Consider the following 144,179-nt stretch of genomic DNA (forward strand, 5'->3'; position numbering starts at 1 on the left):
TGCAGGGAAGATGGAGGGGAAAGGAAGAGGAAAAAGGAATGAGCAGCTTATAGAAGGGAGGGTAGAGTTAGGAGAAAGAAGGGGGAAATGGCAGACTGTTAGAAAGGAGGGCAGATTGAAGGAGGTGAAATAAAAAGCAAAATAGTGAGTAGGAGAGAAAAATTGAAAGGAGAAAGAAGAATATAAATGGGGAAAAATAAAATGTTTTCAAATGCAGAGTTAGTAATCATAACTATGCATGTATAAGAAAAAAAAGAAACTGAAACCTCCCTCTCCCAGTTTTAGATAAATCTACTCTGGCAATAAACAAGAAAGAAGTGGAGATGAACAGAAGTTATTAAAAGTTAGATATGATAGACATCTGGAGAAAGCTGAATGGGATAGAAAGGAACAAACTTTTTCCTCAGGGGTATATGGCACATACACAAATATTGACCAAGCATTATGCCATAAAACCTCACAATTAATTCAGGAAAAGCATAAATATTAAGTACATCTTTCTCAGATCATAATGAAATAAAAATTACATTTAATAAAGATCCATGGAATAATAGATTAAAAATTAATTGGAAACTAAATAATCATAGCCAAAAGAATGACTGAGTCAGAAAGAATCAATAATTTCATCCAAGAGAATAACATTGAGAAAATTTACCAAAAACTTGTAGAATTCAGCTAAAGCTGTACTTAGGAGACATTTTATATTTCTAAGTGCTTTCATGAATAAAATGCGAAAGAATCGATCAATGAATTGGACATGCAATTTAAAAAACTAGAATAATTGCAAATTTATTATGCCTAATTAAATATCAGATTAGAAATCCTGAAAACTTTCATAGGAGAGATAAATAAAATTGAAAGTAAGAAAATTATAGAACTACTAAATAAAACAGATTTGTTTTCATGAAAAACAAACAAAATAGATAAACTTTTGGGAAATTTGATTAAAAAACAAATTATCAGGTTCTCTTTTTCTTTTTTGTTTTATTTTTCTTATTACATATTATGAAAGTTTTTCAGCATTCATCCACTTGCATATTTATGAGTTTATATTTATAAATTTCTAAATTTATATTTCTAAATTTATTTCTCTACTATCCTCCATCCCCCATCCCACCAGCAGCAGTCAGCCAAGAGTTGTGCATGTACATTTGCATTTAACATGTTTACTTATTAACATGCTAATAATAATTATCATAATATTAATAAATATTTATTATTTAGTGTAATTTAAATTTATATAATTATATAATAAATTTGTTGTAAATAAATAATATAATAAATTGTATAAATATATAATATTAAATTTAAAATTTAATAATAAAATAACTAGTCATTTTATATATGAGGAATTAGGACTAAAATAAAAGAAAGAAAACCATGGCATAGGAAGGAAAAACATGTGTCCATTCATATTCTGTGGGGATTTTTGTTTGTCTTTAAATTACCAGTTTTCAAAATGAAAAGGATAAATAACCACAGATGATGTTTGTCCTTCATTCTCAAATAAGACTATGCCAGCAGGGAGGTAATACCATTACAAAGAATTGATTCTGATTTGAGTGAAGGGGTGCTGTACACTATGACACCTATCTCAATTTCTCCTCCAGTCATCTGGGTCCAATAGTCAGGTATGGATAGGATGAATGGAGATTACCCTGGATGTGATGCAATCAAGGTTAAGTGACTTAAACAAGGTCACATAGATAAAAAGTGTCAAGTGTCTGAGGTCTGATATGAATTCCTGTCCTCAGTGCTCTATCCACTGAGCCACCTAGCTGCCCAAGAAAAGGAAATTAAAGCAATAATTCAGAGTTATTTTGCCAAACTGCATGACAATAAATCTAAATGAAATAGATCAAGGTTTACAAAAACGTTAACTTGTCCAGATTAACAGAAGAGGAAACAAAATATTTAAATAATCCCATTTCAGAAAAAGAAATTGAACAACTCATTCAAGGACTTCACTAGAATGTATTCACTAGAAAATTCTACTGAACACTTGAAGAACAACTAATTCCAATAATACATAAATTATTTGGATACAAATGATGAGGAATTCTAAATTCCTCTTAAAGACACAAATATAATGCTGATACTTAACCTAAGAAGAGGCAAATCAGAGAAAGCAAATTATAATTTACCTAATGAATATTAATGCAAAATTTAAAGTAAAACATCAACAAAGAGATTACAGTGATTTGTCACTAGAATAATTAACTATGAGCAGGTGGGATATATACCAAGAATATAGAGTTGGTTCAGCATTAGGAAAACAATCAGCAAAACCAACTGTAACAATAACAAAACTAATAGAAATCTCAATAGATGCTGAAAAAAAGCTTTTTGACAAAATATGACCCTATTACTACTAAAAACATTAAATATATCGTTATAAATGAATTTTTCCTAAAAACGATAAGCAATATCCATCTAAAACCATCAGAAAACTTTATATGTAATGGGGATAAGCTAGAATCACTCCCATTAAGAAGAGGGGCAAAATTAGAATTACTGTTATTACCACTATTATTCAATATATTTTTAGAAATGTTTACTTTAGCAATAAGGAAAGACAATGAAATTAAAGGAACTGGAATAGACAATGAGGAAACAAAACAAAACTATCACTCTGAGGATGATGTGATGGGAATCCAAGAAAATTCACTAAAAAGTTATCTGACACAACAAACAATGATGGCAAAGTTGCAGGATATAAGATAAACCCACATAATTATCAGCATTTCTATATGTTACCAACAAAGCCCAGTAACAAGAGATAGAAAGAGAAAATTTATTCAAAAAAGACTGTAAATAATTAAAAAAATATTTCAAGTAATAACTGTGAAGACAAACCCAGGAATTATTTTGATACAATCCCAAAACTCTTTTCACATAAATAAGATCAGATCTAAACAACTGTGAAAATACCATCCACTTATAGGTAGGCCAAGCTAATATAATAAAATTGACAATTATACTTGAAATAACCTATTTCTTAGTGTCATATCAATCAAACTACCCCAAAATTATTTTACAGAGCTAGAAAAAATAGTAACAAAATTTATCTGAAAGAAAAAAAGATCAAGTTTATCAAAGGTATTTTCCGGGGTTTTATTTACAACGCCGGCTTCTTTATGCTAGTCCGTCCTCTTACTCACCAGTCCAACGCGTGATGAGTCTTCGGGGTACCTCCGGCCCCCACTCTTTGATGGGGGAAGAACCAGACAGAGCGCCTGAGGTGGATAATGAGTCTTTATTCTTCTGTGATCACATCCCGCTCCCTCCCAACCTCTCAGCAGACACTTTTATCCCTTCTGTCCTCCCTCCCATGAACTCTTACCCAATGAGGGGCCGAGTTCTGTAACATTCCCTTATAAGGTGATTATGTTTCCCCCCCGCTAAGCGACCGCCAAGCCTCTTCCCCCCGCCCCCAACATCTCCCCCTTTCTGTTTTACAAGGTTATCACTTGGTGTGACCTTAAGCGGTGCTGAGGTTAGCCTTAAGCGGTGTCATTTCTACTGGCCTCTGATAGCCGGGGGCGAGGAACCCTGTCTTAGGTCATCTCCTTCAACCCAGGACCTTGCCCGTCCTAGGCGCCCGACACCCTCAGGGCCTGTCTTAGGTGGCTGGGTTAGGAGAGGTTGCCCGTCTTGGGGTTTACCTCGTCTTACCCCTAGGTGTCACATGTCATGCATGGCAGCTAGCCAGACTTGGGGATCCTCCCCCGTCTCCATGGCCATGAAGGCTTTCTGAGTAAGAAGCATATAGCCCCTCTGTCGCCTAGCTAGGCGGCAGAAACAGACAACAAGTAGGGTGATTCCCAGAATCAGCGTCCTTGTTCCCTCTCAAGGGGGTACCCTCCCGCCATCTGGCAATCCCTCCATGGTATGGGATCCTTGATGTCTTCCCCTGTGGCCACACATGAGGGGCCCCACCGAGGAATCGTGAAGTCCCGTTGAGTTTGATTCACCAGGGGTTGCCAACCCAGAAGGCCTCGGAGCTGGGTCCCCTTTTTTGTCCCTGCTGGGCTGACAGTCATCTGCGGGAAAAGGCCAACGCAGGGGTCAGTCGGGGCAGTGCTATAGTTAAAATCGTTCTGCCCTGTGGAGTTGAAGTTCCAGGACCGATTTTCTTCCCCGATGTCGAAACATAGGGAGTTGTTCAGGTCCCAGCAGAAGGAGTTCTGGACCGGTGCTTCAGCGGGGTCCATATATGCAGAAGGGAGCCCCATCGATGTATTGGTCACTAGCAGCCGAGGGTAGATCGGGGAGTTCCGTGCTACCGGAAGGGGAGAGGGAATAACTCGGAGTATTCCCCATGTCGGATTTCCTTCAGATGGAGCACCTCCAAGGATCCCTACGACGATCAGAAGGCCTGAAAAAGGAAGAAATTCCTCTCACCCCGTAGGGTTGGGCATTAATCAAGGTCTCTTATCTTGTAAACAGGGAGCCATCTTTCTGGCTCTTCTATCTTATCCTCGGGATGAAATGACAGGTGGCCCTGTCTTCTGTTCTTTACCGTTACAGGGCCATGCCAACCTCCCTCTTCATCTCTCCACATGACTTTAGAGCCTGGTAGGGCCTTGGTGGGAGAGGGCAGGAGCGTTGGTTCTTTCTTAGCATGTCCTTTTGGGGAGAAAAATCTCTGGGCGGCTGTAGTGCCGTCATCCCTGACTTGTAGGAAATTCATGGTAAATAGTACCTGAGACAGGTCTGAATGGGTCAGTGACCTGCCAACTCCCCCTTTCTGTTTAAAGAGCGTAGTTTTGAGTGTGCGATTTGCTCTTTCTACCAAAGCTTGGCCAGTGGGATTGTAAGGGATCCCGGTGGAATGGGAAATGGAAAATTCTTTGCAAAAGGAAGCAAAGGCTCTCGAGGTGTAGGCGGGCCCATTATCGGTTTTGATAGCCGAGGGGACGCCTAAGACAGCCATCTGGGCATATAGATGTGAGAGAACGTGTTTAACCGCTTCTCCTGGCTGTAGAGAGGCGAAGGTGAAGGAGGAGAAGGTGTCCACCGAGACATGGATGTACTTACGACCCAGGTGAGTAATGTCCATCTGCCAAAGAGCATTGGGGCCGTCCCCCCCACGTGGGTTAGACCCCTCCGCGGGGAGGGCTTGTCTAAAGGAAGCACAAGAAGTGCAGGAGCGCACAATTTGGCGAGCCTCCTTCCGGGGAATGCTGTATAGGCGCCGGAGCGACCTGGATGACAAGTGATACTTACCATGTGCCAGCTGGGCAGGTGTGGACAGGTTTAACAAGAGAGCCCTATCTGCCTCCTCATTGCCCTGGAATATGGGGCCGGTGGAAGAAACGTGAGAGCGCACGTGAAGAACAAACAGGGGGTGGTTTCTATCACGGAGGGAGGATTGCAGCTGTATAAGGAGTGGGCTAATGGAAGAAGTCGAGGAAATGAAGGCATCTTCTAAACGAGGGATTAGCATGGCACAATACATACTGTCAGTAATAAGATTAAAAGGGGTGTCTCTGTAGAGACGGAAAGCCTGAAGTATAGCATATAGTTCATTCTTCTGAGTGGAGTCAAAGGGGGTATCAAAAATCCAGGTGGCGGGTCTAGCAGGGTCATGGACCACAGCACAGCCCAACCTGGTAGCGTCAGTGAAGACATTAGGGCTGGTCACTGGTTCTGGGGACACTAGAGGGCGCGGGCGGGAAAGGTGCAGTTCAGCGAACACTCTAACCACGGGAGGGTGGCGTGAGTCTGGTCTGAGAGAGGGTAGTCAGGACAGTGGCCCAAGCGATAGATCTATCAACTAGCGAGTGGGTCACCTCCTCTGGGAGAGTAAAGTTGAGGACAGGCAAGAGGCCAAAGAGATGCTGGCATCGCTCTGAGGCCTGAAGGCAAAATAAGGCCAGGGCCTCCCACCAGTCCCGGATGATGCTCTTAGTGGTCCGGGGGTATAGCCATTCAAGGCATCCAAGTCTCTGGAATAAACATCCCCAGCCAAGGGAACTGTCCCCCAGTGTGTGGAAGAGGACAGGCGACTCCGGGTCGTATTGAACCAAGAAGGAAGAGGTTCTGCGGAAAATTTCCGAGAGCGCCTGTCTTGCCTGGGGGGTCCAACTTCTAGGGGATGACAGATGGGAGTCGCCTTTAAGGACATCATATAGAGGTTGCATTAAGGAGGATGGGAGGGGCATAGCGGGACGCAGCCACTGTATGGCGCCAACAAGCCTCTGAAAATCATTAAGAGTAGTGTATCCCTCGACGTTGATCGGAGGAAGTGCCCTACTAATCTTTCCCGGAAAAATCCTATGCCCCAAGTAATCATAGGGGAAATCCATCTGTACCTTTTCCGGGGCTATGTGAAGCCCCTTCTTGCGGAGGACATGGGTGGTGCGTTGCAAGCAAGCCCAAGCCCCCGTCACAGCAGGTGCTGCAATCAAGATATCATCCATGTAATGTATGAGCATGCAATTCGGGAATTCTTTTCTGATAGGATGTAGCAGAGTATCCATGTAAAGCTGGCACAGGGTGGGGCTATTGGCCATTCCCTGCGGTAGGACGGTGAACTGATAACGTTTACTGGGGGCTTGGAAATTGATCGCGGGGAGGGAAAAGGCAAATTTTTCTTTGTCCTCCGGGTGGAGGGGAATGCTATAGAAGCAGTCTTTAACATCAATCACTATAATAGTCCACCCTTGCGGGACTGCAGTGGGCATAGGGAGACCAGGTTGGAGGGTCCCCATGGGTACCATGTTGGCACTTACTGCCCGAAGATCAATCAACATTCTCCAACTCCCCCCTTTCTTTTTTATGACAAAGACGGGGGAGTTATACGGGCTAAGGGACGGTTCCACTTTGTTCTCGCGCAGGAGGGTCATTACTATGTCTGTGAGGGCGATGAGCTTTTCTTTTGTCAGGGGCCACTGCTCAACCCAAATAGGTTTCTTATTAATCCATGTTATTCTGGGGGAAAAGCTCATCTCTAGAGTGGCCCCAATTAATTTCCCCGCAGGCTATCAGGGGTGGCAAGTGTCAGGTTAAGCTGGCTCAAGATGTCTCTACCCCATAATGCATAAGGGAGGTCGGGTAGGCACAGTGGGGTGAAGAGTCCAGATTCTTCCAAAGCTGACCACCGTAAGGCATGTGCTGCTTTCATGGCAGATCTATTGCTCCCCACCCCCGTCACTGCTTGAGGGCTCTGTAGGAGTGGCCACTCGGGCCTCCACTGTCCCCTATTTATGACAGAGCAATCGGCTCCAGTGTCAATTATCCCTTCGAGCTTCTGATTTTCCACCGTGACGGTTAACAGTGGTCGCCCAGAGCTGACCGGGCGGACCCAGTTCACCTGAGCGGGAGGGGTCCGCAAGGGCAGCGCCTTTCCCACCTCTTGGCCCTGTTTTACCAAGGTGGGAAAGGGGTGGGGGTTTGTGACCCTTACGGATGTGGGACTTCCGGGACCAAAAATGACCTGGGTATGGGTGACTAAGTCCACACATCTCTCAGCCCCTGTGATGAGCGCTGGGAAAGTAGTTAGCTTGATGGGAATCATCGAGGTTTCCCAAGGCCCGATCTCTCTCTGCTGTGTCCCTTCTCTATAGTCAACCCTCACGGGGATAGTCACAGTGATGGGGCCGCTGTCTTCGAGCACGGGGGGGGGGGGGGGGGGGGGGGCCGCGGCTGGGCCCCTCCCTTTCCCTTTTCCCGACTTCCCTTTGGATCGGCAGAACCTGGCTATGTGACCTGGCTTTCCACAGGAATAACAGGTCGGAACTGAAGTGGAGGGGGGCCGCTGCCTGCACTGTGCTTTGAGGTGCCCTGGCTTTCCGCACCCAAAACAGGTGGGTCTCACCTGCATACCGCGAAGGGCGGTCAGGAGGCTATCCTCCCGGTTCTCCATGGCAGTCACTAAGGCTTGAATTGAATCCTCGCTGGGCATGTCCAGCAATTTGTCAACAATTTCTTCTAATGAAGCGTCGGGGGGAAGGCTGCTAATGGCTGCGATCCCTTTGGGGCGAAGTCCCTCTTTAATCAATTGTCTCATAAGTAGATCAGATCCCGGGGTGTCTCCCATTATACGAGTCACTGTCTCTTTAACCTCGTTCACAAATGAGAGGGGTGTCTGATCTGCTCTCTGCTTCAGCCCAACCAACTTCTGTGTGGCTCTCCCCCCTTTCATGGCTCCAATCTTATCCCAAGCTGCAACATGTGTTTCTTTAACAGTCTCTAGCTCAAACTGGCCATACCGGGCCTGAACAGCAGGGTCAGTATAGGCTCCAGTTCCACACAGGAGGTCAATGGCTAAATCCAGGGGAGTATAACCCCGGGATTTTGCCAGCTTAGAGGCCTCTCTGCGGGCCTGAGCCTTAAAAGCTAAATATGAGGAGGCATCCAGGCACGCGGCTGCAATTTCGTCAAAGTCAGCAGGGGTCCAAGGGTGCGTAGCGAAGAGGTTTTGCATCAGTCTTTTTACATAAGGGGAGCTTGGGCCGTATTTAGTCACGGCCTCCTTAAGTTCCTTAAGCATCTTAAAAGGGACAGGGCGGTAGTCTCGGGCTCCGGTAAGGGGGTCCGTAAATACCGGGTAGAGGCCCCAGTCATCCCAGTCCACCTCCTCCCCTTTCTCTATTGCTATGGAGGCACTCGCGGCAAGTAGGCCGGATGGGCGGAGCCCTTGAGGGGATCTCTGAAGGGCGGACAAGGAACATGGGGGATTTTTTGCCTCTGTTTCCTGGCTGGGCCGCCAAGTCTGGGGCGCGGCAGCTGTCCAATCAGCGCGGACTCCTCCCTCTTCGTCAGCAGCCTCCCAGTCCCACCTACTCACGCTCCTCTTCCTGCCACCCCTGAGGACTGTTTGCACCCCTCCCTTCCCGCGCTCGGAAACTTCCGGCCCTGAATCTCTAAGTGCGCCACATTCATCGCCCTCCCCCTTTCCTTTCTGTCTCGGTAAGGAGGGGCATGCGGCATTTTCTTCTCCCTGGGGGCCCCTTGTTCCCCCATTGTTTCTTCTAAGTTCCTCCCATGGATACAGGGGAGGGGGTGGCCTTCCCTCTTCCTCTGAGCTCTCTGAATCCGATCCCGCCAACGAGCTACCCACCTGAGTGCTGATTGGTCATGCCAAAGTCACCTTCTGGGGATGCAGGGCTGCATCCACTATCTTATACACTGTAAAATCCTCAGGGGTCAGTTTTCCCGGGCAGGTGTCATCATAGGAGGCCATCTGCTGCCCTACCACCTTCCATTTACCTGGTTGGATCCCACTATGTTGCACCCAAGGGCAGATGTTCCAGATATTCTCAACAAAAGCACGGCACGTCTTGATAGGTAATTTACAGCCATGCTTAGCGCAGAGTTTATAAAGCTGCGCTGCAACGACCCCTTTCTCCTCCGGCTGAAAGGCAGGAATACTATTCCGGCCCCCCATGCTGTCTACTAGCCGAGGCTGCAATCCTAACAGGTGGCAGAACTGGAAAATTCCCGTTCGGCAAAAGAGAAGGAGGCAGCAGGGCACAATCAGACAGGCCAGCACGGCAAGGAGCGTGATTAGAGCGGAAGGAGAAAGGGAAGAGAAAGGAAGCATAGTCAACACAGTAGGGATATGTCCTTCAGGCAATATCTGAGAGTAAACGCCCTCTCCTTCCTCCCGGTCGGAAACGACCGAGGCTGTCTGGAGAATCCGACCAGCGGATTCAGACGTTCCCTAGCAAAATCAGGTCCCTGTTCGGGCGCCACTTTCCGGGGTTTTATTTACAACGCCGGCTTCTTTATGCTAGTCCGTCCTCTTACTCACCAGTCCAACGCGTGATGAGTCTTCGGGGTACCTCCGGCCCCCACTCTTTGATGGGGGAAGAACCAGACAGAGCGCCTGAGGTGGATAATGAGTCTTTATTCTTCTGTGATCACATCCCGCTCCCTCCCAACCTCTCAGCAGACACTTTTATCCCTTCTGTCCTCCCTCCCATGAACTCTTACCCAATGAGGGGCCGAGTTCTGTAACATTCCCTTATAAGGTGATTATGTTTCCCCCGCTAAGCGACCGCCAAGCCTCTACCCCCCGCCCCCAACAGTATTCATGAGAAAACATGCAAAGGAAGGTGGCCTAACCATAACTACATTAGAGCTAAACCTCTTTTTATTAAGCAGTAGTTACCAAAAACTATTTGATATTGGCAAAGAAATAGAGTGATGGATCAGTGCAACAGGTTAGATAAACAAGAAAAAGTAGTAAATAACTATACTAGTCTACTGTTTGATAAACCCAAAGACTTGCTTCTGGGATATCTCTATTGATTTAAAAAAAGGCTGGGAAAACTGGAAAAATGGGATAGCAGAAAAACAGGTATTAGAGGGAATTTCCAGGGTGAAGCCAAGATGGTAGCATGAAGCTAACATGCTTCTGGAGCTTTTCCCAATACCAAATAAAACCTCTACACTGAGGTTGAAGCCACAAATCCCACTAAAAAGACAAGGCAAAGAAGTTTTCAACTATAGACAACATGGAGGATTTTCAATGAAGGTCTGTCTCTGGGGGAAAAGCAAAAGTAAAGCTCAGATAGACAGGAGAGCAGGAAAGCCTGCCAGAGACTTTTAGCCTCAATGCAGTTCAGGTCCCAACAGCTTGACCACAGGATAGGTCCCAGCAGGAAAGATCCCAAGTACAAACAAGGTCTGAACCCTGGAAACACTGGGGCAAAAGACATGGGTAGGATTGGGTACAAACCATTGCATAATCAGAATCTGGACATAAAGAAGGAAATAAATCCCTTCAAAGGCAATGCCTGGGCTGTACAAGCAACATCTTGGCCAATGATAAGTCAGGGATCAGACAGTAGTCCTGATGTAAAAAGCTTGGGTTTATATTCCCTATATCTCAGGAGCAGAACTTGAACAATCAAAATGAGCAAAAAAGCTAAAGAAGGCTAACCATGGAAAGCTATTATGCATAAAGATATGATTAAAAAATGCCAATACAGAAGAAGAAAGCAGAGAAAAATTGCCTAAATGGGAAGTCTTAAAAGAGTCTGTGAATTGGACTTAAATCCAAAAGCTCATAGAAAAGTTTAAAAAAAATGTTAAAAAGAAAATAAGAGAAGAAGAAAATTGGAAAAAAGAAATGAGAGTCATGCAGAAACATTATGAAAAATTGACCAAAGAAATTGACTCCTTTAAATGTAAAAATAGTTAACTGGAAAAAGAATGTAACTTCAAAAATTTACTGTAAAAGGAATGTAACCCATCCAAAATTCAAATCATTGAACTGGAAAGGATATACAACTCATCTAAAACTCAAATTGAACAATTGGAAAGGGAATGCAATTCAGCAAAAAATAAAATTACCCATTTGGAAAAGGAAACACAAAAACCAACAGACAAAATAAACCCCTAAAAATTAGAATTGGACAAATAGAACCAATGAATCTATGAGTCTATAAGATTCCATTATACAATGTGAAAAGGCTGAAAAAAATTGAAGAAAATGTCAAGTACCTTTAAAGAAAACAAAACATCCTGGAAATAGATCCAGAAGAGATAATTTACAAATTATTTGACTAATAGAAAACCTAGATTGAAAAAAAAGAGCCTGGAAAATATATTTCAGGAAATTATGAGGCATAGATCAAAAAGACAAAAATAAACATGGAAAGAATACACAGAACTCCTCCAGAAAGAGACCTCAGGATAAAAACTCCATGGATTATCATAGCCAAATTCTAGAATTCTTAAATAAAGGAGAAAATATTGCAAGCAGCAAAAATGAATTAATTTAAATACAAAGGAAACACAGACTTATACAGACTGGGAAACCTGGATGCTTCAACACTGGAGGACTGGAGGACCTGGAGTACCATATGTCAGAGGGCAAAGGACCTTGGATTACAATCAAGAATTTACTACCCTGCAAAATTCAACATATTCTGTCAAGGGCAAAAATGGTTGTTCAATGAAAAAGAGGACATCCAAAATTTCCTGATAAAAAGACCAGAACCAAGCAAAGAAATCAATCTCCAAAAACAGGACTCAAGAGAAGCATAAAAAGGTAAATGGAAAGAGGGGGGAAAAGCAAGAACATTAAATTACATACAACCTTACAAGGGAAGATAGAGCACTTGAAACTCTTGAGAAATGTATTCTCTTGGGATAGTTAAAGGGTTGAATATAGTTGAAGAAATTGGGTTTAGAGGATATGGATAAGGTTGGCCATGTCATTCCACTGAAGAGGAGAAAGATGACATCACTATGTTTAAGACAAATAGGTCAAAAGCTGGGATTTTTAGTCTAAATATATGTGTCTCACATTTCCTTTGAACTACTTTAATTCAGTCTTGATCATGGAGTTTATCACTTTCTCTGATGACAGCCTCCTGTGCTGGGTAGTGTCTGTGTCTGAATCAGTGTCTCCCACTCCTTACAATCAATTGTAAAGTTCTTAAGAGAGACCTTCAGAGTGCCCCAGTACTTAGAGACTTTATAGTTACTTTAATCAGAAGTGTCTTTACTTTACTAGATATTTACAGTTTTGTAGTACCATAGGACTAGAGAGTGCGAACCTACTAAAAAAGATAGGAAATAAAGAGATTAAGAAGAGATTTTATCTTAATCCATATTTAGTTAATGAGGGTTTAAATACCATGGTTGGGAACTTAAAGGTGGGGAGTGTGGGAGAGTAAGTTGGGGGCAGAGGGTGTAAATGGTTCATGAAATGATTAGACATTGCTTGATGCTCTGCTCATTAGGCTTGTGTGTCCATGGAGGGTACGTGAAAAGGAGGTGAAGTTTAAAATGATTATAATTTGATGTGATTCGTGATGCTTGAGGAGTGTAATTCTAATGAGATAGAAGAGGGGAGGATACTTAGTAACTATGAGACAATGCTGCTTATCAACCAATTAAGCAATCGATCAATCAACCTTTGATGGTACTTTGATTAAGTCAGGTCAGATGAAAGGAATATAATTTGATAAAAAGGATGTAAGTACAAGACAGGGTTAAAACAATAAAAACATAAAAAGCTGGAGAAGCTAGGCATTAGTGAGAAATAAAATAATTTTTTTTATTTATTTTTATTTATTTTTCTTTTTAGTGGATAAATAAAACCATAATATACACAAAGAACTATTAAAAGAGAGGGAAAGAAGGGAGGGTATGAACACTAAGTAAATCCTATTCAATAGATTTGACCTAGAGAGGCAATCCCAATTACTTTTAAAAATTTATCCTACTCTACAGGGAAGTGTGCAGGGGAGGGGAAGAAAAGGGAAGAAGAGACTAATAAAAGGGAAGACAAAGGTATGAGAGAAAATAAATTCAAAGCTAAAATTTAAAAGAAAAATTAAAGGGGAAAGGGAATAAAACTTTGCTGAGGAGGAATAAGAGGAAAAGAAAAGGAAAAGTATAAATGAGGAAAGATAGCAAGGAGGGAAATATAGAAATAATAATCTTGAATGGAAATGTGAATGGGATGAATTCACCCATTAAAATGAAAGCAGATAGCAGAATGTAGGAAAAGCCAAAATATTACAATATATTGTTTAAAAGAAACACATTTGAAACAGATATACACAGTTAAACATAAAATTTGGGAGCAAAATATATTATGCTTCAACTGACCTTTAAATATCAGGGGTAGCAATCCAGATCTCAGACAAAGCAAAAGTAAAAATAGATCACATTAAAAGGGATAAGTAAGGAAACAACATTTTCTTAAAAGGCACCAATAGGCAAGGAAGTAATATCATTATTAAAAATATATGCACCGAGTGGTATAGCATCCAAATTCTTTTTTTTAGGTTTTTTTTTTTGCAAGGCAAATGGGGTTAAGCAGCTTGCCCAAGGCCACACAGGTAGGTAATTATTAAGTGTCTGAGGCCAGATTTGAACTCAAGTACTCTTGACTCCAGGGCCAGTGCTCTATCCACTGTACCACCTAGCCTCCCCTAGCATCCAAATTCTTAAAGGAAAACCTAGTGAATTACAAGGAGACATAAACAGCAAAACTTTAATAATAGGGAACCTCAATTTCACTCTCTCAGAACTAGGTAAATTTAACCACAAAATAAATAAGAACAAAATTAAGAAGGTGAATAAAATCTTGGAAAACTTAGATCTGATACATCTCTGGAGAAATTTAAAGAGAATTTTAAAGAATCTACCTTTTTTTTTTCCTGCAGTACATGGCACCTATACCAAAACTGACCATGTACTAGGTCAAAAAAAAAAAAAAACAACCTTACAGTCAAATACAGAAAGGAAAAAATAATAAATGCATACTTTTCATTTAATGATGCAAGTATAATTACATGTAATAAGGACCATGAAAAGATAAACCAAAAATATTTTGGAAGCTAAATACCTTAATTTTAAAGCACGAGTGAATCAAACAATAAATCATAGAAACAATCATTTCATCCAAGAAAATGATCACAATGAGACATAATAACAAAATTTTTGGAATGCAGCCAAAGCAATCTTTAGGGGAAAATTTTATATCTTTCAATGCTTATATGAATCAAATAGAGAAAGAGGCAATCAACGAATTAGGTATGCAACTAAAAAAGCTAGAAAAAGAAAAATAACCTGCATGTTTTGTTAGTTTCAAATATGTGTTTCCTTTTCAACCCTCAGAATAATTAAAATGGGACTTTTAGTAATTTTGGTGAAATCATTTAATTATTCTTATAGGTCATATTCACAACAATAAATCTCCATATATGGTCCATCATGATTACCCATGTAGTTCATTAGTGGCCATTTATATTGATATTTTCAATTATACAATATCTAATCCAAATGCATAGAAGCAAGTTCCCATCAGTCAATCAACCACAAAATATTTATTAAGTACCTTCCAGGCATGTTAAAAAGTCTATGTAAAGTCACAGAGATGAGAGATGGAATCCTTTCTGCGTGGAATAGCAAGAAGGCAAACTTCACTAGTTGGCTCAGAGACTTTAGCATGTTGTTGTCAAACACCTTCACCAAGGATGAATATGGTCTCAAGGTCAGCAACCATAATGATAGTGAATTGCTTCACTTGAAAATGCTACGAGCCAAGACCAGAGTGAAGGAAGTGTTAATAACATGATCTTCTTTTTGCAGATAGTTGTGCACTCAATGCAGCCTCCAAAGCTGAGATGCAACAAAGCATGGATTGATTCTCTGCTGCTTGTGCTCAATTAACACCAAGAAAACACAGGTGCTCCATCAGCCAGTACCACATCATCCATATGTGGAACAATCAATTACAGAAAATGAAGAAGTTTTGAGTACTGTGGACAAGTTCATTTACCTTTCCAAGGAGGTACACATTGACAATGAAGTTGACACATTGCCAGAGCTAGTTAAGTATTTTGGAGGCTCAGAAAGAAAGTATGGGAGAGAAGAGGTATTAGACTATCAAACTGTGGGTCTACAGAGTTGTTGTGTTGACATCATTGCTATATGCCTGTGAAACTGGGACAGACTACCATTGTCATGTCAGGAAACTGAATTGCTTCCATTTAAATTGTCCATGGAAGATTCTGGAGATCACCTGACAGGAAAAGATACCAGACATTCAGGTCCTTTCTTGAACTAAACTGCCTAGCATTCCAACATTACTACAGAGAGTGCAACTCTGATGGGCTGGACATGTTGTTAGAATATGAGACAAATGTTGTCAAAAAACTGTTTTATGGAGAACTTACACAGGGCAAGTGCTCAAAAGGAGGTCAGAAGAAGCAATACTGAAGCAACACCCTGAAGGTCTCATTGAAAAACTTTAGGATTGATTGGAAGATACTGGCATAGGACTGCCCAGCATGGCATGCTCTCATCAGTGAAGATGCTGTACTCTATGAGGAAGGCAGAACTGAAGCAACTCAAAGGAAATGTAAGTTTAAAGTAAATACTCCAGGCATTCACATAGACTATTTGTACCCAAATTGTGATAGAGCATTCTGAGCTCATATTGTTCTTATAAGCCTCAGTTGGACACATAGTAATGTCAGACATAGTGATGTCATTTTGGTCTTCTACAGTAACAAAGATCAAGAACCACCAACCAACTAATATCTATCTAAAACTATCAACAAATATTATATGTGATGGGGATAAACTTGGAGCATTTCTGAGAAGATCAGGGATGAAACAAGGATGCCCATTATCACTGTTACTATGTTAGCTTTAGCAGTAAGAGAAGAAAAAGAAATTAATGGAATCAGATTTGACAATGAGAAAGCAAAGCTTTCACTCTTTGCAGAGGAAATGATAATGTACTTAGAGTACCCAAGAAAATCATCTAAAAACTACCTGAAACAATTAATTTCAGCAAAGTAACAGGGTATAAAATAAACCTACACAAATCATCATCATTTTATATATAAACAACAAAGCCCAAGAGCAAGGGATAGAAAGAGAAATTCAATTTAAAATAACTATAGACAACATTAAATACTTGGGAATCTACCTCTGAAGGCAAACCCAGAGACTGTATGATATCAATTACAAAGCACTTCTTACCCCAATAAAGTTAGATCTAAATAATTGGGAAAATGTCAATTGCTCATGGTTAGGTTGAGCTAATACAATAAAAATGGCAATTCTACTCAAATTAAATTACTTTTTCAGTGCTTTACCAAAGTACAAAATAATTATTTCACTGGACTAGAAAAAATAGTAACAAAATTCATCTGGTGCAACAAAAGCTCAGGAAGAGCAAGGGAACTGATGAAAAAAAATTTAAGGAAGGTAGCCTAGCTCTATCAGGTCTAAAACTATACTTTAAAGTAACAGTCATCCAAACTGTCTAGTACTGGTTAATAAATAGAGTAATGAATCAGTGAATTAGAATAGCTTCAAAAGAAACAGTAATAAAGGACTACAGTAATCTACTGTTTGACAAACCCAAAGACATTGGCTTCTGGTATAAGAACTTACTATTCAAAAAAAATTCGGGGGAAAACTGGAAAAAAGTATGGCAAAATTGGGCATAGACCCTCATCTCAGACCCTATACCAAAATAAGGTCAAATCAGGTACAGGATTTGACATTAAGTACAATATCATAGGTAAATTAATAGACCAAGAAATTATCTAACAGATCTATGGAAAGGGGGCAAATTTATGACCAAGCAAGAAATAGAGTATATTATAAATTGCAAAATGAATGATTTTTATTACATTAAATTCAAAGGGTTTTGCACTAATGCTGCCTGTGTCCCAACACAATCTTCACAATTAGGAGTTCTGATAAAATATCATTTTTAAAATACATAAAGAATTGCATTAAATTTTTAAGGCTACAAGTATTTCCCCATTTGATAGTCAAAGTCCTCAAATAGACAGTTTTCAAATGAAGAAATAAAAGCTATATATAATAATATGAAAAAAATGTTCCAAATCATTATTGATTAGAGAAATGTAAATTAAAACAACTATGTGGTATCAGCTCACACCTGTGAGATTGGCTAGGATGACAACGGAAAACAATAATTGTTGGAGAGATTGCTGGAGGATTGGGACATTAATGCATTGCTGGTGTATCTGTGAACTGATCCAACTATTCTGGAGAGCAGTAAAACTGTTCAACTCTTTACCCCAGTAATACCAATTCTAGGCCTATATCCAGAATAAATCATAAAAAATGGCAAACAGTGGGGTGGGGGTGAGGGAAGCAAGAATGGGGGGGATTGTAAAACTCAAAATAAATAACATCTTTCTAAAAGAATAAAATAAAATAAAAAAATCTTTCAACAAATCAAAAAAATGCCAAACATTTCACATGTTCTAAAATATTCATAGCAACTCTTTTTGTAGTGGCAATGAATTGGAAATTGAGGGAATTTTCATCATTTGGGGAATGGTTGAAAAATTATTGTATATGAATATTATGGAATACTATTTTTTATAAAAAAAAATAAATGTTCCAACTCTAGAGAAACATGGAATAATTACAGGATCTGATGCTGAGTGAAGGGAGCAGAACCAAGAGAGCAATGTACATGGTAACAATAACATTGTGAGTTGATTAACCTTGACAGATGCAGCTTCTCTCAGGAGTTCAGAGATTGGCTATGGACAATACTATCCCTATACAGAGAAAAAAAACCAAAACAAAATAAAACAAACAAAAAACCCTTCAGAATCTTTCACTTTTTATAAAAAAATCTCATATTTCTTTCCTTTAATCCTTATTCCTCATACCAAAAATGACTAATCTATAAACAAGTTTAACAAAAATGTGTATGTAGAATATTAACCTGACTGTTCACCATTGAGGAGAAGGGGGTGGGCTAGGAAGGGTGGAAGGAAATTTTATAACATTATATATTTAAATATATATATATATATATATATATATATGTATAGACAGAAGCTGAAAACCTTTCATAATATGTATTTGGAAAAATTAAAACTCAATTTTCAATGATCATGTTAGATTTTAAATAACAAAAAAATTGACAACTCATGAGTTTTTATACTCATTCAGTATCTTAAGTTTGCAAAAGGGACTGGAGCTAGAATGGTATCTTGTGTTTTATTTACAGCCCAGGTCCATTAAATCTTTAGTCATAATAAGAAATCTTTCCCATGAAGGATGTGAATGCTAAGCAAGTAGCTATAGTCAAAATAATATACAACACAATAATGATTAGGGTGTCTTGGTGAAAGTGGTGACCACATCATCAATTGATAGAAAAAAGTCTTAAAAGGTACCATAAAAGAGAAGAAAGTCAGTTTCACTAGTTTTGATCACATTGTTATGCCTGTCACAACTAGAAACTCTCAAACAAGGAGATTTCAACAAATGGGAATTCACTGGATCAGTAGCAGAGGGAGTATGTCCTAGCTTAGTCATAACTTTCTACCACCTTTTCCAAAAACACAATCTAGACTATCTTTTGCATTTTAATTAGAAATATATATTTGCTTCACCCTCTTAATTTCAGATTGAAATGTATTAACTAGGTCCTTATCTATGACACTCTTTCCTCCTGAGACTCTTAATCTCTAAGTAACTTCTACCCAACTGAACCATTTTAAAGCGTTTTTCAGCATAATCAAATTTTGTGTTCTTGATTTAAGCTGAGTATACTGGAAATTTATTCTTGAATTTATATATATTTTGTTAGTTTCAAAATTTGTGTTTCAATTACAATCTTAAGTATAATTAAATGGAATATTTAATAATTTAATAAATTATTCCTATAGGCCATATTCACATCAATAATTCTCCATTTATAATCATTCATAATAGTTCATCAGAGACAACTGAAATATATGTATATATGCATATATGTATATATATATAATTGTAATCTATATAATATCTAATTTTCATCTAAGGAAAGATTAGTAATCTAGTTATAGCACTATTCAGTGCCAAATATATCAATAAAAGATCATTTTCCCCTCTAATTCTGTTTTAAACAAGCTATGTTTCAAACCATAAGCTATGAAAACGCTAAGTAAGAACTACACAAAGACAAATAAAGAATAAGAGACATGGCACTTCCATCTAGGTATTCAAAAATAGAGTTTGGAATTGCCCATCTACAGTATGCCAAAACTTGCACAGGAAAAACAAATAGCAAAAGTTATCTAAGTATATGGATAACTTGACTCTGTCTCTGAACATCCAAATCTTTGGGAAAATCTGGAAAGTTGAATACATGAATGAATGAATGAATGAATCATAACTTAGAGACACATTACTCTGTGGTTTTATACAGTATTATTTTTTGAAAAAATTAGAAACAAATATCTTCAATAAAAGAATGTAAATTCCATTTCCATTTGCATTCTTCTTTTCAATATCTGTTAGAAAAAGAAAAAGCATTTGTTTTCTAGACCTATTTAGGTTAAAGACTGGTACAAATATTCCAGCCAAATCAGAGTTCACTTGTCTTTCTGAAAATTCTCCTGCATGGAAACAATTATAGTAATCTGCTGTTTGATAAACCCAAAGAGTACAGTTATTAGGATAAGAACTCTCTCTTCAATAAAAACTGCTGGGAAAATTGGAAGTTAGTATGGAAGAAACTTAGATTAGACCAACATCTCACACCCTATACCAAGATAAGATCAAAATGGATACAGGATTTAGACATAACAAAACAATACCATAAGCAAAGTAGAAGATCAAGGACTAGTTTACTGTCAGATCTATGGAAAGGGAAACAGTTTATGACTAAGGAAGAGAAGGAGAATATCACTAAAAACAAACTGGATGATTTTGATTACATTGAATAAAAAGCTTTTGCACAGCCAAAACCATGTAACCAAGATCAAAAGAAATGTAGTAAACTGGGAAACAATCTTTATAACTAATGTTTCTGTCAAAGGACTCATTTCTAAAATAAACAGAGAACTGAGTAAATTTTTAAAAAAAGCCATTCCGCAATTGACAAATGGTCAAAGGATATTCAAAGGTGACTTACAATCCATCATATGAAAAATCATATGAAAAATTGCTCTAAATTATTATATTAGAGAAATGCAAATTAAAGCTTCTCTGAGGTACCACCTCACACCTCTCAGACTAGCCAATATGACCAGAAAGGATAATGATCATTGTTGGAAGGGCTGCGGGAAATCTGGGACACTATTACATTGTTGGTGGAGTTGTGCCCTCATCCAACCTTTCTCGAAAGCAATTTAGTACTATGCCCAAAGGGCAACAAAAATGTGCATACCCTTTGATCTAGTAATACCACTACTGGGTCTATACTCTGAAGTGATGATGAAAAAATATACATAGCAGCCCTGTTTGTGGTGGCAAAGAATTGGAAATCAAGTAAATGTCCTTCAATTGAGGAATGGCTTAGCAAACTGTGGTATGTGCATGTCATGGAATAGTATTGTTCTATTAGAAACCAGAAGGGATTGGAATTCAGGGAAGCCTGAAGGGATTTGCATGAACTGATGCTGAGCGAGATGAGCAGAACCAGAAAAACACTGTACACCCTAATAGCAACATGAGGGTGATGATCAACCTTGATGGACTCACTCATTCCATCAGTGCAGCAATCAGGGACAATTTGGGGATGTCTGCAATGGAGAATACCATCCTGTATCTAGACAAAGTACTGTGGAGTTTGAACAAAGACAAAGGACTATTAACTTTAATTTAGAAAAACAAAAGTGATATCTTATTGTCTGATCTTGCTATCTCTTATACTTTATGTTTTTTAACTTAAGGATAGGATTTTTCTCTTATCACATTCAATTTGGATCAATGTATACTGTGAAAACAATGTAAAGACTGGCAAATTGCCTTTTGTTGGGGGCAGAGGAAGGGAAGTAAGATTAGGGGAAAAATTGTAAAACTCAAAATAAATAAAGACTTTAGAAAGAAAAAAAGAGAAAAAATAAAATGTCCTGCTATACCATATTTGGAAGAAAAAAACCCTCTCCTGCATAAAGCTATAATCTGAAAGTGGCTATGTATCCTTCTGTTACTGCACTGGTATTTAACATGCCAAATTACCATTAGCATTAATAATTGTTCTCCCTACATCAAACCCCTGAGTGTGAAGGACAGAACAGATCCTATAATGTAAACTTGTTGAACAGCTGAGGGGATTGTGCTAAAATTGTTCTCAGTCAGCATGACTGTTGTCCTTTCATTTCCTTCTTTGTTCTCAAGTAGTCAAGAGGCTCATTGCAACAAAAACAGAGATATTTAATCTGTGCTCATCTGACCTCTCCCAGGACAGATTTTCTAGGAGAGATTTAGGAAAACATGTTCATTTTGTTCACAAACAGTATGTTCCTAAATTGTGTGTCTTGAGCCAGATGGAGGTTAATAGTTGTGTTTTTCAAAGGAATCTGTAGATTTCATACACATTCCTGATATTATAATTGTCTTTATAAATATTGAATAGTTCTTAACGTAGGTTTTGTGTCAGTTTCATAATTAAAAAGGCAAAACAATACCACCTGGCACTCAACACAGCTGAGAGCCTTGAGAAAACATCCATTCAGAAAGAAAACAGATTCTAGTTTGCAATGACTACTAACAAACAGCAAGGGAATTAAAATAATCTTTTAAGTTGGTATTAAAAATCATTTTCTGAAGCATATTTTAAATTCATATTCAAATGTGAACTATGTCTACTTATAAGTAAACCAACTACAAAGGAAAATGGAGATGGGCAAAACTTAGAAACCCTCACTTTCAACCAGAAAACAGAATCAATAAAAGCAGATTTTCCATCTCTTTTATTAAAGTCCCTCTTCCCTTTTATTTATCCTAGAACATTTCTGATTAGATTGTTAAGAATAAGAGCTACAGTATTTTTTCATTTATATATCTCCTACAGAATACAATTCCTTGAGTATTCATTTAAATAGTTGTTCAATTGAATTGAATAGAAGGTAATATATAGAGCTAGAAACTTCAGAGGTTCTCTAATCTTATATTTTCTTTTTATAGAAATGTAAAACTGAGACCTACAAAAGTTGAATAACTTATCCCAGGGCAAATAGGTAAATGCCAGAGGGAGTGGTTCTGGTAAAGGCAGAAGTTAGGACAACATGTAATTTATAGTCTCCCTTTAATGATGATTCAGTAGGCAATATTCTAATGTTTTGATCAGCTTCCTTTTATGGATATTACCAGAACTAGACTTTTTATTGGAAATAGTCTTTCCCGAACACAAAAGGCAAGGAATCAAACTGTTCAAGAATATGAATCCCCTTTGGGACTTGAACAGAGTCTAGCAAAAGTGGAAGAGATGGGTCCACTAAAGCATTGTGAGTACCTGGAATCCATAGGACTGACCACTCTTCTGTCCTTAACTCAGCATTGGTTGATTTCTTGTGTTTTTCTTTCAACTGAAGGGGCTGGAATGTAATAGCTTGAAAATGAAGGACCCTCTCATTTACACATGAAAAACTCTCCTCCTCAGAAGCTCAACAAGGCTTACTGTGGAGTTCTGTGTATGCAGTGCATTTAAGACCTTAGATCTCTCTGTACCTGCTGTGCCCTGACAGGCACCCCTCTAGTTTAAAGCCTGTTAGACGGAGCAAAGAAACTCTACAAGCTATGGCTACATGACTCCAGGAAAAACCAGTCCAGTTAGTCCTTTTAATGGGGGGAGAAAAATCATGGTTACTTCATTTACACTAAAGTTAAAAAAAAAACTAACTGATTTTCTAAATTTTTTCTGTTAGTCACTATTTGTAATGATATGGTACAAATACAGTACTGAGTTCATCGTTTATTTTAATGACTCTAAAAACTACATTGAATCAGTTTTCAAATCTCAAAGCCCAAGGGATCAATTCCATGAAAAAAACTGAGAAGAGACAGCCCATTTAAGGACCCTAGAGCCAGACACTGTTTTTGTTGGTGAAAATGGGATGACTGAGACTTCTTTAAGAGACAAAGTAGTGGGGCGGCTAAGTGGCGTAGTGGATAAAGCACCGGCCTTGGAGTCAGGAGTACCTGGGTTCAAATCCGGTCTCAGACACTTAATAATTACCTAGCTGTGTGGCCTTGGGCAAGCCACTTAACCCCATTTGCCTTGCAAAAAAAAAACCTAAAAAAAAAGAGACAAAGTAGCCTGTGTATTATTGTATAAAGATATTTATGTCACTTCTCAGTTGTTTACAACTTGTAGTGTTGCTATGCTGATAAAAGCTGATAAATCACTATTTAGTTAATAGTGTTAACTAGAACTAAATTCATTAGATAATCAGAAAGCAGTGGAGAAAGTGCTCAAAAATTCTTTGACCATTCACATGCACTGAGAGTAGGCACCAACATGGCCTACAACTTATTTCTAAACATGGGTAATACACTGAACAGCTTATTTGAATTTTATACTTCTCTTCAGTAATTCACTTGGAATAAAGCTCTCTTGGAAATCCTGAACTGGCAGTTTTGTTATTGTTTTCAGTTCCTGGGATCATGGAAACCGGTCCTTGTAATGCTTATAGTTATTGGGTACATATAGCTCATATATTAATCAATTATATATTAATTATACTGCATTTCCATCCCCTGAGTAGGTGTCATAGACCATCTAACTAACCATTTTATTTTCAGCAAAGGAAGAAATTTGTCTAAATACCTTCCAAATAAGAATGCTAGTCTATCTTCACTTAAAGTGGAAAAATTAAATACATTAGTGAATTGCTTCATTAATTAAAACTTTAAAATTAAACTTAAAACTTTAAAATTATCCTCACAATTTGATTAGGTAAGGCTGGCTGCTGGCATAGCACATTAAAACTTAAAATGAACCAAAATGTGGTTTCCAAGTCAAGGAAGGATTCCTGGATACATCCAATAGCCTTTCATTGCCTCAGTTTGTCTCTACTCGAAAATGAAGATATTCTATCTTGCTTCTAAATTCCCTTCAAATTCTAAAGTCTTATTCTATGATGACTTTTAAAATGAGTCTCATGGTTGAAAGCAAAATACTTTAGCTATAAATGAGTATTCTCAATTATAATAGTCTTTAAAATATTTTATGAAAAACTAATAAAGATGATAAAGTATTATCAGACTGTTTTTATACTTATAAACTGTTTTTGTACTTCAAACTTTCATAACTTAATCAGCACAAGTACCCCTTCCCCAAATTTCAACAATAACTGAAAAACATTTGTGATATGATCACTACATGTTAAATATTTGTGTTCTAGGCTAAGGGTATAAGTGAAAAAGGCATGATAAGATAATATCCTATCTATTCTCAAGGTTTTATATTCAAATTAACTAGGAGATAGCAAATAGAAGGGAATGGTAACTAAGGAAATATGTTTCACTCTGAGAAGGCATAAGGATGGACAGTCAATTGATCTGCTTCCTCGTTTCATAGATAATGATTGTACCAGGAAAGAAAGAAAAAAAAAAGATAGACTTGGTTAGATACCATTCTAGGAAAAAGGTAATAAAGTGGATAATTCCTCCAGGAAATAATTTCTAAGGATTTGGTGGTGCTTACAACAACAGAGTAGATGACAAGGGTATGACCAGGGTAAACAGTTGGATGGAATATGAAAGATAGCCTAGTCTGGTGCTGGATGGAGAGAGTGGCTCATTCTGATGGTTCCTCTCTTTTAAAAATAAATAAATACATGATAAATTAAAAAATAAACTTCAATCATAAAGCATTTATTAATATTTAATATTTAATGTGTATTTGACTCTGAGCACACTAAGAATATATGCATATACATACACATATATGTTGATATATAATATGTATGTGTATATGTGTATATGTATGTATGTGTATGTGTATATGTATGTGTATGTGTATATGTATGTGTATATGTATATGTATGTGTATATGTATATGTATATGTATATGTATATGTATATGTATATGTATATGTATATGTATATGTATATGTATATGTATACATATATTTAAATCAGAGAGTAGAGTAGCTAGGATTATGACCAAACTTCTTGTGTTCTTCCTTATCAAATTCTAGCTGCCTCAATGGGAGGATTACTACATATATAATAGAGATAATCTAGGAAATAAGCAAGGAATATTATGACCAGTTAGATGGATAGAGCACCAGTTCTGGAGTTAGTAAGCCTCATCTTCCTAAGTTCAGATCTGGCCTCAACCCCTTAGTAGCTATTTGACCCAGAGCAATTCACTTAACCTCAATTTGCTTAATTCACTGGAGAGGGGAATGGCAAACCACTCCAGTATCTTTGCCCCCAAAAAATCACATAAACAGCATTTAATGGTCCCCAGGGTCATAAAGAGTTGGACACAGCTGAATGACTGAAAAACAACATACATTATTGATTTGAAACTAATTTCTACCAAATTACTTTCTAGTTTTTCCTCAGTTCTCATCAGTTAGGCTGATCTCTTTGCATCATCTCATCCTCTTCTAATTCATCCTCCTCATAACCTAGAAGTATGGTTTTGTTAAAGTCATGTAATTCCCCTACTCAATAAACACCAAATACTATTTTCTTTTTGTTTTTATAATAAATTTTAATATGCATTTACTTTTAAATAATTCATATGATCAAAATTGAACTAAGCTGGATCATCATATTGACAACAAGCATAAATATAAAGAAACAATAAACCCAATAACTGAAATCAACTGCTTTAAAATTATAATGCCTGAAATTATTTACAAAGAAGAGATTTGGAAATGCAACTCCCTCTATTCTTTTTTTTAATTCATTTATTTAATTTCACATTACTACAATAGTCTTATTGTAAAAATAAACGTAATCCTCCCCACCCTTACAAAGTTAGGGGAACCTGAAGAAAAATAAAATGAGAGAAAAAGGAGAAAGGATATTTCTGTCTGTGTTCAGATACCATCATCTCTGTCTCTAGGTTGGATTTCCTCACTCTTCATTATAATTCCATCAGAGATGTTGCTTCAACATTTTTCCCCATAGCTGCTATTGGTAACTATATTTCCTTCCATTCTATTCCTCCCCATTCCTGTTTATTTTCTTCTCTTTCTCCTTTCACCCTGTCCCTCCTCAAAAGTATGTTGTATCTGACTACCCTCTCCCACAATTTTCTCTTCTCTACAATCTCCATTCCCTCCTTCCCTCCCCCATTCCCTTTCTTCCATCCCTTTCCTCTCCTTTTTCCTTTAGTATAGAGTTCTATTCCATATACTTTAGTATAGATTTTCCATCAATATAGATTTCTATACCCTATTGAGTGTATGTTATTTTCTCTGAGCCATTTCTGATGAGAATGCAAGCTGACTCATTCTCCCTCACCTCCCCCTTCCACTCCATTGCAAAAGCCTTTTCTTGAATGTTACATGAACTATCTTCTCCCAGTACATTCCTTTTATGCTCATTGACTCTATCTTTATATTATATTATACCTTCATAATGAGCTCCCTCCTGTGCCTTGTCTATATATGCTCCTTTTAGCTTCTCTGTTAAATGAGAATGTTCATATGAGCTATCAATATGATATAACCATGTAGGAATACAAGCAGTTCAACATCATTAAATCCATATAATTGGCCCTTTCCATCTACCTTCTCTTTGCTTCACCTGAGTCCCATACTTGGAGATCAAACTGTGTGTTCAGTTCTAGTCATCTCTACAGGAAAGTTTGACAGTCCCCTATTTCATTGAATTTCTATCTTTTTCCCTGAAAAAGGATGTTCAACTTAGCTGGGTAATTGACTATCAATTGTAATTCAAAATCTTTTGCCTGTCAGAATATCATATACCAAGCCCAGCAAGCCCATAATATAGATGCTGCTGAATCCTGTGTAATTCTGACTGTAGTGTCATTATATTTGAATTGCTTTTTTCTGGGTGCTTGTAATATTTTTTCCTTGATTTGGGAATTATAGAATTTGGTTATAATATTCTGGGAGCTTTTTTGGGGGGAGAGGGAATCTCTTTCAGGAAGTGATCAGTAGATTCCTTCATTTTCTATTTTTCCATCTACTTCTAATATCTCAGGGAAATTTTCTTGGAAAAGTTCTTGAAAAGTGAAGTCTAGGCTCTTTTCCTGGTCATGAAATTCAGGTAGCCCAATAATTTTTAAATGATCTCTTTTTGATCTGTTTTCCAGGTCAGTTGATTTTCCAAAGAGATATTTGACTTTTTCTTCTAGTTTTTCATTCTTTTGGTTTTGTTTTATTGATTTCTCAAAAGTCATTAGCTTCCCTTGACTCCATTCTACATTTGAAGGAGTTTTCTTCAGAGAGCTTTTTTATCTCTTTTTCCAGGTAGCCAATTCTCCTCATTGACTTTTTGGACTATTTTTTACATTTGATCTTAACTGATTTTTAATATATTATTTTATTTGGTATTTTTTGGGATCCCCTTCCCCAAGATGTTGACTTGATTTTCATGATTTTACTGCATCATGCACATTTCTCTTCCCAAATTTTCCTATACCTTTCTTAAATGCTTTTCAAAATCTTTTTTGAGCTCTTCCATAGCCTGAGAATAATTCCTATTTGTCTTGGAAGCTTTGGATACAGAAGCTTTGACTTTATCATCTTCTAAGTGTGAATTTTTGTCCTCTATGTGATCAAAGTAATTATGTGTGGTCAGATTATTTTTCTTCTATTGTTTATTCATTTACATCCTATGGCCTGATTTTAAAGCACTTCTCAAGGTTTTGAATGTTTTGGGACACATCCTCAGGAACCTTAATTCCCTCAAGGTCTTATTAGAGGTTTTGAATGCTCTCCTAACCTGTGCTCTGGTATGTGAATGATCTCAAGCACTCCCCTCTGTTCTTTGTTTTAATTTTATTTATCTAAGGCAGTGGGATTAAGAGTGACTTGCCAGGGCAGCTAGGTTGCACAGTAGATAGAGCACCGGCCCTGGAGTCAGGAGTACCTGGGTTCAAATCGGGTCTCAGACCCATAATAATTACCTAGCTGTGTGCCCTTGGGCAAGCCACTTAACCCCATTTGCCTTGCAAAAAACTAAAAAAAAAAAAAAAGAGTGATTTGCCCAAGATCACACAGTCTGGCAATTATTGTCTGAGGCCAAATTTGAACTCAGGTCCTTCTGACACCAGAGCCATTGTTCTATCCACTGTGCCACCTAGTTGCCCCCTTTCCCCTCTGTTCTTGAATTGTGAGCAGGGTCCCTGCTCCACTATGGCAGTATGGAACCCAAACTGCAAACTGGCTCTGAACTTGGGAAGAGCAACAGAGTCCTGTCCCAGGGATAGCAGAGAAACTCAACAATCTCTCCTGACCTCCTTACCATCCAGAGTATTAGCGCTCTGGAAGCAGATGCTGAGTGGTTCAGTAGGTCCATTTCTGGTTTTCCCAGTCAGAGCTGAGCTTATGCATGAGCTGCACTGGGTTCCCCTTTTCACTCTGGTTATGCAGAGATTTCCCTCTGACCTTCTGAGTTGTCCTTGGCAATCTCTGGACTGAGAGGCATGCTGCCATGAACCCCAGGCCCCCAGGGTCTCAGGCACCTCATGGGCTATTTCTGGAAGACTTGAGGTGACTCATTCAAGCACTACTTGGCTATGGCCCTGTCCAAACCCTGCCCAGTGGAACAGACCCCTTCCAGAGGATCTTCCAAGTTGTCTTGAGTCAGAAAATTGTTTCACTCAATCTTTCTGTGGGTTCCACCACTCAAGACTTTGCTTAGAGACATAATTTTAAGGAACTTGAAGTGATCTAGGGAAGAGTTTCTGGGAATTCCTTCCTCCATTCTGCCATCTTGGCTATGCCCCTTAACTATTTTCTTTTAACATAAAATGTCATTTCCTTTGTTTTACAAGACAATGGAGTTAACTCAAGGTCACATAGTTAGGTAATTATTAAGTGTCTGAGGTCACATTTGAACTCAGGTCCTCCTGACTCCAAGGGCTGGTGCTCTATCCCAATGCACCACCTAGCTGCTCAGATTCCTCACAAATTGTTCCCAAAGTACCTTTCCAACTTTATTTTTAAAAGTAATAGTCTGAGATGCAACCAGATAAGACTTTTTACTACTCCTAAAACACAACATCAATCTCCTGTGTGTATATGCACAAATTCTCCCTCCTTAGCCATGACACTTCTGCTTTAGAACTCATTTCAGTTGCCAAGTTCTACATTAACCCTTCCTGATCCCTAATTTGATTGTATACACCTATCTAAACTTTTGTTTTGCTATAGTGTACATGCGTGTGCTATATAATTATGTGATCTCACTTAGTGAAGCACTTGAGAGAAAGTCTGTGTTTGTCAAAGTATTCTAAGAACTTAGCACAGTATTTAGTGAATGGTAAATAACTAAAAATGGTCACAAATTAGTTGTTTTTTTTAATCCTTTTCCTCTTTTTAAATCAAGTCTTCTTGCTTCTTATTAATCTTACTTCAGTGTTTTTGATACTATTCCCCCATACTATTTCTTCCTTCCAAGCTCTCCTTTGCCAAAGATTTCTCTAGTTCCTATACTCTTCTTTGGCTATTTATTCTTTCTTTTATTAATTTAGCATTTTATTTCTTCCCTGATTTGTCTCTTCTCTTTTCCGCTTCAGTTAAGAGATAGGCTAAAACATTTCTATCTTCTCTTTTCTGAATTCTTATTTTATCTTTTTCTATATGATTTTCTACCTTTTTTGTCTTTCCTTACTGCCTCCCAGTTTTAACTTTAGTAATTGATTTTAGAATGAGGGGAAGGTTGAAGAGTGAACTAGGAAGAATTTTTTTTTTAGAAAAAGAGGATATAAAGACAGGGCTGAGATTAATTACAAAAAAAGGTATCAAGTATTGCTTTCTTTTCTATGTGTACAGAACTGGTGTGAAATTTAGGATGAGATATAATAAAAGGCAAAGAGAAGCAGAAACATGCAAGGAGAGTTAGGCAAGAGAATCAGTACAAGAATAGATATTTATAGGAAAACATTGTCAGGATTAACAGTAGAGAGGAACAAGTTATTCAAATAAGATATTAAAACACAATAGAGATAAATACATATGAAAACAATATAAAATTTTAAAAGGCACATATAGGACTGCTAGGTAGCACAGTGGATAGAGCATTGGCCCTGGAATCAGAAGGAACTGAGTTCAAATCTAGCCTCAGATACTTAATAATTACCTAGCTGTATGACCTTCGGCAAGTCACTTAACCCTATTGCCATAAATACAAAAAAATTTTTAAAGGCATGTATAAAGACAAAGAGAAAGAGGAGCAGCAAGTAGCTCTCTAATTCCATTTAATGATTATCAGTTTTTTCAATGGTATTTTTACTTCCAAGATATAACATTAATAAAGCACCCCAACACATTGAGTCCATACTCTCTTTAACACCTTCTCAGTTTTGGTATGAAGTTTGGAAGCAGAATTTCATTATCTAGCGCATAACATATCATTGTCCCTGGGGAGTAAATTTCAGGCATGACCAGACTGCCAGATGAGATGCATCTCAGTTCCTAGTTGGATAGGATCCTCATTCCTCCGGGAAGTGTTGCTTTATTTGCTGAAAAGTTCAGTCTCAATTTTGACCTTAGATTCCTTTTTTTCCACCCTTCTGACATTCTGAAACGCCAAAGGTCTCAGGGAAACTTTGAACTAAGGATCACTTAATGAATTGAAAAGAGAAAGAGGCCTACTGGTCATGGCCAAAGTTGATAGGCTTTTTTTGATTGTCGCTGAATTCAGTCAGAGGTTCCCTTACATCACACAGCTAGCCAAACAGACCCAGTTATTAAATGTTTACATGTGACTCATAGTCTTTCCAAGGTATTTCCTTTACATATCATCATGGTTCTTCCAAAACAGACTTCTTAGGGTCATCACATGAAGAGATATTTTCCCAGTCACTCCATTCAAGTCAGATATCCAATACTTAAGAATATTTCAAGATGTAAAAGAAAGAAATTATATTCATAGACATGGAGGATAAGTCTCAACTAAATCAAATGAAAAGTTAAAAGTACCTTTTCTTGGAAAGAAAAAAGAAATGTGTAGAACTCAAGAGAAGACAGGTTTTCCTGCCAGAAGTGGATAAAGACGCACAAGTAAAGATAATTGTGTAGTAGATAAAATGAACATATTTCTGGAATCATTTTGATTCATCAGTAAATTTTGCAGTGTAGAGGTCAGGCATTGACAAAGACTTTCATTCCATGATTTAAAAAATAGTAAATTATTTATTTTCCACAAATTTCTGAAATCCCAAAATAACAGTAAAGGAAATATTCTAGATATAGAGTAACCACTGAAACCAAAGATATGAGAAAATTGTTATAAAAAGCAATAGGACCTATGGAATAACTTCAGAGTTCCTAAATATTTAACACTCTAATCTCCTAACATAAATCCAGATGATCCACAATAACAACAACAAAAACAAAAATACTCTGTGTTTCACATAGGCAAAGCAAAAATTCTCATTGATTTATGTGTTGTCTAACTTTAGAGGACTTGGTCTGACAGTAATTCAACTTTTATCCTCCCATAACCCCTTAAATACTCAAGGTTAGAGATTTTTCCCAGTCATGTGAATGAAATAGAGAGTAGGAGAAGGAAGGTGGAACAAAAGACAGAGGTTTTGGAAAACCATCTACTGAGTACAGATTTTCTCTGTAGATGGAAACAGGACCAGAAATCCAGTTGGGTCCAATTCTCTTCCCCCATGAGTTTTCTCTCAACATGTAGAAATCCCCGTCGGATTTGGTATACACAGTCGTTAAATTAAAAAGCCTAAACTTGATGTTTACAAATTTCTGTTGACTACTCAGAGATCATGGAACACCCAGAGATCACGGAACACCAAGAAACTCCAGAATGAATGAAAGAGATGAAAAATGTTAAAAGAAACTATCAATAATGGAATTAATTCAGAAATAAAAATTAAAAGCAAATAACATTATACCTTAGAAAGTATGATGGAAATTTTATCCAAAGGAGACGCTCTGAAAGGGACAAAACATAATGGATTTAGGCCATTGTAATATAGAAATAGAAAAAAAGCAAGTAGGAGAAAAGCAAAGGGATAAAATATTATAATAAGCACATACTTTTGATATACAACAAAGTAAATGACCATGAAGAACTGAGGATAAAAGATAATTTAAGGGGATGGGTCTTCAGAAGAACATGAAAAAGATAGCTAGATTTAAATTAAAAACTCAAATTTGATACTCCCAGGAATCATGTAAGGAAATTTTTCAGAACTTTTTAATGTAGACAACAAATCACAAATAGAATTTTATGGGCTATATTTTTAAAAAAATACTTGAAACTCAAGTACATATTGTGGTTGAATGTCACAAGTTTAAAAATGAAACAAGTAGTCAAGAAAAAATTCTTCAAATATGAAGGAATAATTATTCAAATAACCACAATTAATGCACAGCCATGAGACATTAGATAAACAAAGAAAAGTGAATATTCCCACTAAGGAACTCACCTAATTTAATCATCAACAATGATTAAAAAAAGTGAAAGATGACCTTCAACAAAGGAAAGAAATTTGAAGCAATTCAGATGTACAAATAAATCAGAATATTTGCTTTGGAACACCAACAAACAAGAGAAATACAAGAAAGGAAATATATGGGACAAGGTAATTATTAAAAGAATATTTAATGAGGCGGCTAGGTGGTGCATTGTATAGAGCACATCAGCCCTAGAGTCAGGAGTACTTGAGTCCAAATCCAGCCTCAGACACTTAATAATTACCTAGCTGTTTGGCCTTGGGCAAGCCACTTAACCCCGTTTGCCTTGCAAAAACCTAAAAAAAAATACTTAACTATATGAAAGAGAATTATCACTGTGAGACAATGTATAAAAATTTCAAGGATGTAGCTAAAGCCATGCATATATAAAGATAATTATATTTATAGCAGTATAAAAAAATGAAAACCATAAAATAGAGAGCTTAATCAACCAAATGTCAATAATTTAAATTAAACTTATTATAAATTACTAGGACAAAGCAAAAATACATTAGTTAAGCAGAATTCTATCATGTATTTAAAAAGGAATTAATACCTATCTTATGGAATTTTTCCAACAAATTCTTTATGAGACAAATAAGACTATATTCCCTAAAGCAAGGAAAAATCATACAAAGAAAAAAGAAGCACATACCTATGCAACTAAAGGATATTCTGATTTACATTGAGAGAAGTTTCATCATCAGGAGTTCCTAAATGAAATCATCGTTCTAGTGAAAGAAAAAAATTGGGAAAAATAACAACAAGGAAAAATCCATTCAATAAAAGAAATATATAAAAAAATCTACTTGGCAAACTACCAAGATATACTCAAATGGTAAAATTGTATATAAATATACTTATGAAATATTCATTCATGAGGTTAATGAGAAAATTAATAATTGGCAGTATATGAATTTTGCATGATTGGTACATGCCAGAATAATAAAAATAATACTACCTTAAATTAGTTTATAGATCTAGATCTATACCAATCAGCTACCAAGAAGATTCTCTTAAGAGCTTGTTATTGTTGTTACTGTTCAATCATTTCAGTTGTGTCTGATACTCCATGACCTCAAATGCTTTATGTATTTTGTTTGTTTGTGTTGTAGCAAAATTATTGGAATGCTTTGTCATTTCCCTCACTTTATAGATGAAGAAAATGAGGCATACAGAGTTAAATGATTTTCCCAATATCACAGAGCTGGTAATTGTCACAGACTATGTTTGAACTCAAAAAGATGAGACTTCCTGAACATGGGCCTCTATCCAATGCACCACACCTAACTGAAAAATAAATAAAAATAAACAAACAAACAAACAATTAATTTGAAGGAACAACATGTCAATGTGCCTAGTAAGAGTGAGTACCAATTTAGTGCCCACTGATAGTAAAGCATACACAAAGAAAATATGTATTGGCAAGGAGGGTCCTAACATTTCTCCTCTTTAAAGCAATATCTTATCTCAGTGAGTCACTTCTTCCAGTTTCCTGCTCCTCTCTTTGACTCAATTATTGACTACAAAATCTAGCTTTTCAATCAATGGTGCTCTTTTCTCTTTTTGCTCTTGAGTATTATATTCCTAAAAGTTGCCTCTTGATCCAACCTTTATATCTGTATATGTCTTTGTGAGTTTGGTATCTTCTCCTGAGCAGTTAATTCAACTGAAAGATTCCATGGTTGATGGGCAGTAGAAGGAAAGAAAAACTTTTTTATCTTCTCTTGCTACAAAATATGCACATGGAACACCCATTCTCAGACTTAACTTTATTAAAGACTATTAGGAAAAGCAAATTAATGGCTAGATTCCCTAACAGTTCAGTGAAGGAAACTCCATACTTTGCAAAGAGATAATGTGGCAAATACTCATGTTTTGAACTTAGTTTTTGATATCTCATCTTTTTGTTATCTTCTGCTTTCTGTCATTATATCAATCAGGATGGGGAACAGGAATATATACATGAAGGAGATTAGATATACAGATAGAGATAGAGATATATAGATATAGATACATACAGTGAGGGGCTAACTGTGCTAAGTCATCAGTCTCACTTTGTCCTTTAGAGAATATACAAAAACATACTACAAAACAAAGAGATAGTCTTCATTTCATAAGTATGATAGGGATAGTAGTGAACATTGATATAAAAAAACTTGATAAGATAACTCTCTTTTCCAATGAACTGGAAGTTTGTGAATTTAGAATCTTCCTAGAACACTGAGAAGTTAAGTGAATTGTCGGGGGTCACCAATTGTTCTATATCAGAAGCAGAAGTTGAACTCCAAAGTGTTAAAAGCAAAAGAAATTTTCAGATGAAAAATTATAAAAGTTTAACAATAAATAAAATAACTTCCAAATCATTAATCAGAATAGTAAGTTAAACAACTCCTATATTTTATCTAATGTCTAGCAAATTAGGAATATAAACAAAAAAGGGAAATATTCAATGTTGGAGGGATTTATGGGAAGAGACAGACACAGATATTCTGTTGCTGGCCCTGAATTGGTCCAAAAGTTCTGGAAATCAATATGTAGTTGTGCTTTTTTTTTAATCTTGTGGCATTTTATTTTATTGAAAAAAATTAGATGACCAAAATAATCTTCAAACACTTTTGACCCTAGATTTGTTTATTACTTCATTAAACAAGTATCAAAGTCTTAAATAGCAAAAGAGTTTTAACATATTGAATGAAAATAAATACAAAATAAAGGAAGCATTTGTTTTTTTCACATATTCTCTCTATTTTCTTAATATTCAATTTTCTACCTCATTTTTCTTTGTCTTCTGTAAATCCTTTTCCTTCAGATTTTCAAACTGACTTTGGGCTCTGGTTTCACAAATAGTATTTCCTGTGGCCTTTCTTCAGCTGGTATATTAAAGAGAAAATGAGGTCCTATTTCTATAAGAATAATATCTTATTCTATGATCTGATAGCTACAAAACCATATCCTATAGTTCATTATGAGTTTACTCATGGTCAGCAAATGGTTGTCTCTAGGAATGATATTGTGGAGGACAAAAAGATCTGAATAAGGAATTCTCTTATCAAAAAATTTTGTGGAAATTCATCAAAAGTGGAATCAAAAGGCATAAAAGGGTATGAAACTCTTAGTTTCCAGTCATCTTTAACTTTTTCAAATCACAAATATTTTGAACTAAGAACTTAGCTGATGTGAGGTGATGTTAGCTTAAGATGAAGTTGAAAACCACATACAGAGATCTTATTTTTTTCTTGGCTTCAAAAATAGTTACATTTATTTCACAGACCCTCATTAATTACAAACAACTTTGTTTTTCTGGTTCATTTTATTATCTACTTTGAAATTAGGCATCAATGCTCTTAATTAATTAATAAATCTTGTTCTGAACTTTTTCCCCCTGGGTGAGAAGATAAGATATTTGTCTGGTTAGCCTTGCCCAGGATGGGATGCATTATACTTCTTCCTCTGCTTTCTTTGGGGTCGGAAGGGATGACTTGGTGGGTACTTGATCATCTTTTCCCTTTCTTTCCACATTTTCACCTAAGGGCTCCATTCCCCATGACAATTACCATCTTTCCCAGATTCCCTAATTTATAAAAAAGTAGTAAATATATCCATACACTTTAATTTAAAGATCTCATATATTCCAAAGTGCTAAAAAATAGATTTACCAATTAAAATAAAATATCTATAGCAATCTTTTTATGACAACAAAGTATTGGAATAAAGTAAATCTTCATGAATTATAGGATGGATAAACATTATGGTACATGCTTGTGAAAACATTTTTATGCCTTAAAATGAATAAAAAAGAATTCAGAGAAACATGAGAAGATATCAAAATTGATACAGAGAAAGAAATGAATGTGCACAATGACTACAATATTGTAAAAGAAAAGAACAACATTGAAATGAAATTCAATACAGTGAAATCATAGATACTTTTGTCCCTTCATGGAAAAGGCTGAATAATGCATTTGGCAGGGGTTTTGTCCTTTATTCTTGAAGAGGTATTATGTAGGTGATTCCATTCCATTAGATTTAAATGAGAGAGGGCTATGCAAAGTCATGAGCCTCACTTTCTCCTTCAGAACCATCTTGGTCCTGTAGTAAGGTTCAGATCATGACTACTAGAAATAGTTCTGGATATATATATATATATATATATATATATATATATATATATATATATATATATGCTGCCAAACATAGCTTATGCATTAGTTTTGTTGAAATTGCTTCATTTTTCCTATTATATTTTTTCTTTTTATATTCTTGTTAAGAAAGTGGTTTACTGTGTAAGGGAGAGGAAAGAGATTTTCAGAAATAAATGTGACATAAAAAGGGAATGAATGTGATTTTTTAAAAAAAAAAAGACAAGGAATTTTAAATTCTTGAGACTATTGAATTCATTGTTGAAATTTTATTTGAATTGTCAATAAGTATCTGGAACAATAATAAATGAATCCTCAAACTGTATAATAAAGGAAATTTCAGACTACTTAATCACCTTAAAAGAATTAGTGGAACATAGTAAGAGAGTGAAATAGTTGAATTACCTGCTTCAAGGGAAGACATTTGAATAGAAGAGCTATGTTGTTTTGTTGAAGATGATACAACTGTATTAATTGTCAATGAAGTATGTAAGTTAGTGAGAATATTATATTTAAATGTTATTAACATTACAATGATTAAAAGGAGAATTAGAAAAGAAATCAAGAAAAGTGAGGCAAAAATATCCATGTAGCTTTATGTTGTATATATTGGAAATAGATTCCTCAATTTAAAATTACATATTATATGCATATCTATATATTTATATGTATATATGTGTGTATATGTATTTATATATAGAAATCTCTAGATAGGTGTGTGTATACACATAGATATGCATATATATATATGTTAGTATGTATGTATGTATGTATGTATGTATGTAGCCTAACTAAAGTCATTACAGGTTGACAATAAAAAGAAAAACAGCTTATCTGATCCCATGGCTTAACTGTTTCCTCCCAGTTCCCAAAATGTTCTTCAGTCATTGATTTTATCTTTTTAACCATCATTATTAATGCTTCTCAGGATAATAGAAGCTCTCTCTGGTACCCACTATGGGCTAAATATACTTTCTGGGATGTAAAACAGCATGGATTCACCTTAAACATAGTTTGAACATAAAGCTTCAAAGCAGACCCTAATATAATCAGCACATTTGGAATCTATTCCTTCATGACTGTATAGACCTTGGACAATTTATTCCAACCCATTTTTTTGTCATGAATAAATAGTACTCACCTTTACAAATCATTTTAAAGCTTGCAAAGTGCTTTCCTCTTGGTAACTCTGTGATATAGGTAGTACAAACAGCATCACCCAAATTGTTTTTAGAAAGATTTTATTTTTTTTGAGTTTTACATTTTTCCCCTAATCTTGCTTCCCTCCCTCCACCAGCCACAGAGGGCAGTTTGTAGTCTTTATATTGTTTCCATGGTATGCATTAATCGAAGTTCAATGTGATGAGAACGAAATCATATCCTTAAGGACGAAACATAAAGTATGATATATAGCAGAATTACATAATAAGATAACATTTTTTAAAAAATTAAAGGTAATAGTCTTTGAACTTTATTCAAAGTCCTCAGTTCTTTCTCAGGATACAGATGACATTCTCCATTTCAGATATTCCAAATTTGTGCCTGATTGTTGCCCTGTTGGTATGAGCAAGTCCATTAAGGTTCATCATCACTCCCATGTTGCTGTTGGAAATGGAGTGAATGTCCATCAATTGGAGCATCACCCAAATTTTACAGATAAAAACCATTTCTTGAGAAGCAATAGAACTATATTAGATAGAGTTTCAGGTATGGAAGCAGGGGGAGACCTTGGTTCAAATCCCACTTTTAAAACATTGACTCCATTTTTCAGCTCTGACTTGGTGAATGATATAGTTTGTACTTAACAAATGTTAATTGGCTGAATCTGTAATCTTATACAAATTATTCAACTTTTCTGAGTCTCAGGTAGCACCTTAAAAAGATATTCACTAAGTCAAGAAAGGTTGTTATTTGTATGGGCATAAAGAGTCCTCAGTTGAAATCATAGATTCCTGATAAAGTAATTACTTAGATTTTTTTTTGGTTTTTTTATTCTGAACATTCCTCATCACCCTAAAGCCTTTTCCAAGAACACCTCTGCTCTTGGAACACAGAACTTTGCAGTCCACACATCTTGCATTACTAGAGAATCCCTTTTTACTATTGCCTTCACTCTTCAGACATCTGTACAGAAGTCATTTAAAAGTAGTTTTCTCATTGAGATGATATTTGTTTCTAGTTAACCATATAAATAATAAGTGGCAAAGTCAGGATTCAAAACAGATCTTCTGGCTCCATTTCTTTCCATTGCCTATCTTATTTAACAATAAATGCCTACCGTCCAATGTTATAGAGAATGAAACTCTCTGACATTAAAATATGAGAATTTATATTAAAAAAGAAAAAAATTATCTCTCCCTTTCACATTCCCTGTGCTCTATTTAATAAGTTGTTTTAAATATTTTTTAGTATTAGCTTTACCACCAGAACTATCCAACATAGTTCAAGAGCATGGAAGTTTTACTCTATGGTATTCCCTGAGACTAGACTGATCAGTTCAATGGATCTGATGATGTGTGGGATGATGGCAAAGATGAGAATTCTTCTGAGATCTTGCTCATAGTTCATTTCTAAGTCAAGTACTCACTTTATCTAGCATTCCTACCCTACATGTAACTGCAAGAATATCAGACAGTGTTCTAAGAATAGCTTATCCTAAAAAGACTTCAGAATGCTCACAGAACCTGGGATTGTTCTACTTCAATCTAAGCCTAAAAACTAGGCTGGTACCATAGTTCTCTCAGTGTTTACTTTGTGACCTAGACATGCAGGCTAGGTCATAAAGGAATTTCAGGAACTTCTTAAGATTCTATCAAATATTGGTTTATTTGGAATATAACACTGTAATGATAAGAGTATATAGAAAAAGAGAAGGTTGAAGAAACTAAAACATAACATGTAAACCAAAATTGTGAAGCCAAGATAGCTAGTCATGATAAAGAATAAAAACAAATGATGATGATATACTACTTTCCCCCAATAGCACAAATATTATGTGGTTTTTAATTTGAATAATTCAAGTTTATGCCTCATAAAAATGTTTTAAATTCCTTTCTTGACATGTTTTTGAGTTTTACAATTTTTCCCCTAATCTTCCTCCCCGCCCCCACAGAAGGCAATCTGTTAGTCTTGACAATGTTTCCATGGTATACACTGATCTAAGTTGAATGTGATGAGAGAGAAATCATATCCTTAAGGAAGAAAAATAAAGTATGAGATATAGCAGAATTACATAATAAGATAATGGGTTTTCTTCCTAAATTAAAGGTAATAGTCTTTGGTCTTTATTCAAACTCCATGATTCTTTTTCTGGATGCAGATGTTGTTGTTAGGGTGTATAATGCTTTTCTGGTTCTGGTCATCTTGCTCAGCATCAGTTCATGCAAATCCTTCCAGGCTTTCCTGAATTCCCATCCCTCCTGGTTTCTAATAGAACAATAGTGTTCCATGATATATATATATATATATATATATATATATATATATATATATATATATACCACCATTTGTTAAGCCAGTCCACAATTGAAGGACATTTGCTTAATTTCCAGTTCTTTGCCACTACAAACAGGGTCGCTATGAATATTTTTGTACAAGTGATGTTTTTACTAACATCGCCTTTTTAAAAAAAATATATACTAAGGGTAAAATTATAGAATCAGTTAATACATGACATTGATTTATTAAATCTCTGAAATTACTAAGTTGTATCTTCATTTATAAAATGAAGGTGTTAGACTCACTAGACTCTAAGGTACTTCTCATCCCTGACATCCATCCTGTTGTTCTATGATGCTTATTATGTTAACTTACTGGAATAAGTGAGGAATCAAAAGGAAAGAGTATATTTTTGAGAGTGAATAACAAAGAAAGCTCAGAGGAGAATGTGCTATCTTTTTCAAAAGCAGAATCTTAGAAAATGAAATCTACAGGAAATATTGGAATTTCATAAACAGGAAAGAAATGGATTCAAAGGAAAGAAGTACAGCATAGTGTAATGGATAGGTCACTAGTGATTGTATAAGGTCAGAAGCCTTAACTTCAACTTCTGGCATTAAAATTTAGCAACTGCCTGACTTTGACAAACTACTCAAGTCTTCATCTGAGAAAGGGAGCTAACATTTCTTATCCCAACTATATCATTGGATAGATGTTTATCCTTTGTTCTGGAAAAAGAAACATCAGGGAGTGAAACTATGATATGACCATGAATTAAATTTGAGTGAGGTGTGCTATGCTAGGTCATCAGCCTCAATTTCTCTTCTGGAGCTATTTGGATCCAGTGGCCAGATATAAATCAGGATGATAGGAGAAGACCTTGGGTGTGAGGCAATCAGAGTTAAGAGATTTGCCAAGGAAACAAGCAAAGGGTGATTGAATCGATGATGGTTTATAGAACTCGTGAGTTCAGACATACCAAAGAAAACTTGGAAGATCATAAGGAAAACTCTGTTACAACAGGGTGAGAGTAGAGCACAATCCAGCACAGGCCTCAAAGTGAAGGCCTGGCCCCAGCAGACCAGGAGTATATTTGGGGAGCTATTGAAGTGGCTGTACCTGCTTCCAGAGCTTTCAGGTCACTGATGGTAAGGGAGTTGGAAGGAGATTACAGAAATCTCTTTGCACTGAGACAGGACTATATTGCTTTGCCCATATTTAGATCTGTGTCACTGTCCCAGGAAGAGAAGCAGAAATGCAACAGATCTTACTGCTTCAGGGGAGTAGGGATCCTCCTCACAGGTACTACGCAGAAGGACATGTTTGTGGTTACTCACAGAGCAAAGAAAGACAGGAGAAGAGTAAACACCTCTACTTAGATCCTACCATCTTGGAAGAACTGAAAACTTGCAGGTTTCTAGCTTTTTAAAAAAATTTTAAATGTTTATTTATTTAAGGAAATAGGGTTAAGTGACTTGCTGAAGGTCACACATATAGGAAATTATTAAATGTCTGAGGTTAGATTTGAATTCAGGTCCTTCTGATTCCAGGGTCAGTGCTATATCTAGTTGCTCTTAAAATAGCTGTAAGAAATCCCAAAAGCTTGGAACAGTGTACTCTCCATCCTGGATCAGAGTCTTATTTTGATAGACTTAAAATCAAGCCATAGGCTGGGGTAATGAACAAACAACAGGAAAAAAATTGCTAATAGAAAGTTACTATGGTGATAAGGAAGATGAAAGCACATACTTTGAAAATAATAACAAAGTCAAAGATCATGCATCCAAAGTCTCTAAGAAAATATGAATTGGGCTCAGGCCATGGAAGGATTTTGAAATTCAAATAAGAAAGGTAGAGGAAAAATTAGAAAGAGAAATGAAAGTGATGAAAGAAAATCATGAAAAATGAGTCATCAGGAGACACAAAAAATGCTGAAGAAAATAACATCTTAAAAACCAGACTGGGGGGTTGAGCAATGATGCTAGAGAGAAGCCAGATACTTTCTTAAGTTCTCCCACATTTCCCTCAGAAACAACATTAATCATGTCTCCAAATGGAGTTTGGAATGGCAGAACCCACAAAAGAACAGAGTAGAGCATCTTCCAGTAAGGTCTATCTCTCATGAATCCGTGTGTGCCCAGGTCAAGTAAAAGAAAACCAGCACATGGGACAGGGTGGGGGGCAGGGCAAGGCAGGGACAAACCAGAGTTCTCAATTAGAGGTGAGATCTCTGATGGAGACCTCTGGAGTGGACTCAGCAGGTCAATGGCATAGCAGGGAAGCTGGGAGAATTCTAATACAGGTGCCCCTCATTTCAGTCAGCCCAAAAGGACTGAATGACCCAGTCCCAATGACAAGTCCCTAGCATTCCCAACTTGAAAGGCCTGACACAGTAAGCAAGCTACTGGTGTTCCCAAGGTGGAGAGTCCAGGGTAGCTGGAGTACCCAGTATGGATGGTTCAGAGAGCAAAACTATGGAGTTCCTAATATGCTTAATTCAATGGTCAACTCCCCCCCACCCATAGCTCCTGATGTGGATGGCACCAGACAAGTCAGCAGATCTCTAGGGTTCTCAACACCAAAGAACTGCAAGTGGGGTCCTCCTTCAACAGAAAAACCTTGGGATAATGCTCAAAAACAAAATTCAAAATGAATAAGAAAAATTAGAGAAAATCAGGGTCTGTAGTAAGTTAACTTGGATATAAGGATGAGTAAAATACCATTTTTAAAGAGTATGGAAGAAAAAGCACTACTTTCAAAGCTGCAGAGAATATGAATTGCTTCAGGCATAATAAAGTACAATTATGCAGACCCCTTCATCTTGCAATCCCAAGAAAGGGTAAAATACCCTGTCTAACCAATACTGATAGCAACTCTTTTTGTAGAGAACAAGGATTGGAAATTGAGGAAATTGTAAACACCCTGTGGCATCAGACTGTGAGGGAGTCCTAGTATTCTGGTTGAAATCAACAGGAGCAGAACTTTAGAAATGCCTAAAGGGACTTGCAAGAATTAATGCTGAATGGAGTGAGCCAGAACATAACATTGCATACATTAATAGCAACAATGGGTGACACTCTATTTGCATGGACTTCATCAACTCAGCAGTACAATAATCAGAGACTATTCCAAAGGATTGATGCCACCCTTTTCCAGAGAAGGAACAATGGAGTTTCCATACAGACCCAAAGCTTGCTCTCAAAGATGTAGTTCAGGTGTCTTATGTATTTGGTCAGTTTTTTCTCTCATGTTTCTGTTTTTCCTTTGGATTGGAGTCTTCTTTAATGATTCACCTAGAGCCTATATAAGATGACTTTCACTCAGGAGGAGGAGGCAGTGAAGGGAGGGAGGGAGCAAAATGTGCAACTCAAAAGTGTACCAAAAAATGAATGTTGAAAATTGAAAAAAAAGAAAAGAAAAGAAGAAGAAAAATACAAATTGGCCTCCAGCTCAAAAAAAAGACTTCTTGGAAGATTTCAAAAAAAGAGACTAAAATTAAGAAGAAAAAGTTGGAAAAGAAATGCATGAGAAATTCAATATCTTGCAAAAGGAAAGACAAGAATTGACAAAAGAAAAAAATTATTTAAAAATACAATAGAGCAAAACAAAAATAAAATGGATCAAATGGAAAAGTAGATGCAAAAACTAACTGAAGAAAATAATTTTTTGAAGAATAGGCTAGACAAATAAAGGTTGTGACTCCTTCAGACATCAAGTGTCAGTTAAGCAAAACCAAAAAAATATGGGAAAAAAAAGAAGAAAAAGTAACATACCTCAGTGGAAAAATAACAGACCCATAAAATAAATCAAGGGGAGAAAATGTAAGTTATAGGGGCTATCTGAAAGCCAGGTTCAAAAAAAACAACCAAATATGAACAATATCTTTCAAGGTAGCAACAATGAAACATTCCCTGATATCCTAGAACCAGAGGGCAAAATGGTCATTGAATGAATCCACTGACCACCTCTTGAAAGGGATCCCAAAATGAAAACACTAAAGAATAAAGTAACCAAATTCCAGAAATACCACATCAAGGAGAAAATCCTGTAGGCAAGCAGAAAGAAATTCAAATATCAAGGAACCAAAGTCAGAATTATATAGAACCTGACAGCATCAACATTAAAGGGTCAAAGGGTCAAAGGGTCTAGAAAATACGATGTTCAAGAAGGCAAAGGTGCTTGAATTACAAACAAGAATCAACCACCAGGCAAAGCTGGGTATACTCTTTACGGGGGGAAAGATAATCATTTAATGAAATAGATGACTTTCAAACTTTCGTGAGGGAATAACCAGAGCTGGACAGAAAATTTGATTTTCAAAGAGACTCTAAATATCCATAAAAAAGGTAAGCGGGGAAAAGGAAAAGACTGCTGTGCAATTAGTCATCTCCCTAGATGGGAGTTAGATTCTCATAACTCTTGAGAATTGTAACTATATTAGAGGGAGCATACTTGGACTGAAGATATGGATATAAGTTGATTTTGATGGACTGATTTTAACAAATTGAGACAAAAAAGAGATTGTACTGGGATAGGAGAAAGGGTGAGAAAGAATGGAGTAAATTACCTTACATAAAGAAGTGCAAAGGATCTATTATACTTGAGGGAAAAAAGGGAGAGTGAGAACATCTTGATTCTTATTCTCATTGGATTTTGCACCAAAAGTAAACGACATGTACACTCACTTGAGTTTAGAAATTTATCTTACTCTTCAGGCATTAGCAGCAAAAAAGGGAAAGAGAAGTAGGGGATTGATAGAAAGTAGGAAAAGAAGAAAGGGAATGGGAATGGGAAAAGAAAAGAGAGGAAGGCTAATAGAAGGAGGGACAGGTTGAGAGAAGCAGCATTCAGAAGCAAAACACCAGTGAAGATGAATAGGGAAAAGGGAGAAAGAAAAATTCACATGAGGGGAGATAAGATAAATGGGAATATAGATTTAGTATTTATAATTTTGAATGTGAATGTGATGAAGTTTCCCATGAAACACAAGTGGATAGGAGAATGGATCAAATACCAGAATCTCACAATATATCGTATACAAGAAACATATTTGAAGCAGAGAAATACACACAGAGTAAAGGTAAAAGAATGGAGCAGAATATATTATACTTCAGTTGAAGTGAACAAAGCAAGGATAGAATCCTTATCTCAGACAAAGCAAAAGCAGAAATAGAATTCTTTAAAAGGGAAAAAGAAGGAAACTACTTCCTAAAATGTTCCATAGATAATGAATTGTTTTCAATATTAAACATGTACATACCAAGTGGCATAGAATCCAAATTCTTAGAGGAGAAACTAAATGCGTCATTGGAAAACCTAGACAGCAAATCTGTACTGAGAGAGGGATTTCTCTCTCTCAGAATTAAATAAATCCACCCATAAAATAAACAAGAAGAAAGTTAAAGAGATGAAAAGAATGTTAGAAAAGTTATGTTTGATATGCCTCTGGAGAAAATTGAATGGAGAGAGAAAGGAATATACCTTTTTCTCTGTGGTAGATGGTATCTACACAAAAATCAACCATGTACTGGGGCATAAAAACACAATCAAATACAGAAAGACAGAAATATTAAACACATTATTTCATATTATGATGCAATAAATATCACATGTAATAAAAGGTCATTAAAAGAGACATTAAAAAAATCAATTGGCAGACTTCCAGGGCAGAGGCAAGATAGTGACATGAAACTAGGAAGTTCCCAGAGTTTTTCCTGAAATTACTTTGAATGAAACCTCTGTAGAGATTAAAGCTACAGATGCCACTAAAAAAAAGAATTAAAAAATGTTCTCAACTCAAGATATCATGGAAAATCTTCAATAAGCATCTGTCTCTTAAGGTAAAGAGAAAGTGAGACCCACCCTAGTTGGAAAAACAGGAACACCACTGGGAGATTCTTAACCAGTTTAGGTCCTGGTTTAGCAAATCAAAGTTTTAGCAGCCCAACCCCAGATCAAAGCCCTTGGGAATGCTGGTGCAGTAGATAGGATTAGGATTAGGACTAGGATTAGGTTTAGAAAAATTCACTTCATGGGAAAAGCTTTGGCATAAAAGAAGAAACAAAGCTCTGCATACTCAACACCTGAACTGCCTAGGCAAGTAATAAGCCAGGGAGTGGAATGTTAACCCAGCACAAATAACTTGGAACTAAATTCTCAGGAGCAGAGTTCAACTACCAAAAAAAAAAGAATGCTAAACATAGAAAGCTAACTATTCTGATACAGATGATGAAAATGCCATCTCAGAAGAGGAAAGCAGTGACAAATTGCCTACATCTGAAATCTCAAAGTATTTTAGACCTCAAATCTAAAATTTCTTGGAATAGCTCAAAAAAAGATTTTAAAAACCAAAAAGGAGAGAAAGAAGAAAAATGGAAAAAAGAAATGAGAACCATACAAGAGAATTATGAAAAATTGATGGATGAAATCAACTCCTTTAAAAGTAACAAACACAAAATAGAAAAAGAATATAAATAATCAAATAGTAAAATTAACCAATTGAAAAAGGAACATTAAGGAACACAAAAACTAACTGAAGAAAATAAAACCCTAAAAACTAGAATTGGACAAATGGAAACTTATAACTATGAGACAGAAAAATTCCATCAAAGAAAATCAAAAGACAGAAAAAAATAAAAGAAAATGTAAAGTACATTTAAGCAAAAACAAACAATCTAGAAAATCGATCTATTAGAGATAATTTACAAATTATTGTTCTACCTGAAAATTTTGATCTAAAAAAATACTGGAAAATATCTTTAAGGAATTATAATAGAAAAACTGTCTTAATATCTTAGAACGAGAAGACAAAATAGTCCTTAAAAAGTGTCATTGATCAAATCTAGAAAGAGATGCCAGATTAAAAGTTTCAAGTAATATAGTAGCCAAATTTCATAATTCTCATCTCAGGGAAAATGCTGTGAGAAGCCAAAAAGAAGTGATTGAAATACCAAGGAACCACAATCAGAAATTATAAAAAGGTCTTACCACCTTCAACATCAAAGTATCAGAAGGTCTGAAATAAAATATTATAGAAGGCAAAGAACCTTAAACTAAAACCAAGAATTAACTACCCTTCAAAATTCAGCATGGTTTTAATGGGAAAAAAAATGAATTTTCAAAGAAATAAAGGACTTCAAAAATTTTCTGATTAAAAGAACAGAATTGAACAGAAAATTTGATCTTCAAATACATGACTCAGGTAAATGGCAAGCATAAAAATAGTAGTCAATTATATACAATTAATTTGTATACAAATTAAACTGTATTACAATTTATATACAAATCTATAAGGGAAGATAATACTTGGAACCCTTGAAAATTGTACTTTTATTAGGATAGTTAAAAGACACATTTTAGATTTAAAATCTAAACTACTTTGAGACTTCAGATGTAAGCAATTTGTCACTGCTTTCTTCTTCTGAGTGTACTGATATAGAAAATCATAAAAGTTGTGAGTCATTAGTTAATACTTTAATTAATGAGGAGTGAATGTAGTTGGAGGATTTATACTTAGAGGGTATGGATATAAATAGATCATGAAGTGATTTTGCTTATGAGGATTATATTTCTTTTTGGTCAGAGAGTGTTCTTAGAGGTATACACATAAATAAATCATGAAATGATCTTGCTTTACTTAATACTTCACTAAATGAGGGTTGTATTGCTATAAGGACAGAGGGAGGGAGTATGCTCTTTAATTAATGGAGGCTGAAGTCCAGTAGGGACAAAAGTGTGGAAATGTATTTGATACTTTAGTTAATGAATGTTGTAGTACAATAGGCACAGAGGAATAGAATATACTTAGGACTACATAATTTGATATTGAAATGATTTTGCTTTACTTGATACTTTAGCTACAATTAGAGAGAGTATACTTAGAGGGGGAGGAAGTTCATTAAGTGATTGTACATTATATGCTACTTTAAATCATGAGGACTGCATCTCTACAGAGGGTACTTGAAAAGATGGTGTGGTATAAATTGATTATAATTTCATGTTATTTGTCACTTTTTTTTAGGGTTTTGCAAGGCAAATGGGGTTAAGTGGCTTGCCCAAGGCCACACAGCTAGGTAATTATTAAGTATCTGAGACCAGATTTGAACTCCTGACTCCAGGGCCAGTGCTTTATCCACTGTGCCACCTAGCCTCCCATTATTTGTAACTTTTGAGAAGTGTCTTTCTAAAGGGAAATAAGAGGGGAGTGTACTTGGTCAGTGACTATGAGATAAAGTTGCTTATCAATCAGTCAATCATGGGTCAGCTAGCAGACACTTGATACTTAATATCTTACCTATATGTTCTTGGGTAAGTCACATGCCTCAGTCAATCTATCAATCAATCAATCAGACTTTGAGTATGATACAGCCTTTGTGTATGATACACCACATGAAGAGGCACAAAGACCTATTATAATAGAGAGAAAGAAGGGAGGGTGTGAACACTGAGTAAATCCTACTCTCAACAGATTTGATCCAAAGAGAGAATAACATACATTCCCAATTGGGTTTAAATACATATCCTACCCTACAGGGAAGTGGGGGGAGGGAGGAAAGGAAGAGGAAAAAGGAAATAATAAAAGGGAAGGCAAAGGGGGCAGCTAGGTGGCGCAGTGGATAGAGCACTGGCCCTGGAGTGAGGAGTACCTTAGCTCAAATCCGGCCTCAGACACTTAATAATAACCTAGCTGTGTGGTCTTGGGCAAGTCACTTAACCCCTTGCCTTGCAAAAAAAAAAAAAAAGGAAGGCAAATTAAAAAGAAAAGTTAAAGGGGAAATGAAACAAAATGTTTATGAGTAGGCATAAGGGAAAAGGAAAGGGAAAAAGTACAAACAGGGGGAGATAACATGAAGGGAAATACAGAGTTAGTAATTGTAACTATAAATGTGAAAAGGATAGGGTGGCTAGGTGGTTCAGTGGATAAAGCACTGGACCTGGGTTCAACCCAGGAGTACCTGGGTTCAAATCCTGTCTCAGACACTTAATAATTACCTAGCTGTGTGGCCTTTGGCAAGCCACTTAACCCCATTTGCCTTGCAAAGAAAAAAAACCTATAAAAAAAAGGATGAAGTGTACCATAAAAGAGAAATGGAGAGCAGAATGATTTAAAAAACAAAATCCTACAATAGACTGTTTGTAAGAGAGATACATGTAACCACAAAAGAACAAGAAGGAAGTTATATAAGTGAATAGAAACAGACCCCAAAATGAAAAAATCCAAATCAAGTATCACAAAAGGAAAATATTGTAAGTAGCCAGAGAGAAAGAATTAAATTATCATGTACCCACAGTCAGGATAACACAAGATTTACCAACTTCTACATCTATCTATCTATCTATCTATCTATCTATCTATCTATCTATCTATCAATCTATCTATTTATCTTTCTGTCTGTCTGTCTGTCTGTCTGTCTATCTGTCTATCTGTCTGTCTGTCTGTCTATCTGTCTATCTACCTACATTAATGTATCATAGGGTTTGGAATATGATATTTCAGAAGGCAAAAGAACTTGAATTACAACCAAAAATCAACTTCCTAGCAAAACTGAACATACTTTCAAGGGAAAAGATGGACAGTCAATGAAATGAGGAATTTTCAAACTTTCCTGATGAAAAGACAAGAACTGAATAGAAATTTTGATCTTCACATATGAAGTAAAGTGGAAAAATATTAAATAAGAAAAGGAAATGGTAAGATTGTTGAACTATCTATATCCCTACATGGGGAAAAAAGATCCTGATAAGTTATATAAGCTTTTATTAGTGTACATTTATTAGTGTACTTAAAAAGAATATATATATATATATAGATAGATAGATAGATAGATAGATATAGATATATAGATATATATAGACATATATATATATATATATATATATATATATATATATAGACAGGGCACAGGTGAAATTTCAAAATGAGTGACTAAAATATTAAAATAATAAAATTAATGGGTGAGAGAGTAATGTACTAGGAGAAAGAAATATAGAGTAGGTAGAGTGAGGATTTCACATTAAAAAGATAAAAAAAGCTTTTTACAATGGAGTGGAAGAGGGGAGAGAAGACAGTAAATGAGTGAATCTTATTCTCATAAGAATTGGTTCAATAAAGGAAAAATTTAAAACACTCAATTGGGTATAGAATTCTATCTTAGCATACAAGGTTGTAATAAAAAATAAACACTTTTGAGAAAAGCCAGGGGTGGGAAGTATAGATGCAGGAAAATACAGTTAGTAATCATAACTATGGGGAAAAAATTGAAAGAAATTTTTCTGATAAAGTCATTTCTCAGATATGAAGAACAGAGTCAATTTTTTAAAGTCATTCTCCAGTTGATAATAATCAAAATATGTGAATAGTTTTCAGATCCTATCTTTAAAATTATTTTTTAAATATTCTAAATCATTATTGATTAGAGAATTGTAAATTAAAACAATTCTCAGGTACTACTTTAAAACTATTAGATTAGCTAATAGGAAAGAAAAGGACAAAGACAAATGTCAGAAAAAAAGACAAACAGAAATTTAATACAGTGTTGGTGGAGTTGTGAACTGATTCAATCATTCTCTAGAACAGTTTGGAACTATGCACAAAGGACTATAAAGTCACGCATACTTTGACCTAGCAATGCTACAACTAGGTCTCTAACCTAAAAAGATGAAAAACAAAATGGAAAAGGACCTATATCTACAAGGATATTTATAGAAGCTCTTTTCTTGTACCAAAGAATTGTACATTGAGGGGATACACCTCAGTTGGGGAACGACTGAATAAATTGTGATATGTGATACAATGTCATTCTGCTGTAAAAAATAATGAGCATTATTCTCTCAAAAAACATGTAAAGGCTTACATGAACTGATACAAATTGAAATGTATTTTATACAAAATAACAGTAATATTGTAGGGTGATCATCTGTGAATGACTTAGTTTTTTTCATTGGTGCTGTGACCCAAGACAAGCCTGATGAACTAACTTATGATGAATAATGTTATCCATTCATAACTGATGGTTTCCAAATACACATTGTGTGGGTTGTCTATGTTTTCTAACTATTATGAAAATTTTCTGCGTTACTACAAATTTTTAATCTATTTGATATTGCTTGCCTTCTCAGTGGGAGGGGGTGGAATGGGAAGAAGGGAGTGAATTTTCACCTCAAATTATAAAATGAATGTTAAATTATAAAATTATGTTATAATGTTAAATTATAAAAATGAATGCTAAAATTTGTTTTTACATGTAACCATGGTAAAATAAAATACTAAATTAAAAAAATTAAAAAAACAATAACAACAAAAGTCTAAGGTCTCCCACTGCATCCTGAGCCATTTCCAGTTGTCCTGATCCATATCTGGTCACTGGATCCAGATGGCCCCAGAAGAGAAAGTGAGACTGACAGCTTTGAACAGCTCTCCTTCACTTAAATCCAATTTACTAACATGTCATGGCATCACCTCCCTGATGTTCTAGTCCTCCTTCACAGTGACAGCCATCAACTTGTGCAAGTAATAGGAGCTGCTCTACTACTGCCTAGTTAAACACAATGCCTCCCTCTCTCCTCTCCTATTTTCTCCTTTCCTCCTTGACCCTTCCCTCTTCTCCCCTCTCTTGTTTCTGTCTACATAAGGTACCACACCACACCCTTACCTGCTGGTGCTCTGCCCTAAGGACTGTAAATTTTGATTGCCGAAATCTGGCAAGAAATCCAGGAGTTTACAAAGCCTCAAATCACTTTCTCATTAATTGGTGAACAATAGGTACTAGGCCAAGTTCCATTTGATTACTGTTTGGGTCCTGATTGGCTGAGTAAATGTAAATAACAATTGCTTCTGTTTTGGCTAGAAACCCTGAAGGTCTTTCTCTCAAAGATTGTTGGGTTTGTTTTGGGTTTTTTTGATTAAGTAAAACAGGCCAATCTTTGTCTCATTTCTTTCTTGCCAAGTCTTAATCACTGAATGGGCATGACCTCAGTTAAACTGAGACCTGTTTAAGAACTTGGTCTTACATTGCATCCAGGGTCATCTCCAGGCATCCTGATCCCTATCTGGTCATAGGACCCAGAGAGCTTCTGAGGAGAAAGTGAGGCTGGTGACTTTGCCCAGACCTCCCTAACTTAAATCATGGCATGTCTTGGTCCTCTTCAAGAAAGGACAATCAGTACTACAATTCCAGCCCCAATGTTCAAGAGGAAATTTCTAAAACATGTTTTACTGTTGTTCATTTTCAGCTATGTTTGACATTTTATGATTCCATTTGGTGTTTTCTTGGGAGAGATATTGTAGTGATTGCCACTTCTTTCTCTAGTGCAGTTTTTATAGATAAGTAAACTGAGATAAGGTGAAGTGACTTGCTCAGGGTCACACAGCTAGTGTGAGGCCAGAATTAAATTCAGAAAGACAAGTCTTCTGACTTCAGCCCTAGCACTCTGTGATACAACTAGTTGCCCTTAAATATTTGTCCAAGAAACAATGTATTCACAGGAAATTGCTTTACAATAACTTTAAGAGGCTAGTGATATCATTGACCCTGTTTTACAATTGAAAAAATAACTGAGCAAAGTAGATTAAGTGATTTAGTCAGAATCATGCAATTAGTAAAAATCAGATTTGAATTCAGATGTTCCTGGTCTGCAGAGCCAGATTTCAGCTTCAGATGCCAGGAATTGTGCTGATTTCTGAAGGTATGAAGAAAGTCAGTCTAAAAAAGAGATAATATAAAAAAAACAACTCTGTATATCCAAGTCATATGGGACAAATAGGAAATAATCAACAAAGGAAAGACATTATACTTAAACAGATTGGGAAAGACTGGGATTAGACTAGATAGGTAGAAGGTAGGATTTTAGCTGAGACTTGAAGGAACCCAGGAAAGCCAAGAGATAGAGGAGAGTGATAAGAGCATTCTAGGCATGGGAGGTACCCAGAGAAAATGTCCAGGGATTTTGGATAAAGCATCTTATTTTCAAAACAGCAAGGAGGCAAGGGTCAAAATGAAGGATGAGGGAGGTTGAGGAAAGGAAAAGTGGTACAAGGCATAAAAACTAGAAAAATTTGAGAGGAGGAGATTATTAAGGACTTTGACTACCAAACAAAGAACTTTATATTAGATCCTGGAAGTAAGCAAGAACCACTAGTGTTTAATGAGTAGAGAAGTGTCATAGTTGGAAAAGAAAATTAGGAAAATCACTTTAGTGAATGAAGGCAATATGGACTGAGAGGGGAGTGACATGAGAAAGATAGACTCACCAGCAGGATATTGCAGTAGTTTAGGAATTAGCTGATGAAGGGTCTCTATCAAGGCAGTCACAAATGTAAGAGAAGAGAAGGGTGCATATTTGAGAGTTGTTACAAAAGTAAAATGGATAGGACCTTGGCAACAGATTGGATATGGAGAAGGGGGACAGATAATGAGGAAAAAAAAGGATGAAACCTGGGTTGTGAACCTTGTGAACTGGGAGTATAGTGCTATCTTCAACAATAAAGGGTTAGGGAGAAAGATAATGAATTCAATTTGAACAAGTTGAGTTTATGATGTCTATTGCACATACATTTTGAGATATCTAATAAGTAGCTGGAGATGAGAGAGTAGAGGTCAGCAGAGAGATTAGGGCTGATTAGATCTGTGGATCATCAGCTTAGAGGCTGTGATTGAATCTATGAGAGGTAATGAGATCACTAAGTAGCAAGGAAGGGAAAAAAACCAAGGATAACATTTGTTAGGACATTCAACTTGGTAGAGGAGAAAAAGTCCCACCAAAATCTCAGTTTCATATCCTAATTTGAACACATACTTCTGTCAAATAATTAACCTGTATGAGCCCCAGTTTCGTCTTCTGTAAAATGGGACTTTATCTCCTAATCCTTGTCAGTTCAGTACTTATCTCACTGGTGCTTGTGAGATCAATCAAATGACTTAATATATGCATAGAATTTGCAAATACTCAGTGTTACATAAATACAAATTGTTTCTTGAAATTCTATTTTTTTTTCCTCCTTGAACCAGAACTGTGATTTCGCTGTTATGGGAAACTCTAAATGAAGAAATTTCCTCTATCAATGTAGTTCAATGGCAGTTTCACAAAGATAGTTTCAGTGTTGCCTCTAACACTAAGAAAGTAATTGACTGGCCCAGGCTAATATAATCAGAATGTTTCAGAGGCAAGACTTGATAGAAGGTCTTCTTTTTTGAAACTGACCTTCAAATGTATATGCCATGGTGCCTCTCTGTTTATGTATGTATATGTGTGAATCTTTATGTGCATATATGTATGTGTCATATATATGTGTACATAATATACATGCAAATGTTAATGTTCACATGCCTACATATCTATAGATGTTCTATTTTTAAAGACAATTTTAGGGAGTTTTAAGAGAGGCAATATAACATGCACACATATAACATACACATAATATGTACATAGGAATTCTGAAAGTTGACCATAGGAAGAATTGTGACTTATCTGGAAAAAAAGCAGTTTTTAAATTTGATGTTTATTTTTCTAACCTTCCTAGAGAAAGGTACATACACAACCATGACAAACATGAATAACCTATTAACTTCCTTTTAAAAAATCATCAAAAAAAGTCCTATTTTTTCCTGTAAGCTATAAAACCATTGAGCAGAAAGTCAAGGAGGTATGGTAGGTAGGAAGTGCTGAAATAACTCTGGGTACAAACTGTAAATTTTTATGAATAAAATTCCATTCCTAACCTTTTGAAGCAACTATATTCCATTTCTGTTGTCAACACCCTTCCTTATGGAAATAGATTCATGAAATTTTTTTACAAAAAATAATACTAATTTAAGCAAAGATGTTTTTTGTGATATAGCTTTGCAAGAATTCTGAGTAGTGTGTTGTTGAATATTGTAATGATTCCAACAAATCATGAAGCTGACTCTGAATATGGAATCAATGTTAAATTATCATGTCATCACAATAACATTGTGGGACAATTACTGATGGTATAAAACAATTATAGACTAAGGCAAGATAAAGAAAAGTTTTGAGGAAATAGTTGTTTTAAAGCATTATTATTGTTGTTGTTGTTATTACTTTGACTTTGAAGAAATACTGATTGCAAGGTTTCAGTCAAAATTCATTTTATTTTAGTTTTTTTGCAAGGCAATGGGGTTAAATGGCTTGCCCAAGGACACACAGCTAGGTAATTATTAAGTGTCTGAGGCCAGATTTGAACTCAGGTACTCCCTGAATCCAGGGCTGGTGCTCTATCCACTGCACCACCTAGCCACCCCTAAAATTCATTTTTTAATCATTTATCTATAAAATATTTTTAGAGACAACAATATATTCTAGTAGGTGTCTACTGTACGTAGTCTGAACCTCTTTGATAATGTAGTCCTACTTCCTTGGGTCAGCTGTTAAGCCCTAAGGAAAATCATAAGATTGTTACTAAATTAATGGAATAGCTATATTCACACAAATATCAATTATTTTCAAAACAAGTATATACAATGAACATTTGCAGTAAAATTTCTTATGGCAGTTCTATCTACAAATTAAGTCTAGTGGGAGAAGTGGAGCAAAGGAGAAATGAAAACCAAAAAATTGTATATACACATGTACACATTATAGGCACATAGTAACTTGGCTCAAAAACAGTTGTCAGTGCATTCAGTTAAAGTTGAAGAAATGTTTGAGGAGTCCTAATCACTGTCTAATAGCCAGCTCTACATTTTTTTAATACTTCCTAATATATTTTGTGACTGTTGTCTAGACAGGGTCTACATAGCCAAAGATGTATGAAACCTGAATTCTGGCATCCAATTAACGAACTACTTCACAGATCTGAAAGTTGATTGTAGTTAATGGAATCATTTCAAGTCAGCAGACCCATGCTAATAAGTCAGATTGACTGGTTACATTCCAGTATACTTTAAACTTTCTGTGGATGTAGGTATAATTTTTCAACTGATATTTAGAGCCATAAAAAGACACAGACCAAATAAATGATCTGTGATCCTTCCCTTAATGTGGATCTCAGTTGATCCATTGACAAACTATTTTCCTATTATCTCACAACAATGTGTGAAGAAATACTTTAATCACCTTGAGAGAATTATAGACATTTGACCACTAGATGAAGTTAGTTAAACTTAGGTCAGAAAATTTTAGTAATTGACAAAGAAATTTAGTCAGCTATGTTATGTCCCTTGGGTGCACATACACACACAGTACCTACAGATACGCACATTCATATATGTATTGCTGTGTATGAACTTATATTTGAATACATGTACACACATATACATATAGAAACATATACATGTATAGTCTGTTGATATTATGTATATATGTGTAATTCATATGCATGAGCCTCCCCACATATATACACATTCTTCTACCTATAAATGTGACATGTGTGTACTATGTATGAACAGATATATCTAATGTATAAATATGCACATATTGCACAAATATATTTTTTTACATGGAGAATGAGGTATTTATAGATACTGATATATGAAAACACATCAAGCTAACAATTATTTTGAATGTGGGGGCAATCAAAACTCAGAGCAGTTTTGGACAAAAGGGCATTTCCCTATCCTTCCTTTAACAGCAACAAATTCATTACTTGCCCATCCTGTGCAATGTCTATCCATATCTTCACCAAACTTACAACCTATGTGACAACATTTTTAATTCCTATTGACATCATATGGTTAAAAATAGAACTTATGGATCATACATCTTCTTTTTCTGACTCTCACCTTATGATAAGGTCATTTTCTTTTTGTATTGAGCATTTCTTTGTTAATAGCTTTTCCTTTGGTTCATCTTGTTGTTCCTTATTTGATAAGTTAAATAAATCTTATTCCTTCTCTCCTCTTGTTTTTCTATTGTCCTCTAAATGATTGTCTTTTTTTTTAATTCTGAAAAATTTCCTGCATTATCTTGAGTCACAACAATGCAACAATACCAACAGATAATTGGTATTTGTTTCAGAATGAAGGTTAGTTTCATAAAAGCTTTCAGGTTCCCTAGATTCAATCTAGTCTGGTCTCTTATCTTTAATACTACTCCCAACATCTTGTTAATTTCCTGTTTCCACCCAAAATAGTATGTGCTGAGGGCCAATTCTATAGATAGGTGCTCCATCTAATTGCATTTAAAAAAAAAAAAGCAAACAAGAGAAGAGAACCCATTGACCTACATGCTCACTTTTCCCTCTTTATAAAACTTTCAAATCTATATACACATTAAAGGCAACCTTGATGAGGATACCACTTAGATGAGGCTATAGGTAGACTTCCAAAACGCAATATTCCACATTAAATCACACATCTGAGAAAAATGTAGAAAACAGAGGATCTTACTGTTTCTTGTTTATTGATTGTTGATTATAGATATGTTCAGGTTGGCAAAAGAAAATTGTACCATAACTACTCCTTCCAAGAAGTTATTTTCTCTGAAAATGTCACTGCTGCTTAAATTGAAGAATTGAAGAATCACTGACCCTGGAATGCAGGTGTGGAAAGAAAATAGAGATTTATTAAAAGAAGTTACAACACAAAAGAAAGTAATAGGAAAGTTAAGTAGAGATTAAAGAAAAGGCCACATGGCTGGAAAGTTAAAAGTTCCTTTCCAAATCTCTTAAAATTCTCTCTCAGGGTCCATGGTGAACTGGGAGTGACCCAAGTTGCTCATTGGAGATTTAGAGATGTTAGAGGTGTTTCCTGCTCCTGAGACCCTGGCTGCCCCTGACCAAAAGAGAATGAAATTCAGATCAGATTGAAGATCAGGCCCTCAGGCTGTAGCCTAAATTAAATGATAAAGAAGAAGGTAGATTCTCTTAACAATACAAACAAAAAATGTACAAAATGTGTCTCCAACTGAACTCAACACTCCCTATGCCCATGGTTCCCTGCATCATACATATTAAACTTATATATGATTCCTTAAAAGATAACTCCTAAGTTCACTTTGTTTAATAAACTTCTGATTATTAGGATATATTTATCAATAGTATTACTTCAAGTATTAGAAAGACTTGAGTTTGAATCATGCTTTTTGAGACAATGCCTATTCACTGATTAAGGTTAGAAAAGAGAGAGATGAGGAAAAGAGACCAAGAATGATCACTCCAAAAATGAAAAGGAAAAAAAATCCATCTGGAAGTATAAGACCCTTGGGAATTCTGGCTGAAATGGAAAACAATAGCTATTTACATTCACTCTGAACCACTCTAAGCCCAAAGATCTAGAGATCTTAGCCTGAGACCTATTGTTAAACAATCAAGAAAAATCAGAATGGTTTGGCCTTATAAATGCCAAGAAATGTTACCAGACTTTAGGGTGAGAATCTACAAGTATGGGAAGAAAGAAAAAGAAAAGAAACAGAAAAAAGATAAAAAGAGAGAGACAGAGAGAGACAGAGACAGACTGTGTAGCCCAACTTGCTAATAGTAGGGCCTGCTGTTACTCACCATAGGCAAACATAGAAGCTACCAATTCTTAAAACTATAGAACTTCAGAATATAACACATGATCAGCAGGGCTGATAAGATAAAAATTTTCAAATATTCTTCACCTTTTCAAAATTCATTTCATGATATAACACCATCCAGATGAAAGATAAGTTGATTTTCTAATAGTATATGTAATACAAATTTCATACTACATGAAAATTTAGAACCATTATAATAATAGTCATAAAAGCACAAATTTAAATGCAAGGAGCAAAATTGAATACTATCCAGATGATATTGATGTAGGGAACCATGGACATAGGGAACATTGTAATTAATTGTGAACAAATTGTGTAATCTTTTACACTGTTAAATTTTGTCTAGTAAGGAAATGTTATATGTGCCTATGATGTAAATTAACTCCTACTGTTCTATTGTTAAATGAAAATTTGGATACAAACTATAAAAGCCAGGCCGCCAGGCCTGAACTCCCCTCATGGCATGAAAACTCTTTCTAGTCTCAGCCCAGTCAATTTTCCTGGCTCTCTCTCTCTCCCTCTCTCTCTCTCTCTCTCTCTCTCTCTCTCCCTCCCTCCCTCCCTCCCTCCTTCTCTCTCTCTTTTTTCTCTTTTTTTCCTCTCTCATTCATTCAAACCTCACCTAGCCTTTTGCTATTGTCCTATCCTCAAGTAATTTAAAAACTGCCTGCTGTTTCTCCAGGAAAAAATGAAATTTTATTCTGTATACTTTGCCGCCTTATATAATGAATCCTGAGCTGTTTTAAAATTCCTGGGCTATGTGTGAAGTCTTTCAACTTTCAAGTTTTAAATTAGCCACAGCAAACCCAAGCAACAATATTATTTTTGTTAATTAATTTCCAAATTCCATTACATTCTGAGCAAGTAAATTAACCTATCTATATTTGCACCCACCTCCCAGGGTTCTTGGGAGGATAAAATGAGATAATAAATGTAAAACATTTTGCAAATCTTTAAATACTATCATCATCATCATCTTCTTCTTCAGTGGGTAACTTTTAATTTTGATGTATGTGCATGTTTCTTTGTACCCATACATACATTTTCTTTTAACATCTCAGTAATTTCTCAATAAACTGCATTCATTCTTCTCCCACATTGTATTTCATATTTTTTTAAAAAGAGCTAATCTAAATCATTTAATATAACAGGATCATACATACATTTAAGTTATTTTCATTTAATTTATCATGAACAGCAAGGAAAGACAAATCTTTTAGCCTCAGCATCCTAGAGCAAGCATTACTTTTTGTATATGACTCAAATTCTGTTGCCTTTTCAGATTCCTTTCATGATGTTTATTCTTGTTTGCATGGTACATATTACTCTTCAGGCTCAGTGTCTCAGTATTCTTTGCTCAGTGTCATTTCACAAAAATTTTCTATTTTCTCCTGAACTCATAAATATGCAAAAGTTTTTATAATACAATCATTTTCTGTTAAAATTATAAATCTCAATTTGGTGTCTAGCTTTGTTGATTTTGTAAATGGTTTTCTTTATTTTTTTACAAAAAAATTATTTATTTTATTTAAAGCAATGGGATTAAGTGACTTGTCCAAGGTCACACTGCTAGGCAATTATTAAGTGTCTAAGGTCAGATTTTATCCACTGTGCCACCTAGCTGTTCCATTCTCATTTTACTATTTTGTTTCATAAGATACCTATTTACTATTAGCCATATTTGAGTCCTTCTTTTGACATCATTGGATGAAAGAGAATTAATGATTTAATATCTTCCTCACATAATTCAAAATGTTTTTTTGAGAATATTTAGCCTACTTTTAGTTCTGCCAAAAGGGAATTAGTATCCCCATTTTTCTATAGTTCCTTTATTATTGTGTTTAATTTTTGCAGTACAGTCATTACACATTGAAATTTCCTCCTCCACACTTAAGCAAAAACATGGACTCACAGACATGGAATCTGATGATATCTTATCCACAAATTCAAATCTAAAGTATTTCCTACCTGTCTCTTTTTTCCCACTTTTTCCTTCAATGCTATTTTCATTATAACTCAAAGTTGTTTGTTTTTAATTTCATTTCTATAAACAATAGTGATTTGAAATATATGAATGAAATGAACATATATGATTATTGGTAGTTTGTATTTTTATTATAGAAAATCTTCAGTAATATTCTTTTATCAATTGATTCTTAATCTTATATATTTGTGCTAATTACTTCTTACATAGGTCATTTATGCATTTGAAATTTATCATGTGTGACATAAGACATTTAAAATCACTTTTCAGATTAACTGCTTTTCACCTTTTTAAAAAATTCTCAATATATCCTAAGTCCCTCACCCATAGTTTAGGCTTTCATAATTGATTTCTTCATAAATATAAGCTTTAGAAATCATGACAGAAGTGAGTTATTCTGAAAAGTAGTGTTTAAATAGTTTTAGAGATAGAAGTCAAGAATTAATACCTTCTTTTATAACACTTCAGTAAATTTATTAGATTTTTAAAATTTTATTTTTTATCAATTACAGTAGAAAACAAAACATTTTGACATTCATTTATAATTTAATTCTGAGTTCCAAATATTCTCCTTTTCCAGGAGTAGAGGGAAAGATGGAGGCAACATGGTGAAATAACAGCAGGAATTTCTACAATTTCCCCCCCTAGTCCCCTCCAAATACCCTTAAATAATAACTCTAACCAAATTCTAGAGTGCCAGATCCCATAAAAATGACTGAGTTAAATGATTTTCCAGTCCAAGACAACTGGGAAGATGCACAGGATAGCTCTGTAACACTGGAGTTAGAAAGGGCCCACAGTGCAGCCCAAGCCAGCACAGAGTAAGCCAGGTCCAATCATCCAGGAAGAGTCCGCAGTATGCCTGAGTCCCTGGAGGCACCTGTGTCTGTGGAAACTGGTGATTTCCATTCTTCTTAGTCCAAGGTTTGCCAAGGAAAATTGGGAAGGGCAGCAAGAAATCTCTACCACACACAGCAGAGTGAGAGTAGAGTTCAGTCTAGGGCAGGCCTTGACACAGCCCAAGTCCTCAGGGACCAGAAGTAGGCCTGGGGAACCAGCCATCAGGGAGCTACCCTGCAGCTGTTTCCAGAGTGTTCAGTCCATGGACAGTTAGGGGGTTGAGGACTCTTCTATCCCTGAGGCAGAACTCTGATGCTTTTCACATACTAAGAAATGGGTAGCAATCTGGGGCCCTAGTGCCAGGAAAAGGAGTTTTACTACCATAGCAGAGCAAGGCCTTTCCTCATGGTTCCAGGGCAGAAAGGAGGACTTGTGGGCATTCATAGACCATAACACAGACCAGGACAGCAGGCAAAGCCTCTCATATTTGTTGGAGGAATTGAGATCCCTGGAGGTGTCCCTGAAAACAGCTGCAAAAACCCTCAAAAGCTTGGAACAGTGAATCCTCCACCTATAGGTTGGGGAAATAAGCAAACAATAGAATAAAAAAAATCTGATCACAAATAATTTCTTTGGTCTTATGGAGGATCAAAATATGTACTCAGAAGATAACAAAGTCAAAGCTTCTGTATTCAAAGCCTCTAGGAAAAATATTAATTGCTCTAAAGCTTTGGAAGAACTCAAAAAAGATTTTGAAAATCAAGCAAGAGAGGTAGAAGAAAAATTGGGAAGAGAAACAAGAATGATGTGAGAATATCATGAAAATCAAGTCAGCAGCTTGGTAAAGGTAGTATTCTGAAGAAAATAAATTAAATTAAATTCAAAGTCATAGGTTGGGGAAACAGTGAAGCAATAGAAGAAAAAAAAAATCTGACCACAGACAATTTCTTTGGTCTTATGAGGATCAAAATATGCACGTAGAAGATAACAAAGTCAAAACTTCTGTATCCAAAAACCTCCAAAAATATGACTTTGTCTCAAACTTGGAAGAGCTCAAAAAAGATTTTGAAAATCAAGTAAGGGAGGTAGAAGAAAAATTGGGAAGAGAAATGAGAACATTGTGAGAAAAATCATGAAAATCAAGTCAGCAGCTTAATAAAGGAAATATTTTGAACAAAATAGCATCTTACAAACCAATTTGGAAAAGACGTCAAAAAGCCCAATGAGGAGAAGAAAGCCTTAAAAAAGCAGAATTGGCCAGAGGAAAAAGGGGATTCAAAAGTTCTCTGAAGAAAATAATTCCTTAAAATGTAGAATGGAGCTAAGAGAAGCTAATGTCTATGAGAAATCAAGAAACAATAAAACAAATCGAAATGAAAATGAAAAGCTAAAAGAAAATGTGAAATATCTCATTGAAAAAACAAGTGACTTGGCAAACAGATCTAGTAGAGAGAATTTTAAAACTATTGGAGTACCTGAAAGTCATGACCAGAAAAAAGAGCCTAGACTTCATTTTTTTTTTTAGGTTTTGCAAGGCAAATGGGGTTAAGTGGCTTGCCCAAGGCCACACAGCTAGGTAATTATTAAGTGTCTGAGACTGGATTTGAACCCAGGTACTCCTGACTCCAAGGCCAGTGCTTTATCCACTATGCCACCTAGCTGCCCTAGACTTTATTTTTAAAGAAATTCTCTGGGAAAATTGCTCTGGTATCCCAGAAGCAGAGGGTTAAAATAGAAATTGAAACAATCTACCAATCACCTCCTGAAAGAGATCCCAAAATGAAAACTGCCAGGAATATTATAGCCAAATTTCAGAACCTTAATTCAAGGAGAAAATATTATAGACAGTCAGAAAGAAACAATTCAATTATCATTGGAGCTACAGTCAGGATAACACAAGATTTAGCAGCTTCTAAATTAAGGGTTCATATAGCTTGGAATATGATATTGCAAAAGGCAAAAAAAGCATGGATTACAATGAAGAATGAACTACCCAACAAAAGTGAACATCCTCTTTCAGGGTAAACTATGGATTTACGATTTAGAGGACTTTCAAACTTTTCTGATGAAATACCTGAGCTGAACAGAAAGTTTGATCTTCTCAGGCTCAGGTGAAGTGCGGAGAGGGCAGATGGGAAGAGTAAATTAATGAATGATGTTGAACTGCTTGTACTTCCACATGGGAAGATGATACTGTTGACTCATATGAACCCTTTCATTTATTAGGGCAATTATAAAGAGCCTATAAAGACAAGGCACAGGGCGGGATTGAATTTGAAGGTATAATATATTAAAAGTTGGAGTAAATGGGCAAGAAAGTAATGTACTGGGAGAAAGGGAAAGGAGAGGTAGAATATGATGTTGTTTTATGTAAATAAAGCAAGGAAAATCTTTTGAAGGGGAGTCGAAGAAAGGGAAGGTGAAGGGAAGTGAGTGAACCTTTATTCCCATTGGAAGTGAGGCAGAAAGGAAATAACATACACACTCAACTGGGTATGGAAATCTATCTTACCCTAGGGAACAATAGGAGAGGAAAGAAATGGGCTAAAGGGGAAAAGGTGGGGCAGAGGGTATAAGGATAGAACACTACTCTTTGGTAGTCAGATACAACACACTTTTGAGGAGGAATAGGATTAAAGGAGAGAGAGAATGGAATAAATGGGGTTGGGGCAATAGACTGGAGGGAAATATAACTAGCAATAGCAACAATGGAAAAAATACTGAAGAAATTTCTCTGATGAGCTTATGATAAAGAATGCTATCCAACCCAAAGAAAGAGCTGGTGATGTCTGAATACAGACTGAAGCACACTTTTTTTTTACTTTACATATTTTGATGTTTCTCTTTTTTTAAGGGGTATTATGTTGATTTTTACAGCATGACTCTTATAGTAATGTGTTTCATGGCTACACATTTTTAACCCACACCAAGTAACTTGCCTTCTCAATTTGGGAAGTGGAGTGGAAGCAAGGGAGAGAATTTGAAATTCAAAGTTTTAAAAGTAAATGTTGAAACTTGCTTTTGCATTTAGTGGGGTAAAAAAATTTAAATAAAAACAAATATCCTGTTTTTTATTTTATTCTTCTCCCTCTTCCATAAGAAGGAAAGTAATTTGATATAGATTAGATGTGTATTCATTCAAAACTTTTCCATATTTCAAACAGGCAAAAAAAAAACACAATACAAGAGTAATAAAGAAAGCAAAAAAGAAAGAAATATGTTACAATCTTTATTCAGACTTCATCAGTTCCTTCTCAGATAGTGGATAGCATTTTTCAGTACGGGTCCTTTCAAATTCTCTTGGATCATTGCATTATTGAAAATAGCTAAGTTAATCAAAGCAAGTAATCTTTATGATATTCTACTGGTTTTGTGTATTTTAATTTGGATCAGTTCATGTAAATTTTTTCAGGTTTTTTATGCAAATATCTTGCTCAACTTTTGTCATACAATAGTATTCCATCATAATTTTATGCCATAACATTTTGAATAATTCTACAATTTATGGCTATGCTCTCAACTTCCAGTAGTATTTTTAAAAATATAGATTTTTTTCTTTTTTCTTTGATCTTTTTGAGAAATAAATTTAGTAGTGGTAGGTCAAAGGGTAAACACAGGCTTATCACCCTTGGGCATAGTTCCCCATTTATCTCCAGAATTTTTAGAATAGGTCACACTCCACCAATAGTGACTTAGTGATCCAATTTTTCACATCCCATCAACTTTTATCATTTTCCTTTTTTGTCACATTAGTGAAACTGATAGTTATGGTATGTAATTTTAAAGTTGCTCTACTTTGTATTTCTTTAAACCATAGTGATTTAGAGCATTTTTAATATGTATATATAGCTATGATTTCTTTGTTTTTTGACTATTCATATCCTTTTGCTATTTATTTCTCAATTGGGAAATGACTTGCATTCTTATAAATTTATTCTAGTTTTCTTTATAGTTAAAAAACAAGGTCCTTATTAGAGAAACTTGCCAAAAGATTTTTTTCTACTTTTTGCTTCCAGTCCAATTTTGGTTGTGTTGATTTCATTTGTGCAAAATCTTCTTAATTTCATGTAATTAAAATTATCTATTTTTTCCTATGTTACTCTCTATAAATTGTTTTGCCAAGAAGTATGATCCTCTAATTTGATTTTTTATTTAATTATTGTACTCATTTTAACCTTATCTGGGTAAACAGTATGAGATGTTGGTCTATGCCTAATTTATGTCAATTTCTTGCCAATTTTTTTCAGCTTTTTTTTTTGAAACTTTGAACTCCTGTCCCTAAAGCTTGGATCTTTGCATTTTATACAACATTAGATGACTAGCCTCATTTACTACTGTGTATCATGTACCTAATCTATTCCACTGATTCACCATTCCATTTCTTAGCCAATAGCACATTGTTTTGAAGATTACTAGTTTGCAAAATGACTTGAAATCTGGTACTGCTAAACTTCACCTTTCTTCAATTTTCCAATTTATTCTATTGATATTCTTGAACTTTTATTCTTCTGGATGAATTTTGTTCAAGCTCTATAAATTTTTTTTGATAGTTTGATTGGTATGGTATATAATTGTCTTCTGTATTATATTGGCTTGACCTATGCATGAGCAATTAATATTTTTCCAATTGTCTAGCTCTATCTTTATTTGTGTTAAAATTGATTTGTAAAATTTTGCCCCTAAAACTTCTGGGTTTGTCTTGGTAAGTGGACTCCTAACTATTTTATATTTATATTATTTCTCTATGTCTTGCTATTGAATTTTGTTGCTAATAAATAAAAATTCTGATTGTATGGGGTTTATTTTATATGCTACAATTTTACTCAAATTGTTAATTATTTAAACTTAATTTTGACTGATTCTCTTGGATTCTCTAAATATTCCATCATATTACCTGCAAAGATTGATAGTTTTGTTTTCTTATTGCCTATTTTAATTCCTTCCATATCTTTTTTCTTTTCTTATTGCTATATCTAGCACATGTAGCATGATTTTTGGTTAATAATGGTGATGGTGGATCTCTTTGCTTTAACCTGAAGGTTTCTAGTTTGCTCACACTAGAGATAATGCTTATCATTTTAGAGAAAGTTCTATGCTTCCTTTGTTTTCTAGTTTTTTTCATGAGAATGAATGCTGTATTGTCAGAAGTTTTTTCTGAATCTATTAAAATTGTGTGTGTGAGTGTGTGTGTGTGTGTGTGTGTGTGTGTGTGTGTGTGTGTGAGAGAGAGAGAGAGAAATTTTGGTTTGTTATTGTTATGGTCAATAATGCTGATAGCTTTCCTAATATTGACTCAATCCTACATTCTTGTTAGAAATCAGACAAATAGATTCTATCCTCTACTATTTTATGCCAGAATTTCAAAAATTTCCTATTTACATTTATATTTATGAGTTATCTTTACTAGCAGTTTTTTTTCTTTTCAAGATGAATGCACTTATTTTCATAGTTTCTCAATCAAATTGAACATACCTTGAACTTTAATTTTCTCTGCTATTCTGAAAATTTCCATATAATATTCTTTTAACTAGATGGAAACCCAGGTTTTGAAAAAATCTGCAATTCCAATATTTTTTCCTTAAAGGAGACTATTTTTCTTTCCCTGACCTGCCCTCTTTCACCTATGCTCTATTATTTAAAGGAAAAAAGCATTAAAGGAAGGAATACCATAAAATCTTTAGGAATGGTGAGGACAAGATCCATGCAATGAATCCAAGAAAGGAATTCCTTCTTAGTAGGAATCCATGTTTATAGTAAAGCAATTTAAAATACTATAATGAAAATAATATTTGCAATATTTTCAAAATGTTTACTTTTCAAAATATTGAAAAAGAGATTGGTCTCACTGCATGTAATAAATATATTAGGGAATTTATCTCACAATCTTAAACATCTTTGATACTCTGTTTTTCTAGAATATAGATTTTTGGTTTTGCTTTTTGGAATAGAGGGAGGAATAAGAATGGAAATGGGGAAAATATTAAGTAAAAAGTGAAGAAAAAGAGTCCATAAAAGAGGGAAAGTAAATGAAAGGAAAGGAGAAAAAGATTTAGGAAGTAAGAGACAGAGAAGTGAGAAAGGCAGAAGCAGAGATAGAATCAAAAAGTCATAGGAAACCAGAAATGATTGTGACCTTGAATACTGTATTAATTTTCTTTTTTTTCTGTACTATTTAAATTCAAAATGATCATTATGGTATCATGAGGAATATTTAGTTTGGTTAAGTAAAAAAAAAAGATGCTTCTATAGGGACTGAAAAGGACAGCTGTTTAATTCTAAACTGGTTTCTACTATTTCTACTTGGTGACAGACATTAGGAAAGTTAAGTATATGGCAGTCACTGACTTCAAATTAAGTGGTAATGAATGCAGATTTCCATGAAGATTCCACGAGTTAGTAATTACAGTTTTATTGCAATTCGAAATGGTGAAATAAACTCAGTCTCCACTGTCCTATACATATAATTGATGAGTTAATTTGTCTTCAGCATTCACACTGTTCTAATATTTCTCCATTGATGCCATGAAAATTAATAGGATGCAAAATGTGTAAAATTATACTCACTAAGAAACCACTGTATAGTACCAGGGAGGCATATTTATTTCATCTGTGGATGGTACGGGGTCACCAACTTTTTTTTTCCTTTCCCAGTGACATTTTCAGATTTGACATTCTGTGACATTTTCAGTTTAATATTGCTAATACCCCGGCTGCAGAATTAAAAGTACACCCGAAGGAAGGTTTGGATGCAGGCACATGAGCAGAGGATTACAGAGGTTCTTTGTCTAACAAACATTTATATGTAAACAACTCACCCAGTAAGAGGCTTTTCAGGAGTTTTTTTTCCCTTTCCAGTATATGGAATTGTTGTTTCCCAGGAGCTGGCTTGCTTTTGGAAACCAGGAATATAGCAGGGCTAAAGTGAGCTCATAAAGATCCTGATACTATCTGAAATGGTAATTTCATTTTTTGTAGTTTTTTTTGGGGGGGGGGAGGGGAGGTGACTTTGAATCAGATTTAATTATTTATAGATATCAGGAAGACACATAGCTGTTCATCTCAGTTTCCAGTCAAATAATTTGGGATGGGAACTAGACCTCCCTACAGAAGAAAGTCTTTCTATCAAGACAAGTTAGTCCATTTTCTGCAGTTCATAAAATTAAAGATGCCTAGAGCATTACTAGATTTCAAATGGCCAGTAAGTATCAGAAATAGGATAGAACTGATATTTTCCAGACTTGAAGAGAACTCTATCAATTTTACCATACTGCCTTTCCCATTTCCTTCACAGTTAGGAAGTTGTCCACAATATACATAGTTGCTCACACTCTTCATTTTCCATTTCCACCTCTCCAGTTCAGACTTTTTTTATTATTTTGTTCTTTGATTGTTGTGATATAAAGGTTCCTTAAGAACAGGTATAATATAAATTTTTGTATTTGCCTTCCTAGTACCCAGTACTTATAATGCCTGACACATAGTGGTTTCTTAATTAATTTTTTTTTGGTAAATTAAATTGTTGAATTGCTCTTTCATGTCCAACTTATCAACTCATTGGGACAAAATTAACTTTTCTTAATCACCAATCTGATCAAGCATTGCTCAATTTAAAAATTTCAGTTTTTACTAAATGAAATTCATTCATTAAAAGTCTTCATTGCCATTTTTTCCATCCTTTATCTTCTACTACTGCCAATCATATATCTGAACCTCAACCTTCTTGTAAACAAAGGCAACTTGTGCATTTTATTATGTTTCTTTTCACATTCAGAATCTTTTCCTTTTGGCCCAGATCAACTGGTATTTCCCCCATTACTCTGAACCAATTGTAAAGGTATTCCCATGCTTCAAATGCCTAGAATACTCTGAGTCCTTTTTTTTATTTAATTTTTTTTCCAGTTACATCTAAAGATAATTTTCAACATTCATTTTTGTAAGATTGAGTATAACATTTTTATTATTCTACTTTTCTTCCCATGATAATCTGATTATAAATGATACTTGTGTAATCATGTTAAATATATTTTCATATTAGTAATATAGTGAAGAAAAATCAAACAAAAGGGGGAAAAGCATGAGGAAAAAACATATAAAAATTTTAAAAAGTGAAAATAGTATACTTTGGTCTGCATTCAGGCTCCATAGTTCTTTCTCTGGATGTAGATAGCATTTTACAATCACAAGTCTTTTAGAAGTTTCTTTGGTCACTATATTGCTGAGAAGAACTAGGATTACCATAGCTGAGCCACATATAATGTTGCTGTTAAAATATAAAGTGATTTCCTGGTTCTGCTGACTTCACTCAGCACCTGTTTTTCCAGGATTTTCTGTGATCTTCCTGCTCACAGTTTCTTACTGAACAATAGCATTCCTTCACATTCGTATGTCACAATTTACTCAGCCAATTGATGAACATTTCCTCAATTAGCTGTTATAAATATTTTTTACCATGTGGGTCATTCCCCCTTTTTTATGATATCTGAAATATAGATCCAGTAGTGATATTGCTCGATCAAAAGATATGCACAAATCTTTTGCCCTTTGTGCAAAGTTCTAAATTGCTCTCCTGAATAGTTGGATCAGTTAACCACTCCAAGAGTGCATTAGTATCATAATTTTTGCACGTTTCCTCCATCATGGATCTTTTTCCTTTTTTGTCATTTTATCCAGTAGGGGTGAGATGGTGCCTCAGAGTTATTTCAGTTTGAATTCTCTAATCAATAGTGATCTCTAACTTTTTTTCATAAAATTATAGATAGATCTAATTTTTTCATTTTAAAACTATCTTTTCATATTCTTTGACCATTTATCAGTTGAAGAATTATTTGTAATCTTATAAATTTGAGTTAGTTCTCTATATATTTTAAAAAATGAGACCTTTGTCAGAAATGCTGACTGTAGAGATTATTTACCAGTTTTCTCTGCATTTCTTCTAATCTTGGTTTGTGTAAAAATTTTCCAGTTTAATGTAATCAAAATGATCCATTATGCATTTTATAATGTTCTCTATCTCTTCTTTAGTCATAAACTTCTCCCTTCTCCATAGATCTGACAAATAAACTATTTCCTGTTCTCTGAATTGGCTTATGGTTATCACCTTTTATGTGTAATTCATGTACCCATTGCAACCTTATCTTTGTATTGTATGAGATTTTGATCTATGCCTAGTTTTTTGCCATACTGTATTCAAGTTTTTCTAGTTCCCATCCCAGTCCTTGTGTTTATCAAACTGTACATTTTTATAGCTGCTACTATTTTTCTTTTGTACTTAAGCTATTTCACTGATCGACCACTCTATTTCTTAGCTAGGACCAAATAGTTTTGATCACAGCCACTTTAAATTACATTTTTTAGATATAGTTTGGCTAGGCCACCTTCTTTTGCATTTTTTTCATTTATTCCCATGATACTTTTGTCCATTTTTCCTCCAGATGGATTTTGTCACTATTATTTTTAGCTCCATAAAATAATTTTTGGTAATTTGATTGTTATAGCACTGAATAAATAGATTATTAAAGGTAGAACTGTCATTTTTATTATATTAGCTCTACAATTCTATATTAGACATACACTTGGGCAATTGAAATTTTTCAATTATTTAGATCTGAATTTACTCATGTGAAATGTGTTTTGTAATTGTGTTCATGAAGTTCCTGGGCTTGTCTTATTTTATACTGTCCACAGTTACTTTGAATGGAATTTCTCTTTCTGTCTTTTTGCTGGACTTTATTGATAACATAGAATTTCTGTGGGGGTTTTTTTATATCTTGCTAAGTGATCATTTCTAAACCAGCTGAATGATGAAGAAGTGGAGTTGGAATTAGAAGACAGTAGTCACACAACAGGTTGATAGCTTTCAGGTTTGTCCTTTTCTAGATTCCTATTGCCAAAGGACAGTATATACTAACCAAAAATCACAAGAATCTGCATATACTGCACACACCCAAAAGATGAATGAAACACAATGTTAATTGAATGTTAATGCATACTGACATTTTTATAGGGTTCTGTTGGATGACTGAAAGGTTAGATTCTTTTTTTAAAAAATTGACAAGATAAATAAACTCTCTTTGAATGTCCCCTGAAAATACTCCTACATTTTTATTGCTTTTAGAACTGCCCCTTTATTCCTGATTAGCATAATTTTGTGCAGGTAAGTTTATCCTTGCATATTTCAGCAAAGATACCTTCTGCTAAGACATCTGTTTAAAATATGGTTGAAATTCACCTGGTTGAAATTCAAAATGTTATTTTATAAAATGCTATTGTAGAAATTTCACCATTCCAAGTTCATAATACTTGATGCTATGGTTAGCTGATAGGTTCAATAGAGAGAAAGCATCATGAGAAGGTAACCAAACATCCAAAGCACTCAACACCTCAGTAAATCAGCAGTAATCCCTGAAATATGTGTGCTAATCTGCAAATATCTAAGTACAAAAATAGTATAACCACAAACCAAACCAAACTATAACATCTCTATTTGCTGTCTCATTACCCAAATAGACATCTAGTCAGTAAAACATATTTAGAAGAAAAAAATAGAATTAAAAAAATCAATGATCTGATTTAATTATTGATCAAACAAAAACATCATTTGCAGAACAGAAATAGACAAACTTCAAATTATATATTAACTCATAGGGAGATCTTGTCTTCTAACAGATTTAAGTGAGAGAAGTCATTGCCGAATTTGTTTCATGTAATCAGACTACCGAGTCATTTTATTAGAGAACTAGACTTGGATTCTGAAAGACTTGGATTCAAGTCCTGACCCTGAAACTTGCTATTTGAGTCTGTAACTGTCACAATATTATGAGGTACATGTAGGGTAAGCAAGCAAATTCAAAAATTTGTCATTCACTATTATCCTGTGTTTGTACTTTAGCTCATGGGGTATGTAAATGTAAATCCTGTTCTTCCTGTGCTTCAAGTTTGTACAATGCAAATTAAGCTAAAGGAGACATTATTGTGTAATATGAAAGAAAGGAGACTTAGAGTCAGGATAGACCTAGATTTGAATTCTGCTTCATTCAAATGACTTAAACTCTCCTAATAATTGCCTGAAAAGATTGCTTGGAGGGTCAAATGCGGTAAAGTATATGTAGCACTTTGTAATATTACTAAGTAGTAAATAAATGAAAATAAAATTGAATATTCTAACTCATAGAAAATATGAACCAGTATTACACATCTTTATAACTTCATTGATCTAAGGTTAAAAAGGATTCATTTAGTCCAAAAGATTAATTTTGATTTTGGGGAAAGAAAAAAATAATCTTTGTAATATAGATTGAAGATCAGAGAACAGTTATTTCACTTACAAATCAACCAATATAAATTCTATCACTCTGGAACATTCTCTTTATAGAAAGAGAAAATAAAAACAATCTCTAGAATTTTAATTGACTGGTTTATTCTATAATAGCATGGGGAAAATGAGAGATGTGGTAGATGAACCCTTTCTCCAGTGGTGGGTGAAAAATGAAATGAACAAGAAAAAGAAATATTCGATCTTATGAACATTTTAGTTAAGCAATTCACAGTAATCGCCCAACAAACTGAGGTCAGGGCTGCTCATCTTAGGTCTGAACCCTAAGTATAGATGAATGAAGAATTTTATACACTAAAAGCTATTAATATAATAAGACCAATTAATTAAAACTAAATAATAATAATAATAAAAATACACCATCAGGTAATCTGATTTCAAATTGGATGAAAGTTTCGGAACATTCTAATGTGGCAGAGACAATATGTGAACTTCCTTGAAATCAAAAAAGGAGGCATTACCTTCAAATAACTGTAAACAGTCAAAGAAGCATGAAAATAAGTGGTTGATCAGTAAGGGGTGAGTTTTTAATTTTTTTATTTCAAAGCAACTTTAATCAGAGTTTTTTTTTTAATTCAAATGTTGTTTTCTTATATTTTTTCTTGCAAAAAATTGCAATTTAGTATCATGACTCTCAAAAAATCCCTGATACATTGTTTTCATTCAATAGTTACTTCTCAATAAGATCCCCCAACTTCCTTTACACACTTATGAACTTAATAAAATGCCTGAAATCACACTCTCCGCTAAGAGAATATATAAACTTTTGACACTTATAATTCACCATTTCTTTTCTTTATGTTTCCTTATTTATTTACACATTACTAAAAAGGTCTTGTTATAAAAGTAAACATAATCCCCCTTTCCCCTTAAAGATAGAAAAGCCTCGTGAAAAATAAAGTGAAAGGAAAAAATTGTACTTCAGTATGTGTCCAGATAATATCAGTTCTGTCTCTTGGATACATCACATTCCTTATCATAAATGTATCAGAGAAGTTGCTTCAGTCTTTTCCCACAGTTGCTATTGCTAACTATATTTCCCTCCATTTATTATTCCCCACTCCCATTTATTCTATTCTCTCTCCTTTTACTTTGTCCCTCCTCAAAAGTATGTTGTAGGGTAGCCAAGTGGTGCAACAAATAGAGAACTGGCCCTGGAACCAGGAGGATCTGAAGCCAAATCTGACCTCAGACATACAACAATCAACCAGTCATGTGACTGTGGACAAGCCACCAAACCCCATTACTTTGCCAAAAAAAAGTGTGTTGTATCTGATTACCCTGTCCCATAATCCTCTCTCTTCTCTGTCACCTACAGTCCCCTACCCTCCCCCTTTCCCCTTTCTGCCATCCCCTTTCTCTCCTTTTTCCTCTAAGTAAGATAGAAGTCAATACCTTCTTGAGTGCGTATGTTGTTTCTTCTCTGTGCCATTTCCAATGAGAATGAAGGCTCACTCATTCCCACTTACCTCCCCCACCCTCCACTCCATTACAAAAGGTTTTTCATGACTTTTTTATGCAAAATATCTCAGCTCATTCTATCTCTCCTTTCCCTTTCTCCTAGTACATTCCTTTTTTTTTCACCAATTGAATCCATCTTCATAATATATAATCATTCAGATCTGGCTTCTCTCAAAATTAGCTCTCTCCTGTGTCTTGTCTTTATATGTGCCTTCTAACTGCTCTATAAATAAAAATGTTCATATGAGTTATCAGTATCATTTTACCATGCAGGAATACAAGCAGTTCCACATAATTGAATACCTTTTAATTTCCCCTCCCCATCCACCCTTTCTATGTCTCATCTGAGTTCTGACCTTGGAAATAAAACTTTCTGTTCAGCTCTGGTCATTTCAACAGGAAAATTTGAAATTCCCCATTTCATTGAATGTCCATCTTCTCCCATGAGAAAGCATGTTTAGTTTTGCTGGGTAGTTGATTCTCAGTTGTAATTCTCATTCTTTTGCCTTCCAGAATATTATATTCCAAGCCCTACCAGCCCTTAATGTAGATGCTGTGAAAATCCTGACATGAGCATCATGAAATTTAAATTGTTTCTGGTTGCTTTTAATATTTTCACTTGGATGTGAAAGTTCTAGAATTTAGATATAATATTTCTGGGAGTTTTTTGGGGGGAGATATCTTTCAGGAGGTGTTTGGTAGATTCCCTCAATTTCTATTTTACCTTCTGCTTCTAGGAGATCAGGGCAATTTTCCTGGAGAAATTCCTTTAAAATTAAGTCAAGGTTTTTTCCCTGTTCTTGAGTTTCAGGTAGTCCAATAATTTTAAAATTATCTTCCTGCATCGATTTTCCAGGTCAGTTATTTTTCCAATGAGATATTTCACTTTTTCCTTCTAGTTTTTCACTTTTTTTTGTTTTATTATTTCTTGATTTCTCATAAATTCATCAGCTTCACTTAGCGCCAAACTATATTTGAAGGAGTTGTTTTCCTCTCTTTTTCCATCTGGCCAATTCTTCCTTTTAAGGCATTCCTCTCCTCACTGACATTTTGGACTGCTTTTTCAATTGACCTGTTGTTTTCATTGGCAATTTTTTATATCTCCTTCACCAAGCTGCTGACTTGGTTTCATGATTTTCCTGCATTACTCTCATTTCTCTTCCCAATTTTTCCTCTACCTCCCTTACTTGCTTTCCAAAATCGTATTTTAGCTCTTCCATAGCCTGAGACCAATTCCTATTTTTTCAGAGGCTTTGGATACAGAAGCTTTGTCTTTGTCATTTTCTGAGTGTGTTTTTATCCTCCATGGGACCAAAGTAGTTAGTTATGGTCAGATTATTTTTTTCTGTTTATTTATTTTCCCAGTCTATGATATGGTTTCAAAGTGCTTCTCAAGTTTTTGAATGTTTTGGGGACATCCTCTCCCCAAAGATTTCAGTTCCTTCAATGTCTTATGAGAGGCTCTAATTGCTCTACTAGCCTGTGCTCTGGTTTGTGGATGACAATAAGTACTCCTCTCTGTCCTGGAAATGGGAGAAGGGTCCCTGTTCCACTATGGCAATAGGGCTCCTCAGAAAGTAACCAGGGTTTGAATATGGACAAAACAACAGAGTCCTGTTCCAAGGATACCAGAGAGAGAGATCTCAACAATCTCCCCCCACCACTCCTGTGCAGTCCACAGTCATGTTTCCATTTCTCAGACCAGTTCTACACTGAGATCTAAGCTACATTGGGTTCCATGGCCACTCTGGCAGAGTTTTCTCACTGACCTTCCAAGTTGTCCTTGGTAATCCCTAAATTCAGAAGTCTGGAAACTGCTCCCACTGCTATGAAGCCTGATTCCCTCAGGGATCCAGATGCTTGCTGACAGTTCCTGGAAGCCTGGAGAACTTTAAGCCCTGTGCAGCATAGCTTTGGTGCTGAAGCCTCTTCAGATCCAGTGGAACAGAACCTTACTGAAGATCTTTGAAGTTATCATGGGCTGGAAAATTGTTTCCCTCGGTCTTTCTGTGGTTTCTGCCACTCTAGAATTTGGTAAGAGTCATAATTTTAAGCATTTTGGAAGAGAGTTTCTGGGAATTCCTGCCTCCACATTGCCTGACTGATTCAACTCTCCTCAGTTTTTAGATAATAAGGTTGCTTAAAGATGTACAATTGTGAAAAAACTCCTTGCATCAGTCTTTGAATCTGACTGGATTCTGTTCAGCATAAACTAGGTTCTTGGATAAAGATCTGTTGTTTATTCAGGTAGAAGTGGCCCAATTTCCCTAGCCCTTTTTCCCAGTCAATTTCCCTAGCCCTTGAAGGGCTAGATCAAACAATGTGATAAGATTTTCTCCCACTTCCCACAAATGATTAAAATTTTCTCACAAGTTAGAATTTGGACTAGACCCATAATTGAATAGATAGGGAGCTGAGTTGCCTCCAGAATTAAGACAAACGTGGAGTTAGTGATATTCTCTCAGTTTTATTCGATTTATTGTCCTCATTCCCTCAATTTGCTTATATCTAAATATTTTATACTTTCTGTAATTGTTTAAAATGAAATTATTCAAAAAGTATAACCATGTCCTATATGAAATGTACAGAATAAGCTCAATGAAAGCTGGGAAGACTTGTTTGAAATGAAACAGTGAATAAAACCAGAAGAAAAAAATTTATAGTAATTGTAACATTATAAAAACAACTGCAGGGGCAGCTAGGTGGCGCAGTGGATAAAGCACTGGCCCTGGAGTCAGGATTACCTGGCTTCAAATCTGGTCTCAGGCACTTAATAATTACCTAGCTGTGTGACCTTGGGCAAACCACTTAACCCCATTTGCCTTGCAAAAACCTAAAAAAAATAAAATAAAATAAAAAATAAAAAAAAATAAAAACAACTGTGAAATACATACAATTTCTTATCAATGAAATGGCCAGTCATGATTCCAGAGGAAAAATGCTGCTGATATATGTTATCCTCATCCATATAGTGAGATGATGAATCAAACATGTAGAATAAAACTTGCAAATATGAACATGAAAACATGGGAATATATTTTGTCTGAATATACATATTTCTTATGAAAGTTTCAATTTTATTTTTCTTTTCTTCCAAATTGAAAATGGAGAATGAGAGAAAACAAATGCTTGTTATCTGATAAATAAAAGTTAAATAAGAGAACATATATATATATATATATATATATATTGTATATATACAATTAAACTTTGTAAGTACAATGTGAAAATATCTGAAAAGGCAATGAGAAAATTTGAATAATTTTTTTTTATTTTCATAGTTTTATAACTTTTTACCTTTCTGTTTTGGTATAATGTGGATGAAACCCATATCTAAGAAGAAGTGGGATTCAGGAAATTTTCCTTTCAAACACTGAACTCATTAAATACTTTGAGAATTGCTCATCAAAGGTATCATCATTCTCTTTAGAAAGGAAAAGCTTCAGCTTACAGCTAATGTAGACAAAAGGACATTTTGAATTCATTCCCCAGTCACAGGGACGCCTAGATATTTTCTCCCCAGGTACCTAGCAATATAACATGCTAGTGTTTTAACTTATGTCCCTCAGGGACCATCCTCTACCAGATATATATGACAGAACTAATGGATCTGACATAATGTTTCCAGGTGCCCAACTTATGCCTGTAGAGAGATGCAGAAACTGAGGAGACCAGAGGCTATTAATCTGATCCATTTTGTTGAGCTTTCTGAAAATAAAATTCATATAAACAAAGGAGTGACCTGTCTGTCTATTCAGCGATACACATATGTTTTAATTCAATATTTATGAATGAAGAACGGAGAGTATAGATGAGAATGTATGACTCCTTGCCTATGTTGTAAGTTGGAGCATAACTAATTAGAATTAGCATTAACATAACTAATGCTTCTATATAAAATAATATCAATTATGAAACCTATTTTTATTTTACTTTTCTATAGTTATTTTTTCTGGTTTTATATATATATATACTATATATTTTATATATATATACATATATATATTATATATATATATATACACACGATCATCTAGCAAGTTTTCCCAAATCCAAGGATAGTTCATTATTTATTATTAGATATTTATTCTTAGATATTCCTTGATATTTATATAACAAAGGTTTCAAATTACAACTTTTACCATTTATTGCAAAATTATGTGAAATTCATAATTTAACAAAACAGAGGAAAGCAATTTAAAATTAGTCATCTGAGAGATTTAATTTTTTTAATTTATCCATATTTTTTATATTTGTAGAGACTATAACCTAAAGTAACATTTAGAATTAATTCTAGAAAGATTGAGAAATCTGAGTCAAATACACATCTCAAATGGGCACAGATATTCTTATAATGAGGTCATCCTAATAGGGAAAAGGTTTTTCAATAAACCCCCTTAAAATAAAGTCTGCTTTTCTCAGCTATCAAAGAGGCTAGTTTCTATTAGAACTTTATCAGAATTATCAGAATACCTCAGAAGTCAGTAAACAAATATTTATTAAATTCCTACTATTTTCAAGGCATTCTAAAAGCAAGAAACTCATTGTTAATAGAAGAGATCTTCCTAGCAATGTAATAGATCAGAAAAGATGAAATTTGAGCTGAGTCTTGAAGTCCTATGATAATACTATCACTATACTTAAAATCAATTCAGTAAACTTTTTAAAAAGCATTTACTATATGTAGAATACTGGAGGACATATAAAGGTTAGTTAAGACACAATGTCTGACCTTTTGGAATTTGCAAATAACAATTCAGAACCATAATATCTGAAGTGGGCTTGGTATGTCCCTCAGTGTTATAATAGGATAAGATGGGTCACATCTCATTACATTCCTTCTTATTTCCAGGTTAGCTCCCAATCTTCTCCTTTCTTTGCCAGAGTTGACCTCTCAATGAAGTTATAATACATAATTGCCACTTCAGCATTCATAACAGCTGACTAAGTCAATCCTTAGTCCTAGAAACATCTTCTGCTCTTTCTAAGTTCCCCCATTCCAATACTGTGCATATAAACATACACACACACATACACACACACACAGAAACACATATAATCATTGTATTTCATATAGCTTCTGACTGAGTCAGTCATTTCTCAGACAGTAGTAAATTGACAATGATTGTCAAATAAAAGATTTGCTCCCCAAATTCATTTTGACAAGTACACAGTAAATGTCTCAAGATGAGAAGGGTTGTTAACCACATTATAGATATCATTACATTGTTTTCCCTTCTCTTCTGAATTTTACTGTTTCTGAAGAGATCATGGTACCAACTTTGGTACTGAAGAGGACCACAACAACCAACTACTGGCCTGAATTGCACAATTATATTTATTATAGTGAGGGATATTTCATGCAAGGCATCCTTCTCACTTATTTTTATGAGAATTATTCCACCCCATGTCCTGATTAATGGGAAACAGGACAATTAGAGATGATCTGCCTCTTGAAGGAGTCATTTGGTCTTAAATTGGTTTCACTTCCTCCAATATCAGTGAGGCAACACAGCCTCAATGTTGGACAAGTATCATTGTGTGACATCTGGCAACAGAAAGAGGTCACCCAATAAACCCTAACCTATGTCTCAGGTTGCCCTTGAGTTCTCTTTCTCCTTTATCAGCAAGGTACCAAGAGGGTACAGTGTACCACCAACATTGGGTGAGCATTCACACTGATATTTGGAAACAACTTGATTTCATGATGGACTAATTATTAGTACAACCTTTCCTCTCAGACCTCCTGTGTTTGACTTGTGATCTATTCATTAGTATGAATATGTTTGGCAAAAATTTTAACATTAGGAAGAGATCATATTATCCTTACAATCAACCAGTTTCAACAGTGCCAGTGTCCCCAATATCTCCCTTTTCTGACATATTCAGTTATCACATCCTGTTCTTACTACCTTCATATCTCTCCTGTTTGTTCTCATCCCTTTAGTCACAAAACCACCCTCCTAATTCAGGCTACTTCTTGCCTAGAAAATTACAATGTCCACCTAATAGGTATTTCTGTATCAATTCTTTTCTTTCCCTATTGCATTCTCTACAACACCACCAAAGTGATTTCACTACTGCAGACTCATGTAATCATTCTCCCTTACCCCATTCAATAAACTTTAGCGATTCGTTATTGACTCAAAAAAACATAAAACTCTATACAACTTGACCTCAAAGTATCTTTCCAGTTTTATTTTACTTAGTTCCTTTCCTACACCATCTAGCCAAATTGACCTTCTTGCAGGTCCTCATTCTCATACAAAAATATAACTCAAATGTTCAAACACGGACAAATATCCAAAATAGGACAAACTATGATACTATTCATTAAGCAAAACCCATGTACAGAAAGAAGAATTTTGAAAAGTTTTCTGCTGAGTTGAAGTCAGGAACAAATCCATTTTGATCATTCTTTTGATTATAGAAAATGAATATTTACAAATGGAGAAACCATTTTCATAAAAGAAAGCTATGATCACTGATTGACATAGCCTGCTACTTAATGGTAGTATTATATAACTTTCAATAAAAATTATCTATGTGAACTGATCCAACCATTCTGAAGAGCAATATGGAACTATGCCCAAAGAGCAATAAAACTGTTCATACTCTTTGACCCAGCAATTCCAATTCTAGACCTATAGCCAGAAGAAATCATAAAAAAGAAAAAATGGGGAAAATCCCACATGTTCCAAAATATTCATAGCTACTCTTTTTGTAATGGCAAATAATTGGAATTCGAGGGGATGCCCATCAACTAGTGAATGGTTAAACAAGTTATGGTATATGAATATTATGAAATACTATTGTTCTTAAGAAACCATAAATGGTCAGACTCCAGAGAAGCAGGGAATGAATCACCAAAGCTGATGCTGAGTGAAGGTAGCAGAACCAAGAGAACAATGTACACATTAACAACAGCATTGTGAGATGATCACCCCTCCTGGATGCAGCTCCTCTCAGTACTTCAGAGAGCTAGCACAGCCTTATTAGACTGGCTATAGACAATGCTATCTGCAACCACAGAAAGAAAAACAAAACAAAACAAAAATCCTTCACTTTTTAAAAAGCATCTTTTATGTATTTCTTTCCCTTAATCCTATTGAAAATGACTGATCTGTAAACATGTTTAACACAAAGGTGTATATACAATATTAACCTGACTGTTTGCCATTGAAGGGAGGGGGATGGGAAGAGAAGGTGGAAGGAAATTTTATAATTTAAAAATATACATAGACATATGGAAGAAAGTTGAGAAACTTCAATAAACTGTATTTGGAAAAATAAAATATCAATAAAAAATTAAAATTATCTGAAATTGCCTTTTAGCTATTGATCAAATTAACCAAATTATTCCTAAAATTATTTGCATATTTACTCTATCATCATTATCTAGAGGGACTTTTTGAAAATAATAAATCATATTTAATTATAATACTCAGTAATTGCTAATTAATTATATTTTAATGAGAACAAAAGGATTTATTCACTAAATAAAAACAATATTCATCTAATTTTTAATCTCACCCTTTAGAAATTCTATTTTGTGTTATATGCAGTGTATTATTATATGTGCACATATTTAATGATATGTGCATATATCATTAAACTACAGTTAGAAATGTACTTATTTTATTTTTAATCAATATTATCATTGTTATTTATTATTATTGATACATTGATACATTGATACATTACTGATACAATCAGAGAAAGGTCATTGTTGCTTGGATGAGGCCTTATGGTAGAGATGACTAGCTGAATTTTATAAAATGAGGTATAATTCAATAGACCATTATTATAGGCCTGACTCTCTAAGCAAAGGAATAGGATGAGAAAATCATGAACGGAGTAACCTAAAGGATGGATTCAGAGCAAAGTAAGTAATTTTGATTGCTGGAACTTAGAAGATATTAATTAAATAAGGCTAGAAACATGATGAGCCCAGATTGTAGAAGGCCTTTAACGGGGATATGCTGTTAAATTTTTAACAACTAGCTCTGAAAAAAAAAAAGTACACAATATTCAAGTTTTAGATTAATCCATATCATTAAGATTCCACCACGTTTTCTTAAGTTTAGACAATCAACAAAACAATAAACCAAGACCTAATTTGTAGTGCTTGTTATTTCCAAGATGTAAATGCCCACAATGAAAATTTAAATCTTCTCTCTTAAGCAAAAGGAGCTGGCTCCAATATGCATCTGACTTGAATAATGAACAAAAATAATTTGAAATTTATTTTAAAGACAATAGAGAGGTTCTGAAAATTTTGGACTGGAGATTAAATATACCAGATCTAAGCATTAGGAAATTAATTTTAAATATGAAAGCTAAATATAAATAGGGAAAAATACAGGGGGTTGGCTAGAAGATCTGGTTGTAGGTAATGTAGTAATCCAGACTGGTAGTAATATAATGAAGTCTAAACTTCCTGTGCAATCATTCAGTTGTGTCTGACTCTAAATGACATCATGGACCATAGTTTTGTTCTTGGCAAAAGTGCTTGAGTGTTCACCATTCCTTTCTCCAGTGTTCTGCCCCACTACCCCCCATTTTTTTTGTTTTTATTTTTCTAAAGATGAGGAACTGTGAAGAACTGAGGAATTTAGGAGTTAAACAACTTGCTTAGAGTCCTACAGCTAATAAATGCTTATGGTTGAATTGTCATACAGATTTTCCTATCTCTAAGTCTGATGTTAAAAAGAATCATTGATAATGTCAAGGTTTTGAATGTGGGAGACAGAGTGAATGATGAAATGAGAAGAATAAGAATATTTAAGGGGAGCTAGATGGCACAATGGATAGAGTAGATAGAGTGCTTGATCTGAGTTCAAATGCAACCTCAGATATCTCCTAGTTGTGTGACCTTGGCAAGTCACTTAAACTCTGTATCAATGTCCTCATTTATAAAGTAGGAATAATAAGAGTACCTTGAGGTATCATGAGGATCAAATAAGATGCTTATTGTAAAAGCACAGTGCCTAAAACATAAATATTATATAAATGTTAGCTATATTAAGAATGGAGTTCACTTCTCAAGATAGCTTTCAACATTTATCCCTTAATTCTCCCATCAAACAATTGTTCTATGCTTACTTTGTGTGTAACTCTTGCCCCAAAGCCCATTTGGCTTGAGCTCCTCACTAGTAAAGATAAATACTCTGTTCTGGACCAAGTCAACTTTGTCTCACATTTATTTTTTCTCAATGAGTGAAGACAAAATATACATCTGATATGTCCCCTCAGCCCCTGCCAATTTTCCAATCTTTCTATTTTATAAGCCTCTTTTCTTGATGATCCATCTGCAAACATTAATGACTAAGCCCTTTCTCACTTTTTAACAAGAAGTGCTGTTCTTCCATGTAGCACTGAAGGCATGCCAGGCACCTGAAGCTTTCCCCTCCACCTTCCAAATAGAAATAATCTAGAGATGAAATGAAAAATTAAATTAAACAGTAAATTTATCTAGATTAATTTATCATTGATGCTTTTGTCCTTAGAGAGTGGAAGGAATTAGGTCTTGAGAAGAAATCACAGCATTTAGTGACAAAATAATAAAAAAAAGGGGGGGGGGAATGGATAGAAAAAAATAAGTGTGAACCTAGCGAAAAGTTGATCAAGCATCAAGTCATTATAGTATTGCTTGTGAGCTGTAATAATAACACAGATCATTTTCGACAAGTGGCATGATGTGTGACTTAAATTTACTAACCCCAAGCTCCACAATCTATTCTAAAACATTAGTTGAGGGGGGAGTCAAGTTAAGAATGCCTTCATTTGTTTAACAACCAGAAATGTATTCCATTCTTCAGGGAAAGGCTATGGAGGGTTAAAGTGGGTCTGCAGTGCTGAACAAACAGAGAACTGTTCACCAGCAGCATCTGCTAGGGACTTAGGAAAGCTGTTTTCTCTTAATAGACACCATTTTCCATTTTTATTTCTTCTAGTGTGTAAACTCTTAAAGAAATGATGCATTGCATGGAAATTCATCCACAACTGAGAGTGCAAATAAGAGAAGAAAAACAAAATCATAAAAGACATTAAAAGGTACATTTCAGAAAGTAAGTTTACTCAGTTTCTTAGGCAATGAAGCATTCAGGTTTTCAATTTTAACAGAGAAGCAGAAAATATCAAAACAAAGTGATTCCTAGGGAAAAGCTATGCTTAACATGCCTGAGAAAAGTTGTTTATTTTTAAACTTTTTCCCCCTTTAGAAGAAATTTGTTCTGAATTTCAGCAGTCTCCAGAGAGTGCCAGCTCTGTTAAGGTTGGTGTGTGGGAGGTAAGCATTCACTGAAGTATTTGGATAAGAAAGAACATCTACTCCAAAGCAGCAAGAAACAAATACTGCTATATCATTACTAAAAGCCATAGTGCTTCCTTACACTGCAGTCATTTCACATTGATGCCTATCAATGTGATGACAGCACTCAGTGATGACAGTCAACTTCATTTGGAGAAACTTGCAGCCAATTTATTAGCATCCTCAGTACCAGCCTCTGATCTTTGTAAATATTCAGCAATTTGATGTATATATTTAGATGCTGGTTTGTGGAGGTGATATTCTGACATTTAGTGTGCAGATATCTAGAACACTTATTATCTCCAATTTCTATTTTGCCAGAGGAATGAGGTTGATAAAACTCCCAAACATTAAAACCTGTTTTCTTCAACTACAATCTGATGCATAATGATTTTGAATTCATTGATCTCAGCAAAAACCAATCACAAAATGAGGAAAGGTTAAAAAACCCTACTTCTTCAATCATTTTGTCACAGTTTTTCAAGCACATAGTTGACCTTGCTTTGTTGTACTGAAAGTTATGTTCAAGAGACATGCATTTTTGGGATAAAGTGATATTTAAAAAGCACATTCATTTTTAAAACTAATTTATGCTGTATATGAATCTATGATTAGGTAGTGTAAGAGACTGTTGAGGGTCACAGAGAGGTCCTTGCTTGTCTGGGAATGGCCTAATTGCCCTCTTGCCCAGGTTCACCCTTGGCCTAATTTTCTGGGTCTGGTCCCTGGATCTTATCTGTTCCTCCTGCTTGGCACTTCCTGGAGCATTGTGTTTAACCTTAAACTGGTGATTGCATCAAAGCTTGAGAAGTATTAGCCTGAGGAAATAAACTTTACTAGGTGAGGTCCACTAGCTGGGAAGAATCTGTTTGATTTGCTAATTGCAGAACACCACATGAAATGGGGGTAAACCAGGGACTAAGAGGATATTTAAACTCTAGCAATTGGTAAAATGAGGAGAACTTGTCAGTATTTCTCTCCTGCCTCCTCAATGTTCGTTTGAGACAAGCATTAGTTATGAGTAAATGATAAGTTAACCAGCGAGGCACTCAACAAGGTAGTTGAACAAATTCACATTCAGAGTTTTCATAGAATGTGAGTGCTGGAAGGGACCTTAATGATTTTAAGATTGTGTAGTCCAATTCCCTCATTATAATGATAAAGCTACTAAGGTCATTGCAATTAAAGTGTGCACTTAAAAAAAAGTCAATTCAGAGCACAAGATAGCTTTTATTAACAGATTTTCTGGGAGCTTAGAGTAAGTATCCTGTAGAAATATGTTTTTATCTCTATTTTTGTATTTTCCATGGAATGTGTTCTGAATTTAGGTAAGAATATCTGAATTTGAATGCCACCTTGTTTTCCATTTTTTTCTAGACTTCATTCTGATAATCTGTTAAATAGGGATAATACTTGTTCACATTATCTCACAGGACTGCTGTAAATATCAAATGAGATATAATGCATTAAATATGCATAATTACTATGCCAATATAATTTGCCAACAATAGTATTCTATTATTATTGTTAGTATGCTTCATTTGGCCCAGTGTAGTCTGGCTCTCTGCTTACCTCACATATCAGTAAAAAAGTATTGTCTTCAAGAAAAGGGAGTAATTATTGTGACAGTGCTTTCTCTAATTCAAAGAACTTTCTTTGTCATAGTAGCAGAGCTGTGCCAGAGGCAATATCAGTGTGTCAAATGACAATGTAAGAGTAGGAAGTCTCGTGCCTTTCAAAATATGGGCAGAGATTCAACTAAGCTAAGCATTCAAGTACTTGATTGAAAATATTCTTAAGTTCTTCTAGTGCCACCATTTAATTTTTTTAAAGACATGTGACAATGAATTTTAAATATGGAAGAGAGACTGGACCAGTCTCTAACCTGGGGATGGTTAGAAAATAGAAGGTAGAGATAAGGGTAGATAGCTCAGGATGAATATGAAATAGTAGCACAATCTTCTTACAATAATATGAATAACAAAACACATCACAGTTCTCATGTACTCTGCCTTAGTTTGATCATGTCTGAGACACTGTGTTTGCTTCCTCTTTCCATGTTTTAGGAAGGATATTGTCTAGTTGCATATAATAAGAAGAGAATGTAAGAAGACAAAGGACCAGGAAAACAAGAGGGCTAGTTGATGGAACTTGTAATTTTTAGCATAGAAAAGAAAAGTTTTTGTGGAGGGGGGCAGAATAATAGTTATTTTTAGATCTCTGAAAGGATGACATATGAAAGAAGGATTAACTTAAATCTCGGAAGGAAACACTTGCAGAAACAGGTCTAAAAGGTAAATCCAAGACTCTGAAAAGAAAACCTTTCTAATTGCAACTGTCCAAAATTGGAATGGTGAGAGAGAGAGAGAGAGAGAGAGAGAGAGAGAGAGAGAGAGAGAGAGAGAGAGAGGAAGGGAGGGAAGGAAGGAAAGATGGAAGGAAAGCTAGAAGAAAAGGAAAGAAGAAAAAGAAGAAGAAGAAGAAGAAGAAGGAGGAGAGAGAGAGAGAGAGAGAGAGAGAGAGAGAGAGAGAGAGAGAGAGAGATGAAAAAGTGGGGAAGGAGAATCTCAAAATCTAATAACTAGAGAAATATATTGCAAAAGAAACTGAAATTCACACACATGACTACAGCTACAACATTGTTTATGGATATGTGAATTGGTTCATCTTTTTAGAGAGCAACATGCAATAATGAATCTTTTAAAATGCCTTTAATCTTTGAACATGAGTTCCACTTTTGCAACATTAATTTATTGAGGCTATTGCCTTAATAATCTTTTAGGGGGCGGCTAATTGGTGCAATGGATAGAGCATTGGCCCTGGAGTCAGGAGTACCTGAGTTCAAATACAGCCTCAGACACTTAATAATTGCCAAGTTATGTGACCTTGGGTTCCAGTGCAACATTCATTTTTACCACCTTTATACTTAATTTGTTTAATAAACTCCTTGAAAGTAGAGACTGTTTCATTTCTTTATTGCTATATTTCTACTCTTAAGGCAGTGGTGGGAAATCTTTTTTCTTCCAAGGGCTATTTGGATATTTATAACATCATTCCTGGACTATATTTGAACAAACATTTAATTAATTAATTCCTTAAATTTATTGAATAAAACTCTAAATTTATTGAAATTCCAGTCCCATGTCTGCATGCAGTTCCTTTGACAATGGCAGACCAATACAGTTTGTGGGTGGGGGATATAATTAGAAAATAGTGAATGTTCAATACTTGTAAAATAAATGAATGCTCTTTCAGAGGTAGGAAAAAGAGGGTACTTACTGTATCTTAATATCCTGGGAGACACATAAGGATTTCCAAAATCCATTTGTGGTCTCAAGCATAAGGACAGAGCATCCTTTAGCTACTCCATACCTTTTCTTTAGAGGGGTGCAGTATCTATCTATCTATCTATCTATCAATCTATCTGCATATATATCTACCTACCATCTACCTATTTATCTTTGTGTGTGTGTGTGTGTGTGTGTGTGTGTGTGTGTGTGTGTGTGTGTGTGTGTTTGAAGGAAATAAATGTTTCCTTCCCTCTTAGATATAGCTTGATGTGGTGAATAGAGGATTAGATTTGTAGTTATAAAGACCTGGATTCAAATACTGCCTCTGATAATTACTAGTCATGTGACCTAGGAAAAATCATTTGATCTTTTCTCTTTTTAGTTTACTAACCTGCAAAATGGATCTAAAAGCAGCAACTACTTCAAAGAATTTCTGGGAAAAAATTAAAATAAAATAAATAAAATTACAAAATGAAGTTCTAGGAGAATAAAATGAAATTATATTCATAAAATACTGCAAATAATAAAGTGCTAGATATAAGTCAACCTCCATAACTTTATATGTATAGAAGCACTTTTATTTAGACAGTGAAAAGTTCCTGCAAGGAGGCTTCAGCAGACCTCAGACTAATATAGATAATGGAAATTACACATGAAAATTAAAAAGTAACTACATTTTACTCCCCCAAGTATATTATGAAAGTAATTGCTTCATATATGGCAAGTTTTTTTCTTAAAAATGAATTAAATATAGTTCAGTGATATAATATCTGTGATATATATTTTGCATCTACTCACTTTTTTCTTTCAAGTAAGCAACTGTCACCCACTATGTCAGGTAACTCTTTCACTATATGTCAAAATGTTAATTCCTCTGTTACCTGGCATGAGACTCAATTCATACCGTAGAATAGTACTTGAGAAGTTTGAGATAATTTCAATTATTTCTTAGCTGTTAGAACAAAATAATAGTAACAATAATAATGAGAGCAACAATGACAATAACAAAGTGAACTCTCAGAAAAATTACAACCATTTCAATCAATAATAGTTTTAAATTACAGAATTATAATCAATGGTATTTCTCACTTTCTATTGATTGGTATAAGCATAAAATCTTGCATAAGCTCACAAAAAGCTTGATCTAATTCACAATAGGGAATTTTTTTTGAAGTTCTCCATAGATAGGAATACAATGCCCTTTCTTAGTTATCCATTACTGTTGCATATAAGAATAAATTCTAATGGCCAGTGGATTCTATTTTTTTTGTGGTATCTCTTTAGGATATAAGGGACTCTGAAAATCACACCTACTAGTGTAATTTTTTAAAAACAAAGGCATCACTGATGTGTTTTGATTTTACAAACATACATTTGCATATTACTCCTTCAGTCAAGTAAAAATACTAATTCAATGACTTCATATGAAAGCCCCTGCAATATTTTACATCTGTAGTTCTACCACTCTATTTTTAAAAAATTAATGAAATAATTTTTTTCTCCTTCCATCCCCCCAATTCATTAGAAAAAAAGAAAATGAAAATTAATTTTTCTTAACAAATCATAACAGTCAAATGAAACATTTTCTAAATGAAAATACATACTAATATATATGTATATAGATTCTGGCAACATGTATAAATGACATAGACATGTATATGTACATATAGATGTATAATTTGTATTCATACTGACTTTTTTAATGTTCATATATTTCATGCTGAATCCTAAATTTGTCACTCTCTTTTTCTTCATTGGGCCTCCAGAAGAGAAAAATCAAACTCAACATTCTCTTAAAAATTCCCAAGGGCATCCTAAACTAGATTAAAATGAAATTAGGAATTGTTAAGCAAAATAAATAAAAATTTAGTAATACAAAAATTACGTTTATTCTAAGTCAATTTGTGGCAGGTATCTATTGTTATTTGAGTTTGACACCACTACTCTAGAATCATGAAAGGTAATTGTTTTGATTTAGTTCTTCAGTTTTCAAAATTGTGTCCTTTTATTTTTACGGTGTGTTGCTATCTTATGTTCTCATGGTTCTATTTATTTCATCCTCCACCTATTTATAACAATCCACAATATTGTTATTAGGGGTGCTAGGTGGCTCAGTGGATAGAGCACCAGCCCTGGAGTCAAGAGTACCTGAGTTCAGATCCAGCCTCAGACACTTAATAATTTCCTAGCTTGGGCAGGCCACTTAACCCTATTTGCCTTGCAAAAAAAAAAAAAAAAACCCTAAACAAAATAATATTGTTATTATACTAGTAGCAGCAGTGTGGTCTGCAACTCATCTGTAACTCTATAGCCTTTTTTTTTTTATCACAATCAAGTCTTCAGTCTCATCTTTCTATGTCTGAATCTAAACTTCGCTCTCATGTCACCTCTCAAGTTCTTCCTCATAACAAAGCAAAAATGTTTATAAATTAAATTTAAGACCTTTTCCTTTTTTCTCTGTATAATGAAAAGTCACTCAGCAGCTACCCTTTCACTGACTGCAGATATTTACCAAATCACATCTTAGAATTCTCCAGGTCAGATATCCCCACATAAATTCACCTACCTCATGATTTTCTTAAAAGTACAATTCAAAGAGACAATTTTTCTATAAATGCAAAGGAATGGAGAGGGGGCTAATATCAATAATTATAATCATAACATTTTAAGAGCTACCAGAATTCCAAGTCTTTTTACTTTTCCCTCATATTTCCCTAATTTTCTATATTTCCCCTTAAAAGTAGACATTTCAATATAAGCCAATACATTCAGGTTTATTTCAAAATTTTGAAGACATGAATCTTAAGCTTAACAAAATACGTTTTGAATGATGTCTGAAGCATTTTCCCTTAGATTTCAAAATAGCAATAGAGGACATTATTCTTCTTCCATGTTGCTTTTATGAAAATCATAATGTATCATTTTTATTCAAGTTCCTTTCCTTTGTTTAAGTTCTTGCTTCTCTCTTTCCATTGTTATTAATTTGAAAGAAAATATATTTTCATAAATAAAGTCAGATTCTTCCTCCCAGCAAACATTGTCATTTTGTTCTTTCTATTCTGTGTAAATCAGTCAAAATTGTCCTTTTCCAGAAAAGACTATAAAATGATGCCTTGGTACTCCAGCTGATTTAAATTTGACCCTGTTGCCTACTTTTCAAGGGAAAGTGTATTTCATTTCATGGCTAGTCTTATGGTATGTGTTTAGTGGCTCTAACCATGCACAATAGATATACAAATGAGCATACAGAACAAGACCATACTTGTGGAAATATTACTTAGCAATTAATGAGCCTGTTTTCATTGTTGCCTGAGGCACTAGAAAAATGATAGAAAGCAATGCAAGTAATCTTGCTGAAAAAATGCAAAATGGTTAATATGGATAGCATTTGATTTACTTAGTGCCCTTTCATCTCACACTGCCCCAGTTCCCTTATGATATAATAAGCTACTGTAATTCATGAAATACAGAAACCAGTGTAGCTCAGTAATATAGTCCATTCTCTGAAAAGAAAGCATCTAAAAGTAAGAAAGTGGACCCCTCTGAGGAATTACATTTGCATATGTTTTTGAGATAAGGTGTTGTAGGTTGTTTCTCTACCACATAGAATAGATACATTTCTTTCCAATAGGGTATTAGAACATGTGTTATCACATTCCATATAACTGGGGGAATTAAGCTTGATAATATCCTTGGGAATTTGATAAAAGAAGATAAAATTTTTTTTTAGGTTTTTGCAAGGCAAATGGGGTTAAGTGGCTTGTCCAAGGCCACACAGCTAGGTAATTATTAAATGTCTGAGACCGGATTTGAACCCAGGTACTCCTGACTCCAAGGCCACTGCTTTATCTACTATGCCACCTAGATGCCCAGAAGATAAAATTTGATAAAATAAGAATAAACAATACAGCTTAGATGAAAAGGACCTTTGAAAGGAAATAATAAAAAGAATGAAGTATAAAAAAACCAGAGTAGCTGACATTGACATACCCCTTTATTATTATAAAGTGTGTCCACATCTATTATTCTTTAACCCCTTCTTTGGGGGTTTCAAACTAAATGATCACTACCAGCCCTACAAATAAATTTCCATTCCCATGAAACTATTATTTTCATCTATTCTCAAAAAAAAATTACATAGAGGATTAGTACATTAACTATTTCATGCCCTTTTTGACAAATGAGGACAATAAAACTCATAGAACTTGTTATATAATTATTTTTTGGCAGACAGAGCTATTTAACAAGTGTGGGGCAAATGGAGCACTGATCACTTCCTTCTCATTGTTACTGTCATCTCAACTCTTCCCTTCTCTGCTCTCCATCATCCACTACCATCCTTAAGGGTGCTATTGACATGGACCACCTCCTCTATCCTCTCATTTCCCTTTACTTTCTGTGGAGGCAAATGCTACACTTTCTAGTAAATGGGCCATCTGATTTCCCACTGATAATCTCTCAACAGAGCTGTCAATGAATTTTCCTAGGTACAAAACTTACTAGAAATAGGTACAATAACTAAGTCAGAACTTAATTTCTATTCTTGTAACTACAAATTGTGTTCTTTGTACTTCCCCATGATTAAGAATTGAAAGTTAAATTTATTTCTTTCTAAAATGTTTCAGTAATTCAAATACTTCTTTCAATCACACAAGTGATTGAATACCTAAGACAGCAACATAATTTCTTATAAGACAATGTTCTACTTAGAAAAATGATATAACAGCCTCAGTAGGCTATGTTATTTCAACATTATTTTCCTATTCCTCAAAAAGTTAAATAATCTTTACACCTAGTTTCACAATCTACATTTTTGCCCAATGCAAAAAAAAATGCATCTGAAAATATCACTAAAATTCTTGTCCAGTTCTAGTATTTATGGAAACCAAATTGGAAATGAAACAGTCACTTTTTTTGGAACAGCATGGTAATGAAGTTCCTATGTAACTAATAGAATAGGTGGGTCCATGAATGAAACACCAAAAATGGAATTCCTTGGAGCCAGAATATTAATTGCTTTTTGATGTACCGGAATGGACTGGTAATATAGAGGAGGCATCAGGACAAGGAAAGTTGACTTTTTCACAGCTGCAGAAGTTGATGACCTGTTTGATTTTCCCCACAAGGTCATAATTCCAAGCTGGTCAATGTGTAAGAATTGGACAGAGGCCACATACAAATTAAACCACAACCAGACAAATATACACAACATATTCATGCACACATACACACACACACAAAATACACATATTTATACTTTTGCTAAACTTTAATCCAATTGGCAAGATTAATTTTAATGAGTTAGTTATAATTTTTGGAGACATTCTTCTATAACTTCTAGCTGATAGTCCTTATGTTTTGCTTTGTTTTTTCCACTGAACAGCTATTTTCTACTCTTTCCTTCTCCTCCTGCTCTTTCCCTCCTCACCTATTTACTTGATTTGATAGGAACAAATTTTTGTTTGGTTTTGTTTGGGTTTTTTGGATGAAAGGTTAGTAGTATGCAACTCAGTGGTCACTGAAGTGGTCTCTGGCAGAAGCAGTAAGAGGCATAACATGGGGTCCACAGTTGGCAAACAATAGGTTTTCATTCAATTCTGACAATCTGGCTGCTGTAGAAATTGTTCATAAGTAGTCAATGTGCTCCAGCTCCAGTAATGTCTTTTGAGACTCTTTGCTTATACTCCCTATTAGGCAATATTCAGCTTTATGATATGCAGGTCTCTGAAAGGTGAATGACTTGTTTCAAATTCTAATCCTAACAATAGTCTTCTCAATTCCAAGTTTTAAATGATATTCAGATACAGCTCAAAATATGATGGTTTTATTTTGCATTTTTTAGGACACTGGGAGATCTATTATCTAAAAACTCCTTTTTGTTCCACAAGAAATATCAAGAAATTCTTTTCAAATTAACTCTCCAACTGTCCATACAGCAAAGATGTTAATATTTTTTTATATTTTGCTTGTGTCATCAGAATAGCTGAAAAAACTATCAGCAGAAGGAAAACAAAAATAGACTTAAAATATAAAGTAACCTAATCTCTCTAATGCAAAGGTTAGGGTAGGAAAGACAAAATGAATAGCCTGAAAATATATTTCATTTGAATATTTAACATTGCATTACCAAAAACACAAATTAACATTATACATAGGCCAATTTGGTAAGAATAAAACAAGGGATAAATATAAAACCCTCCTAATTCAATTCTATACCAATACTTGTGAGTAACTCAGTTCTCTTCCCCATATATGGCATGAATTTCATTCCCTTCAGCAGAAGTTTCAAATTCACAAGAACAAAAATTAGATATTTGAAAAAATGGGGATATTTTTATTGTTTTGGTTGTATTGTTTTTAATGTTTTATTGTTACTAAACATACGGCCACTAGTGCACTTTTCTCCTCGTGGTTTGATCTTGATCCTGGCATCTCAAAGCCAAGTTTTGCAGAGCTAAAACTGGAAGTATCTACTGAGAAGCTGAGAAAGATTTTTAATAAGGCCAGTGAAGTTATCAAGCCTTTTTTAACATTGGCAGAGACTTTGGACACACTCATACTTAGGACCTTGGAGAAGGACAATGAATCAGTGAAGGATATCCAGAAGGAGAAATCAGAAAAATGAAAAATAAAATAAAATAAAGACAAAAATCCAAGAGAGACTAGAATCATGAGAGCCAAGGCAAGAGAGGGAATTCCTAAATAAAGGCTATAACCTAGGATGTCAAATGATACATAAAAGGTTCTAAAGAATAAAGACTGGGGAGAGGTCATCACATACTTTTACAATTAAGAAAAGATCTTAAACAATGTTTAGATGCCAAGGAAGTTTTAATAATGCTATTCCATTTCATTATCAAATTTACTTAGGAGGATGAAAAATAAACGAACATATGATAGTGGAAACTTTCTACATTTAGAAAAAAAAATTCCTTCAAGATGAAGAAAGAAAAAAACCTTTGAATCTGTCTGCAGACATTCCCTACAAATATTCTAAAGCAGTTTATAAAAGAAAACAAGCTACTGAAATTTTGCTCACTTTAGCTGAACATTAGGTTGGATTCACTTTCTCAGTGTGTGCCTTCTCCAGAAAATGCTTTCTGGCAATTATATTCATACTTTAACTTTAAGCTTATAAGCAAACCCCTCTATTAGTTCACTTCATCAAGTAAATATTGAGGCAGCACTGAGATAATTTGCCAGTCCTTGGAACATTTATTATTTTTTATGTGACAGGAAATGAAATAGTCTAACAATATTTTACTTTTTAATTGGAGGAGAAATTGCAGCTTAGAGGAAGAATGCACAAAGGTTTTTGCACCCATGGCACTCAACCAAATTCTCACCAGACATGTGCAATTTTGGGTTATGGGGTATAGGAAAAAGGGTCATGGTTTCAGGGAGCTTTGTATTTTCACTTTTTTCCTTAGCATTTTTTGATAATTCTTAATTCTCATAATATATAAAAACAAAGGCTTTGTGTGATTCATTTCTGATTACTTTGACATTATTTCTTTCTGTTTAAAAATCAAGTCACTATTTTATAAAACATTATTGTCATGTATTGTTTAAAATTTCCCAGTATATACAGCCATCCTGCATTATTAATGATTAGATATATGCTATGTGAAAATCTAAATTTCCAATTCTAAAATTGTGTCACTCTCATACAACAATATTTGTTTATCATACATAAGTTCCATATTTAAGTATGCATATAGCCTGGTACCAGAATGAATATAGGAAAACTTGCTTTTTGAAAGAAAAAAAAAGCTTTAGAGATCCACTCTGAGTAGAACAAGACAGCTTTCTTCCTATGCTTGTCTCATTATCTTGAATGAATTATGACCTCTAAAATTGCTGAGTCTTTGTTCAATGGAGCTTGGAAATTTTGGGGTTTGCATGGTTGGGAGGCCTGACTTCTAGACACTAGCCATGAGACCTTTAGTGGAGCATTTGATCTATAGGAACTTCAGATTTTTCACTTATATGATGAAAAGTTTGGACTCACTCCAATTCTCTGACTATAAAGTTCTGTGATTCTCTTCCCTCAATAGATCATACTTGGACAGGGACTGATTTTGCCTTCCTTGTAACCTCAAGGTTTAGCACAATGACTGGCACATAATAAGTACTTAATAAAAGTTTGTTGACTTGATTTGTACTGATGAACTAATACACTAGTGATAATTCATCTGTCTTAACTATTTTTAATTATAAAGATGAAAATGGTTGTGATGAACAGATTGGATCCAGTCAAACATTTGACCTATCCTAGCTGTGTGACACAGGCAAATAACTTAATCTCTCTGATACTCAGTTATCTCTTCTATAAAGATGGAAATTATAATAATAATCATAGTTAACTCACAGGGTATTATGGGAATTAGTCAGTGAGCAAACAATAAACATCTTCTTTGTTCCAGACAGTATGCTAAGCACTAAAAAATATAAACAATACAAAAAAAATACAATACATGCTCTCAATATGGAGGAAAGTATACAAACAAATATGTACAAACAAGATAGATACAAGATAAGTTGGAGATAATCAACAGAGGGAAGGTCCTAGCATTCAGGGTGCTCAGTAAAAGCTTCTTGCAAAAGATATTATATGCAAAGTGCCTATTACTCCTTATATTAACTATACCTCCTAGCTTTGTGTCATTTTGAAATGTAAGCATGGAATTTATCTTTAATTAGTCTAGAACAGAACTGGACCAATTTCTAGGGAAATCCATTGGAGACTTCCCTCAAAGTTGACATTGAAGACTGATCCTCTGGTTTTTGACTCATATTAATCTGGTAACCATGTGACCTTAAATTAGTACCTCATATCAATCAACAAGCATTTTAAAGAATCCACTGCTTTCCAAATCCCATTTCTAAACATTAAGGATATAATGACATGGGTCACCATCTATATTATTGAAAGCAGTACCTACCTCAATGTGATCAGATAACTATTTTACTATTAAATTTTATATATACCAATATATTGACTGTGTGCTCCATGAGAAAAGGATAATCTTTTTTTACCTTTCTTTGTATCCTCAATGTTTAGCACAGTATCTGATACATAAAAAGCACTTAATAAAAACTTATTGACTAAATTGCTGGCATAGTATTAATCAGTTTAGTCCTTTCTGCAGTCACATAGGTAGAAAGTTGGAATGTAAACTATAATTCAGAAAGCATAGCCAGCTTCAATTTCTCTATTAACTTGTTCACCCTGTAAAATTATTCCTGTCAATATTTTAATTTCGCTGAGCTTGAATGGGAGAAAAATGTGGTGGCCTAAGCAGATGGTTGTCACAGACTTTATACCACAATTAAGGATTAGTATACAAGTCTATGCTGCCTGTTACACTATAAACATTGTCTGAATACCAATGCTGAGAATGCCCATTCTTTAAGAATTCACAATAGTCAAAAAAAGACCTATTTTCAGCAGATACAGCAGATAAGAATCAGTCAAAATGTTGATGAAAGGAAATTTGTGATTCTTAAAATTAAGTTTAATTCATCTGTGTGTGCCACCACTGGTTATAAGAGAGTACAAAGACTGCCCAGGGCTTGCCAAATGTTGTAGCATATGCAGCAGCTTAAATGATAAAAGGAAGGAAATTAGCATCTGGTTCTATGATACCTTTCCAAAGATTGTTTTACTTTCCTTCACAAATTCCATACTGAAGCCAAAATGGCCTGTGGGTTGTTTCCAAGAATCAGCATCTCATTTTCTCCTTTTTTACCTCTGCATGTTCTTTCTACCAAATCTGAAATGCACTGTCTCCTTTCTTTTGCCTTTTAAAATCCCTGATTCATTCAAAGATCAACTTCCACAAGGATGCCTTCCTGATCTCCTTACTTGTTAGTCCCTTCTTCTGCTTCAAATTATTATGTATATACTGATCTGCTTATATGCTCTAAATTCCCAGTTGAATGGGAAGCTCTATGAGTATTCTCTTCATATTTGTTCCTTCCCGGCACCCAACATAACCTATTACACATAATAAATCCTTTTTAAATGCCTATCGGGTTTTATATAAAGATTTTATACTAATATAACAGATGTTTTAGTTGGCAGACTCCTATTAATAATAGTATATTCAGAGTTCATAATTGGACAAAATCTTAGAAAAAAGAATTTTTACTTGACAACCTAGAGCATAGACTTCCTGAGGTCTTCTCTCACTTCTGTAGTGGGTCTTGTCTCCTATTAGCTAATCAGTACATCCTACCCTTTGAATATCTCTTCTTTCTTAAAAACTCAGGACCAGAAAAGATTTATTAGCACCCATTTACCCTTGGGTATGAATTTAAATATACAGGTTATCTCTTTCAAAGGTATTTTAAACCTTATCTCCAAAAGTGTAATAAAAGTGTTAGAATTTCATATATCAATAAACAGGTGGAGGAAACAGTGGGAGGCATAAATACTTTCCTGGCACTTTTGAAAAAATAGTTCACATGTATATAGCACTTAAACACAAAAAAACTTTTGTCTTATCATGGAATAAAAATGACTTTTTTTAGGAGGAAAGATTACTCAAATCTTTTATTTTAAAAAAATAGACCACAGCTGTTCATGCTGAAGGAAATCACTTCTTTAGGAAATAGCACCAATTTCTTAAAGGATTGTAGTGTCCATCAACATACATCAACAAGCATTTCTTTAATATATGCAAGAAATCAGAACATTTGGTAGGACAGATATTTCCAGAATTTGGACATTGTAGAAAGAAAAATTGCAGACACTTGCCAAGGCAAGGGCATGTACTGAAAACCTAGCTAAGGGTCATTTAGGTTACTTTGACTTCAACAGCTGAACAACACTTTTCTGATCTCAAGAGAGTACAGCTCAGCTACAAAAGAAAAGAGTAAAGACTGGAAGATACTGGAATATACGATGCCTTACATTAAGTGTCATGAAAAGGATGGTTTTAAAATAGAGGTACTGATCCAGCAATACCACTACTAGTTTTGTATCCCAAAGAGATCATTTAAAAAAGGAAAAGGACAAAAATATATTTACAGCTGCTCTTTTCATGATGGCAAAATATTGGAAATTTAGAGAATGCCTATCAATCGGGGAATGGCTAAACAAGTTATTGCATATGAATATAATGGAATATCATTGTTCAATAAGAAATGATGATCAGACAGATCTCACAAAATACTGAAAAGACTTGTAGAAACTTGTGCAAAGTGAAATGAACAAAACCAGGAAAACAATATACACAGCATCAGAATCAGTATATGACTATCAACTGTGAATAACTGTTCTCAGCAACACAATGATCCAAGACAAATACAAAGCACTCACCAAAGAAAATACTATCTATGACAGATTAAAAAACTGACAGATTCTGTATATAGATTGATACATTTTTAATTACTTTATTTCTTGTGGTTATTTTTTTCCTTTTGCTCCTTCTTCCACAACTTATACTAATATGGAAATGTGTTTTACATGTATAAATCATAAAATACTGTCTATTTTTTTTTCAGAAGAGGGGAGGGGAGGCAGTGAGAGGAAAAATTTAGAACTCAAGATCTTGTAAAAATTAATGGCAAAAGTATTATGATATATATTTTGGGAAAGAATAAAGTACTATAAAAATGAAGAGAAATAAAATAAAGGTACTGAAACCCAGCAGGTTTCTGTAATCTCATCTATGAAGTACATATAAAAATAGTATTATTGTTATTATTATTAATAATTATTATTTCCATTTTTAAAAATGGGTGAATTAAGACCCATATATGTGCTTTATCCCAAGCTATTTTACTCTTTAAGTTTAATGTTCTCTCCACTGGAGTTCCCCTTCCTTACAACAAAAAAACTGCCATCTTATTTTGCCACTACTAAGGTTGTCCCTCCTTAAGTATGATCAATGATATTCATAATTCCACAAATAGATTTCAGGAAGATCCATGAACTCGAACAGGAAAAAAACAAAGTTTATCTATTTAAATTTAATTTCCTTTTTGATCATATATATATATATATATTATTTTAATCATTATTCTGAGTATGAGTATCATATTAATAATAGGTGTTTCAGTTGACAAACTCAAATTATTAATAATTCCATGAGCAAAAAATATTTAAGAATTCTTATTCTGGAGCTATGATTTAGCTCCAAAGCAGAAAATTCTCTCAGCACAACTAAAACACAAAAGCACTTTGACTAAAATTGAATTATAAATCAGATAATTCTTCCCTTTGAGGAAAAACTGATTGGCTCAGTTGAAGGTAAGAAACTATGAAGGGATAGATCCCTTCTCAAGGTTGTTCAGGCTTCAAAACAAAGTTGATTCTTAACTAGCCTACAAAAACACTTTTCTCCCTTTTGAAACTACATATTCATAGAGAGCTCCTTGAGATTCATATACCATGACATTGTACTTGTACCAAAACTTAGTAATGTGGGTTAAATAACATTTGGAGAAGAAATATATAACAACAAGCTGTTCAGTTATAAAAATATCTCCCCTAATGTAACAGAAATGGCAAATACAGATTCTGCTTTGATTGTACTGTTTTTACCCATGTTTGGGATATGAATAAGAGAACTGGTGTTAAGGCTATAAAAATGAAATTGAAGAGGGGAAAAAAAGCTAAAGTGGCATTGAATAAGAAAAGAAGTCTTGATATTGAGATTCAAATATCTGATGATCTTTGGATTACTATCTGTTTAAGTTGAGACAAATCCATAAGGGCTAAATGTATAAAAATATAGTAGCAAATTTGTTGTACCTTAGTTTCTTATTATGTAAAAAAAAAGGTCAGAAAAGAGAGATGCACGTTCCCTTGGAGCTTTAAAATTCTGTGATCTCAAGCTTGCAATAATCATTTTTTGTCAAACTGGAAAGCCAGGAAGTCCCTTTTTATAACAAGCAATTTTCTTTTTCTAGTCAGATTGACTTGGTATTTAATTTCTAATTTTTTAAAATAGAATTATGTTACAAAACTGAGCCCTATAGCCAGGTAATCAACTGCTAGAGCCTTTCTCTCTGCAGGAGATGCTATTCATATTGCTGCCTGGCATTGCTTCTCCAAGCTCTGATAGATGGAATTATCATCATTATTTAGCATATATATTGCTCTTTACAATCATGTATTACCTAATCTAAGTAACACATAGCCCATGAGTATTGTCATCTCACTTTGTGCACAAAGACTCTACAATGCACAAAGGTTAAGTGACTTAACCAACCTGAAACAGTAAGTCAATGGTTGATCCATAAATAGATATTGGGGATGACCTAAAATAATGTCAGCAATCTACTAGTTGTAAATAGAGGTATCATGTCCTGAAAGTGTAAAAATGTACATACCTTCCTTTCCAAATTATCCTTTCTTATGGGAAGATTGTGATCTTTCTGTGAATTAAAGTTTCCTTCTGAGAGAAGAATTCCATCTACTCCTTCTTGTTATTCCTGTCCTATCCCTCTTCAATCAATTCTTGCCTCTTCATTTCGTAAATCTCATCTCTACCATTAAGCTTTTCATGATTATCTCTGCCAAATAAAATCTCTCTTCCTCTCTTTACTTCAGTACCTCTTTAGCTATTATGTGGTTTATCAAATTAATATTTGTGCATATGTACTCATATGGGTATGTATGTATACATATATATGTTTACATATGTATATTGTATTGCATATAGGTACAGATATATATATATATATAGCTATAATTTAATATAAGGCTTCATAAACTTTGCTCTTTTGAATTTTGATAAACTCCTCAAGCACAAGGACTATGTTTTCATTTTCCTTGATCTCATGCTCAAAGGATTAATTTTCTAAGCATAAAATAGGTCACCAAAATTTTTGCTTATTACCTGCTAGACACATGTTAAATAATTAAGACTATAATTTATAAAAGAATTTGATCAGGCCATTTATGATTTACCTGACTCATCATGTGAAACACTAATTTCTTGTCTATTATTGTATAATGTTATTCTGGAAAAGTATTTCTTTTGAATAATAAGGCCAAATGGAAATTCAGAGGGTACCTAGACTATATGAGCTAAAGGAAAGACAATGGCTTAAAATTTATTCTCTCCATCTCATCAATGGCTAACATAAATTTTAGTTGGGTAAAAGATGGCTATATTCCAAATGATATTAAAGAATGATGTGGCTATTTTGAATATGTCTAGACAAATTTACCAATTTCACAATATGTCTTTGTAGTTAAAACAACAGTAAAACAACAGATAAAAGAGTTTCTTTGACATATTTCTCTAAATGTAACCAAACATTACTTTTAAAATAGTCTAGCCTACTAAACATGGCTTCGTGATTTTCCCATCCAGTAATCCTAGTGAAAACAGTATATTATTTTGACCAAAAACTTGCTTCTATATTCTGCAGAAAACTTACAATCTATATGCATGCTTTTAATGGTCACATTAGAAAGGGAAGAATTAGTTGTGGTGATAAATGGTTATTTCCCCATCTGCCTGTCTCTAGGTTTAAGGCTAGAAATGCTACATGGGCAAAAGACACTGGATTTTTATTTTCATCTAGTGAGAATGCTGAAATTTCAGCGACAATTTCACAGTACTATCCTCCAATAATAGCAGAGAAACAATTTCAGTGTGTTTCTATTGATAGATTCAAGAACCTAGGAAAAAGCAAAATAAACATTTTAGTTCCTTCCATTAACATAACAAGGCCACTATATGTACATCAGGGTGATAATGACTGTGGAATGAAACCAGCACAACCCTGTATCTTTCTGTCTCAGTCCATTGTACTTAATAACAGCTGATTTACCTGGTTTAAACATTTCAATTGAATCTTGATGAGCCTCACAGGGAGCTGTATGAAAGGTCTGTTCCCCCCCTCAGGAAAATAGCAGACATCCAGAAATGGAGATTGGCCACTGGACAGAGAATGATCTGTTAAGTCTACCTGGCAATGCTTTCGCTGCTCTTTAATTTCATAAAGGTCAGAGACACTACTTTAACTGGTGGCCTATTAAAATTCTAAAGGAAAGCACCTGCTCTTCTCAAGCTCCCAGGAAGTGGAAAAGGGAGTGGAGAAATACTATAGCTCTGCTTGAGGTAAGATTAGCCCCTGTGTACACATATAGCTATCTGAGAGGAGGATCAAGCCCTAAAGATTTTAATTTCAGTGAAGTCATACAGAGCTAATGGAGCCATTGGCGATCAATAGCTCCCACTCTCCAGTGAAAAGGAGTGATTTATTGAGCTCTTTCAAATGATTGTGAGTCAAATGTAGCTAGCACTGCTATTCACTGTTCCCCTGAAATCCTGTAGAGTGGGAATAACTTTCTGGATAAGGCACTACAGCATCCATGAAGACCCCAGCAACCAGAGTGGCTTATAGTATACCCAGAGGAAAAAAAATACCTCATGGCAGTTGGCAAATTCAGTGCATTATAGAAAAGAAAAGTCTATCCTTCCTGTTAAAGAAAACTTCTACTGATATCTTTTTTAACATTATTTTCATTTCCCAACTTATATAGAAACATAGCATGCATGCACACATACACACATGTACACACATAATCACATTATAATAAAGGAAACCAGTAAAGCAAAATTAGTAGCAAGATTCTTTTTTCATGCTACATTGAGTACTCATTTCTCCCAACTAAACATCTTTCTCTAGCAAGAGACAGAGAGGGAAAGAGAGAGGTGTTCATCTCATCTACTTTTGAAGATGAAAAGGAAAATCTATCAGCAAAATATGTAGTTTGATCTATAGAGAGCAGACAACATTTTATTTGTGCCTATATCCCCAGGTCTTAAGTGCAGGTTCTTGCATATAATGAATAGGTACTGTTTAGTTAGTATCTGTTGAGTTGAATGGCTATATTGAATTTTCCACAAGTTGTTATGGGTTGCACAGACCACCTTCTGATTTAAACTCATAGAAATGATTATTTACATTCAAAAATACATTCTAGTGGTCAAGAAATATTATTTTTTTATGCAGAAAACAGAAATTTGACCATTTTAGATTTAAATAAGCTTAAATAAGCTTATAATACTTTTATTTGGCCCAATAATCCATGAAAAGGGAGGAAAATCACTTTCACTCATTCCTGAAAGATTATGGTAATAATGACCAATTCACTGAGTATTACTCATTTCTTCTATTGATAAAATTGCTATTTAAAAAGAAAGAATCCCCAAAGCAACAATTCCCTACAATCCTCCTCTGGGAGAAGCATTATGTCTTGGAAGAAATTTAAGTGGTGTTTAGCAAGTGTTATTCACAGTTCATGAGTAGCCTGGGAAGTCGGAAGTTTTTTTGCACATGAAAAAATAATCAGTTTGGGTATTTTCTACTCAAATCAGAAAAAAGTTTTCAAGAGGGAAGTCTTGACATTTGCTGACTTAAAGTGACATTGCTGCTCTCTTCATCAAATATCTCAGTGAAACCAAAGAAAAGCCCTAGACATTTCATTTAGAAATAAACTAGGTGCTTATAAGGTCAACTTATATATGCATATAATATGCATATATATGTCTGCATGTTTTTGTATACATATACACTCATATATATGCATATTTGTATATATTTGTATATATATATGTGTGTTTGGCATATATTTTCTTTACCTATTTTCTATATCCTACATGTATATTTATTTCTTCATTGTTCTCAAAGTGTCTCCAATCTCCCTCTGTGTTACATAATAGAATAAACATAACTCTAATCTCCTGTGTGGGCTTGATGGCTTGGTAACTTAGTGACCTGTAGAACATTTAGAATTTTATTGCACTTGGACAAGCTACCAATATTATAACTGCTTATCATATTTCATTTCTCACAGGTATATGGCATCCTGAAGAATATATTACTATACTCTTTTTAATGCCTTAAAACTCATCTTTCTGTAGCAGTGAAACGAAAGATTATCTTCCTTCATTTTCTCAAAATCAAAGATTTCTACAGTGAATGTAAATTTCTGATTCTTGGCTTATATTCAAAAGTGGGTAGTCTGATTTCTTTGTTTTGCCATCTATAGAGACAAATAGACATTATAAATGATCAAAGGAGCATTAGATACTCACCTTGTTCCCTTCACAGCAATTAGGAATAGAGAGCTGATGTGTTGACTATTGCTAGAAATGAGTTTTTCAGATCAAGGGGAAATTCACTAAATAGCTTCTCACTGCAGAGTGAATATGACAGTCTTCAAGGCATGATGTCATTTAGTATCTGATCAGTTTCTTTTCTTCATTTTCCAAATAGAATTAGTGACATATCAACCAAAATTAATTGAACAGAGGCAATAGATTAAAAATAGATCAGATCTCCAATAGATGAAAAAATCTTTTACCGCAATTTCCAAGTGAATCCTCCCAACCCCCACCCACCTTCCTCCATAAGGACCAAGCCCACTCCTGAAGAGAGAACCTTGCAGAATAATGAAAGCAAGTGCCTTCATTTATTACCTTGTATATTTAGACAACATATGATAAACATTTTATATAGATACAGGTGCACACATACATATTTACATGTATGTATAATATCAATATATACATGTACATTAATATATGTGCATATATAAAATATATGTATAATAGGATATATTGCTTCAATTTAAGGAACATTCTACCCTGATGAAGACATCACCTTGATTTGGGCAAATTATGCTTCTCTAGTGCTAGAAACTCTCTTTTTCTTCCTTTGGTCACATTTTCTCTAGGTATATTATAAATGATAACTCCAAAGAAAAAATGTATTAGACAATTTTTCAAACAAAATAAATTTCCAGACTACTTATTATTAACTGAAATATAAAAAGAAAGATGAAAGAAAAAATCTTCACATTGCAGCATGATGGAATAGAAAGAGAATTGAATATAGAATTCACAAACATTCAAGTCCTATCTCCTCTATTAAATAACATTTTCGGTAAAAATCTAAACATCAGTTTACTGTAGAATGGGAATCTGTAGTGCATAATCTATTATATCACAACATTGTAGTGAGAGTAAAATTGGGTTATGTACTTGAAAGTGCTTTGTGTTCATAAAATTAATATAAATATAATCTGTTGTAATATCTACCTATCTGACTAGCCTTTGTTCCGGGTTTGTTTTGAGGATAAATCTATACAATCTTTTTTGTTTGTTTGTTTATTTGTTTGTTTTTTCAGGCAATGGGGTTAAGTGGCTTGCCCAAGGTCACACAACTGCGTAATTATTAAGTGTCTGAGATCAAATTTGAACTCAGGTCTTCCTGACTCCAGGGCTGATACTCTATCCATCTAGTTGCCCTATAAAATCTTTATAAATCACTTCACATAGAAAAAAGTTTTATCTAAACACTAGTTACTATGAGCATATGGTAAAGTCTGAAAGTGAATTAATGAATAAATTTTCAAAAATATCTATTAAGGCCTTATAAAATGTCAAGAACTGTGCTAAGTACTAGGATAAACTTAAAAGCAAAAAAGCTAGTTGCTACTATCAAAGGAGTTAAAATTCTAATAGATGAAGACAACAAATAAAGAAGAATCGGAAGGTGAAGAGAGATAGGAAGTGAACTTCTAGAAATGAGTAAAGAAATCATTTTACAATTCTTCAAACTTGTGTCATTGATTTTCAAGACTCTCCACTTTCTTTCTAAACCCACGACAAGCCATACTCCCCTATACACAATATGTGCCACCCAAACCTGACTATTTACTATCCTCATATAAGTATCCCATTCTTCACCACTTCTGGACCGAGCTTAAATCTATCCCCTATAACCAGAATGTTCTCCCCCTTTCTCTTTTTATTGAAATCCTATTCAGATACTTCCTCCTGAATCTGTACCAGTCTATCTTACCTGATAGCAATTGATATATCTTTCCTCCAACAATAAAAGTTCTTTGATCATTTCATCTATTCTCTCTGCAGGCAATTTGAGCTGCATTTATTGCATTGTATTGCATATTTAAATTTAACTTTAAAAACAAAACTTTGTACTTCAGGTAGGCAGAGACCAAATCTTTATTAATTCAAAAATATTTACTAAAGGATTTGTGTATATATGTGTGTGTCCAAGGCACTGCTATAGTTGTTGGGGATACAAAATTAAAAAAAAATTACATGAACCTCTTCCCTCAAGGAACGTGCAGTCTATTAGAGTGTAGAGCAATAGAGTATTTAAAAAATATAGTATTCAGGGGCAGCTAGGTGGCGTAGTGGATAAAGCACCGGCCCTGGAGTCAGGAGTACCTGGGTTCAAATCCGGTCTCAGACACTTAATAATTACCTAGCTGTGTGGCCCTGGGCAAGCCACTTAACCCCGTTTGCCTTGCAATATATAGTATTCAAACCAGAATGTGAAGAGAGGTCTAGAACAAGCATTATTAATCTGAAAACTGTGACTATATTTCAGTGGGGCTGGACATTTGGATGGGGAAAGTTATTTCATTATCTTTAAATATGCACTTGAAATTTTTGCATTTTCACAACTTATGAATATAAGAAAGAAACCACGACAGTAGTAGGGTTCACCACACTGATAAAGGGGTATATGGCATATACAATTAAGAAGCCCTAGTCTAAAGTATTAGAAGAAAATTTAAGGAGGTTAGATAATTTTCATCTTATGGGAACAGAAAAATTTCATTAAGGAAATGTCATCTAATCTCGTTTTTTTTGTTTGTTTGCTTGGTTGGGTTTTTTTTTAGGGTTTTTCAAGGCAAACGGGGTTAAGTGGCTTGCCCAGGGCCACACAGCTAGGTAATTATTAAGTGTCTGAGACCGGATTTGAACCCAGTTACTCCTGACTCCAGGGCCGGTGCTTTATCCACTACGCCCCCTAGCTGCCCCCATCTAATCTTGTTTTAAAAGACAAAAAGGAAGAAACACTTTTGAGTTTTCTCAGGTAAGTTGAATCATGCATATTAGATATTTAGTAAATGATTACTTTATGAAGAACTCAAATGAGAAATATATATATATATACATATATATATATATACACATGAAAGTTCAACATCTTTACAAACTGTAAAAACATCAAATGATAATATGAAAGAAGTCACAAAAGTCTCAAAAGATAGTGTGTCTTCACTCCTTCCTTCCCTTTAAAAACCAAACAAACAAAAATAAAAACTCAACAGTCTTACATCCACCCTAGATCCCTACAGGTATTAATCAGGGAAGCAATCAGTGTGGAAAAAGAGCCACCACTATTCCTACATCCACTTTCCACCAACAGAGAAGACAAACTAGTCTAGTCAAAGCACCAAGATGACTGGAGAGAGGCAGAAGTTGGATTAGTGTGTCATCTGTTCTTGGGTTCTTTACATTTTTCAAAAGGATTTATTAAAACACTGTACTATAGCCTAAGGAAATAAATTTTAATGATGGCATTTCATACATGCATTCTATTATAACCACATGATCTTAAATTTTCTTTGTTTATGTATGTTTTTGTTTGTGTGTGTTTGAGTTGTGTGTGTATGTGTGTTTTAAGCAATCCAGAGTTTTCTTACATAAAATACTCAAACCCTTTTAACAAAATTAGAGATTGGTGGTAAATAAGGGCAACATATTCTATATTTCTGTCATAAACTGTTACTAACATCTCTCATGAGACAGTAAAACTCATGTAAGGTTTCATTCTGGTATCTTTGATCGAGCTGTCTCATAGTGAACAAAGGTATGGAGAGAGGAGCTATGATATTTTCATCATGTTGGCCTTGTACTTCAAACATAAATTTATTTGAGCATCTGGCTATTTCTAGTGCCCCAGGGCAAGACCAAAATTTATAGTTCTATGGGTATATAGGCCACTTGTTTATATAGAGAATTTTATAGCTCACTTCCCCAAGCTGGTGTCAGTATTGCCTTTGGAGGCATCTCTGTTAATTATCCTCAGGGACTTCAGTCTGCACACAGATGTCAATTCAGATGGGCCAGCATGTATCTTCCTAGAAGCAATGGACTCTGGTTTTAAACCAGATGGTTGAGGAAAGTTCCCTTAAGGGCATGCACATTCAATACTTTGTCTATGGGTTTAATTTGCTTCAGACATTCACCCTTGTAAGAAAGGCTCAACTTTCAATGTGAAGTCTGATCTACCTGGGCATTAACTCTGGAAATTCAGTTTGTTGAGGTTTCTTTTGTCCTTGTTATTTTGTTGTTGCTGTTGTTGTTGTTGTTGTTGTTATTCTTAGATAATTTTTTAAAATAAGCCACTGCCTATGAATTTATATTTATAGATTCACCAACCAGTCTTAAATTACAAGTGAAGTGAAAAGGTTCAACTTTACCTGGGTGAAATAGGAGTAAGAAAAGAAAAGAAAGAGTTCATCATATCCTTGGTTAGAATTCTATTTTATACTTCTGCAGAAATGTGTGAAAATTTTCTTAGAAGCATTTTCACATTCTTTCTCTTTAAAATTTTCTTTTTGCCTTACCCATGCAAGTCCTTTTTAAACTTCACTCTGACAAATTGTTCTACAAATGACATTGCAAAGAACTTCTTGTTTTATTTTTTGTTTAGGAACTGGCCACTACTGCTTGTTCTTATTCCAGATGATAACATCCCAAAATATCTTTTAGCCAGCCAACTGGTGTTGTCCTTGTCCTATCTAAAGAAATCTCAAAAGCATTATTTCCTGATTAATTTTAACTAATGCATTCCCAAACTCCAAAACTCTCTTATTCACTCTGAACTAGAAATTGGCCATCTATATTTTGGCCCAGGGCTTTAACATGATTTTTTTTTTTGGTAGGACATAGAAAATTTTTGTAAATATTTGTTACTCTTGTTCATTAACTGTTCAGACTTCCATGAAGCAACTGATTTGGTTGTTTCTTCTTTTTCTGATAATCAAAAAATTCTTACACTATTTTCCTTGACAAAGTAGTATGAATTAACCTATACTTGGGAGAGTTATGATTTTGACTGAATTCCTGTTTAATAAAGTGAAAATAAACTATAAAGAGTTGATGTGAAGAAATGGTTTGTAAAATGCCAGATTGGCAACTCTGTTCAACAAGACAGTTAACACTTAGGGAGCCCCCAGACATCAAGTATTTAATAGCTGGAAGGTTGCCATAGTCATTGGGATCTCCTTGAGCTGTGCTACTGCCCACTGATCATGTCACTTCTGGCTCCTGTCCTGCCCTCCCTCTTCCTATCTTTTTTATTCATTTTCTTTCTTATCTTTAGTACATAATAAGTGCTTTCTAAATGTTAGCATGATTACCAAGAGCTGGTAAAGTTGTGTGACTAGTAAGTGTCAAGTAATTTTCTCAGCTATTAGGTCAAAGAGGAATCTTTCAAATCCTGATGGCCTCACTAAAAGCTGAGTGTCATTAGTATAGCTATGAAATGACTGCTACTAGCAGCTGCCAAAGAAAACCCCCAAAAAAACCCAGTTACAATTTGTAGACAAGAGAGCTTTGGGACAACTTGGAGTGTGCTCTGAGCAGTCCTTTTCTGATCTGAATTTTATGCCAAATCTCTGAAAATCCATTGCACAAGAATGAGATATGATAATAATGAACTGTCATGTTCACCAAACATGACAGTAACTTAATGATGCATGGTCCATTACTGGGGAGGCACAAACAGTATCAGACATAGGATTTGCACTCTATGAGTCTAATAGAGGTAGCACATGCATGACTCCTTCAATGAGGCAGATGTATTGACTGCCTCATATGATGGTTTTTGGATGGTTAAAATCAAGATCAGTAATACCAAATATCTTGTACAAATACATGATATATATCATTTAGTCTATGGAAAAATAGAAAATATAATGAATGAGTCTACAAATATTTCTGAAGATATTAAAAATAGCAACAGGTATGAGCTTATTGTACATTAAGCCCAGTCGTTAGGGATTGCACAATCTGAGGTGAGGCACAGCTTTCTGCTGCCTCACCTCGTGTCTTTCCCCATATTTGTAGCTTAAATACACAAATTCAACTGTTTTTGTCTATGAGAATGATAAACATCATACAGAAATTATAAATATAGCACAGATCAATGGGCAAGTAATAATGTTTATTTAACTTTTTCATTGTTTTTTTTTTAATTTTTGTGATTCCAGGGAAGGCTCTGCCTCCCCTTAGTAACTGGGTGCCAAGGTTTAGTCTCACTCAGATGAATGATTGTTCATCACTGAGACTAGGTCTCCTTAAATAAAGTAGCTCTGAGAACATTATACACATTAACAACAAATGTGAGATGATCAACTATGATGCATACAGCTCCTCTCAGCAGTTCAGTGATCAAGGACAATCCTGGGACCTATTATGGAAAATTCCATCCATATCCAAAGTAGAAACTTTGAAGTCTGAATGCAGAGAAAAACATGCTATGTTCACTTTTTAAAATTTCTTTTATGATTTTTCTTTTTTCTTGAAATTTGACCACATAATTCTAATTCCTCTTTCACAGCATGATTAATATGGAAATATGTTAAACATGATTACACATATACAACCAATGTAAGATTATTCACTGTCTTGAGGAGGGGGCAGAGAAAGGAGGGAAGTAGAAAAATGTAGACATCAAAAGCTTGCAAAAGGATGAATGTAGAAAATTATCTTTACATGTAATTGAAAAAATAAATAATTTAAAAAAAATAAAGTAACTCTGAGAATTGCTTCCAACCTTGCAACCGTTCTTCTTTTCTTTTCTCAACACTTTATTCCTCACTATTTAAAGGATCCTTGGTTATTTCATTCATCAAAAGCATATTACAATCCTCTTTTGCCTCAATAAAGAGTAATCATGAAGTTTTGTGGTTGAAAAATTCATCACCCTGTATCCAACTTTGAAGTGGTGAACCTTTCCTGCAGATTCCCTGAGTTCAAATCTGACCTCAGATACTTTCAAGCTTGTGACCCTGGGCAAATCACTTAACTACTATTTATCTTAGCTTTCTCATCTGTAAAATCGGATTAATAATTGCAACTACCCTGAAATGCTGTTGTGAAAGATTAAATCTAATAATAATTAAAAAGTACTTAGTACATAATAAGTGATTTCTAAATGTTAGGTATCTTCCTGAACTTCTACACTGAAAATCAGAATCATAAAATTTTAGCTTTTAAAAGAACCCATATTAAAGCAAGTCTTAGGTTCTTTGTTACTTGCATAAGATTGGAAAAGTTATTTAAAAAGGAAAATGATGACTGTTGGAGGAATACTTCTGTTTTTGTTTTCTTCCTAATTAGGGTAGAAGGTAGGAAGGAGAGAAAATAGATGTTTTTAATTGAAAAATTTAAAATAATTTTAAAAATAAATTACAATGTTCTGATAGTCTAATCCAAATGCAGCAAAGGATCCCAGTCACAATATTCTAATGGCTACAAATTAACTGGATATAATTTTTGATAAAATATGAATAGCAGGAAATTGACCAAAGACAGACTAATGTGTCTCAATTTTCATAAAGGAAAAGATTGATTTTAGAAACTATAAAACAGTGAAATTTTCCCGGGTTAGCTTCAAGATGTCAAGATTAACTCCATGAGCCACTGACAAAGAACTTCAGTTGAAAATCTTATTACCAACTGGGTGATATCCTTCATAAAGATAAAGATAAAGATACATACAACAATATGTAAAAGAATTTGAAAACTGTACTTATATTTCCCATGCTCTTGTACACTAACTTTCATTTCAAGAAAAGGAAAAAAATAACCTTCTCTTTCTTAGGTTTAAAAGTAGGCGATTTTTGTGGATTCACTTCAGCTAACTGTAAATGATGTGTTCTGGGAGAATTCTTTGCCAATTTCACAGAGAATATAAACAGGACTATTAGTAACTACTGTGTGCTACTGGGGTAAATAGCCTGAACAGAATACCATTGTTCACCTTACAAGTCTAAGAGACATCTGTATTTTTGCAGTCCCTAGTCAACCCCTTCCAGCCAGGGGTATTGGTAACAGTTTAAATATGAATTTTTTCTTTAATTGTATTTTTCTTCAGATCATTTTCCCCAAAATCTGCTAAATGTCTTGAGGAAAATGGGGTTGTTTTTTAAAAGTAAGTTAATAATGTCCAAAATATCTTCTCATCATGTACAATAAAGGTAATTGTTGTTTTTGGTCCTTCATTTCAAAGAAGACCATGACAGCAAAAGATGATGCCATGATGCACATGAATTGGATTTGAGTGAGGGGAGTGCTGTGCAAAGTCTCCAGCCTCATTTTCTCCTCCAGAACCATCTGGTCCCCTGATCAAAAATGGATCAGGGCAACTGGAGATGGCCCTGGATTAGAGGCAAGCAGGGTTAAATGACTTATCCAAGGTTATACAGCTAGTTAGTCTGAGCTCTGATTTGAACTTAGGTCCTCCTGAAACTAGGATCAGTGCTCTATCCACTGTGCGACCTTACTGCCTCCAAAGGTAGTTAGACTATGGAAGTAGTATCTATCCCACTGGCCTAGTGGGGAAGATGGAGTCAAAGAAATATTTTAATTCTCAAAGTCATACCAAGGTTCTACAAAGATCAGTTTAAAATGATTAGTAAGTCTTAAATAACATCCTAGAATCTTCAGTTTCTTGAGCTGAAGATACTTGTTATGCCATCTAATTCAACACCTTCATTTTAAGGATGAGAATCACAAATGTTAAATATTTTACCCAAGGTAACACAAGTAGTACGTAACAGAGCTGGGAATGAAACCCAGAATATCACTCCAAATCCAGTGGTGTTTAGTGAATGCTTTCCATGCTAACTGTCATCATAATACTTTTCTAAAACTATTTAAGAGCTTTCTGCAGAGAAGACATTACTTCCCATCCATGTCTCTCATACAAGCTTTACATGCTAGTCCCACATCATTTGTACTTTTATCAGTTCTCCTGCTTTCTCTACCACCTCTGAAGACAGGACTTCTGAAAAAACAAAAAGAATCACTCTACAGAGGACTTGATTTCCCTACTCTCTCTCTATCTGACAAAAGACATAAATAACATCAAGAATAAGATTAGCTATGACAAATCCTAAGAATTGTAGTGTAGGTCCTAGGGTCCTAGGCATTTAGGTTTGATATTACTTCCTGAAAGTTATTCTATATGTACTTATATATGGACTAGGAATCATAAGATATAAGTTAATCTCAAAATAAATATACAGTTCTCTCTGTTTCTTTCTATCTCTATCTCTGTCTCTGCCTCTCTATCCCTCTCTGTTTCTCTGTCTGTGCCTGTTTGTGGTTACAAATCATAGACGAATATTGATCTCATTCTGAGCTTTTCTAACGTAACTTTTCACATTAAGTATAAGAGAAATAAACTGGCAGGCAGGACTGGCCTAAGGCAAATGTGTCAAAGGTGTGGAACTGATCTTTTTTATGCTCAGTTTTCTCTTTCAGGGCTATCAACCATCTTTCACAACCACCAGTTCTTTAATCTGATAAACTCACTTATACTGAAGTGTCAAACACTATTTTATCATCACTATAACTATAATATTACATTTACAGCCTTCTAATAGAGTTCTGGACAAAGTATTTTTCCACTCCCTTTCATCATGGAGTATGCCAGCAACCTTGTGAGGTAAATAGAGCATATATTATATTCCATTATATAGGGCAGGAAACTGAGGAGCAGAGAATACACCCAATTTAGAGGTCATCCTCCAGAAAGAGAGGACACTGAGGTTCAGAAAGATTAAGAATTTTGCCTAATTTTGTAAAAGCTAAATTAAATTAGAAATTAAATGCTGGTTTTCAAAGAAGATCTGATTCAAATCCAGTTCTAATATTTACCACCAGTATGACTCTGGGCAATTTGGCAAATAATCTAATTTCTGTGAACCTCAGCTTCCTTATCTATAAAAAGGGGATGATAGTTTCAATCCCTACCCCCACAGGTTTATTACAAGGTAAGTGCTTTGTGATCCTTAGAAGTCTAAAGAAAAGTAAGTTATTTTTAATGCATTACTCTTTCCCTCAGAGAGAAGGGATTCACATTACAGGAGACAAGGAGAAGGCAATACTTAAGATATAGATAAATATCATTAATGGAATTTCAGACATGATTTGTGGAAGCAGTTGGCTCAAGTACTCCTCCTCTACACACAAATACACCCACACTCATACAAATACTTCACTTACATAAAGATCCAAGCCAATCACAAATCACATAGCTATCCTGCTGATACAGAAAGAAGAAACAGTCAAATTGTTTTATGCCCTTGGGTAGGTAGGTACTGCTCATTTATCTAATAATGTTCAGCAAAACTGATTGGGCCTGTCCAATTCAAACAAGTGTCAGAAGGCAGATACACTTGCAGAGGTCATTAAGTTGCATCTTATTAGCACTGAAACATATAGTAAGAAGTAATTCTATTAGACATTTTCTTAATTTTAATGGAACTGCTATCTCAACACAGTTAAATAGCATTAGCTGGTTTGTAATTAGGCTTCTGGGGAACTGAAGAATGACTGTTTCAGTTCACAGCTACCTATACCAAATAAATTAAGAATACAGTATTATACATACCAACATGGCATTAGTATGGCACCTTGCTGCATAAAATTCCTAAAACTTTCCCTGTTTGGTGGCAAAAGTTATTTACACAGAGGCAGATCCCCTTATGCAGAAGAGTTCATAAAATGGCACAAGTAGGGTACAAAACAATAGTGACTGAATAACAACACTGATAATAACAACCACAATAATTATAACAGTACTTAGGATTATTATTAGCAATAATAATATAGTACTTTAATGTTTACACATAATATACATATGACCTTATTTGATTCTTGCAGCAACCCTGTTAGTATTAAATTTTATCAGATGTGGAAATTGAAACTGGATTTGAGGAACCAAGGTCTTGATTCCAATTTCAAATAAGTAATTATTAGAAATGTTATATTATTTATTAAAGGTTTTAGGAATTGTGGAATTTAGGAATAGATGCTATTATTATTCTGTTTTCTTCTTTTTCATCTGTCAGTCATTTTTCTTTTTTCTTTTTCTGAAGCAATTTCTTATTACATAAATGGTTTATTTTCCAATTATATACAATAGTGGTTTCTATCTATCATTTTCATAAGGTTTTAAATTTTAATATATTTCCTCCCTTCCTTTCCTCTACCCTACCCCCCACAGAAGGCAATCTGATAATATTTGCATTATTTCCATGCTATGCATTGATCAAAATTGAATATGTTGAGAGGAAAAAAATAACCTTGAGGAAGAGATAAAATATTAGAGATAGCAAAATTAGGTTGTACATAAGACAATTTTTTAAAGAAAGATTTTATTTATTTTGAGTTTTACAATTTTGCCTCTAATCTCGCTTCCCTCCCCCCACCCCCTACAGAAGGCAGTCTGTTAGTATTTACATTGTTTCCATTTTACATTGTCTGAATGTGATGGGAGAGAAATCATATCTTTAAGGAAAAAAATAAAGTATAAGAGATATAAAAATTGCATAATATGATAATTTTTTTTAAATTATAGGTAATAGTCTTTGGTATTTTTCAAACTCCACAATTCTTTCTCTGGATACAGATGGTATTCTCTATCACAGATACCCCCAAATTGTGCTTGATTGTTGCACTGATAGAATGAGCAAGTCCATTAAGGTTGATCATCACCCCCATGTTGCTGTTAGGGTATACAGTGTTTTTCTGATTCTGCTTATCTCGCTCACCATCAGTTCATGCAAATCCTTCCAGGCTTGCTATTTGGGTGTAGATCCAAACTGTTCTCCAGAAAAGCTGAATGAGTTCACAGCAGCACTAACAATGTATTGCTGTCCCAGATTCCCCACAACCCTTCCAACTGGTCATATTGGCCAATCAGAGTGGTATGAGGTGGTACCTCAGAGAAACTTTCATTTGTATTTCTCTAATAAATAATAATTTAGAGGAGCTTTTCATATGATTATGGATTGCTTTGATTTCCTCATCTGTAAATTTCCTTTGCATATCCTTTGTCCATTTGTCAATTAGGGAATGACTTGTTTTTTTTTAAAAAATTTGACTCAGCTCTCTGTATATTTTAGAAATGAGTCCTTTCTCAGAAACATTAGCTGTAAAGAGTGTTTCCAAGTTTACTATATTTCTTTTGATCTTGTTTACAGTGGTTTTGACTGTGCAAAAACTTTTTAATTTAATGTAATCAAAATTATCTAGTTTGTTTTTAACAATGTTCTCCATTTCTTCCTTGGTCATAAATTGTTTCCCTTTCCATAGATCTGACAACTAAAGTACTCCATGATCTTCTAGTTTGGTTATAATATTGTTTTTTTATGTCTAAATCCTGTATGCATTTGGATCTTATCTTGGTATAGGGTGTGAGGTGTTGGTCTCATCTAAGTTTCTTCCATACTAATTTCCAATTTTCCCAGCAGTTTTTATTGAAGAGAGAGTTTTTATCCCAATAGCTGGACTCTTTGGGTTTATCAAATAGCAAATTACTATAATCATTTCCTGCTATTGCACCTAGTCTATTCCACTGGTCCACCTCTCTCTTTCTTAGCCAATATCAGGCAGTTTAGATGACTTATTTTTAATATAATTTTAGATCAGGTAGTGCTAAGCTACCTTTTTTTGCACTTCTTTTCATTGAATACCTGGAAATTCTTGACTTTTTATTTCTCCATATACATTTACTTACAATATTTTCTTAAGTCATTAAAGTAATTTTTTGGAATTTTGATTGGTATGGCACTAAACAAGTTGTTTAATTTTGGTAGAATTATCATTTTTATTATATTAGCTCAGCCTATCCATGAGCAGTTGATACTTGGCCACTTATTTGTGTGAGAAGTGTCTTGTGATTGTTTTCAAAAAGTTCCTGAGTCTGTCTAAGCAGGTAGACTCCCAGCTATTTTATATTGTCTGAGGTTGCTTTAAATGGAATTTCTCTTTCTATTTCTTTCTGCTACATCTTGCTAGTCATATATAGAAATGTTGAGGATTTCTGAGGATTTATTTTATATCCTGTGACTTTGTTAAATTTGCTAATTATTTCTAGTAGCTTTTTAGATGATTTTTTGGGATCCTTTAGGTATACCATCATGCCATCTGCAAAGAGTGAGAGATTTGTCTCTTCCTTCCCAATTCTATCTCTTTCAATTTCTTTTTCTTCTGTTGTTGCTGAAGCTAACATTTCTAATATAATTTCAAATGATAGTGGTGATAATGGGCATTCTTGTCTCACCCCTGATCTTACTGGGAATGTCTCTAGCCTATCCCCATTGTATATAATGCTTCTTGATGGTTTCAGATAGATAATGCTTATTATTCTAAGGAACAATCCATTTATTGCTATGTTCTCTCATGTTTTTAGTAGGAATGGGTGCTGCTTTTTATAATCTACTATTTGATAAACCCAAAGAGTCCAACTTTGGGGATAAAAACTCTCTCTTTGATAAAAACTACTTGGATTAGACCAACACTTCACACCCTGTACCAAGATAAGATCCAAATGGATACAGGGTTTAGACATTAAAAAACAGTATTATAAACAAACTAGGAGATCAAGGAATAGTTTACCTGTCAGATCTATGGAAAGGGAAGCAGTTTATGACCAACATCATTAAAAACAAACTAGATAATTTTGATTACATTAAATTAAAAAGCTTTTGCACAGTCAAAACCACTGTAAACAAGATCAAAAGAAATGTAGTAAATTGGAAAACAATATTTACAACTAGTATTTCTGACAAAGGACTCATTTCTAAAATAATACAGAGAACCGAGTAAAATTTTCCAGAAAAACCAAGTCATTCCCCAATTGACAAATGGTCAAAGGATATGTAAAGGCAATTTACAGATGAGGAAATCAAAGCGATCCATAGTGATATGAAAAATTGCTCTAAATCCTTACTTATTAGAGAAATGCAAATTAAAGCTTGTCTAAGGTATCACCTCACACCTCTCAGACTGGCCAATATGACCAAACAGGTCAATGATCAGTGTTGGAAGAGATGTGGGAAATCTGGGACATTAATGCATTGTTGGTGAAGCTGTGGACTGATCAAAACTTTCTGGAGAAAAATTTGGAATTATTCCCAAAGGGCAATAAAAGTGAGCATTACCTTTAATCCAGTAATGCCACTACTGGGTCTATACCCTGCAGAGATCATGAAAAGGGATAAAAACATCACTTGTTCAAAAATATTCATAGAAGCCTGGTTTGTGGTGGCAAAGAATTGGAAATCAAGTAAATGCCCTTCAATTGGCGAATGGCTTATCAAATTGTTGTATATGTATGTCATGGAACACTATTGTTCTATTAGAAACAAGGAGGGATGGGAATTCAGTGAAGCCTGGAAGGATTTGCATGAACTGATGGTGAGCAAGATGAGCAGAACCAGAAAAACAATGTATACCCTAACAGCAACATGGGGGTGATGATCAACCTTGATGGATTTACTCATTCCATCAATGCAACAATCAGGGACAATTTTAGGCTGTCTGCAATGGAGAATACTATCTGTATCCAGATAAAGAGCCATGGAATTTGAACAAAGCTCAAGAACTGTTCCCTTTAATTTAGAAAAAAAACCTGATGTCTTATTTTCTGATCTTTATATTTCTTGTTCTTTATGTTTCTTCCTTAAGGATATGATTTCTCTCTCATCACACTCAATTTGGATCAATGTACAACATCAAAATAATGTAAAGACTAACAGAATGCCTTCTGTGGGGGGTGGGGAGGGGAGGAAAGTTGTAAAATTTAAAATAAATAAAATCTTCCTATAAAAAATAAAGTTTTAACATTCAAAAATTTCTTTACCCATCTTGACCTAGCTGATAATCATTTTTTCAAGTAGATGGGACAGATATTAAAAAATCAGGGTTTTTTTTTAGATTTTTTGCAAGGCAAATGGGGTTAAGTGGCTTGTCCAAGGCCACACAGCTAGGTAATTATTAAGTGTCTGAGACTGGATTTGAAACCCGGTACTCCTGACTCCAGGGCTGGTGCTTAATCCACTACGCCACCCAGTCGCCCCAAAAATCAGTTTTACAGATGAAGAAACTGAGCCTCAGAATGGTTATATGACTTGTCCAAAGTCACAAGACTAAGGTGATTTGATTTCAAAATTAGTACTTTACACTATGTTCTACTAAACCATACCTGCCTCTTTCCGATAGCAATTAAATTCATACCCAAGATTAAGATTGATTTTAACTTATTCACAGTAACAAATAATATTTGTGTTCAAACAGTATTCAGAGATTGTGATCTAAAAACATAGCATACTTTTTACAAGTTTGGTACTGCTATCCTGTGTTTTCTGGTAAAAGTATAACTGTTCTGCTTGAGAAGTGTGAAACTTCCTCTTAGAGTACCAAACTGTGCAATATTTTTCACATCATAGATGTATATATAGTTTTTGGGCCATGCTTTGAAATTGAAGTAATATTTTACTGTGGCTCCATTAATAGAGATATATTTACTATAGAAAGACATTTAAAAAAAGGTTTTAATTGCTCATTTTTGAATTCAAAAACGCAAAAAATGAGAAGTCTGTACATTATTATTCATATTATATTAATTTAAATTTTCAATACCATTTTATATATTATTTTTGAATCGATACTTGAGTTTCAATATTCCCAGATTTTGACTTTAAGTTCATTTTGTAAAATTTGAACCAAATGTACCCATGTATATCTGGTTTATTTTTTAGAATTACCTTAGAATACTCTGGTTTTAGAGAACAAGTGTGTTGAATTTCATAGGTTTATATGCTACAGTTTGTGCATACTGACATGCTTTTGATAGCATTTTCTTAAAATGGAATGTATTTTGGTGAATTCCTTAGCACTAGGTGTTAATAAACACTTTTTTTCTTCATGGTCCGTTTTGAAATTCTCTTCAGGAGATTAAAAATAATCTGTTTCACAGACTGGTACCTTGGGTGGAAGATTTTTCAGCCTTCATTGCCATTTACACGAAGAAGCATAAGTATCTCAAAAGCTAAAAGGAACTTAATATTTTCATTTAGAAAATTGTAATAAAGTGTTCATCTGAATTTGTGTGTATTATTTAGGCTCTGCTTGAAACAGGGGAAAATGAAGAGATAAAAACCAAGTAACTGTAAATCTTTTCAAGATGCATACCTAAATAATGGTTTCCATTGATTCTTTTTGGAAGTACAATTATGCATGTTTCATGTTGTAATCAATTAAACCTATGAAATGACATATTGAAATAAGATGAAATGATCTCAAAAACCTAGCCATTTTCCAATTAACAGGGTACTCATAGACAACAAAATAGCCAATCTAATATTCTTCAGGGTTTTAACTGCTACAACTTGCTACCCTGATTAAACAAGAATTTTTTGCATCAATATGCCTACAATTTTGTCCAGTTTTCGCACTTTGATATTCTTTTTAAGATAAGATTTTTTTGACCTACATTTTTTTTAAGAGTCTAAATGGGAGGACAGAACAATCATCATCCACTTGGTTGCCATTTTATAAATTAACACTGTGTGCTTTTTTTATGAAAAAGAAATATAATTTAATAATCTATGAAAATAAGAAATTAAAATGTATTTTCATTTGCACTCATGCAATATATAAACTGCTGTACATAGTTTGGAAAATTTAAATTTATTGCATGTCTTGATCGCATTTACCCCCGGTCATATAATAAATAGGCTTTAATTTCACTTTTCAGTTGTTGCTTTGAGTTTTCTTCAGTTTAACTAAGTAGATGCCTGTACATCCTTGATTATTGATCTGAATCTATTCACCGTAAGTTCTGAAAATGAATATTTTCTTTGATTTATTTCTCTTGTCACAGGCACACTATAGGCCCGTGCACACGTGTGTATGTGTGTCTGTGTGTGTGTGTGTGTGTGTGTGTGTGTGTGTGTGTGTGTGTGTTTGTGTTTGTCTTTTAGGCATTTGGAAGTGGAGAGTAGGGGATTTATCCACCATCTGATTGTGCTGATTTTTTCTTCTGTGAGTATTAAGTCATATAAACTGTTAGGTATTATATTTTAATGTATACATTTTGATTTTAGGGTTTTTGCCATTCTTCTTGAGTAATTTTAATACTTAGAATATACATTGTGCTATTTTGGTTTTTTTAATCATGTTATTCTTGAATAATTTTAATATTTAGAATATACAGTGTTGATGCTGGGCCTCTAGTACCTGTGAAAGTTTGATTAAAATTTGACTAACTCTGAGTTCAAATAATTTTGTTTTTGTTTTTGCTTTGCTTTGAAATTTTTCTGAACTTACTATAATAATAATAAATTTTTCTTATTCAAGAATGAGATAAATAAATCCCCCCCAAAAGATTGATTTTAAGCTAAAGATCAATTCTTTCATGAACATAGTCTCAAAATACAACCTATCATATCATAATCAATCTGCTGTCCTATGACTCTATGTCCTTGCTCCACCTCAAAGATAAACTCTTTATTAATATTTGATAACAATTAAAATAATAATAATTCCTTAAACTCAAACTCATCTGTCCAGCCTTAAAGAAAATAGCAAAGTAAAGGAATGTAAGTTAGGATTTAACATGTCCACAAGCTGTTACGTTAGCTGGTATGATAAGATCCCTGAGCAACTGTAAAATTGTTCTCTAGTGAAATCACTTATTTAAAACTCTGATCAATAAGATATAACTGTTTCTAAGAGTCAAACAACAAATGGAGATGTAGGGTGACCCACTTGGGAGCCATTGGTATGAACATGACACAGAAGATATTGAACAAATGATTTATTTCATATTCTACTGCCACTAAAAGATTTGATTTATCAAAAAACAATTATATCTATACCCTTCTGGAAATATTTCAGTCAGATAAGTGTGAATGAAATAGATCAAGGGCATTATGAGTTTATGTGAAGTCATAACAAAGTTGGAAATATCTCATCAGGTATAAGCATCAAACTGCTTTTTGACAGTGATACCTGCTTTTCTTTCCCTACAGTTCTGTTATTTGTGTTAATTTCTGCTATTTGATCAAAAAACTTTCATTATCGTTAGATTCTTCATTATTTTCTCTTCAAATTTTAATTGGTCCCCAAGTTCTCTTATTCCATTATTTATTTTTTTCTAGGAGTTGGTTGCAAGCCTATACTGGTAGGACCCTCCATTTGAGCACATCTTAAATAGTTTTGAAAACTAGGACATATTTAGTCTAGAATTTTGGAGATTCCTTTAGAGTTTGACCAATCAACTATCAACTAATCACACTATCAGATCAATTTTAGAAAACCTAGTATTTTTTTAATCTGGCAACTGATATGACCAATGAGAACAAACATATTCTGCCAAAGTACTTGTCAAAAACATGTAAACAACTTTCAGGGATTTCATGCAACAATAAATGAAACAATTATCACCTCAATAATACCCAAAAAAGGAAAGCTATGAAAGATACTCCCAATAAACAAGCTGTACCATTGTCAATCAGTGCAATGGAAGTATCCTTATGAAACTAAGAAAGAGAAAAGGTAGCTTGATGTTGCAGGCTGGGATTTAACTCAAAACTTTAATAATTATCAGTTTAACACAGAAGGCCACAGAGCAAATGGTATTCATATCTTTTTTGTTTCATAAGAATAAGGGAGGAAGAAAAAATAATCTATCTTGCAATATTTTGATGCATCCATCACCTCTCCATCAGTAGGATGCTTCATCTTTATCTTTTCAAAATCATGGGTTGTAATCATGTTGATAATATTTCTTTTTTAATCATAATTCTTAGAGCTTTCAAGTTTTTTGTGTTATTCTTAAATAAATCATTTTCATTCTCTCATTAAATAGGAATCTTCAAATTTGTTCATTTTTATGATGTTTATATTAAAATATACATCATAAAATAAATATAATGTAAATTTTCTGCCTTTGATCACATCAATCTGTATCAATTCATAGAATTCTTTTCATGCCTTTTTTTGAGGCATTTGGGATAAAGTGACTTGTTCAGAGTCATAAATAGTGAGTGTCAAGTAACTAAAATTGGATTTGAACTCAGGGTCTTCTGACTTCCATGTACTATTCCCTCAACCACCAAGGTGTCCCTCTTTCATGCCTTTTAGCAAATTATCTTCTTTCCTATTAGAATAAAAGAATCAGTTGCATTAAAATGCCACAATTCATTCAAATTTGCCTCAATTTATGAGACATTCCTTAGTTTCCTTTTTTGGGAGTTTCACAAAAAAGCAATTGTTTTGAATATGTTTAAATGTATCTTTGTTCACATTTCTTGATCTTTTGGGTCACATAGACCTAACAGTGAAGTAGCTAGGTAAAAGGACATGTATCATTAAGAGTGTTTTCTATATCATTCCAGATTGTATCTGAGTAAAATTGTGTTCATTTGAAGGGTCAGCAGAAGTGCATCATGATGCTTGCTTTCCTATAGTACTCCAACATTTCTTATGTTCCCTTTCCTTTTTGTTGGTTTGAGATGAGCTTCAGAAATAATTTAATTTACATTTTTTAAAAAATATTAATAATTTAGAGCATTTTTCATATACTATTTAAATCCTATGTTTCTTCTCTCGAGAACATTTATCAGTTTGGGCATTGTTCTTACTCTTATAAATTGGGAATTAACTCCTTATCTTAGAAATGAGATGATAAAAAGGAAATAATTTCAGCTTTCTTAGTTAATTATTTTTCTTTTAATCTTAGATGCATTCATTTTGTTTGTGCTACATAATTATAAATGTTATGTACTCAAAATTGAACTTTCTATATATCCTGTACTTGGCTAAAAACTTTTATTCTATCTATCTCTCAATCATACACACACACACACACACACACACACACACACACACACACACACACACATAATACTGACAAGTGTATTGAATTGAACTCCCAAACAATTAATGATAAAGCTTCCTTCTCACCTTCTGAAAAGGAAGGGATGGTCTCAGGCTACAGATGATACATACTTTGTGCACATAGCAATCTATGAATTGTTTGACTATGGATACATTAAAGCCAGGGCCACCACAACACCAGAGCAAAGAAGTTCCAGTCTTCCAGCAATAGTCCACCAGGTATCTGGGCCCATGGCAGCAAGGGTGGTTTCCAGACCTCCCAAATCAGAACAGCTTGAAAGGTCAATGGGAAAACTCTTCCAGAGTGAGCAAAAAGCCTAGTGAAGCAGTGCAGCTTAGACCTCAGCATAGACCCAGTCCAGGAAATGGAAGCAAGGTGCGGAGCCACCCAGCAGGGAGCCAGGAAACTACTACCAGAGCACTAAGCCCACAGATGGTAAGGGGGTCAGGGGAGACTGTGGAGGTCTTTCCATTATCCCTGGGAAAGGATTCTGTTACTTTGTCCATATTCAGACAATGATCTCAGTGTGGACCCCCTATTGCCATAGTGGAGCAGGGATCCCCCTCACAGCTCCAGGACAGAGGGGAGTGCTTGTGGTCATCCACAAACCAGGGCACAGGTCAGGAGAGCAATCAGAGTTTCTCATAAGACCTTAAAGGAATTGAGGTCCTTGGGGAAGGGTGGCCTAAAAAATTTCACAAACTTGGGAGCATGTTAGGGTGGGAAAATCAGTAAACAGAAAGAAAAAAGAATCCAATCATAGAAAATTACTGTGGTCCCATGGAGGATCAAAACACACACTCTGAAGATGGCAAAGTCAAAGCTTCTGTATCCAAAGTCTTCAAGAAAAATAGGAATTGGTCTCAGACTATGAAAGAGCTCAAGAAAATGATTTTGAAAATTGATTATGAGAGGTAGAGGAAAAATTGGGATCTGGAATTTGACTATATAGTCCTTGGAATTTTTATTTTGGGGGTCTTTTCTGGAGGTGTTCTGTTTATTCTTTCAAGGACTGTTCTGTTTTATTGATCTAGCAGATTTGGACAGTTTTCTCTGATAATTTCCTGAAATATATTTCCAGGCTCTTTTTTTTGGTCTAGACTTTCTGGTAAATCAATGATTAGGAAATTATCCCTCCAGCATCTATTTTCCAGGTCATTGGTTTTTCCTTCATGATACTTTACATTTTCTTCACTTTACCAGTCTTTTGATTCAGTTTTCTAGAATTAGTTTCTATTTTTGCAATTTTAATTTTTAGGGTTTTATTTTCTTCTGTTAGCTTTTGTGTTTCCTTTTCTAGTTTGGTTAATTTTACTTTTTACTGAGTAGTTTTCCTTTTCTAGGTGATGGATTTTGCTTTTTGCTCAGTTTCATTCCATTTCCACTTGGTTGTTTTGGAAAACTGGAAGACTTTGGTCAAGAACTCTCCCTACTTTAACACCCTGACTGCACCCTCATTCCTTCTAATTTTCAGAATAAATTTGCACTAAGGCAAGATGAGAAGTATTAGTTCTAATTTTTCATTAAATCTAAATTCATTTATCAGTTTTGTTGCTATATTTGTGACCTTCAAGATATTATTTCTCTTTTTTAACTGTAGTTTCTTTTCTCATCTGTAAAAAATGGGGAAACCGTTACCATTACTATAGTTCTATTTAAATGCTTCTTTAAATTAAAAATTCTATACATCAACTATCATGATTTAGAACTGCTATAAGAAATGTAAAGATCTATTATGTAGACGGCCAACATTAAAGTCTGGGTTCAAATGTCTCTGACATGTACAAGTTATATGACCATAAACTGGCTAATTAATTTCTCATTAAGCAACTTAAGCAACTCTTGAAGATAATTAGTTACATACAAGTTGTTGATGTTGTTAGAGGAAGTTTGCTTAACAGGACTTTTGTATATAAATAAGGTGAATTATGTGTAAAGTATTGGGGAAAAAAATTAAAATCAGATGGAATGGATACAAATTCCATTATATTATATTATTAAGAGCCAAATTATTTTCTTTCCCTTTTATGTTTAACTGAATTATCAGTTATATAATGAATAGCATTTACTGGATCATGTCACTGATTTTTCAACTCTGGCCAAAATGTTTTATGTCCTTAGCCTCCCAATAATGCACCACTGGCTGCTAGTAAAAACCCTAGAATTTGTTTTGTGTAAATTCTGTTGGAGAAATTATACAATGGAAGAAAGGAATATTAATTTGGCACCTCCCTTTCTATTATCCAGAAGAAATGAACTAAAGTTCTTTTCCCATTCTAATTCATATTCCATTTTCTTCTTTTTTACTCTTGGCTTTGTTAAGATCAAGATCCTAGCAATGTAGAAGCTACCATATGGGGTTAGAATTAGAATGCTACTGATTCTATAGTTATAAATGGTTTTATTCAATACTTGTATAGTAAATGGTGCATCAGACTAATACCCATTTTGAAGAGAGAGAAACACTCCCACTTTTTTTTTTCCTGAGACTTCTTACCACCTCCTGAATCAGGCTACATTTCCCCTATAAATTCATATTAAGTAAAACAAAAGCAATTGCCAATGAAATTTCCAATGATAGCATCTTTTTAGAGTTTTTATGACCAAGCATCACCTAGATATAGGATTTACTTAACGAATTCCATAGAAAGAGCTTTGGAATAGAAGTCAGAAAAAATAGCTCAAATACCAGGTCTTTTTTTCACCTACTATATGTCCTTGAACTAGTCATATAAAACCCATGAAATAAAGAGGCTGTACTAAATAGTAGATAAGATTCCTTTTACCTATAAACCTGTAAGATGACTGGAAATGCTCTCATCATGAAGACAAATTTTAGTTTGGTGCTTTGCTTTCTACCTTTTATTTTCCATTCTGTAATATTCATTGAACAATATTGACCCTTGAATGAATCACTATCTAGACCCACCAAAAAATTGGCAATGCTTAGAAAACTGCTATCCCACTCTTGACATAATAACACTTGTCATTTCATTGAAGTCTAAATTAATCATCCCCACCAGAAAGCTATTTAAGACAAGTATTGCCAGCAATCAATTACTGAGGAAGAAACTGATTTTTCTAGGTTATCTAGATTGCCTGTTTCTCTCTCTCTTCCTTTCTGCTGCTTATTCTGTAGCCATTTCACTATTTATTAGACACTATGGAGAAAGGAAAAACACTTTGAAAAAGCAAAGAAAGTGAAATTCCATTTGACCTTTTGATCACCCATTAAAGTCAATATAAAAGGCTTGATTTTGAAATAAAATGATATGATAGAAGTAGGTCACAATAATTAATTTTGCTTTTTCAATTTTATTTGTTGTAATAATCCCAATATGTATACTAATGCAGGGGTTAAAAAGCTATTTTTGGAGATGGGAAGATTTGAGATCAAATTCAAGTTCTGACATATTTAGGCTATATATCGACAGGTCAAAAAATTAAAACTTCAGTACATCAAAGGAAAATTTCTAACATTATAAATTACAGAGGATTTGGTCTGAATCTAAATTATTATTTGACTTCAAGATTTACCCAAAAAGATCAAAATAAAGGTTAGAACTGCCCCAAATTCTGATTTCATTTTTATCTCAAATAATTGAATATTTAGATATTTAAGAATGTCTGGTGTGGTAATCAGAAAGATGATTTTGGAGGAGCTAAACCTGTGTTCAAGCTTTACTTCCTTTTTTCCAATTACATACAAAAGTAGTTTTCAACATTCATCTATCTGAAAATTTATGAGTTTCACATTTTTCTACAACCCCCCCTTGTCTTAATTCTCTACATTGTGTGCAGACAATCTGGTAAAAGTTGTATATGTTTCCACATTAGTATAATTGTGAAAGAGGAGTTAGAACTAAGGGGAAACAACATGACTAAGAAAGGAAAAAACATAAAAGAACTTTTGAAAAGTAAATGTAATATGCTGTGTTCTGCATTCAGACTTCACAATTTTTTCTTCTGGATACCTATGGCAGTTTCCAGGATTGCTCTTGATCACTAAACATCTGAGAAGAGATGCATACAACATAGTTGATATTGTCAATGTAAACATTGCTCTCACAGTTCTGCATCAGTTCAAAAGTCTGGGTGCTCATGCTTTCTTACAGAACAGTATTATCTCTTAATATTCATATAACATAACTTGTTCAACCATTTCCCAATTAATAGGCATCCCCTTAATTTCCAGTTCTTTGGTACTACAAAAAGAGCTTCTATAAATACTTTTGTACATGTGGGACTTTTCCCATTTTTTATGTTCTCTTTGGAATATATGTATATATATATATATATATATATATATATATATATATATATATATATATATATATATATATATATATAGTAGTGGTATTGCTGGATCAAAGAATACGTACAACTTTATTGCCCTTTGAGCATAGTCCCAAATTGCTCTCTGAAATGTTTGGATCAGTTTACAACTTCTCTAATGATGCATTAGTGTCCCAATTTCTCTGTATCCTTTCCAACCCTGACCAGCTTCCTTTTTTTGTCAACATAGCCAATCCAATAGAAGTTAGATGGTCCTTCAGAGTTGTTTTATTTGCATCTCTCTAATCAATAATGATTTGGAAGACTAAATATAGCTTCAATTTCTTCATCTGAAATCTGTCTTCATAGCCTTTGAACATCTATCAATTGGAAAATGGTGGCTTGTATTCTTATAAATTTGATTGATTTTTCTATATATTTAAGAAATGAGAACTTTATGAGAAACAATTGTGAAAGTTATTTCCAAGCTTGTACATTTCTTCTAACCCTGTTTATATTGATTTTGTTTTTGCAAAAACTTTTTTAATTTGATAGTCAAAACCATACATTTTGCAATTTATAATGTTCTCTCCCTCTTATTTGCTCATAAACTTCTCCCCTCACCATAGATCCAAAAGATAAAGTATTTCTTTTTCTCTTAATTGAACTATGTCATCACCTTTTATGTCTAAATCCTGTACCAATTTCCATCTTACTTTGGTGTAGGGTGTGAGATGTGGATCTATGCCTAGTTTTTACCATACTATTTTCTAGTTAGATTTTATATCAGAGGCTAGTCTCTTTGGGTTTATTAAATAATAGATTAATATAGTCTTTTGTACCTAATGAATTCACTGATCCATTTCTCTATTTCTTAGACAGTACAAGATAGCTTTGATGACTATCATCTTATAATACAGTTTTACTCCTGTTATGGCTAGGTCACCTTCCTTTGCATTTTTTCCCATTAATTCCCTTGATAATCTTGACTTTTTGTTCTTACAGATGAATTTTGTTACTATTTTTTTGAGCTCTATAAACTTTTTTGGTAGTTTGGAATGGCACCAAATAAATATTAATAGTCATTTTTATTATATTAGTTCACCCTAACCATTAGTAATTAACATTATTCCAGGTAGTTAAATCTGACTTAATTTGTGTGAAAAGTATTTGTAATTGTGTTTATATATTTCTGACTTTTGTTTTGGCAGGTAGATTCCCAAGTATTTTATGTTATCTGTGGTTGCTTTAAATGGAATTTCTTTTTCTATCTTCAGCTCCTGGGCTTTATTAGTTATATATATACAAATGCCAATGATTTCTGTAGGCTTATTTTATATTCTGCTACAGTGTGAAAGTTAATTATTTCAAGTAGTTTTCCATTATTTTTCTACAGCTCTCTAAGTATACCATTAAATCATCTGCAAAGAGTGAGTTTTGTTTCTTCCTTCCCAATTCTAATTCCTTCCATTTCTTTTTCTTCTCACATTGCTGAAGCTACCATTTCTAATACAATATTGAATAGTAGTGGTGATGATGGGCCTCCTTGTGTCACCCCGGATCTTACTGGGAATGCCTCTAGTTTATCCCCATTGTATATAATACTTGTAATTGGTTTCAGATAGATGCTGCTTATTATTTTAAAGAAAGCTCCATTTATTCTTGCACTCTCTAGGGTTTTTAATAAGAATGAATGTTGTATTTTGTCAAGGGCTTTTTCTATTGAGATAATCATAAGTTTCTTTTTTTGTGTGTTCAATTATGTTGTTTGTTTTCCTAATATTGAACCATCTTGGCTTATGTGATATAAATTTTCATCTGATCTCACTTTATTATCCTAGTAATAACTTGAACTCTCTTTGCTAAAATTTTATCTAAAATGTTTTCATCAATGTTCATTAGAGAAATTGGTCTATAGTTTTTTTTGTCTCTTTTTTCTGTTCCTGGTTTAGGTATCAGCATCATATTGGTGTCATAAAAGCAATATGGCAGACCTCCCATTTTTTAAATAGTTTATATAGAATTGGAATTAATTGTTGGTATTAATTGTTCCTTAAATGTTTGGTAGAATTCACTTGCAAGTCCATCAAGATCTTGAGAGTTTTTCTTGGGGAACTTATTAATGTTTTCTTCAATTTTGTTTTCTAAAATTGAGTTAAGAATTTTATTTCTGGGGCAGCTAGGTGGTGCAGTGGATAGAGCACCAGCCCTGGAGTCAGGAGGGTCTGAGTTCAAATCCAATCTCAGACATACAATAATTACCTAGAGGCATGACCTTGAGCAAGTCACTTAACCTCACTGCATTGCAAAAACTTTAAAAAATATGAATTTCATTTCCTCTTCAGTTTATCTGGGTAGTTTATATATTCATCCATTTCACTTATATTATCAAATTTATTGTTATGCAGTTGGGCAAAATATCTCTGAATTATTACTTTGCTTTCTTCCTCATCAGTGATGAGTTTCCTTTTCATTTATGCAGTTGGCAATTTGGTTTTATTCTTTCTTTTTTTTAATCAGAGTAAATAAAGTTTTATCTATTTTATTGATTTTTTCATAAAATCAACTTAGTTTTATTTATTACTTCAATGGTTTTTGTGCTTTCAATTTTATTATTCCCTCCTTTAATTTTCAGAATTTCTGATTTTTTTGTTTTAAATTTTAATTTAATGTATTTAATTGTGGACTTTTAATTTGTTCTTTTTCTAGCTCTTTTAGTTTCATGCCACTTTCATTGGACTCTCTTTTTCTCCATTTTATTCATACAAGCATTTGGAAATAAAAAAAATTCCATAAAAATTGTTTTGGCTACATTCCATAAATTTTGGTATGATGCTTCATTGCTCTTAATGTCTTACATGAAATTGTTACGTCTATATCTATATCATCATAGATACAAATATACATGATTGCTGTTTGATGCACACATTCTTTAAAATTAATTTAATTTGGGGCAGCTAGGTGGCGTAGTGGATAAAGCACCAGCCCTGGAGTCAGGAGTACCTGGGTTCAAATTCCTGTCTCAGACACTTAATAATTACCTAGCTGTGTGGCCTTGGGCAAGCCACTTAACCCTATGTGCCTTACAAAAAAAAAAAACTAAAAAGAAATAAAATTAATTTAATTTGACATTTAATTTTTGACTTCTCTTTCCAGGGTCCTTTACTACATGCAATTTCTATTGTATCATGATCTGAAGAGGATGAATTTAATACCTTTGCTTTTTTCCATTTCATTGTGAGATTATTATTGTCCTAATTCATGGTCAATTCATGTACTGCAAAGAAAAAGATATATTCCTTTCTGTTCCATTCATATCTCCAAAAGTCTATCATTTCTAAATTTTCTAAAATTCTATTCACTTTCTTAGCTTTTTGTTTTATTTTGTGCTTAAATTTATTCAATTCTGAGTGAGAGATTGATGTCTCCCATTATTATATTTTTAATCCTTTTCTAGCTATTCCAAGAGATTTTGGATTACATGTTAATACATAACCTCCATCGAGGCTTCATATGCAGGCAATTTGTCACTACTTTCCTCCTCTGGGATGGCATTTTTATTGACTCTATCAGAACAACTATCAGTAGGGCTCTTTTGGGGTTTTTTGTTCATTTTGATAGTTGAGTTCTGCTCCTGAAGTACAAGAAGTAAAGTCCCAAGCTATTTTTCTTGGGATTGAGATCTGGTTCCTGATTTATCATTTGCCAAGATGTTACCTATGCCACTGAGATGCTGCCTATGTGTAAGTTTATTTCCTCCTTTATGCCAAGGCATTGTTTAAGCAGAGATTTCTTTCCTACTTTATACCAAGGTGTTGCTTATGTTGAAGGTTTTTTTTTTTCCATTATACCAAGGCATTGCCAATGTAGAAGTTTCTTCTCAACCCCGCCCCATATATTACACCAGTAATCACAGGTTTAGGACTTTGTCTTCTGATCTAGGATTGCTGACTTGCTGCCTCACTGGCTTGCTGAGGTAGAACTTGAGCTGCACCATACCTAAAAGCCTCCCATAACTTTCCCATTCTCCCACCCACATTGGACCATATTCCCCCTTTACTCAAAAGTGACAGATCTTTACAGAGCATCCTCCACCATATTTTGAATTGAGAATTTTTTCTACCCAATTTTTTTTTGAGATCCATAGCTTTAAAGTTTATGTAGAATCTTCATTTAAACTTGCTTTGGGAAAAATTCTGGTTGCTTTCTAGCTTCATGCAACCATCTTGGCTCTGTTCTGAAAGTCCCAATCCTTTAATGTTGAAGGTGATAAATCCTTTTTAATTCTGATTGTGGCTTCTTGATATTTAGATTGTTTCTTTCTTTCTTTCTTCCTTTCCTTCTTTCTTTCTTTCTTCCTTCCTTCCTTCCTTCCTTCCTTCCTTCCTTCCTTCCTTCCTTCCTTTCTTTCTTTCTTTCTTTCTTTCTTTCTTTCTTTCTTTCTTTCTTTCTTTCTTTCTTTCTTTCTTTCTTTCTTTCTTCCTTGTCATTCCTCATATATTCATTTATTTCTTCCATATGCACATATCTATTTTTAAGTTACAAAATTTCCTTCCACCCTCCCTTCCCACCCCCCCCACCCCTCAGTAGTGAACAATCAGATTAACCATTGTACATACATATTTTTGATAAATATGTTCACAGATTAGTTATTTTTGGTAAGAGGAAATAAGATTAAGGGGGAAAGATGTATAAGAGATAATTTCTATTAAGTGTTCATTAGATTCTGAAGGGTTGATTTTGTTTTTCTTCCTCTGGATTGGGATAACATAGTCCATAGCCAATCTAAAAGAGTTGTCCTAGCTCTCTGAACTGCTGAGAGGAGCTACTTCCATCAAGGTTTATCATCTCATAATGTTTCTGTTGATGTGTACATCATTCTCTTGATTCTGCTCCCTTCATTCAGCATCAAATCCTGTAAGTCATTCTTTGAATCTCTCAAGTCTGAGCATTTATGATTTCTTATAGAACAATAATATTCCATAGTATTCATGTACCATAACTTGTTTAGCCATTCCCAATTGATAGGCATCCTCTCAATTTTTCATTTCTTTGCCACTACAAAAAGAGCTGCTATGAATATTTTGGAGCATGTGGGGTTTTTCCCATTTTTTATGATTTCTTCTGGATACAGGCCTAGAGCTAGAATTACTGGGGTCAAAAGGAATGAACTTTTTTTATTGCTCTTTGGGCATAGTTCCATATTGTTCTCCCGAATGGTAGGATCCGTTCATAGCTCCACCAGCAATGAATGTCCCAATCCTCCCACAAACTCTCCAACATTGATCATTTTCCCTTTTTCTCTTCTTGGTCAGGCTGAGAGGTATGAGGTGATACATGACTGTTGTTTTAATTTGCATTTCTCTAATCAATAATGATTTGGAGAATTTTTTCATATAATTATATGTATATATATTATATATAATATATATATATATAGCTTTAATTTCTTCATCTGAAAACTGTTAATATACTTTAACCACTCATCAATTGGTGAATGACTTGTAATTCTATAAATTTGGTTCAATTCTCTATATATTTTAGAAATGAGACTCCTAGTAGTGAAGGTTGTTTCCCAGCTTTATGCTTTCCTTCTAATTTTGGCAGCATTTGATTTTTATTTCTGTAAAAATTTTTTAATTTAATATGGTCAGAATCATTCATTTTGTAGTTTAGTAAGGTACTTTAATTCTTGTTTGCTCATAAATTCATCCCCTTTCCATAGATCTAATAGATAGAATAGTTCTTGGTCTATTAATTTATCTGTGGTGTCACCCTTTATGTCTAAATACTGTACCCACTTTGACCTTATTTTTGTATAGGGTACATTGATGCTTTTTGATTTCTTGCAGTATTTTTTTTTCTCATTTAGCTAAGAATTCTGAAATGTTGTTAAAATACTCCTTGAAGTTTTATTTTGGAATCTCTTTCTGTAGGAATTCAGTAGATTCTTTCAAGGATTATTTTGTCTTCTTGTTTTAGAATATTAGGACAGTTTTCCATGGTAATTTCCTGAGAGTCAATTTCCAGGCTCTTTTTTTGTTGTTCAAGGGTTATTCATACTTCATCACTTATCTCTCTGGTTTTATTTTCCACGTTCTTTATTTTTCCTTAAAAATACTTTACATTTTCTTCCATTTTCAGTCTTTTTTTGAATGAAGTCTTATTGTCTTTTAGAGTCATTAGTTTTCATTTTTCTAATTCTAATTTTTAGGGTGTTATATTCTTCATTTAGTATTTGTGTTTCCTTTTCCAATTGGTTAATTTTACTATTTGATGAGTTATAATCCTTTTTTAGTGGGTTGATGTTACTTTTTTAATGGGATACATTGCTTTTCCAATTGGTCATTTTTAATTTTAAAAAAGTTGATTTCGTCAGTCCATTTTTCATAATTTTACTGCAATGACTCTCCTTTCTTTTCTACAGTTTTCTTCTTCTCTTGTTTTATAAAAGGGATTTTGAGCTCTTTCAAGTTTTTTTTTTTTTGTATTTGAGACCAGTTCATAACTTCCTTTGAGGCTTCACATGTAGGTACTTTGTCAAGGATTTGATCTTCTGGGATAATATTTTATCATCCCTATCAGAATAGTATCTATCTATAATTAGCACTTTTTTTGTTTGTTGCAAGGAAGTGGGGTTAAGTGACTTGCCCAAGGTCAAACAACAAAGTAATTGCTAATTGTCTGAGGTCAAATTTGAAGTCAGGTCCTCCTGACTCCAGGGCCAGCACTCTAACCACTGTGCCACCTAGTTACCCCTAGTTAGTACTTTTAAAAAAAATTGGCATATTTTGATATTTCAGTTTTGCTCCTGGGGTACAAGGTCTTTAGTTCCAAATGTTTTGTTCTGGGACTGGAAACTGGTCCCTGGTACATTGGTTGCCTATGGTATTACTTTTGTAGCAGTTTGTTCACTTCTTTCAGTTAACCCTGACTTTTCACTTACCCATGAAGAGGTTGACTCCATGCTTTAGGCTAACCCTAGCTTTCTACTTGCCAAAATGTTGCCTATGCTGCAATTTGTTCCCTGTGATATGGTAGTCCAATGCAGTCCAGTCTATTGCAGTAGCATTTCCAGTCCTCAAACTATGTTTTCCTGGCTTGGGTTGGGATCCTCATTAGTGGTCTGCTACACCACTGGCTTGTTAAGCCTTGACCTGAGCTTTTCTGTAGCTAAGAACTTCCCACTGACTTTCCAGCTCTCCTGATTATGCTTGATTATATTCTTTTAACCAGAAGACACAGACTTTACCTGAAGTTCCTCCATGATACCTTGAGTTGAGAACTAGTTTTACTCTTTTTTATATGATATTTGTAGCTTTATGGTCTGTGTAGAGGCTTCATTTAAAGTTTGTTTCCAGAAGACCTCCAGGAGCTGTCTAGCTTCACATGTTTCAAGTTTTACTTCTTATACATCCTAGCTACATGATGCTGAGGCACTCATTTAAATTTTCAGTGCAACAGACAAACCTCAAAGAAAGTGCCAACATGAATTGGTAGAGGGAGTCTCCTCAAATGAGTTTTCTATACCAATAAAATTAGAGTTTTGCTTCTTGTTTCTATTATATGTGTGTCTTTTCCCTCAACTCTTCCCTTAAATTATGTCTTTATCTAGTGCTAATACTTGTTGATTGATTAGGGCTTTGCTGAATACAAAATGTGCCTAAATATTGATGTTCATAAAATATATGTGTATGTATTCACAAGCATAAATTCTTATATATTGTAAGTATAATAGAGTAGCTAAAAAAGACCCCTTTTTGAGCTCTTTCAAGAAGTCTTTTTGGATCTGAGACCAGTTCATAACGTTCTTTGAGGCTTCACATGCAGGCACTTTCTCAATGCTTTGATCTTCTGAGATAGCATTTTGTCATCCCTATCAGGATAGTATATATCTATGGTTAGCACTTTAAAAAAAAAAAACTTTCTTTGGCCTATTTTGATATTTCAGTTCTGCTTTTGGGGCACAAGGACTTTAGTGACAAATGTTTTGTTCTGGGCCTGGAAAATGGTCCCTGGCATATTGCTTGCCTTTGGTTTTAGTGCTTTTTCTGATATGATCTGATGATCAGACCCCTAGAAATCCCTTAACCTCCCTGTGTCCCAGGAAAATTTCTAAAGACCAAAAGGTTGAGCATTTAGCTATTTCATTTTGACAGATTTTTCTCACCAAGAGTCTCTTCTTGGAGGTCCAAATTAAAAAAAAAAAAATACAACAAAAGATATATATCAAGGCAGACACATTTTCTTTCTTTATCCAGAATAGGACTAGAGTAAATGGTATTCGCATTGCAAAGGTTATAGTAAACTGAACTTTTCGAATATTTTTATTAACCATGTAGAGAGTATGAGTTATTGACCCCAAAACCTCTGCCTCATGGGCTGTCATGTTTCTTAGGAATCTGCACAGTTTATTATTCTTCAAAGGTTTTCTAACTCAAAGTGTCTGCAGTTTCATAGTTCTTTGTGCACAATTACAAACTGTTCTCCAAAATGGTTAGACCCATTCTCAGTACTACAAAATGTCTAATCTGTCTCATCTTTCCTAATTATAAAATGGGAATAATAATAACATAACTTTTTAGGGTTTTTGTGAAGATCAAATGAAATAACATTTTTAAAGTGCCTGGCCAGAGTAGGTGACATATAAATACTTTTTCATTTCCTTCCTTCTTAAGATCTTGGTTTAAATCTAATAAACATAAATTTTATGACTTATGATTATCCCATATCCTAGTTGTTCACAAGTCTTCTTTGGATTCTTAATTTGTTTTTCATTTTCCATCATATTCAGATAAGAATGACCAGATTATGTGCATTACCTAACTGATAACCCCTGATTATGGTAATAGGAAGTGAAATCTTTGAGAAGAAACTATGTGTGCTGGACTGAATGTTTACTTCTTACTTACTGGATGATTCTTTTCCCTGAAGAAAGTTTATAGGGAAGATATTTCATTATTTATTAATATTATAACCTAGCTAGAAAATTGTCTAACCCAAAGTTCACCACTGAGACTGACACTCCAGGAAAGCACAACAGCTGCAAGAATTGCTTCCATCCTACCTGGTTTTGTTTTTATTGCTTTCTGTGTGTGTGTGTGTGTGTGTGTGTGTGTGTGTGTGTGTGTGTGTGTGTATTCCAATTCTTGTTTTTTACTTCCTAAAATTATATCTAATGTTTATATTTAATTGCTGATAAATTGATGTTAAATACTGATTGTATCTCAAGAAATCTTTCCTAGGAGCTGTCCTTTTCTGGAAATTGCTTACATGCAGTTTACTTTCTGAACTGTATAAATTTTAGCCTCACAGATACTCAATAAAGAACCATATCCTCTTCTGATTATCTCCTCTGTCAAATGACTTAAAATTATTTCTAAAAGTTTTTCAGATTTTCTTCATCTCTGCAATGGTATGCTGTCTTGTTATATAACCTAGAGGGTATACACTAAATCTAAAGTAACTCAATGATTGTCAAAATTCCTATTAGCTTTAAAATTATGTGATTCTCTGAATTTTCAAATTCAACAATCATCACACCGTGCCTAGCTTATATTTCATTCTTCACTTAAAATCTTGCTTTCTATTTAGTCTTTCAAAAGTGACATTCTGACTTTATATTCACCAAATGGGAATGTTTTGCTGTTACATGCATGTTTAATTTATATTTACCTTGTTTGGGGAGATCCCTGGATGAAGGAGACTGTCATATGAATTTTAAAATTTGTAAATCTTCAAACACTCTTATGGAACTCTATAAATAATAAATAAAAATAAGAAGTTTCAAATTTACAAACATTTCCAAAGGGACTCAATGTTGAATTTTGTAATGAAAATTGCCACCGGAAAAGTGACTAAAATAGTATTTTCTGCATACCAAGCTGATTTGATTCATCCTTCAGTGGACCCTGGCCATCCTTAGTATTGTCAAGAAAATGAACATTACAAAATTATTAAAATTTTCATTTTCAACAGATTAAAGATTGAAAATTACTACAAAGTAATGGAAAGAAAAAAAGGAAAAAAGTGCAGGACAGGCCAATGATATTTTCTAGACAAAAAACCAAAATTCTTTGATTCAGAATTGATTCGGATTATGGAAAGTGAACAATTAAAGTTAGCCAACTTCAGGAGAATTGGGTGGAATAGAAGGATGCCTCTCTCTGTCTAAGTGATTCCCCTGGTTACTTCTTTGACACTTGCTTTTAAGGAATATACTAATATTTTATCCTGATTCACATCAGTTCTCTAGCTCAGTTCTCTATTTCAAATACACCAGACATTTTGAGGCAGTGCCTATATTATTAAATGGGATCATTTTGGACTCAAAGTTTCACTTAGTTTTTTTGCCCCAATCTTCCTGAACCAGCTCAGTACAGAAAATTCAGATGCCAGGCCTATCACCAATAAGATAAGAGCCCCATGCACCAGTCTCCACATAGAGAACCTTAAGACAATTGCTCCATCAGAAAAGGAGTCCACTAATTATATTAAGATTATAAGGGACATTACCTTTAAATTCAATCTTTCTCTTTACTCTATATATTAGGATCACTTGTCATTTTCTATCTCCCTCCTTTATTCCAGTCTCTTACAAAGAGAGCTCATCTCCTAACCAAGTTCAACCACTTCATTTATAGGTTTGAACCCATTATCACCCATAGCAAATTATGGAATCAATTTGTCCCCACAATTATCTCTGCTCTATGTCAAATGTCAAATCTCTATCTACTACCTATTTACGAGTTCCCTATATGCATGCTGTATTTTTATCCATTCCTTTAAATCTTTGTTTGATCTTTCCATTTCCTTATGTTTTTGAAAAGACCTTTAACTTATCCTCCTTATATCAAAGGTTCTTAATTTTATTTTATTTTTAACTGAAATTTTATTTTAATTTTCTAATTACATGCATCCATTTACAAATTTATAAGTCTCACATTTTTTCTACCAACCTCCCTTCCCTTCCTCCTCCCCATGGCAGCAGTCTGGTAAAAGTTATTTATATACACCTGTGCTTAACATATTTACATTATAGTCATCTTGTGAAAGAGGAATTAGAATTAATCACAAGTCTTTTAGAATTGTCCTTTATCCTGAACTGCTGACTATCATAGATGATCATCACACAATGCTGTTAATTTCTCCAGTGTTCTCCTGGTTCTCTTCATTTCAATCCACATGAGTTCATACAAGCATCCATCACATTTATATAATATAAATTGGTCAGTCATTGTCCAATTGATGAGAATTTTCTCAGTTTCCAATTTTTTGCCATGGCAGAAAGAGCTGCTATAAATATTTTTGTACATGTGGAACTTTTACCCTTTTTAATGATCTCTAATAGAGACCTAGCAGTATTGCTGAATCAAAAGTTAAGCACAGTTTTATTACCCTTTGAGCACAGTTCCAAATTGTTTTCAGAATGGTTAGATCAATTCACAATTCTGTATTAAAGTCCCAGTTTAACCATATCCCATCCAACATTGATTATTTTCCATTTTTGACATTTTAGCAAATCTGATAGGGGTGAGTTGGTCCCTCAGAGTTTTTTAAATGTGCATTTCTGTAATCAATAATGATTTAGAGCATTTTTCCTTATAACTATAGAGAGTTTTAATTTCTTCACCTGAAAACTACTTGTTCATTTTCTTTGATCATTTATTGATTGAGGAACGACTTGTATTCTTGAACCTTTGTCTCAGTTCTCTAGATATTTTTAGAGATGAGTCTTTTATCAGAACCATTCATTGTGAAAATAGCTTCCCAGTTTTCTGCATTCCTTCTAATTTTGGCTGCATTTGTTTTGTAAGTGCAAAATTTTTATTTTAATGTAAACAAAAATATACATTTTTACATTTTATAATATTCTCTGTCCCTTTTTTGGTCATAAATTCCTACCCTCTCCATAAATCTAAAAGATAAACTATTATCTTGTTCTTCTAATTGGTTATGGTATCACCCTTTTGGTCTAAATTATTTAGCCATTTTGACCTTATCTGGGGCTAGGGTGTGGGATTTTGTTCTACAGCCAGTTTCTACCATATTACTTTCCAGTTTTCCCAGAAATTTTTGTCAAATAGTGAGTTCCTATCCCTAGAGGCTGGAGAATTTGGGTGATTACTATAGTCATTTATAAGCTTCCTTTATGCCTAATCTATTCCACTAATCCATTTCTCTATTTCTTAGCCAGTACCAGATAGTTTTAATAACAGACACTTTATCTCGTATGGCTAGGTCACCTTTCTTTGTATTTATTTTTTCATTAATTCCTTTAGCATTCTTTAACTTTTGTTCTACCAGGTGAATTTTGCTATTAATTTTTCTAGGTTTATAAAATAATTTTACATAGTTTAATTTCCATAGCACTGAATAAGTAGATTAATTTAGGTTGAATTATCATTTTTATTAAATTAATTAAACATGCCTGTGATCAATTGATATTTTCTAGAACTGACTTTGTTTAGAACTGACTTTATCTGTATGAAATGAGTTTTGTAATTGTGTTCAAATCATTTCTGGTCTTGTCTTGGCAGATAGACTCCCAAGTATTCTATGTTGTCTACAATTACTTTAAATGGAAATTCACTACCTATTGTCACTGGGCTTTTTGGGCAATAGAAAACTGATAAATCTGTTTTGGTTTATTTTATATCCTGACTGATTGTTAAAAATTGCTGTGTTTCAAGTACTTTTTTAAAATTTGATTCTCAGGGGTGGCTAGGTGGCACAGTGAATAGAGAACTGGCCCTGGAGTCAGAAGTACCTGAGTTCATATCCAGCCTCAGACACTTAATAATTACCTAGCTGTGTGGCCTTGGGCAAGCCACTTAACCCCATTGCCTTGCAAAAAAAAAAATTGATTATCTAGGATTTCCAAAGTATACTTTCATATCATCTGCAAAGAGTGACAGGTTTGTCTCCTCATTGCATATTCTAAATCCTTCCATTTCTTTTTCTTCTGTTAAAATTAATATGTCTAGTTCAATATTGAATAATAGTGGTGATAATAGGTATCCTTCTTTCATCCCTCATCTTATTGAGAATACTTTTAGCTTATTCCCCATTACATATTATGCTTGCTGATAGTTTTATCATTTTAAAGAAAAATCCATTCACTCCCATGTTCCTTAATGTTTTAACAGAATTAGATGCTGTATTTTGTCAAAAGCTTTTTGTAGTATCTCTTGACATCAACAATTTAATATTGTTGCGATTGATATGATCAATTATGATTATAGTTTTCCTAATATGCTATAAATCCTATTGGATCATAATGTATTATTCTGGTGATAACTTACTGTAACCCTTTTTGCTAATATTTTTTCAATATTTGCTTCAATAGTCAATATTCAATACAGAAATGAGTCTATATTTTTCTTTCTTGGTTTTGGTGTTTTCTAGTTTGGGTTTCAGTACAATATTGGTGCCATAGAAGGAATTTGATAGAGTTTTTTCCTTCACCTGAATTTACAAATAGTTTGCATAGGATTTCATTGTTCTTTAAATATTTAGTACAATCCATCTGGCCCCAGAGATTTTTTTCTTAGGGAGTTTACTGATTATTTGTTCAATTTCCTTTTTTTTCCTGAAATGGGATTATTTTAGCATTTCATTGCCTCTTCTGTTAATTTGGGCAATTTGTATTTTTGTAGGTTTATCTTTATCACTTAAATTGTCAGATTTATTGTCACACAGATGGACAAAATAATTCCAAAATATTATTTTAATTTCTTCCTCACTGGTAGTGAATTCACCCTTCTTATTTTTTTATTTTTTCCTTTTAAATTTATTTTTCATTCTCATTTTGTATAAATGTTTTTTTACATTAATAAAATATTCTTGTTTACAAGTAAACAAAATACCCCTCCTACTCCATGAACATAGATAGACTTGTTTGGGCAAAAAAAGTAAAGGGGAGAGAAAAAAATTAAAATAATTAAAATAAAAAAAAATAATAGTAATAGTTGTACGTATGGCCAGGTGGCACAATGGATGAAGCAACAGCCCTGGAGCCAAGAGCACCTGAGTCCATATCCAGCCTCGTAAACCCAACAATCAGCCAGCTGTGTGACATGCAAGCCACCCGATACCCACTGCCCTGCAAAAACCAAAAAAAAAAAAAAAGAAAGAAAGAAAGAAAAGACCAAAAATAAAATAAAATAATAATAATAGTAGAGGTGGCTGGGTGGCAGACACAGCATTGGCTCTTGAGCCAGGAGCACCTAGGTCCAAATCCGGCCCCAGACACCCAAAGATCACCCCGCTATGTGACCCCAGGCAGTCCATCCAGCCCCACTTGCCCTGCACCCTCCCCCAAATAATAATAACAAAAAATGTGCTTGAGTCTTTGTTCCAACACCAACAACTCTGTCATGGGTGGATCTCATTCTTTATGATAAGTCCATCACAAAAGTTATTTCCATATTTTTCCACCTTTGCCATTGCTGATCACAACTCCCTCCTTTCTTATTTCTCCACTACCATGTACTCTATTTTCTCTCTCCTTTCACTCTGACTCTGCTGTAGGGTCACTGAGTGGCACAGCAGACAGATCCCTGGTCCTGGGGCCAAGAAGCCCTGAGCCCCCATACCACCCCTTAGGCCCAGAATCCACCTGGCCCTGTGGTCCTGGGCAGGCCTTCCAACCCCAGCCCCTTGCAAGAAGTAAGAAAGAAAATGTGTTATATCTGGCCACTCTCCCCCCATGGTCCATCCTTTCCTCCTTTATTCACATCCCCACCTCTTCCCCCTGCTCCCCCCTCCTTCTTACTCCAGATGTCTATACCCCATTGAGTATATTTGCTGTTTCCTCTCCTAGCCATCTCTGATGAGAGCAAAAGTTCCCTCATTCCCCCTTGCCTCCCCCTTTCCATATCATTGCAATAGATCATTGTAATAAAAAAATCTTATTATATGAAATATCTTGGACTATTCCCCTTCTCCTTTTTCTTTCTTTCTCCCATTCCATTTCCCTTTTTTCTATTGACTCCATTTTTACACCA

The 144,179-nt window shown here is 34.4% G+C and overlaps 1 pseudogene; it reads right to left on the minus strand.

Moving 5' to 3' along the window:
* Positions 1 to 35,645: 35,645 nt before the first annotated feature.
* On the minus strand, positions 35,646 to 94,668 carry LOC141498803 (ribosome biogenesis protein BRX1 homolog; annotated as a pseudogene).
* Between the last annotated feature and the right edge of the window lie 49,511 nt (positions 94,669 to 144,179).

The sequence above is a fragment of the Macrotis lagotis genome, chromosome X (assembly GCF_037893015.1).
Source record: "Macrotis lagotis isolate mMagLag1 chromosome X, bilby.v1.9.chrom.fasta, whole genome shotgun sequence".
In the NCBI taxonomy this organism is placed as follows: Eukaryota; Metazoa; Chordata; class Mammalia; order Peramelemorphia; family Peramelidae; genus Macrotis; species Macrotis lagotis.